This window comes from Aythya fuligula, chromosome 1 (genome assembly GCF_009819795.1).
Source record: "Aythya fuligula isolate bAytFul2 chromosome 1, bAytFul2.pri, whole genome shotgun sequence".
In the NCBI taxonomy this organism is placed as follows: Eukaryota; Metazoa; Chordata; class Aves; order Anseriformes; family Anatidae; genus Aythya; species Aythya fuligula.
In genome coordinates, this window is record NC_045559.1 from 178,445,574 (window position 1) to 178,589,078 (window position 143,505).

At 43.3% G+C, this 143,505-nt stretch overlaps 4 protein-coding genes across 8 annotated transcripts; 2 read left to right on the plus strand and 2 right to left on the minus strand.

The window, feature by feature from the left end:
- The first annotated feature begins 14,588 nt into the window (after positions 1 to 14,588).
- On the plus strand, positions 14,589 to 50,553 carry LOC116500647 (histone-lysine N-methyltransferase SETDB2-like). The gene is made up of 23 exons (XM_032205837.1): positions 14,589 to 14,821; positions 15,575 to 15,634; positions 17,992 to 18,114; positions 19,432 to 19,497; positions 19,860 to 19,962; positions 20,667 to 21,233; positions 22,464 to 22,583; positions 23,325 to 23,494; positions 23,894 to 24,122; positions 25,816 to 25,900; positions 26,845 to 26,950; positions 27,586 to 27,914; positions 29,091 to 29,179; positions 30,928 to 31,044; positions 36,889 to 37,024; positions 38,545 to 38,652; positions 40,360 to 40,493; positions 42,536 to 42,582; positions 44,586 to 44,644; positions 45,525 to 45,591; positions 46,609 to 46,731; positions 47,585 to 47,656; positions 49,662 to 50,553. Coding segments are annotated over exons 1-23 (3,051 nt in total). The 5' UTR covers positions 14,589 to 14,820; the 3' UTR covers positions 49,802 to 50,553.
- Positions 50,554 to 51,467: 914 nt separating this feature from the next.
- Positions 51,468 to 75,224, minus strand: RCBTB1 (RCC1 and BTB domain containing protein 1). Of its 4 annotated transcripts, XM_032187099.1 has the most exons (13): positions 74,716 to 74,861; positions 69,672 to 69,822; positions 69,009 to 69,159; positions 68,348 to 68,514; positions 65,186 to 65,344; positions 64,043 to 64,150; positions 62,961 to 63,103; positions 60,087 to 60,277; positions 56,890 to 57,016; positions 56,277 to 56,428; positions 55,529 to 55,659; positions 52,280 to 52,429; positions 51,468 to 51,831 (listed from the first exon to the last, which is right to left on the minus strand). In XM_032187099.1, the coding sequence occupies exons 1-12, from the start codon at positions 74,736 to 74,738 to the stop codon at positions 52,289 to 52,291; spliced, it is 1,644 nt and encodes a 547-aa protein (XP_032042990.1). In that variant the 5' UTR covers positions 74,739 to 74,861; the 3' UTR covers positions 51,468 to 51,831; positions 52,280 to 52,288. The 4 variants fall into 4 exon arrangements, with proteins under 4 accessions (XP_032042990.1, XP_032042998.1, XP_032043005.1 ...); XM_032187107.1 differs by lacking the exon at positions 74,716 to 74,861 and adding an exon at positions 75,098 to 75,224 and having other exon boundaries at positions 51,469 to 52,429; XM_032187114.1 differs by lacking the exon at positions 74,716 to 74,861 and adding an exon at positions 75,098 to 75,224 and having other exon boundaries at positions 51,469 to 52,429; positions 69,672 to 69,842.
- A 5,184-nt stretch (positions 75,225 to 80,408) lies between these two features.
- Positions 80,409 to 83,219, plus strand: ARL11 (ADP ribosylation factor like GTPase 11). Of its 2 annotated transcripts, none has more exons than XM_032208217.1 (2): positions 80,409 to 80,814; positions 80,925 to 83,219. In XM_032208217.1, the coding sequence occupies exons 1-2, from the start codon at positions 80,612 to 80,614 to the stop codon at positions 81,520 to 81,522; spliced, it is 801 nt and encodes a 266-aa protein (XP_032064108.1). In that variant the 5' UTR covers positions 80,409 to 80,611; the 3' UTR covers positions 81,523 to 83,219. The 2 variants fall into 2 exon arrangements, with proteins under 2 accessions (XP_032064108.1, XP_032064109.1); XM_032208218.1 differs by having other exon boundaries at positions 80,928 to 83,219.
- Positions 83,220 to 88,583: 5,364 nt separating this feature from the next.
- On the minus strand, positions 88,584 to 139,006 carry KPNA3 (karyopherin subunit alpha 3). The gene is made up of 17 exons (XM_032193238.1): positions 138,883 to 139,006; positions 121,600 to 121,644; positions 109,726 to 109,815; positions 109,482 to 109,511; positions 109,339 to 109,391; positions 109,151 to 109,246; positions 106,700 to 106,785; positions 103,587 to 103,673; positions 103,027 to 103,196; positions 101,807 to 101,851; positions 98,643 to 98,774; positions 97,334 to 97,462; positions 95,485 to 95,589; positions 95,278 to 95,349; positions 94,994 to 95,156; positions 93,831 to 93,925; positions 88,584 to 91,328 (listed from the first exon to the last, which is right to left on the minus strand). The coding sequence occupies exons 1-17, from the start codon at positions 138,955 to 138,957 to the stop codon at positions 91,230 to 91,232; spliced, it is 1,572 nt and encodes a 523-aa protein (XP_032049129.1). The 5' UTR covers positions 138,958 to 139,006; the 3' UTR covers positions 88,584 to 91,229.
- Between the last annotated feature and the right edge of the window lie 4,499 nt (positions 139,007 to 143,505).

Below are 143,505 nucleotides of genomic sequence, written 5' to 3' on the forward strand. Positions count from 1 at the left end.
GCCAAGCCACCCCACAGCACCAGGCTCTGCTGCCAGCTTGGCGGGGAAGGGAACGGGGCGACGCACCGTACGGCACCCCGGCACCTTACATCAACCATGGTGTTGACCCTGTGTGTTTGCTATTTATTTTCAATTGGGGTACCACAGCCTTTGAGTAAACAGCACAGCTAAAGTCAAACGATAAGAGCTCTGCCCTTGGGCTACAACAGAAGGTGCCGGCTCTTCCTAAGGAAACACACAAACCTAAGCATGTTATGTCATTAGTTTCCACTGTTTACTTTTCTTTTAAAGGGAATAACCTTTTTTTTTTTTTTTTTTTTTTTCTTTTTTTCTCCCCTTTATCTGAACTCTCCCGTGGGAAATTATACCATTTATATACTGCATCCATCAACATCTTAACAGGTAAAGATACCTCTGCATCTACCTGAAACTGCTTGAATAATCACCAAAAGGCCATTTTAGTTGCACGCTACAAGGCCCCACTGGATAACCATGCATCACTAAGTTAACAAAAGTATTCACAGCACATTCTGAGTAAGCAGTGATCTATAAGCATAAAAACATTATCTAGAAAATAAACTATTACCTGTTTTTAACTATATATGTCTGTTTTCATGTTTCCAAGGAGTAAATTGAATATGTACTCAATTTACAGATCAGCTTTGTCTGTCTCCTACCTGAGGAAATACTTTTTGACTTGAATAGGAGCTTTCTACAAGTGGGGGAGTAAGACACATGCCTGCCACCACCTTTGCATTGCAGCTGAGGGAGAAAACTCAAAGAAGGCTGTCTAAAGGGGCAGGGAAAAAATTCTCTCTGCTTTTCCAATTCTGTTTAATCATCAGTGCACTTAACTCTCGGATGACAGGAAAAGGCCTTGCACCATCCTACGTGAATTAAGCTATAATTACTTAATGCTCTTACCTGATCTTTTTTTTTTTCCCCTCTCCAAGATGTTATTAAATATTTCAAAAGAAATAATGTTTTCTTCAGCTCGTGCTTTGTAGCCATCTACATCATCTAGAATGATGTAATTAGTCAACTACTCCTTATAATCTCAAGATACACTAAAAAACAATCTCTGTGCACTGCTAAGGGACTCCAGCCTCCACATATTTAAATTCCATTATATTTGTTTCCTTTAAAGTGAAAAGAGATCTTAGGCAAATTTATGGCTAGAGTACTTTTGAGAAATGCTTGCCCTTGTTTTCTTAAGTTGAAATTATGCCGTCTAATGAAGACCAAAGGGGGAAGAAAAAAAAAAAAACACATTTCATTATTCCTACCCTTTCCATTTATTTTCTAAAATGGAAAAGAGAAGTTATGCAGCTTGAACAATGAGTGTGGTAGCAATAAATTACAGAGGCAGATGATAAACATGTAGTACATGTATATTAATTCTGCTCATTTAATCACCCACTTACAGTCTGTCTACCTCCTCCAAGATTACTTCCAGCATTCCAAAGCCCTAAGCAGCCTCAGATGACGACCAAAAAATCCCTTTCTTCCCCCAAAATTGCTCAGTGCCAAGGCACTGGGTAAACCCAAATGGAATTCTACACAGCAACTGGTTTAGTTGTATAATACCACGTATCAAGAAGGGAAACTTTTAAATACTAAAAAAAGATTCCTCCTCCCCCAAACCTAAAAACTAAAGAAACCCACCCACGGGATTTCTTCCTACTCTTACAGATCCCAAGATACTGAAATTGTGGCAGTTTTTTCAGGTGGGTAGGGAGGGAGAGGACTAAAAACAAATCACTTATATTGTTATCTGCCCTATAAAGATGCTACCCTTTAACTCAAGGCATTTAACTTTACAATAAAGCAATATGAAAAGTGTGTCCAATAACACTTTCAAAACCCCATAAGGGAGATTTTGCAGTAACTTCATGCTTGTATACTGTTCTAAAAGCCTGCAGATGATCATTTTTCTCAGATCCCCTGTAATGTGGCCATTCCAAATTAATGCCATTAAAACTCTTCTTCATCTAGTCTCCCTCCAATACACATACACACAAACACCCACACTTTGTCTCTCTCCTATAATACTGGGGGGAGAGCAGCTCAGGACTGATCCCCCAAAAACAGACACCTGCACAGAAATACAAGTTAACATCTGGCTGCTCATCCAGATACAAAACAAGGTAAAAAGGGACACGATATGTGAAAACAGATGGTTTTTCTTAAGCCAGTCTATGCCATAGCTGTGTTTTAGCTGAAATAAACAGCAAGGGTTACCTGGGTGCTTTTGTACCAGCTATTTCTGAAAGTGAAAATGTCTTCAACGTTTTGCCCCCTCTTCTTCTTCCTGGCTCCCTCTAGCGACCTTTAGCACATACTGCCTTTTCTTCCTGCTTCGTTTAATGCAAATAAAAACAAATGCTAGAGTGATTGTTGGTTTGTTTCGATTTTGAAATACCTGCACTAAATCTTATAAAGTGCTTATAAGTTTTTACTGAACATATAATTCCCATGAACTTCACTCCAGCATCACACAACCAACACTGGCCTTTCTACCAGAAATGACACCTTTTATGTATGAAACACTTAATGTATGTGCCAGCATATTTAAAATTTTACTCCTTCTAAAGCCATCCATCAGCTCCATCCTTTCATCTAACTAGAGAAAAAGAGCAAAAATGAATCCCTTTCCTTGTGCATCTTCCCCCCAAACAAGAATTACGACCCTAAACACTTATAAAATGTCACATTCCTTATCTGTTGTGTCCCAATATAAAACATATTTAAGGATGATAATTACACTCCCACTTTTATGAATGGACAACATTACCTTGAGGGACAGCGAGCACACAACAACATCAGGATTTTTACTTGTGGACTTGAACAAAAAGTAGCCCTCCAAAAATCAGTAGCTTCCTGAAGAGCTAAGCAGGTTACTTTTAATGTAATTGCTGCCTTCACCCCTACAAACTGCTTCTATCCCATCATTGTATATTCAGTCACTTCAGCAGCCATTTTTGTTAGTTTTTTAAAGAAGTCAGTGGTTATTCCATTTATAGAACTAAAAATGGGAGGAGGGTAGCCTGAAATGGTGCTTTGCAATGAAAATATTAGACAGATGAACTGATCTTTGATGACAATAATTATACGTAATGTGTGGCTCTGTTTCTAAGAGGAGAGGACAGATTGAGAAAATAAAAAATGGATGAAGACTTTTCCTCTATTGACCACCTCTACAGAAGCCTAAGGCATTTGTCATTAGATGCTCTCAAGATGATTTGCAAACAAACAAAATTAAGGTTAATTTAAACCAAAAGTTAAATGCTCCCATGAGTAATATCCACTTTTGTATGAGGAAACTGAGCTGGCTCTGAGCAAACACAGACAGATGTGCACTCTGAAATATATTTTTAAAGAATGTCAGTAGATAGGAACCGGAGCCATCATTCTGGATCAGACAAAGCTCCATCAACTCCCATGTCGAAGAGCAGCTGAGGCCAAGCACAAAATACAAAAAGAAACATGTACCAAAAGAAAGACCATCCTACTCTTCCAGCTTCTGGCAATTAGCACCTTAGAGATTTCCTGAAGCATCATCCAAAATCACCAGGCTAAATAGCTACAAATGGCTCCATAGCCATTCACTTTAGAGTTCAAACCAGCAAGTATTATTCTCGGGAGATTGTGAAATCATATCTGTAATACTTATATTCCTCAGACTGAGCAGCCAAGAGAGCTGAGACAGCTATTCTCTCTGGATGAGAGATCAAACAAGAAATCAGCAAGATCAGTGATTTACTGCGTTCCACTCAATTATTTCTTTAGGGCAGCAAAGCCAGAATTTACCCACAGAACCACTATTTTTCAAGTGATTGCCTCAAATAAGAGAATAAATACTACCAGAAAGCCCAATACAGAGGCAGGATGTTGTACCGATGAAGAAATGAGTTCAGACTACAGAAACCAAGAGTCAGTTCCTATTTGTGTCACACATTTCTGTGTGAACTTGGCAAGGCCATTTAGTCTCCCTGTGGGAAAACAAATGCATTAAAGAACGTAAGATGCTTTGACACTATAGTGATAGAAACCAAATAAACATACTAGGGAGTACGCGGCTTGCTGTGCCCTTTTCTGGCAGATAGGTATGATAGCCCTACATCACTAGAAACTATATCCACAGATGGAACAAACGTCTGAGACTCTTCTCAAACTAAGAATCCTACAAGAGCAGACGGGCTAAACCCAAAATGGAATAATTCTAGGCTGAAAGTCTAAATCCTCTGCTTTCAGATGAAGAATTACTTTTTTCCCCCCCAGTGTCAGACAATAAAATCTAAGCATCACAATAATTCATGAAAAATAAGGCTGCTATTTTTAAGCAAGAATTGATCTGAATTGGCTTGCCCAAAGTCACACAAGAAAACTTCTGGCAGCCAACAGTTTTTCCCCCGGACAAAAGTGAACCTCGGTCTTCTCACATCTTTGCTCATTACCAGATCCTGTCCTACAATAACGGCAATTTAAAATATTGGATCAGAAGAGGAAACCGCAAGAACAATTCACCAAGCTCAAGTTACACACAGAGTCATTGTCCCCACAAGTACCCCAAAGTCCTTCCTCTTGAGAAACAATTAAAGTGTACTCATCACTTAGCAGACCAAATATATTTGCCCCCGTATAACAGATAGACAGTCAGTCATGCAACACTGGATGCTTGCCCTTTCTGGCCCACAGGAAGGATCGCAACACAACTATAACGGGATCATCCCCCGTTACGTGATGAATGGTCCCTGTTGTCACAAATCCCCTGACACTGATTTTAGTCACGTATTCTTCTGGTCCCAGGATGGAGCACTCCGATACCTCTCCAGAAAGCTATGTAGACCATTCTGGCAAAAAGTTTACTCTACTGAGCCAATTAACCTTTCGAGTATTCTATGTAATTCAATAACGTTAAGCCCCACTGGGGAAAACTTAACCATATACATTCCCACCCTCCAAAAAAGCCATCCGCTGTTCTCCCCGTCTGTGTTGCCCAACAACAGACACTACAAATGAATTATTATGCCAAGCACATACAACCACAAAGCGCCCAATTAAGGCTTGAGTTCCTTTATTTTTAATTAACAAAACAGGGTCATTCCTAGAATTCCTTAAGTGGAAGCAGGCCCAATGAATGTTGGCATTTTTAGTGCAAGAAGCCTGGCCTGAACAAGAGTTGACATGCAGCAGAGTGCTTGTCTTCAGAATAATCCCTGTTTTGGAGGGAGAGCAGCTGAGGCACCTGGGCGTGCTTTGATTCAACTCTGCTCCTGGGCAGCCTTCACAGTGAGGACCCCTGACACGCTCTGGACACTTGGAAGAAAATAACTCACCGCATGGCATTAATGGCAATCTCTAGATACATAAGTTGCATCAGGTCAAATGCAGTGATGGACATCTTCTTGGCAAACATCAGTCGTCTGCATCTCTCTCAATGAAATCTGACAGCTCCTTCTTCCTCAGCATACAAATCTACACTTCCAAGTATTGTTATACCCTCTGGAAACACTTCAAGCAATGGCAGTTTTCTCATGATAATGGTACTGTACATACCTGCTTTCATCCTACAGAAACAACTTAAACATTTTATACTCTGAATGGTTATTTTCTTTTCAGAATCCAATCACAAAATAATTACCTGCCATGAAAATCTACACTTTGGAAGGGTAAAAGGCTGCTACTGTTCAATACAAATAATAATAATTATGATTAGCACTGAAAGGAATGAGGTGTACCCACTCACAAATAAAAAAGGAGTCTCAAGCTATATCAGCCCAGGAATGAGAAGTTATCCAGCATCTTAGGAAAAAAAAAAAAAAAAAAAAAAAGACAAAACAAAACAAAACCACCACCAAAAAAAAATGCATTATATAACTTATCTGAGCCTGAATATCCACAGAACACATTTTCTAATATCAAACGTGCCTTCAGGAACTCAATTCTCTCTCACATGACATTCCTCAGTGTCATTTCCAAGCCTAATGTCACAAGGAGACAAAATATCGTCTACCAAATTGAGCAGAGATTCCCAAACCCAAGGAGTTGGAACTGAAAGCTCCAACTGTAGTGAGAGTATGACAGCTAAGTCCTGAAACCAAAGTCCTGAAACCACTTCTTCAAAGGCAGCAGTGCTCGTAAGGACATCAAATTATGTCCTGCATTATGGTCGGGTTTGAAGTTTCCATCTAAGCAGAAGTAAAAAGAAAAGGCTTATTTTCTGGGAGTACAGAATCCCGTGAGAAGGTCATGTAGTGAGAGCCACACCACTTTAACTTTCCATGACCACAGCAAGGCAGTCTCTACAAGCTGTCATCATGGGATGAAATTACTTTCACAAGCACAAGAACTTCCATTGAAAGATTTCAGCACACAAAAGACCTGTATCCAAACAGCTGCATATTAGCCAAGTAACTAAAGACATAGACATAAGCTACTTAATACCTCATTGTTCAACACAGCAACACCACCGTCTATTTCTAAATTCTTCTATTTAAAAAGTAGTAAAGATGACATGGTCAGGAACTTTAAAATTAACACATAATGATAACCTGGGACAATTTACAGAGAACTGGCTGTCCTTCCAAAATTGCAGAGTTCCAATGCTTCCTGGAGACTTACAAAATAAGACACTATTTGGAGAAAAAAGGAGTTTGAAACAGCGTTTTGGTTCCCCTCTTGTCAAAACAAGAAACAAATAATACTACTAGCAAAAAAAAAAAAAAAAAAAAAAAAAAAACACCCAACAACTGAATATCACAAAATTGTATCTGAATTCCACCATTCTTCATCAAAGTGTAACATTTTCAGGAGTCAATTTCCTAGACAGCAGATCAAACCCTTAACCTTATATACTAGACTTTTTATAATGCCTGTTTTCTATTAATCATATTGAACAGCAGTTGCTACATCTCAATACTTAAGTTCTTGGACAGCTTTACATTTGCCATTTAAAAAAAAATATTTTCTTCAGTCTCCATAGATTTGTAATAAAAATTTTCAAGTGTTCTTTCAGACTTTATTACTGTAAGATGAAGGATTTGCTCATTGTTATATGATTATCTCTAATAGTCAGTTTCATTTTTCCTACAGATGTACGTAACAGTTCTGCCTTTTCAGCATCACTGTCGACAACTTCAGCACATCCATCAGCCATATGTCACTGCTCTTTTTCTTCCTGGTATTTTTAGAACAGCTCCTTAATTAGCCCCAAGAAGCTCCAAAGAAAATCTAGAGAGTTGTCTTTAATCATTTAAACATGAAAAATAAGTAATTTATACTCTTTCCTACAAACTGGCTGCTGCCCTTGAACCACTTCTAAATCAAGATGGGACTCCTCCATTTCTTCCACCACCTTTTAGCATTCAGTTTTGCACATTCCAGCTAGCCACGTGTTCTCACACTTTTTCCCCTCCACTTTGAGAAAGCTCTCGCAAGCTCTCTTAGAAATGTATTAGGGATGTAACAGCAGAGCATGCAGAACTGAAGATTTGTTTAGTCCCTCATGTTTTGCAGCTTCAAAGACAGGAATGGCACGTAGCTTAGCAGCCATCTTCTCCCATGACCTTATGAACTGTGACGAGAGAAGACAGTCAGTTCACAGGATGGAGAGTTCAATGACAGGGAGGAAAAACAATGGGCAGAATCTCTGCGCGTGTTTTCTTAGCATTTAACTCCTTCCCAAGAAACTAGAATAGCATGAGGGTATCTTGGGAAATCCTCTGGTAATATTTTCCTTTCCCTGACAAAAGAGGGGTGAACACAGATGAATCGTCGGGGCATGTATCTCCTTATATTAATGCTGGTTTTTTGAAGGGAAAACCTTTTCTAAAAAGAGAATGAACTAGAGACTAGCAAGCCAGTTTGATCTCAGAGTTCATTCAAACCTCAGCACCTTTGACCAGAAGCATTTTGCCTTTTACTTTCGTATTTTGCCCAAGGCTGTGTGCAATGCTTGCAGTAGAGGAGTACAAATGTCTCAGGCAGTTACAGACCTAAATACATATTGTGATGTAAAAGACACAAGACCTATTAATGGCTTGCAGATGAAGAGGATTAGGAGCAAAGGTCAACACAATTTCTATGTAATGGGCTTCTATTCAGAAGGTTCAGCCTTATTTAGCTAATTTGCTAAGTTACATGAACCATTTTGTCAAAAAAAGAAAAGAACAGTTTTCCCAGAGACTGATTATAGGATACACACAACATATTTGCTTTAACAGATATTTACAAGCACCCCACAGCCCTGCCCTCAGCCTATGAAGTTCAATTTGGTGCATTATTTGTAACAATAAATAAACCAGATATTGCAGAGATCTCCTGTATCCAAAAGCAGCAGGTAGTCAATGACCACTTGGAATTGGTAGCCTTTAGCTTATTTGCAGAAGTGAAAGAGCTGTTTGATGCTGATCTGTAGGAAATGAGAGTGCACAATTAAAAAGGTACACCTGATGAGGGAAAGCTGATACAGCCACGCCTCCCAGATGATAAAAGACAAAGGCATAACAAAGAGCTGAATGTTACATGTGCTAAGAACACTACAGCTGCTGGAAGTGAATTCTCATTCCACATTATCTCATTCTCTCCATATTCAGTAATCTCCAGTGCTCTTACTTAAAAAGTCACACAAAATGTCTTTCCAACACTTCAGAGCAAGCAAACTGTATTCTCTGATGCAATAAAAAGTTGCATAAAAATTCACACATCCTTTTTTTTCTCACGTGCTTTTGTGCTGGATTGACAAGGGGGCTTTAACAAATATCAGCCAACCCAAAAGCTATCATATAACTGGCCCCACATTTCAAAGTCCGGTTTTGCAGCATTGCTTCTTGATTATCTATCAGTATGTGTGTGGGGGGGGGGAGTGTTAAAAACACAAAACAAAACATACCTGCTTGTTTAACACCTTCTTTCATCTAAATTAGGGCCTCTTGTAACAGGAAAGACAAGGCACAAACATCACTATCAGAGGTTAGTTTGTTAGTTTGTTTTATACTGTAAAATAAACTGAACATAATTTCACAATTATGTTGTTCTAACACCATATGGCTGCCAATCTATTGTCTAGCACCACTCAATTTTTTATTGTTTATTTAAAAAAAAATGATGTCATCTTCATGCAGTCCAAGTTTGTTTTGGTACTGTTTCATAACAAATACTATATTTATTCTCTTCTGTGAAAGGAGTGCCAAATTCATACATTACAATTACTTAAGTTCAGCCAGCTGGCACACTGCTGGAAATGTGAAGGACGTTTCTTAGGCGAAAGGGTTGTAAAGGTTTGGATCCACAGTTTACTTTGTCTACCCAGGGCTGCTGAAAGAATGCCCTTACACATTTTCACTCCCAAAAGAAGCCCACCCACCTCTGCTGTTCATAAACTGAAGGGTTTTGGGCCTGGCACAACCTCGAGTTTGAAGATTATGACAGTTCTGCTGTGAAATGAAGACCAACCACAGTAACTTGGATGCAGTAAGTGTTCTGCACATACCACCACGCTGCTCATACTAAAGTAGCTGCACACTTTAAGCAGGGATAAGTGACAGAGTCAATAAAGACAGAAAGCAATTGGTCTATCTCCAGATGCTAATTTTTGCCCCTTGACCATCCCCAATTCCCTAACAGAAGCCGAAATATCAAGTGGCCGCACAGTGAATTAGATGAGGGAAATTTATTCAGATAGAAAGTAGCTGAGACAAGCACGTAACTTCTTCTAAACCCCAACCAGTTCCTTGAGCCTGTTTCACTAAGCAGCCACACAAATGAATAAGGGAAGACTGAGTGGCACAGTGAGAATTGATTTTTTTTTTTAATAATGCTGAATTTAAGTGTCCAGTGGACTGTGAATTCCCTGACCCTTCTCCATAATGCTTTCTACCACAGAGAAGCACAATATTAATAGGACAATACTGCTTCCCAAGCTTGCTCCTGCTGTTCTCCACACCTTACTGCCACTTTTCAAACCTCTACCAGTACAAAATGAAGCCGAAACAACTGTTGATGCAGCACAGTGAACTGTATCAGGAAAAAGAAAAACAATAATCAAAGGTTTTCTTCAGCTAAATCAGTTTTCCCACAGGAGGTTGGGACTGAGGACTATTTAGTCCAGAATGTTTTTTTAAGAGCCCCAATGCTGAACCTCTATAGTAGTCTGCACCTTGACATGTATTTACATCATTTTCTATGGTTGCAGTCAAATTTCTTTTAGCATACTTAAAAATTTGCACATTTCAGTTTTATCTGAAACTGGTTACTCCATCTACGCACAATAATTACTTATCTTTTGCTATGTGACTCATTTTGATAAGTTTTGTTATGTCAGGTACAACTCTATGTCAGGCACTCACTGCTGTGTGTTTGCATAGCTGTTACCAGGATCAGAGCTAACCTATCAATCACTTGGCATCACAAAGACAGCTTACAACTTACTCTTCACTTTGCTTTAAAAAAGCAAAGGCAAAACAAATGTTGTGGTGCACCCTCTAATACATCTTTGAATAGTGTGAACACTGCAAATTCACTATATCTGGAAGATTGCTTAGAAAATTTTGTCTGCTACATCCTAAGGAAAATATTTTGTGCACATACTTTAATTTGCATGCAAACCCACAAAGGCAATCGGTAGGGTCAGAATATTTTACAACCACTAGCTTTACTTTAGAAAATAGCAGTGAAAACTTATTTCAGATAAATATATAGTTATCTTCTCATAAAGAAATGAAGATAAAAAGATTTTGGGGCATCCACTTATTTTAGAATCCTTTCATGTACATCTACAGCCTGGTTTCCAATGACTGCAGGCCCTTTCAATTCAAGCACAACCATAATCACAGGCTCTCAGGGCTCTTCAGTCATCCCAGTCACTGAAAATTGGAGAACACAGTTGTAGACCTCATGTCTTGATTAAGGAATTGTAAGGGAGCTGTGGCACAGCAAAGACAACGCAAGCTGCTTGATTTCATCCAGCATTATCTAATATTTAAACCAGTCCCTTATTACTGCATTCACACAACTATCTGGAATCAATGCTGGCAGTCGATACTGAGACTGTAAGACAGAAATGTATCTAAAAAAGAACACATTCCTACTACATAAACAGTCCATAAAGATGAAATCCATTACATTACCAGTGTCCAAACGCAGACCTTGAAGGATATACCAGCTCGTGGATTGTTAAGAGTTTCAGCAGATTGGGCCAGGCTCCAAAATCCTCAAACTAGTTGGTAATTAACAGACATCTAGGTCCTCCACATGAAAGAAGGCTATTGTTTAAATGGTGACACAATTTTTTCCTTTCCGTTTCATAGCCAGTCTCTGTGTTTTAAGATTCCCTTAGGACAGTAACAATCTATGATTTTAGAAGTTCCACTTTTCAAATAGACAGTTTTTCTGACTTTTAATCGTCAAGAATGAGAATATCCTTAGAACACAGGTAGAACAAAATCATTTTACAGGCTTGGTGGCTTCTCTGAGACTCTAATCTGCCTTTTCTTTGGTAAAATAGTTGGAAAAATTAATATCCAGATAACCTAATAATACATAAAACCTAAGGTATCTACAAAAGCAACAGGTACAAAACGTAGCCCTATGGGCCTGTAAACAGTCTGCAATAAGTCCAATTAGTAAGCAAAGTACTTGCAAAGAATTTTAGTATGCATCTCCATAAATAATGATGTGTTGCAGCCAGACTTCTAGGATAAGCTGAAGGATGCTCCACTGAACATGTTTTGTGAAGAAGCAATGATCTGCATAAAATTATGATCTGCTCTGTGATCCATTATCTTTGCCAAAATGGATTAGATGGGTGAAAAATAAAGGACTATATATAATCCGGATTTAAATTAATCAATGTAATAGAAGAGAATGCTATGTTAAAGTTACATTTTGAAAGAATGAGGTGTGGTTATCTATGCTTGCTTACTAGGGAGCAAGTTAAATCACAAAGGATAACAGGAGGATGTAGCAGAGGAGCAGGTAATAGCACTCAACTGATATGAAAATACTTTAAGAAGAAAAGCATCATGAAAACAGAGACAATCCAGATGGAAAAGGACAAAAAAAGTAAATGAGAATTATGAAACATAAAACCATCCCCGAAGAACTGGAAGAAATGGTTCATTATGGGCCAACTTCATCTCCTCCCATTCAAAGGAGCCCTTTATGGTCTCCCTGCCTATGCAATCACTCATCTTACTTCCCTAAATATGTCAAGAACTACATAACACAGAAGTGAAATTAAGCAGCTCAACAAATTATACCATTCACTTGCAGAGTCAACCCTTTCATTATCATCTTAACAAAAGCGTTAAGAAGTGCACAAGCACATGGAACAGGCTGTCCTCACCTTTATATGCAGTTAGTCCATCCAGGTGTAGGCTGTAAAAGCTGGTGGCAGAGTCCCCAGAAGCTTATGCTGCTGCTAGAGGAGTGCTGTGGGCAGGTCTCCAGGATGTTAGATCAGCATCACTTGTGAGCTTCTGCCACCTAAAAAGTTTGGGAAGAACTGAGCTTACCTGCTCAGCAGTAGGATTTGCTGCTGTGTTGTAGAGTAACTTACAGCACTAGATGAAAGAGAAAATGAGGGAATTCAGATTACTTCACAAAATTGCCTCCTTATAGTCTTAAAGCCAGGCATATTTCTATTGCCTTTTGCATCAACTAAGATGCATATTGTATGACTAATTTCTCATTTGTCTGAGAAGTATGCAGTCGTGCTTCTGACTTCTGTCACTCCCAATTCCTAGCTAAAAGCTTTTGAGTGCTGCTAGTGCTTTACAGGGAGTAACACCGATAACAGCATTGTATCTTCACACATAACTGACAGGTATTGGGCAAAAGAGCCCATTGTGGCAGATGGAATAACCTCTAGCAGATTGCTCAGAGCAAAGGGAATGCTTTTCTTAGCATTGTGTTATAACTCCATTTTACTTGCTTCCAACTAAAATTATTCCCAGATTTCTAATACTTGCATTTCAATGAGTGATATCTGAATAAACCCTTGAGCTTATCTGCTGCTGGTGACTGTGAAGCATATGGCAACTATGTCATCATAAAAAAAACATTAACTTCCTAAGCACATCAGGCAAGCAGACATATATAGTCCCGCTAGCCAAGCATAAATATGATTATTTAATAACACTCATTGTTTATGAGATTGCTGTACCATCCCCATTTTGCTGATTAATGCTTACCACAGTTTCAAAACATGTATACAAGCATTAGAGGCCATTTCGGAGACACTTATGTAAGGAAGGAAAACTTTATGAGGAAATCATCTTTTAAAATAACTTGTCATTAACACAACTGCTATGATGCTTGGCTTCATATTCTCTGCATTTGGTGTATTCCTCATATACAATTCGTAATGCCGCAAGCGTTTCGTAACGTTCAGTAGTCACTCGGACATGTATGTACACCAATAATTCAGTAAAATAAAATTAATCTGCAATCATCAGCTTGTAAAGCAGTATACCCCAGAGGCAAGGAAAGCTTGTGCTAAATTTTAGAACAAACTATTACAGGGCAGAAATCTCTCTTTTTAAAATGTCAACGACTATTTTTATTTGGAGATCCATCAGCACACTAGCAATGCTGAGCCACCCTGTTCCCAACGATGTTTTTGTTAGTTGTCTCATTTCTCTCTACACAGCACTCATGGGCTCATCGGGGAACTTCAAACACAGCCACAGATGCAGGCATGCCTGTGTAAACATTTAAAAGGTTTTACAGAAGTACAAAGCAGATGCTGAACATCAAAATCTTCTGGAAGATCCCAAATCTAACTGGAGCGCCAAGTCACATAAACAGAGCATTCCGCACAGACAGCTTACGTTTCTATTCTCTACCCCAATTGGAGAAATACTTTTAATAACATCCATGGGACTGGATGCACTTTGGCAGGGATTTGAACATGTTAAGTTCGGTTCTGTAATTTAAAGTGGTGACCAGGAAAAAAAAAGGTAAGAAAAAGTGGCAGTGACAAAGAGCACAGCACTATGGTACCTTTCACTAGCACATGTTCAGCACTTAAACAACAAAAATAAATAAAAGAACCGCATCCACAGCTCCTAAAAAATAAAAAAAAATATGGAATAAAAAGAAAGAAATGGGTAATTATAGCCTCTGTAAAAAAAAAAAGAATGAACAAACTTGCATTGCCACAATGCAAATACATTCAGGGCAATGCAAGCTTCTGAATTTGGTTGCTCTGCATCAAAACGGTATCGATGAGGAAGCAGCAGCAACCAGCAACGGCAAACAACAGGGGCCAGCCGTAAAGTAACGCAGTCATTAACCAAATCTCTTAATTTATTATCTGGGCTGGAAGTAAAAGCTCAACACCCCCCCCCCAAGGCACCCTGCCCACCCCGGGCAGGCCACGCCCACACCCAAGATGGCGGCCGCACCTCCCACCTCTACCCCCTCCTTCCGCCCTCTCCTCTAGCGCGGTCCCCATTGGCCGAGGCCGGCTGCGCGCACGCGCAGTAGCGAGGAGGCGTCACCTCGGCGCCCTCCTTCCGTCATTACGATGGGGAGGGGCGCCCCCTAGCGGCCGCGGGCAGGCGGGACGGCTGAGGGGAAGGAGGAGGAGGAGGATGAGGAGGGGGAGGAGGAAGGCGCCGGCATCGCTTCGGCGGGGCCCCCGGCGGGCTCTGAGGGGGGTTTGTGCCAGCGGAGCAGCGCCGTGAGCTCCTCCAGCCCTAACGGTTCTATGGTCTGCTCCTGTGCCAGCCCTCGGCTGCCCCCCGCAGGAGGAAGAGGAGGAGGAGGAGGAGGGGAGGAAGGCTCGAGCAGCCCCGGCGGGCGCGAGGCGGCAGAAGTAAGCCTTAAATCAACACACGCGGGCTCCCACAGCCCCTGGGCACGGCCCGTGAGGAGGAACACGGCACCTTCTGCGGCGTCCTGCCTGGCCTGACTGATCCCTGCTCTGGGTTGCGTCTGTTGGGAAGCTGATTCGGTTCATTTTTTGCCCAAAACAGCCGGCTTTCTTCCCAAATAAACTGGCGTAGCTGTGGTACAGCTGCAGTGACAACATTAATTAAAAATATATATATATATATATATATGAGCTAAGGGGAAGCAGATGGGTTTTAGGTTCAGCTGAAGGTGTTGGATCGTGTGGGCCGCCTCATGGCAGCTTGGTGTTTTAGGGGTGATGAGTTTAAAAAAAAAAAAAAAAAAAAAAAAAGAAAAAAAGGGCCTGGCCGCTTATTTCCTGTGAATGTGCTTCTGCTGGGTTGTGGTGCGTGGCTTTGGAAGCGGGGTGGCTGTGCCACCACAGGCTGGGTGCCCAGGGAGGTGGGGGAGGCACCGTCCCTGGGGGTGTTCAGGGAGAGGCTGGACGTGGTGCTTGGGGACGTGGTTTAGTGGTGACACTGGTGGCAGGGGGATGGTTGGACCAGATGGTCATGGAGGGCTTTTTCCACCCTTTATGCTTCTCTAATCCTTTCTCCCACAGTGTTCTCGCTGTTTCCCGCTGTAGGTATCCACTTGGATAACTTTTGAAAAAGTACCGACAAACGTTTTCATTTCTTATCTGAGCTCTCATGTGTCCATTCTGCACCTCTTGCAGTGCTGTTCAGCTGCCTTGAAGAGGAGAATCGTACCGGTGCCAGGGAAGAGGCAAATGAAGGTAGTGTAATTGTGACTTATGGAGAGAGAGGGGGAGGTGGAATATATTTAGCACCGCTTCTAGTATGAAAATGGTATGTGGGTGACAACAGTTTTACCTTTCATGGTGTATAAATAAGATGTGTGTGAGTCCTACAGGTAATTCATAGGGATTATTCACCCAAGTATTTTTCTGGTAGCTGGCATAAGGAGCCCTGGCTTTGGCTTCTGTTTTCCTGCTCTAACATCTGGCTGCTCCCACACAATGCTGGGGGGGGAAAAAAAAAAAAAAAAGAGATGGCCACAAAGATCCTATAGAAGGGAAAAGAAAATCCCTCTAGAAACACCCTAAGTCAGCTTTGGAAGTATTGCCACCAGATGTCAGTGCACACCCTGAGTCACCAGCTGGTGAGACCAGTTTGAAGGCTGACAAAGCAAACCCATCCTGTGTATGGTTGTTCCCTGTCCTTCTAAATGGTGTGGACATATTTTTTTTTTTATTATTATTATTTTTTTGTGAAAACTATACCATGAGCTTCACATGCGGTGTCTCCATGCACAACCAAGTTTTTGCTGCTGGAGTTTCAGAGCACTTTGAAGAGAAAGCAGAGCACTTTTGAGAGCCCTTTTCCAGAGCATTTCCAAGGTGAATGGCTCGAGCATGACGTGTAGTAGTGGTACAGGCTGTTTGCTGTTGGCCTACACAAGATGAGAACTGGCCCAGAAATGAAGGACTCTGTTCTGTCACCCATCCTCTGAAGTGCTCTGCCCACCAGTGCTATCCAGATACGATAACCACATTGCTGTGTCTGAAAACAGATAAGACATAATGGCAGCGGTTTAAATTTGCAACGGTGGAACTTTTTACTGGTATTTTACTGGCATTTCTGAGTGTGTTTTTTTTTTTTTTTTTAACAGGGGTATTACATACACTTGTTTCTCAGGACTTTAAATTTGTGATACTGTTGTGCACGGCAAAAGGGTGGGAATGGCCCAGGGCGCGCTTTGGTTCTTGGAGCAGTAAAGTGGGATTCCAAGAGGCACTGTGGCCTTTTTCGTAGTGAGACTTTGCTCTTTCCACCTTTTTTTAGTGAATATAAAAACTTGCTAAATAGTGTTGAGAGTTAGTGCCAGATCGGTCATTTTGCAAATAAAGTACTTTGTATGTTCCTGATTATATTTAATGTTAAGCTTTTAATTGCTGTTGACATCAGCATCTGGTGGCTGCTGACAGAAGATTGTTACTTTCTTGGCTTTGTCATGATGCTTCTGAGGGTAACCACTGGCTCTCTACTGACATAGTGTTGCTCAGTTTCTGTTATACTTTGCAATGGAAGTCGTTCTCTGATAAGAAAAAATGAAAAAATACTTTGCAAGCTTTACAAGAAAGGCAGATCTCATTACAGTTGGGGTGGTGTCACAGGTCTGCTAGCCAAAACTTGCCATCTTGAAAGCAGACGATAAACCTAGGATGGTGACAGTGGGTTCTTGAAATGGAATGGGAAGACAGTTTTATTTACTCTTTTGTGCTTGCTATTCAAAGATGAGAAATGTTAACCACAACGGAGAGCACATGCCATTTTCTAGCATGGTCTGGTGACACACTGAATCATATTCTCTTTATAGTGTCCTTGCCAAAGACATACTAATACTTTAATAACAGCTTTCATGAATAGGCTGAGTACTACAAATATGTATGCTTGGAAGAGAAGAGGTGTGATGAATCAGGTTTTAATCAGTGGTTTAATTTTTTAAAAAATTATTTTAGCAAAGCATTCTTTTAAATATTTCTAATGGAGGTATGATATAAGTGGAATATTAATTATTGCAACTAATGCAACTTGGTAAGCAAAATTTATCAAAACTGCTGTTATCTGAGAATATGTTCAGCATTTTTTCCTCTAGAAAGCTTCCTGAAGAGACAATCAGGATAATCATCCTATGTAGATAAGGAAGAAAAGAAAAATTTTTCTTTAAAGAAAAATTTGGATTATTTTTTTTTTTTTTTTAGTAATATGTTCATTCAGTTGAAAATATTTTCCTTTGACACTTCTATGAATTTAATTGATGACTAATTTACAGTGGAACTAATTTGTTAGTATTTGGAGAAAGGCTTCCAGAGCACCCTTTGTAGACATGCTTGAAAAATTATTTGAAGGAGCTTCATGGACCATCAGAATTTACTCCAGTTCATCACTAGGTGATTTCTGTTTTGTTTTCGTGATTAGGTTAGGAATAGACTTTCAAATTAAAAATAAAAATTAAAAAAAAAAAATCCCACTGAAATGCTTTTGAGCCTTTGAAAAAATGATTGAGCTACTCTTATTTTTAGACTTTCTGGGAGCTGTACAAACTTGTAAATGGCAATTTGTATTTCAGGTGATGTGAAGGCATTTTGGACCCAGCTGGGAAATAGAAGAGTAGACATCATATTTGAGCAGGTGCAAGAAGTCCTGCTGCTGCTAAAGGAAAAGATCAAGAACGGAACTGCCACAAACCAAGGTTTGAAACCCTTGTAATGGTTCAGCAGGACTGCAACTGAGCTGTAGTTTCATTTCAGTAGTAGTAGTTTCATTGTAGCTTCATTTCAGATGCATTTTGCCATATAATTGTTTTGCCCATGTGCTTTTTTGAATTATTTTTTTGTGTGTGTGCATGCAGAACCGGAATGTTTGTTCTTGAGAAGTAATGAAATATCTCCAGTGCCTTGTGCTTTGTTCATCTTCAAAAGTTTTAGCCTTTAAGGCTGATTCAGTGAATTGAATGGGTTTGTAGTGAGTTGATAATCTTTTAAGTACTACTTCATGTTGGAGAAACTGGTAACAGTAATGCATTATAAGATTGTTCTTGATTTTCGTGGAAATAAGTTTTCTTTATCTGTATCAAAATCAGGAGTTTGGTAAGTCTGGAGCAGTACACAGGCGTTTTTGTTTGTTTTCTTTTGTTTTTAACTGGTCTATTTAACTTAGTAATTATTTAATTTTTATTTACATCGGTGATTTAATAATCTGTGCAGTTTACTGTTGCTTCTATGCAAGAAAATGCACAGCAGTGTGAGACGCTTTTAAACTCTGCATTTTGGTGCTTGCTCTAAATTGGTGCTGTGTTTTGTTTTTTGTGTTAACTCGCGTTCCTGTCTTGATTTTTGGGAGGAAATATTCCAGAATTGCAGAGCTAAAAGTTGACCTTTAATCCCCAGATGATGCAATGAGTCTGTAATGTACTTAAATTTGTACATTCTATGCTTTGTTCTGTAAAGATTCCAAACTAAATTGTTAATATGGATTTTCCTGTCGTTTCTGTCAGCCTGTGATATTTATTGCACGGAGCAACAGGTTGAGACAGAACAAGTCACTGCTATTGTGTTTTTATAATCGCCCAGCAATTTATGAGTTGCATTAATTTGTCCTGACAAGATCCAGCCCTTTTTTGGTGGGAGATAACTAACCCAGTAACAATGTAAAGAGAGAAACTTTTAGTAATCTATATTTATATCTATTTTTGCCTCTGGAGGCTCCAGGACTTTGTGTGTTTAAAAGCATTCCAGCAGCTTTCCACAAGGCAGAGGATGTCCAGTTCTGGTTCACAATTACTGATAGGAGCTGTGACTTCATTCCAGCTTCTCGATGTGTGAATTAGGATGCATCGTGCTAGGGCTGCAGTGCAAAAAGTTTCCAATAGTCTGAGTGTTGCAATGCTCCAGATTAACACAGGAAATGACGTTTCTGGAGGACTTACGCCTTCTTTCCCCTTTTAGCTGTCTCTATTATCGTTGTCCTTACACTTCACATCTGATTTTTTTTTTTTTGTTTTACATAGAATGCTGGCAGGCTTGGGCACTGGTGAACGAAGCTAATCTAGGGGATCTTTTAACTTCGACAAGTGGTATGTGCATCTTGATTGCATTTATTTGTTGTGTGGCTTTAATTTCTTTTGTTTCACTTACCAGGAGTTCATTTCCTGGTTTCGAAATGAATAAAATAGATCTCAGAAGCCCCTTGGCATTGCAAACAGAGAAAAAACTAAACCGTGGCATCCTTTTACCTCAAATAGTGAAGAAAAATCTGTGTGTTTCGTATCTCTGTTATCTCCATGCACTTTGAAAGCTGCTTGGGAGATTTTAATGCACAAATCATGTGGTGGCTGGGGAAAAGGGGGAAAATCTTTGCAATGCATTTCTGTCTCAAATCTGTCAATGCACACCAATTTAGATTACCGATGTTTGTTTGTATTCCATGTTTTTTCAGCAAGCGAAGCAGTTGATGGAGATGGTGCACAGGAAATCGAACCTAAATCGAATCAACTTCTTACAGATGCCAGAACTGCAAACTCTGCAGGAGGTTCTCAAAGGTCAGTGTGTTTATTTAATACTTCCAATTTAGCAAAGCTCATTATTCTACGTGTCTTTATTGCACTTGACAGGGTATTTAATCTCACTCTGGTATCTATACATTCATTGATTTAAAATCAATTTTGAATCCTGACAATTTTCAAAGTAAAAATATGTTTAACTTGGCCTACGTGGCCAAGATGGCTTTCATGGTCAAAACCTGAGCTTTTGAGTAGACTTGGTTAATGTACCACACGAGAACCTTCCAGAATCAGAGTATTTAGTTCTGAATGAAGTTCCATGAGCATTTCCAGGGCTACAAGGGCTGGGACTCAAAAGTTTTGAGTTCAGTTCTCAAGGTTTCAGACTCTGGATCGTTAGGCAAATGAGTCTTTGTAGTTGTGCTTAGGTAGTAGCTGGAAGATGGAGACAAAGGTACTGTTCTTGTGGTTTCTTAATTCTTTTTTATAAATGTTGTTTCTGTCTTCTAGTATGTAAGCTGTTTCGGGGCAGGAGCTGCTGCTGTCCTTTATTTGGGATGGTACTGTGTGTCTCCATATGGTGTCAGGCCACGTTGCATGATGCAAACAGTCACTCAGTGAAACCCTGGGCCTTCCAGCAGTGGGCTATTACTTTCCTACAGTAATAATGCTAAACCACAAGAAGATGAATTGTTTTACTGGTTGTCTGAGATGCCATTTTGTCTTTTTTTCCTTTGAAATAGCAAAAAGGAGAAGATGGAAAAATTGGATTCAGGGGGCGAAGAAGCATCTGGTGAAATTGGACGTGTCCCTTCAAGCCCCCAGTATCAGAACCACAAGTGCTCAAGCGCGTGTCTCACCAACAGAGCAGCAAGCGCCTACAAGGGTGAAAATCCTCTGCAGATCCCCATCCTGCTGCACTTCCAAAGACGCCACGCAAAAGCAGACTGCCTTTCGAAGTCGCTGGACGTGAATTACAAAGCTCCCTGTGGCAGGAGTCTGAGAAGCTTTCAGGACGTGCAGAATTACCTGTTTGAAACAGAATGCAATTTCTTATTTATTGACCACTTCTCTTTCAACACCTACGTACTGCTGGGCAGGAACACTGTAAATCCCAAACCCCTCGTGTATGACTTCGATATCAGCAACGGAGCCGAGTCTGTGCCCGTCTCCTTCTGTAACGATATCGACTGCGCGCGGTTACCTTATTTTAAATACCGGAGGGCGTCGTGGCCCCGTGGGTATTACCTCAACAATTTATCCACCATGTTCCTTGATTCGTGTGACTGCACAGACGGCTGCATTGATAGGTGAGTGGAACAATTGAATCCCAGGCAAACAATGGGGAAAACATTTGGGATCTTATCAATGTTTATAAATACCCGAGGTCTGGGAGACAGAGGGATTTGGCCAACCTCTTTTCAGTGGTTTGCAGGGACAGGACAAGGAGTAATGATCACAAAATGGAGCCCAGGAAGTTCCACACCAACATGAGAAAGAACTTCTGCACGGTGAGAGTGACGGAGCACTAGGACAGGCTGCCCAGGGGGGCTGTGGAGTCTCCTTCTCTGGGGATATTCAAGGCCCATCTGGACGCCTACCTGGGCAGCCTGCTCTAGGGAACCTGCTTTGGCAGGGGGGTTGGACACGATGATCTCTCAAGCTCCCTTCTAACCCCGTCAATTCTGTGATGGGATATCTGCAGTATTTGTCTTGTGCTCTGCATGAACTGAAACAACTGGGGCTTTGTTTCATCCAGAACTGGGGTGCTCCTGCCTGCCCAGCATCTGTTGTAGGAAAAGAAGCAATCGAGAGAAGGATTATGTTCCTTTACGTTTCCTCCCAGATGGGCAGTGCTTCTTCAAGTGGAACTGGAAGGCAGATCTCTCAGCTTTGGGAAAGGAGTAGGGACAGGAAAGTTGGAATTTTCTATCAGAAACTGCCACAGTTTTAGCAGTAACACTGCCCACTTTCCTGTGGGGTATTTGCCCACTTCCCTGAAAGGTGTTTGTCTTTAACCTGATCTCTGCCTGGAGGTGTTACCTTCTCCTTGAATCCATTTTGTGTTTTTGATAGCTGGGGCAGTTGCTGGTACTGGGCGTGCAGTAGATTAATGAAGCTGCAGAAATTCAAACTACGTAGAGCAGTGGGGACCAGCTAGCACACAGCATGCTCCTGCTGTGTGCTGAACTTCCCCAGGAGCTGAGACACAGAGTAAGAGTCTTTGGATTTGTCATAAGATGTGAGAGTCAGCATTACTGCTGGAGTTCTGCAATGGGCACTAAGGAATTCTTCACTTTGGGGGGGCTGGAGTGGGAGGAAGGTGATGAAATAGTGGTGAACAGACCAGGATGCTGTGCCAGAGCAGGTCATTCTCATTCCTTCATTCAATCAATTTAACCAAGTCCTGTTTGTAATTAAAAATAATAAAACAAGATGTTTGTGCATATAGTCAAGTGCATTTTAAATGATGTAAACTTGATTTACAGTGCTTCAAATGGATTCTGTTTTCCACGTGGTGTTTTACTTCTATCTTCTAGGTCAAAATGCGCGTGCCTACAGCTAACTGCAAGAGGCTGTCATAAAGCTTCTCTGTCTCCAAGTACTAAAACGTCTCGTGGATACAGTTATAAAAGACTGGAAGGGCCTGTTCCCAGTGGGTAAGAAAGAACTATCAATTACTATCTTATTTGTATACCCTTGCTTTACTCCTGTAGTGTTTCTGGATTACTGAAACCTTCACTTTTTGTACCAATATTACTGGCAAGTCACAATGGTTTGGGCAGAAATAATGAATGAGTAACGATGGGGAAAAAGACTTTGGTACTGCACATGACTACAGCTTTTTTTACAGTGCTCTGTGTGTGTCCACAGGTGATGGAGGAAACAAATTATTGTTCCCAATAATATTGTTCCTTTTTCAGTTGTTGTTGCTGTGCAGCGTTGACTTATGGTTGGGGTACAGGATTAAATCTGCCAGTGAACCTAGAAACAGATGGAAAAAAGCACAGTTGTGATTTATTCTAGTGGCATTTATTTAAATCCAAAAACTCCTGACACAGTGAGGTCTCAGAAGATAGGTTGTCTTTGCTAAAATCTGCTCAGGCACAGAATGAGATACTTCATAAAGATTTCTTTGTATATGTGACTTGCTACTTTTGTAAAATAAGAAAGTATTTATTTTTCTCATGTCCTTATAAAAAAAAAAATCTGTCTGACTCTTAAAATCGATGAGTTGGTAGTCATGAACTTCAGAGCACTGCACCATCAGTTTTAGCCAGGGTCTGTCTTTTCGTTCAACTGCCTCATTATTTAGTGCTCAGGAGGGAAATTTATAACGCCAGCTGTGCTTTGGTAACGCATTCTTTTACGTTGTGCTTTCTTTTGTTTTCTCTGGACAGAATTTATGAGTGTAGCGTGTCGTGCAGGTGTGACAAGATGATGTGTCAGAACAGAGTGGTGCAGCATGGCATTCAAGTTCGCCTGCAGGTGTTCAACACGGAGAAAAAGGGTTGGGGCGTCCGCTGCCTGGATGATATCGACAAGGGGACGTTTGTTTGTACTTACTCAGGTAACAGAAGGTGACCTAGGGAAGATTTATAGCATAATTCTCCCTCCCCTGTGGCCTGTGCTGTGGAATTTCTTTGAGAACCCAACAGGGAAATAGAGTGTTGGAAAAGAAGTGAGCCAGTATGATCTTAACTTGCAGGTGATCAAATGGACAGAAGAACTTTGAAGAACTCTGCAAAGTAATGGTGCCAGACAGATTCAAAAGGTTCTGGAGCAAAGCCCATCTCAGACTTGATTTTTTTTTCTCTTCACGGGTCTGTGCATCCTATGCCAGGGCTAGTTTTCTTTCAGTATAAATGCATTCATATTTTGCTTTTCAAAATAATGCCTTTGGTATAAGTTAGAACTGTGACCCATCTTAGCAAAGAAACACTTTTAAAAAATGTCATTTTTATTCCAGGCAGATTAATGAGCAGAGCCGAAGCTCAAGTATTGGGAGGTGCCAGTCAAGACAAAAAAGAGGAGAGTGCCGTGAATGACAGCAGGCACGGCTTTTTTTCCAAAAAAAGGAAACTTGACAGTAGTTGCTCAGATTCTGAGATTGAACTAGTGCAGACTGGCAAGGATCATGTTCTTGAGAAGCAGGAGTCTTTGTCTCAGACTGTGGATAATGAAGATGAATCATCTGAGTAAGTTTACCAAAGGAAATGTAAGAATAACAAAATCATTTATCATTATGCTAATGTGCAAAGAGTGAAGTGATTACGAAATACTTGATGACACCAAAGGATTTGATAACAAATTAGCCACTAACTGTCCTGTGCTTTGCTCTCAATTTCTAAACCTCTTGTTCTTCGTAACATAACCTGGCCTGCTGGTTTTAACCTTTTCTGTAAGGAGTCTGACAGCACACTTCTTGCATAATTTACTGCAAAAGGAATTCTTACCCTGTTTTCAATTCGTGGTCTCAGCCTGTCAAGACTCCTAAAATAAAATTACAGCAAAATAACATGTGGCTTTGTCAATAGCATGCTGTAGTCTTTTCAGAAAGAAGCGGGGAGCTCGTCTTCTTAAATTTTGTTCCTCGCTTTGCCACACTCCTTTGTAAACTGTTTCTTTTTTACTGCCCAGAAATGATTGCAAACACTTGCTTATTTCATGAGAAAAGATAAAAGCCTTAAAAAATATCTGCCACTTTATTCTCAGTTGCATTTCATTATCTTGTAAACCTAATGAATTAATAGTTTTGTAAACTACATAATTATCGGTGATCTGTTTTTTACTTCTACTGACTGCTTCCCTTCTAAATTGTAGGGCAGCATGATATTAAGTTTGGTTTTACTCCACTGTTGCCTTAAAATCTCATTTTTACTCTTAGGAAAGGAAATAATGTTTCACATGGGGGCTATATAAAAGTGTGACACACAAAGAATTTGCTATTCCAGCTCCTGAAAGAAAACAAAACTCGATTTGCTGACCTGAAAAAACTTTTGAGAGGATATCAGTGGGCTAAGGCCTGCATGTCATTCACCCAAGCAAGTTGCCTTTAAAAGGGTGAACAGTGTAATCATAATATTAAAATATCACAACTTACGGCTATTGCAGCTTCTGAATTTACAAAGGGGTTTAAATCTTAAGAAAGACTTCCAGAATAGCATTTTGTGGCCATTATTGGTAGACCAAAGAAGTATGATGTTTTTTCATTGCAAGAAAATGCATGTAAATATTTGAGTTTGAAAAACTTATTGAGTAGGAGCTGTTACCTATTGCTACTTGCTGTGTGGATACTCAGATTAGGTTGAAGCTGATATTTTCTACTGCACTCTAAATATAATCAAAGTAAACATGACTTCTGATGTTTTAAGTACATATGGTAAAGACTGCTTCCCATCCTTCCTCAACCTTCTCCTGATGTGAAAGAGCAAAGTCCTGTTGTCCGAGAGTATTTTCTATATGTGCCATATATTGATTCCCTCTCTCTATCTTTTGTCCCCACGTCTTTTTGGTTTCCCTGTTTGGAAGCTACAGCGTCAAAACTGTTGAAAGCGATGGCAGGAAAAAAGCAAAACTCTCCCTGTAGGTGCTGTGTTCTGAGATGATTTGGTATAATAGTTAACAGAAAACTTGGTTCTTAGGAATACTGAAGGAGTGTGTAAAAGCAGCTGCTTCTCTCTCAAAAAAAAAAGTGTGCTGAGCTGTTTTTTATAAACACTGTTGAGAACTTAACCCAGATCATCAAAAAGCAGCTGGGGTGAAAGTAAGACTGCAAGTCCTGGTGTGATCTGCTCTTAATGTGCTAGAGACTGTTGGAGAAATGCGTGGTGTGAGCGTTACCTATTCTCATGTTGTCTTTTGTGATTTCCTTTTGAACTTTCTGCACAGAGTTCACCCAAGGAATTCGAGTGTGGCAGCGGTGAGAAGGCCTGGAACTAGAATAGCTGTTGTTCATAATCACCAGCTACAAATGGTAATAATAAGAAGTGGCTTTAAAAGAGGGATTTTTTTTTCACTGTGCTGAATATATGCATCAACTTTGACCTTTTCGTCTTACACACTTAAATTCTACCAAACTTCCTGTGCGAGATTGTCACGCTGTGAGCTAAGCTGGAAGGTGTACCCCATCCTTTCTCCAATATCATCCCTTCAACATCTTCACTGAGACGGGTGCTAATTACATCCCTCCTTGCTCCATTCTCACCCTTCACTCTGGTGCTCCAGCCACGAGTCTCAATAAATGATTCTCCATCTCCCATTGCAGCTAATTGCAGGGTTAGGGGAGGCAAAGTGCTAATATTTTTGTGATGTCTCCCTCAAAAGTGATGCAGCAGGAAAAGAAGGGAATAAAATCTCACGAGTTGGATGGAGTTTGTTCAGTGGCATAGCTGGGAGGATCTCATCTGCCCCGGGGTGTCAAGTGTTGCCTGTAAATACTTGCAAAGGAAGGAAGCTGGTGTGAACTTATTCTGCAGGTTCCATTGCACACGATGTTTGCATGCAAAAATGTGGCAGTTCTGTGCATTTTGGTGCTCCCATAACTGATTGCCTTTTTGTGCTGGGAGGCGAGAAATCTTGCCACTTCTGTTTCATTAAAACCACGTAAAAAGCATATTTGGGCTTTGGTTCGGCAGCTTATACCAAGACATTTAAACCCTGGAGAGATTGTTTGCACTTATTTAAATAATGTAAATATGATATTGAATGAGGAGTTCCTTCCAGGTTATTCTGAAGGGTGACTTGAAATTAAGATACGTGTTGCATTTCAGGAAATGTTTGGACCTTTGGAACTCAGTCGTAGCCATGGAGGTTTGAAACTTAAGTCCTAAAATCCTTTTGTTATCCTGTGTTGACCCAGAGTTGCATACAGCAACGGTTCGTCACAGCCTTTTCACTTATTTTTTATTTTGTTTAAAGGAAGTTGATACACTGGTGCACAGTGCCAGCTCAGACGAAGACAATAGTTCTCAGCCTCATCAGTCAAGCAAAGCAAAACTAACCAGTGGAGCAAAGAAAGGAAAAAGTAGGTTTGCAGAGCTGTAAATACTGCACTCTTAGTGTGCTTGTAAGCTGTGGGCTTGGCATGTGTGCAGGCCTGTTCGCAGAGTAGGGTGGCGATGTCCACGTAGTGCTTGGGCTGTCTTAACGGAGCTAGGCAGTACAGAAATTATTGTCGTACCCACTGCGTGTACCAGGCAACAGAACTGGAAAAGGATGTAAGGGGGAGGGTGGGGGCGCTCAGCCTTGGAGACGATGTGAAACTGATGCTGTTTGCACACACATCTTGTTTCTGTCTTAATTCCAGTTTGTGATTCTCCCAGGAATGAAATTAAGGAGAATGATCTCTTCTGCATGGCATTTTATCATCGGTTTGGAGCGGGATTTGAGAAGAAGGGAGAGACCCAAGTCGCTCGCAGGAGCCTTGGGCAAGTGCTTCAGGCACTGCAACGAGAAACAGTAATTGCAGGAGAAGTGATGAAAGGTGTGGAAAAAAGCAGTTACGTTAAGGCTTTGTAGCAAATAGGAAGGAAGCTGAATGTATTTTGGACAACAAAGAAAGCTGGGTGGATAAGAGGCCAGGGCCAAACAAGGGAAAGGCTTTTGCTTCAAAGCAATACTGAAAAATAACTTAAATTTAACTTCCACGTCCATTGACAGGATCCAGCCAGCAGCAGAAGGAAGACCACGCGATGAAAGCTGGACGGACGGAGCCTGCTGACACGGACAGTGCTGAATGCAAAAAGAAGAGCCTGTCTCTGCAGGGTGTTGCTTGCGGCAAGTCGGATGTGCTGAATGACACGCGTGTTAGGAGGCCATCCAAAAGCATTGCCCAAAAAGCTAAGCACAGCGAGGAGAATCGCAGGCAGTCAAAACAAGGCACGTCTTGCGAGGAGGCTGACGGTGATGGGTCGCTTCTGAACGCTAACGAGGGAAATATTTATATTCTGGATGCCACAAAAGAAGGGAACGTGGGTCGTTTTCTTAATGTAAGTAAGAACTTGCACGTGTTGTCTTACTTGCCTCAGCATAAATAAATAAATGATGGATTTGCATGAGTTGGAAGGCTTTTGCAACAAAATCTGTCCTGACGTAACCCAAATGCGTGGTGGGTGCGTGTGAGGGCAGCTTGTGGTGCTCCCTGCACTCTGAAGTGACAGAACAGCAGGTAGGCTCCTGCCAGCTGTGAGTGCTTCCGTGAGATAATGCATGGCACACGTGAGCTGTAGGTTTTGGCACCACCAGGTTCCACAGCGAAATATTTCCAAGTAGTGAGTGATAGCTGTTTCCTGAATTTTAGTATAGCACCTCTTTTTTGGGGGGGAAAGGGGTTGTCCAGGGATCAAATGGCACTTTTTAGTGAACTACCAGCCTTCTCCCAGCCCCATTTCTTGTTCCCAAAGCATTGTAAATTCTGGCTTATGCTGATTTAAGGTAAGTGTTGGGATTTTGTAGGAAACTTCTCTATGGTTCAGTCACAGGTGAAGGAAGTGGTCGGTCGTGCTTGGTTAGTGAGTCTCTGAACTTTGACTTTTCAAGAAATAGCAATGAATTCCAACCAAGGTGAATGTTTTTATACGCACATCTGCATGTGCTCAGCAAATGATTTATTCCTCCGTTGCCATGGGTGTGTATCTCCTTGGAAAATCTTGCGTATGCTTGAGCATTTCCTCGTTGCAGAGGCAGTATGGTGGTAAGATTGGCATAGCGCATCTCGCTGAAACCTTCCTTCTTCACCCGTCACCATACCTGTGTTCCTACGTGCACCTGAATGACCTTTAGCATCTCATTTCATCTTTTAATTGCTCCCCGACTGCCATCGAGATACATCTGTCATGTACTGGTTATTTGTGGTACGTCCCAAATCAAAGATGGTTTCTCACCACAAATTGCTGGAGGACAGCTTGGTAAATGACCTCGAATTTTCTGGGCAAAGGTACTTGCATGATATGATGGAGATTAAAAATAAATAAATAAAAATTAAATTAAAGAGGTATAGTTAAAGCAAAAAAGTAGTGGTAGTGGCATTGAATAATAGAGACTGTGTTGACTGGAAAAGGGGAGGAAGGAACTACCCATAGCAGTGACATACTTGACATAAACCAGGTCTTTTGGCCAAGGACCGGGTGACTTACTCTTTCTAATTCCTATATTCTGTTTCACAGCACAGCTGCTGCCCAAATCTGTTTGCACAGAGCGTGTTTGTAGAGACTCACAACAGAAGTTTTCCATGGGTGGCTTTCTTCACAAACAGGTGATTTCTATTATTTTTTGAAATGTAATGTTTTTTTTCAAGGCATTAGGGAAGAAAACAGTGCTTAATTATTAAGAAACAGTTGCACGCTAAGGGTGCAGACATTTAGATCATGAAACTGTAGAACTACTTTTTTACTATTCACTAAAGACTGAAGGAATACAGTTGTTTCAGTGCAAACTGAATAAAAATAACTCATTAGCAATAATCAACGTGAAGCATGGAAATGACTTTTGATGCATCCATTTTGGTTATTGTCATCTTCAGTGGAAAAATAGGTTAAACCTATTTTTCATGGTTCTTTAGAAAGCCAAAATTCGTTGGTCTCAGTGTTGTGCCTCAAAGAATGCCCAGCAGAGCTGTGTCGCAGAGGGCAGGGTTGGAGTCTATGGGTTTTTAAGGCTGATGCACCTCCTCTGTGGGCCCAACAAGCTGACTCCAGACCTTCTCTTCACGGCTATCAAGAGAAGCCGGGTTCTGTGTACTCCAATGTGTCTTGGGGAGGTGGCAGTAAAGTCCTCAGGTGGAAACTTCCTCTGAAAGACAAAAAAATGAAAAATATGGCTATCTCCTCCTGGATGGCAGAGAGCTGGCACCAGTGAGATGAAAGAAGGAGGAGGGCTTCCAAGAGCTCTGAAGGCAATGTTGCTGAAATATATCAGGAAAAAGAAAAAGATTCTGGTTTAGCTAGAATCTTTCTTCACAGAATCACAGAATTTCTAGGTTGGAAGAGACCTCAAGATCATCGAGTCCAACCTCTGACCTAACGCTAACAGTCCCCACTAAACCATTTCCCTAAGCTCTACATCTAAACATCTTTTGAAGACTTCCAGGGATGGTGACTCCACCACTTCCCTGGGCAGCCTGTTCCAATGAACTTCTTGCTTGGGTACTCAATAAAAAACGTGTAGTGGGGATTGAGGCCAGTGGATAGAGGTGGTAGCGGTCAGCAGAAGACGCTTAGGGAAGGCGATTGTTGAAGGAATGCTCCCTTGGCTTGTCCTCCGGCTTTCTGGCAATCACCCCTTTGCAACTTCTCTACATTAAGGGCTCCATCTGGACCATTGAGCTTAATTTTATATCTTCTGTGAACTTTCCCAGTCACCTTTTTATTTCTTTTATGTCTCTGGCTTCCAGAACATCTTGAGGTTAACAAGTCCCAGATCGCAGTTACGCTTCACTTGGAAAGTCCTCACTTTGTTTGTTCTCAGCCTGCTGCCTGGTAGTTCACTGGGCTTCACGTATATCTTACCCTCTGAGAAACATCAGAGAATTACTCTCTTGTTTGTAGTACTCGTATTTTGTTGTACTTTCCACTTGGTTGTGCCTCAGCATCTTAGTATTTAACTTGGCATTTGTTTGGGACAGTGAATTTCCAATATTTGCAATCGCCTCTCTCATACACTTGTCATAGGGGCTGGTTCTTGAGGATCATGGGTTTGACTTTGAGTCTTAGGGTTTGGGCACGTAAATGATGCAGTTGCATTAAAATGCATTTTATCAGACCAAAGATGATCGCCTTCTCAGTACACCTAGAGATCTATTTGAACCACAGTGATGGGCTGTATATAGTAAAAGGAACAAAGCTGCCTGTGCCAGGGACTCCTTATAGCTCTTGGTTCTCTCCAAGCTGCACGCGTGGTGCTTTTGCCCCACGCACTTTTTGGGGTTTGTGTGTGGTGACAACTGGTGAACGCAGCCCTGTTTCACTTAATTCAAATGAACTGACCAAATATTTTACTTCGTAGGCACGTGAAAGCTGGAACCGAACTCACGTGGGATTATGGTTATGAAGCTGGAAGCCTGCCAGAGACGGAGATTTCCTGCCAGTGTGGAGTTCAGATGTGCAGGAAAAAAACCTTATAGGTCAAGCTTTTCTACTGTCAGCGCTTCGTGTACCTGGACATTTATGTGCTGAGAGGGACTACACAGCGAACAGTGCACTTAAACAAACCTGTGGTGCTAACTAGTGAACAAAAATGTCTTTTATCTGATTGTTTTTTAAACGTAGTTATTTTTCATTTTTATGGTTTACAGGAATAGAAATATCTGTCTTAAAACCAGGCATCAGACGTTTCTTAGATTATTTCTGTGCTCCTCATCTTTCCCCTCCTCTCTTTTCATTCGCAAGCTGGAGGAACTCATGCTTCCTTATAGGCTGAAAGAGAAACATGATCGGTGCAGAGCAAGGGTTAGTTGATGTTTTCCTGGGCCTTTCTGCAGTGATGAGTCCCAAAAGTCCCAAATGCCAGCGAAGGTCCCAAAACTGCTCACAATATTCAAGGTGCTGCCTCAACAGAGCTGTATCCAAGGGGACAGTTGCTTTCCTGTGAGTGCTTTTCTGCTGGGCAGCTTTCCAGCCACGCTTCCCCAAGCTGCTGTGTGGGGTTGTTGTAACCCAAGCACAGGACCAGGCACTTAACATTCTGAAATGACACGCATATAATGATGTTCCTGAAAAAGAGCAAGGCGGGTGTGTGCCTTCTGAGTATTATTGGAGCCTTGCACAAAGGAAGGGGAGTTTAAGCTCGTGCTGGAATTCATCTTAAATTCCTGAATTTCAGAAGCTTGAATTTTCTCATTGTTAGAATACTCTGGAGGCCATGCATGGCTGATCATATATAATTTCTGTTGCTATTTGCTCAGCCATTAGCAGTTTTGTTTTTTATTTTGTCAGTGGGTTTCCTGGTTTACTGGCTCCAGAGCAAGCCTGAAACTGGCTCCCTGGTCTGTGGGGCAGCATACCAAACAGCAGCATGGCCTATATCCCAAGGTAGAGGGGCTGGATAGGTGTAATATCTTGGCCTTATAGTGAGGAGGAAGGAGGGAAGGGAAATTTGTAGTGGATTTTCTTCAACTTGAGAGGTGCCCGACAGGGAGAGAGGCTCCGTCCCTTCCCTCACCTCACGGTGAGGGAGCGCTGGGACAGGCTGCCCAGGGAGGTTGTGGGGTCTCCTTGTCTGGAGCCACCTTTGGGACTCCCTGCCAGCCCTGTGCCCTCAGGAGGAGGATTTGGGGTGGAGGCAGGGAAGGGGCCTCGCCCCCCCTCACAGGGACTGGCGGGGGCGGGACTCGAACCCGCGGCCCCAGCGGCTCCCCGCCCACGTGACCTGCCTCACCCTGTTCTACCACCTCCCACCGCGCCGCCGAGCGCGGGCATGGCAGCGCGCATGCGCGGCGCTCCGGCTGGGCCCGCCCGCTTCCCCTCCCATCCCCCTCCCCCGCGCGGAAGCGGCCGCTGGTGCGGGCCGGCCCTGAACCCCCGCGGTAAGTACCACCGGGCAGCCGCGGGGGGGGAGGGAAGGGGGCACGGGGGCGCCTCCACGCCCTGCGGGGGGGGGGATGCCCGGCAGCGCTACCCCCCCCCCCCCCCCCCCACGCGCAGGGCGGCGGTGGGCGAGCCCGGCTGCCTGAGGGGAGCGCGGGGCCGAGAGGGGCTGGGGGGGAGGGGGGGGGGGTCTGTCCCCCTCGGCAGCCCTGAGGGGGAATGGAGCCCCAAATAACGGATCACCTGCTCCAACCGTCCCCCTGCCACCAGTGTCACCACTAACCCATGTCCCCAAGCACCACGTCCAGCCTTTCCTTGAGCACCCCCAGGGGCCGTGACCCCACCACCTCCCTGGGCAACCCGTCCCAGTGCCTGACTGCTCTTTCTGAGCAGAAATGTCTCCTCATTGCCAGCCTGAACCTCCCCTGGCACAGCTTGAGGCCATTCCCTCTGGTCCTGTCACTGGTCGACCCCCAGCTCCCCACCCCTTCCTTTCAGGCAGCTGCAGAGAGCAATGAGGTCTCCCCTGAGCCTCCTCTTCCCCAGACCAACCCCCCCAGCTCCCTCAGCCGCTCCTCACAGGCCTTGTGCTCCAGGCCCCTCACCAGCTCCATAGCTATTCTGCCCCAGCAGACCATGCTTTATTTAAATACTGCACAACCTCCGTCCTTCTGGGAGCTCCCAGTTCCACTTCAGGCAGTCCCCCTCCAGTGCTGGGAGCCCCCAGCATCTTGGAAGGGGTGAGAGCTGAGGGCTGGTGAGGAGCCCTCCTGTCATCCCCACCACGTGTCTACCTTTCAAAGAAAATACCATTTTCACGCCTTATACCCATTAAAATATTCCCCCTGTATCAAATAAAAGGTGAAGGGGAAGATGGATTTCTGTGGTTTTACTCTGAAATCCTTGTGCTCTCCTCACGCTGCTACAGAGGTGTTGGGTGATCTGTGCCCCTGGCTCCTGTATAATGTGAGCTTGTGAGCCTGCAAGGATGCTTTCAGAGTCAATTCTGGAGAGGAAATGCTAAACAAATGAGTAAAGTTTCAGTAAGGTGTGCTTGGAAGTTGCACAGTCACCCTTTTTCATCCCCCTTTTACTTTCTGTTTCATTTACTGCTTTCTCTCAGGTTGCCATTGTGGCAAGGCTGACAGGGCGTGTTGGTAGGAAATGGCACAGGGTTAGAGAAGCATCCTGAGACACGTGGCTGCTTAATTCCCGTGACTGCTTCCCCTCCACCTTCTGTTTTACAGCTTTATCCCCTCCTCCATTAGCGGAGGGCAGTGGAAGAGCCCGTGGCTCTCACAGATGAATTAGTTGCCTTACTTTGTGTGAAAGTTGCAGCAGGACTCTGAGTCATTCGGCTGTAAAACAAAGGCTGAGAAAATCCAGCACTGATAAGTGGAAGACGATGAGTGTGTCAGATCGACAAACGTAACGCTGCCCTCCGTACCGACTGTCAGATACCACGCAGGAAAGAGGTCTGAGGTCTGCAATACCTTATCCTACAGCGGGGACAGCTCCATGCCCAGAAGCAGTCCAATATGTGAATTATTAAGAATTGTTCAGAAAAAAAAATGAATAGAGAGCTCCTCTTGAGCTATTGCAGGAGTAGGAGAGAGACTGCAAGGTGATGATGGTGATCAAAGATGTGGAGCAGCTCCTGTACAAGGAAAAACTAAATAGTTTCAGAGTCTTGAACATGAAAAAGAGGCAGCAGGAGACAGAATAACAGGCTTGTGCTATCATGGGCGTTACCGGAGGAGCTGAGTGAGGAACAATGATTTCTTGCCCCTTCTCGCACATACCTGGGGTGTCAAAAAGTGAGTGGTTATTCAGGCGAAACGAAATTACACTGAAACTGGAACCATGCCCTTAGCCTTTCTCTCCTTACTTAGGAGCAGCCAGCTGGATCCACAGCCCCATTTAGCTCTTTATCCTATTCCTGATGGTAATCAGTAGCTGAAACCTAGGGAAGAGCACGGGGTCAAAGCAGGAGTGCAGTTGGGGGCAGGATACTGAGCTGAATGGGGCACTGGGTTCAGGCTGGCTGCTCGTGCAGTGAGGAGCAGCCGAGAGCTGTCCTGTTGCTTCAGGGGCCTGGCAAAGGCCCTGGAGTAACCCAAGGGTTGACCTTGACCTGGTCCTTGGTTATCTTTCAGCAGCAAGATTCCTCCGCAGAGCCTGGAAGAGCACCAGGGACTGCAGGCTCCAGCTTCAGCACCTTCCTCACCGGCTTCCCGGGGACAGATCCTCTGACTGGGCCTGAGCAGGGCCTATGTATGCATCAATTCCAGGTACTGACCTGCTGCAGGGAGCTCTGCCCGACCTGGGGGGCCAACCGTTCAAACCCTGGCTTATCCCACTCTAGTTCTAATATTTCTATACATTTCCTCTTGTTTCTGTTGCGTTTATTTAATGCCTAAGCTTTGAGGCTGATGTTATGATGTTCGTTGTTTAGATTGGACAGTGGAAATCGATCCCTACCCCACCTTGCTTACAAGGTAGAGAAGGATGTGGGGAAAAACAGATGTGTGTGGAGGCAAAGTGGCTTGCCTGAGATGAAGTCAAGTTTCTGTGACAGAGCCAGGGGAAAAAAATCCCCTTATACTCTGATGTTCTCCTCCCTTGAGAGCATCTCCTCCATTTTATGGAAGGGAGGTGGAACCAGGGAAGACAGAAATTGGCTGTTGAAAGCCACAGAAATACGTGCAAGATTTGCTGGGCTGTGAGATTTCCTCCCTGTCTTGTACTTGGGCCTTACTCTAGTGACAGAGAAGCAGCAATTTAACTCCAAATCTTCTTATTTCTTAAAAGTAAACACAGACTTTTCTTACTCTTATCCCACAGGCTTCTGGGCTGTCAGAGGTGACGTCTCCGGCGTTTGGAGTATCACGCCTAGAGGGAGAGGGAAACTGAAGATTTCTGCAGTGGGCTTGTGCAGAAACCACAGACAAAGTAAAGCTTCCGCTATTAATGCGTGGAGGGATGCCCTAAATTCCTGGTGGGGGGTGGGGTTAAAGGCTTTTTCAGCACCATTTAGGCTGTTTTGGGAACGAAGTAGGAGTTTTGTGTTGAGGGCATGACTTGCTGGCCTGCTCATGGGGCTGTCCTTGGAGCATGGAGGTGAACAAGCTCGACAGTTCTTCCGTTAGCTCTGTGCCTTCTGCCATGACTTGTTAGTGACTGTTATAAATCGCTCAGTCCCAAAATAGGATTATAATCAAAGTTTACAATTTATTAAAGGAATAGAGGTAAGCAAACAGCGCTGGGTGTGTCGGGAGTCTCTGCTCCACCAGGACGCACCCCAGTTACATCAAGTAGCTGATTTTTATGCTCCTAGGCTAATACATATTCATTACTACTTCTAAAAAAAAATGGGTTATCATAATTAGCTTCCGGGATCCAAACCCTCCTACTGGAGCACGCACATCAGTCTCCAGTAGTCCCCCTGGGGGTCTGTAGGGGTCTTTCATGCTGAAGGCTTGTAGTCTTCCTCTCAGATTCTTTTTCTTCTCCTTCCCCTTTGTACTCCTTGGCAGCACGTCAAAAGCCTACACAGCGTCCCCTGCAAGTTTTGTCTCCCAGCCGTCCTTCGGCTTCTTTCTTTCTTCTCCTTAATCTCCTGGCCACCTGGCCAGATATCAGGGGCTTGCACAGTGTCCCGTTCAGAAGCCATAACAGTCACTAGTTGTTAGCAGTTGTTCTGAAACCCCCAGACATCAGAGACTTCAAAGAAAGAACATACAAACACAAATAGCTCTCTACTGACACTCCACGTGTTGTTAAAACACTCCCCACGGGCCATTCACAGGGACACTCCAGTCACATCTACGGCAGTGCTGAATCAACCACAGAGAAGGCAAAAAGGCCGTAACTGTTAGGAATAAGAGTTCGGAATAACAACAGCAAATAGGCTTGTGGATTTGAGGAAGATTTCTGAAGATTTGATAAATTGACTATAACGAGGGGGAGACGCATCTGTGGAAGAATTAAATTGCCAGCGCAGGACCCAGAGACAGACAGAACTGCTCTCTGTTGACATGAATTGTTAAAATATTCCTTTGCAAGGTGCAAGAACTCTATACATTAACCATTCTGTTTTTCTTAGACTATATACAAGGGTATGTAAGACAGAAGATCACATTCATCATACCATGTGGCCCTAGCACTGTTCCATACTGACACGAATCAGATGAACGTATCTCACAGTGACTTTTCAAGGGCAAACAAACCATTTTTCCCCTTGCTCTAACTGCTGGGAGCCTGTTTCCCACCACCTCTTGTCCCAAGAGCAGGCTTTGCACATCCTGGCTGCAAAGAACCAGGCTTCAGGGGCTGCAGGTGAAGGAGCAGCTCGAGCTCAAGAGCTCACGAGCTCTGCTTTCCTCTGCTCACCCTGCCTGGCATAAGACAACGGCGTCAGTCGCTTTGTGTTTCCTCCCAGCCTTCCTGCTCTAGGTGCTTTCCAGATAATGGCGAAGATGGTGAGAAGGACGTGTGCGTTCTGCTCGGAGGGGGAGTCTGGCTCCATCATGTACATTGCCGAAGAGCAAAACATTGCAGCTCATCGGGATTGTCTGGTGAGTGGTTTTTTTTTGGTTGGTCACCGTGCAAAGGAAACGGAGAAGCACGAAAGTGGAAGTCTCCGCTGCCTGTTGATTTTTTTGTAACTTGACAATGGCTTTTTGGGTCTCTCCTTTTTTGTTTCGGTTGAGACATAAAATAGTCTTCATGATATTCTGCAGCTTGACTGCGGAAAGTTTGGCTTCAAACATAACAACAAAAATAGGTACATTGCTAGGCAAGAGGGGGCAAGGGCAATAACGCTGGATTTGTGGTAAAGTGCACAAAATTTGTGAAAGTGGAATGCTTTTCATTGCTGCCTCATAGTTGTACAAACAGCCCAAAGTGGCTATTGTGTGTTACCTGGTAAGAATCCAGACCTACAGGTCTGGTTCGCGCTGGAATGAGGCCCAGTCGCTTTCCTGAAACAGGCACAAACTTGCTTCTCCTCACAAATTTCTCTTTGTCAGTGTCACTGGGTACCCAGCAAACCGAAGTACCGGGGGAGAGTGGAATTGCCACGATGGGCAAAAGGGCGCGTTGCACGTGCTTGATGTCTGTAGGAAACTCAGCTAAATAATGACCTGGGAGAAAAATGGCTTCTAAATTCAAAGGCTGGTTACCCAAACCAACCTGGAAAGCCGTGGAAAAACAACGGGGACCGGTCAGGGTTTTGGAGAGGGGTAGGGCCTGGCTGCAACAGCTTGAAGTGTTGATCTCTGGTGTTTCCTTCTGCCTGTTCCTGGTCAACATCTAGACAAATGCAGTCGGTAGGAATCCGTGAGACACCAAATTGAGCGAACCATATAAAAAAGTCAGTTGAGCTCTGAGTGATCTTAGAACACATTCACTTATTTATTTGGCTGTCAAAATGTCTCTCCTTTGTTCTGGCATTTTATTGAAGCTGGCTCTTGGTGTGCAGAACCAGTTACAGATTGCATATTCTCCCTTCAGGGAGAGTTGCTTAGTGCAGGAGGGGCGTCTGCTCCTTTCTGGCTTTCACTGTTCCAGCCTTATCCTCACGGGTTTTATGTTTACATCCTTATTTTTCTTCAGATTATTCAACAATCCTTCAAAAACATGACTATTTTACTGCGTTACTTGGCTGTTTTGTTGGAAAATATTTTATATTAGGGCTCTAAACTTGGTTAAATGTTGGAACTCTTGGTTTGGTTTGTCTTTTTTTTTTTAACCCAACAACTTTACGAATGTGCCTGCTTTAGGACGAGCACCCTGTTTGGCTTCTTCCAGCTATCACCTTCTGAGCAGGCAGACTGTGGTTACCAGTTGATAAAAGTTGTTCAAGGTGTGGAGATTTGTCAGCCAAGCAGCTGCTGCTCCTTACTCTGGGCAGCCTGGAGCTTTCTTTGTTCACACTTTTTACTAATTCACCTTCTCACCTCATCACCTTTCCTTGGTTCAGCTTCAGGTTAGGTGAAAATGTGCAAGACCAGATGTACCCTCCCCTTCTTTTCTCTGTGATATATTGATGACCACGTCTCTCTGTTAATCCTTAACGTCGTCTTTTTGTCTCCAGCTATTTTCCTCAGGATTTGTGGAATCTGAAGAGTATAACCCAGAGAATCTGGACATCAGGTTTGACGTGGAATCGGTATTGAACGAACTCAAGAGAGGAAAGCGCCTGGTAAGGCAGTTTCTTTCAGAATCTGCACTTAGTCCTGCCCTGTAGCATGTACCCTGCCACCCTTCAGTACCGAGCTGTTTGGTCAGTTTTATGTTTGAAAAAAAAAAAGAAAAGCAGAAAAATACTTGGAAGTTACAAATCTGGAAGTTACAGATTTAGAGTTACAAACATTGATGGGACGTTACACTTATTGAAGTTTAGTTCTTTTGTTGTTGTTGCTAATTGGATTTTTTTTTTCTGGCGCTTTTTTCCTAAGATAAAAGAGTAAGAAGAGACTTTCCAAAGAGACTAATCTAGTGCCAGAAACAAAATGATGCATTTTGTAAGTGTGAAGGGAAACACCTTCTTTTTTTAGCAGAAGGGAGGTTATTTATATGAGGTTTTCTTGTTGGTTTTGTACTCGGCTCCCCTTCTTCCTGGATGGAAGTCTTTTCTTTATGAAGTTCGTCTAGGGAACATTTTACAGTCATGGAAACAAGCAGTTGTGGAAAACCATGCCCTGGTTGTTATGGGGGACTTGAACCACCCCGATATTTGCTGGGGAGACAGCACAGCTCAGAACAAACGGCCCAGGAGGTCACTGCCGAACACTGCAGATAATTTTGTGATTCTGGAGGTAGGTGAGCCAGCAAGGAGAGGGGCGCTGCTGCTCCTGGCGCTCACAGAGATGGTCTAGTTGGAAACGGGAAGGTTGCAGGCAGTCTTGGCTGCCCTAATTGGAGGAATCCCCTGGGATGGAGCTCAGCACAACGTCCTCCAAGCTCAGGATCAGCACGTCCCTACGAGAAAGAAGCTGAGCGAGGAGGGCTGTGTGGATGGGCAAGGAGCTCTTGGGGAAAACTGAAGAAGAAAGTGGACGTGATGGGGAAGAAGGGACAGACCGCTTGGGTGGCATAGGGGAATGCTGTCAGAGAAGGCAGGGATGCAATGAGGAAGGCCAAGGCCTGGTTAGAATTAACTTTAGCAGGAGACAGCAAGGACAACAAGAAGGGCTTCTTCAAATACAGCAGCAGCAAAAGGAAGACTGAGGAAAACGTGAGTGTGCTGCTACATGAGGCGGGTGACAGCAGGTACAGAGAAGCTGGGGTTACTGAATGCCTTCTTTGCTTCAGTCTTCACTGCTAAGGCTGCCCCTACGCACTGCTGAGCCCAGAAACGAGAAAAAATCTGGAGAGAAGACTTTCCCCTGGTTGAAGAGGATTGGGCTAGAGGTTATTTGGGCGAGCTGCACACCCACAGATCTATTGGCCTGGGTGGGATGTACCCGAGGGTGCTGAGGGAACAGGCAGGCGTTATCACTAAGCCTGTCATCTTGGAAAGGTCTTGGGGAACAGGAGAGGTGCCTGACAATCTCTGGAGGTCCCTTCCAACCTCAGCCATTCTGTGGCTCCGTGAACATAAAGAAGAGCACCCACTCCAACGGGCATTGGAATAACTTGATCAAACTTGGGATAAGAGATGAAAGTCGCCCAGTTCCCTCACGTGGCTTTTTGCCCTGCTTCATTTGGGAAATTGAGGTAAAATAGCAGAAAGGTGACTGAAACGCTGGACGAGGTGGGAGTTTGCTGCTGTGAACCCGCCCGATGCCTTCCGCAGAGGAGGCTCACGGTGAAATATTTGATCTCCCTACGCTTGTTTTGTAAGCCTCCTTTTGTTTTTTCAGTAGCTATCTGAGATGCTTGCCTGCTAACCATCATTTTATCGTAGGTGTGCAACTTCTGCCGCAAGAAAGGAGCCACGGTGGGGTGTGAGGAGAGGGCCTGTCGCAGGAGTTACCACTACTTCTGCGCGCTCTGCGACGATGCAGCGATAGAAACCGACGAAGTGAACGGAGTCTACCGGTACTTAGCCAAGTCTTTTCTAACCCATTATCCTCCCGGTTTTGGTTTTATTGCTAGGAAGAGAGACTTAAACTGTCAATTTTTTAACTCCTTATTTTTAGAAAAGAAATAGGTTCTCTTCCAAGCGTTGAAGAGACTGAGCTGAAAGACCACTAGACCAAAACTGAGGAAGCCTGGCTTTACTGGCCACCTAGCTAGTCTTCAAGGAGAAAGATTTTTATTAAACTTCAAATGAATGATTGAAATTCTCAATTTCTCTTGCCTCAGAAGCTTCAGTAAAGGTGCTCTCAGCACAGACCAGGCTGTCGTGCTTCTGGATCTGTTCATGTTAGACCAATGCTAGCAACTTCCCATCCACGTGCTAGCAGAGAAGTCTGTATTCCCATCCAAGATCTTCTTACATTTCAAGTACGTTGCTAGCATTAACACCATTAAACAGATTTTAAGTAAATTTCCTGCCCTCGGACTGCTTACATTGCTGATAGCAGACAGAAAAAGTTGTTCAGAGGAGGGAATGATAATCTGCAGAGGAAAGGGGTTGAGAAAGTAGGACTCCAAAAGGAATGAGGAAGTTAGAGGAAGGGTCTGAGGCCCGTAGACACAACCCAGAGCATTCACTGCTGGGTAAGGCCAAAGAGGTCACAAGCTACGTTAGTCTTAGATTAATCTGGTAGACTGTTGAATCCTTAGTAGCCCAAGATGGGCTCTTTTGTACCCAAAGCTCTTAAAAGTCTTGGCTGCTTTGGTAGGGCTCTCACTCTGACATAAACAGATCTTTCTGTAGGGATGTAGGGCCAGCTCTGTAGGAAGATGTGTTCAGTGAGTGTTTGTAGAGTTCCCTGGAGCCTGCAAAGCTGAAGGAAAGTAGATGGAAAGGCAGGAACTTGTGTGATCGCAGAATAAAGGGCTCATCGTAGTGCTTTAGGAGCACCTTGGGCTTAAGCGTATCTAAAAGAAAGAGAATTCCTTCTGTGGGGGAGAGCTGGTGTTTTTAAATGAATTGCCATCACTGAGATCAGCAGCAGTGGTTATCAGAGCAAACAGCAGAATAAAAAGGAGAAGGCGTGCAGTGCTTTGCAAAAGGCAGGTCACAGCACAGGTGGGGAAACGAGCACCATTTCCAGTGCCACCTCTCAAAAATTATGGTAGGGAAACCAGAAATTCAGGTGTGTAAGTAATGTGCCTCCGGTATGTAGTTTTCTGACTAAATTCTTAAGCATTTATATATCTTTTTCGTGCATCAAAATGAATTTAATGCAGAAACCACTGGTTTGTCAAGGAAATAGACTACTTTTGTAAGGCCAGCACTTCTATTTTTTTAACAAAAATGCCGTTCCCTTTATAAACTGCTTCTAAATACTTGAGCTTTAGTCTTGGCAAATAGAGATTGGTAATGAAGAGATCAACTAAACCACACTCTTGACAAGGCAATTCTGTTTAAAAAGTGATTTGGGATCCTTCTGTAAGAAAGGCATCTTAGAGAAGCTGGTTTATGTTCTCTACACATTACAGTATCCAAAGACAGGGAGGATTTCCAGCTCTGTTTGTTGCATTTTACCTCTTCCAAGAAATTCAAATTGCTCTCCTAAAAAAGGAGGAAATATTCCCATCTCGTGTATAGAGTACTCGGGGATTTTATCTTGACAGCATTGATTGAAACAAGTTACTGAATGAGATCAGAGTACCCCAGATCAAACGCTGTCCTGGTGTTTGGCAGCCAAAATGCACCTGATGTGATTTACACCATCCAAACACAGCAGAACACCAAACAAAATTGAACACCAAAGCTTTGAATTAGCAGTTGTGAGCCTGCTGAGGCTCCAAAAGTAAAACCAGGAGCTTGTGCATGTGTGAAGCTTCGCAGCGGGTGCTCTCCCAAGTGGATAATGCTGAACAACCGCCCTGAGAGTTTTTTAGACCATCTTTCGATTTACATTTACTGAATAGAGGGGAAAATATTTGTTGAAATCAGTCAGCGTTACTCTGTTTACGTATTTATTAATCCTGTCTCTCTTTTTCTTAAAACCGAACTTAAATTGTAGAGTGTTCTGCCCAAAACATGACCCAGGCAATAGGACCAATCACTATGGTGAGTTTCTTTGATGGCTTTCTTGATTTTTATCTGTTTTAAAAGTTTGTATCCTACAGTTGGTAACTTATTTGAACAAAACAAATGTTATTCCACCCTTCTATCAAGCGGTGGACTTCGAATCTTGCAGGAGGGGTTTGGCTGAAATCCAGGGGTACGGGCAGAAAGCAAGAAGGGTTTTTGAATTAGGAAATGCTGGTGTTTGAGCATCCCCAAATCCCCTCCAAACCTGACACGGAGCTGATCCCTCGTGGAGTTATTCTGTAGGTAGGCCCAAGCAGCTCTTAAAAACGAGTGTGAAACGGGAGGCTCGTGCTAATGAGGGGTGCAATTAGCAAAGTGAGGGCTGTTACAGGAGTGCTCGCCCTGGGATTTGTGCCTGCAGTTGTATTAAAATGTGCACACTTGCATCTTCCGTACCCGCTGCGGTACGTGGCAAACCCAGCCTTTCATTCTGAAGGATCCCAAAGAGCTTTTTAAGTGCAACTGAAGGGTTACGTGCTCCCTGCTTAAGGCTTGCTTCCTCTGCTGGAGAAATGCAGTTTGCTTTGGCAGTCCTGGTGCTTGCTGACTGAGGCAGCTGGGAATCACCGAATGGACCACGTGGGTTCGGGTCTGAGTTAGCCAAATGCGGGTGCTCGAAATGGGGTGGGTCCTAGAGGAGCCTTTGCTTCCAGATCGCATTTAGCTCAGTCAGCTGAGCAGTAACACCAACTCTGGCTGACCGTTTTGGGGGTCTGGCTCCACCCTAACACCCCCTAAGGGCCAGCTGGGGCGGTTGTTGGTTTCCAACATGACATGAGCCCAGCCCTGCAGACCACCTGGGGCAGGCTAAGCCAAGACTGGGCTGTGTGGGAACAGGAGCTGGTGTAAAAGGGCTGTTTCTCTGGGCACGTTTTCCCTGGTAGCCTGGAGAAAGCTACGAGACAACATCCCCTTGTTCTCCATACCTGCACCAGCAGTTCCTAGCTCGCTCCAAAAGAGGCCGCCCGGCTTTATTTTGGGTGCTGTGGCAGCCTACCATTTCCTTTCAGGCCATGAAAATAGCGAATGTAAAGCACTGGCTCCCTCACCCTCACAGAAAGGGGAAAAAAAGAACTTGTGACAACTTTTCTGCGCCCGCAGTAACATCCCATTCCTAAGGTGATTTCTAAACAGGAATTAACTTTCTGTGCATTACCCAAGGCATGGAGGGGGGCGTGCAAACCCCCTGAATTTAAAACCCTCTGGCTTTTGGTGGCTGTGCTCTTCTCCAGCTTTCTCTGCCCCCTGGCTTGTGCTCCTTGCCAGTTTTCCTTCTCTGCTTGGGAGGCTGCAGCTATTGTCAGCAGCCACCAGTTACGGAGTTGGAAGGAGCCAGCTGCGTGCGGATAGAGGGCAGACTGAAAGCAGAGATCTCCATGCAACGCCAATAAAAGGGCTTTGTAGCTGAAATAATAAAAGCTCACGAGTAAAATCGCTTCCTATGAGGAGCTCCTGAGGTTATCCACGAGGTAGATGTAGCAAAGAAACATTAATGCCGCTTGTATGCCTGTGGGACACCTGAAATAACTCCTTGTGGAGCCTTAGTTCTGAGAGTGTATTGACAGAAACAAGGATTGATGGGGAGAAAAGTCGTCTTTCATGAATTTATCACGTTTTGCCTTAAGTTCTTACCATGCAGAGGTGCTGCTGCTGCCAGGGAGGGTCAGTGCCCTCTGCCACAGCCAAAAATCTTACGTTATAATCTGGGGTTTGCTTTGTAACGGGTTCAAAAGGCAGTGATATCCTAATGCTGTGGTGATTTGCGCTTCCTAGTGATTCAGGCTTGTCCGTTTTCCTAGATGGACATAAAATGGATTCCAGTGGAAAATCAGGGATTTGGGAAAGCCGAAATGTATTCTTGTGTGGCTGCCCAAAGTGCCTGAGCTCTGTAGCTTGCTGGGGAAGGGGAGGGCTTGAGCTGGATGAAATTGTCGGCCTAAGGCTGACGTGTAGTGACCTCGCTGTCTCTTGGTTTGCAGATGCAGCTAGTAAGAGGAAAAGGCACGCACTGAAGTCTTCCACCATCACGGAACAAATGGTAACTCCGGATTTCGGTAGCTCTAAAACAAATCCACATCTGCCACAGCAAAGGGCTTCAGTGAAGTATTTTTGGCAGTGTATTAAGGAGGAGACTTTCTCACAGAGGCGGCGACTTTTCCTTCGCAGCTGCCTGGTTTTGATCTTGTTGTTTGGTCAGAACAAAGCCATTTGCGTTCCAAGCTGCTTCTGGCAGAGCCAGCGCTGCCCTCAGGCTGCCTGGCACAAGTGTGATGGGAGCTTCTGAAGCAGTGGCTGTGCTCTTGACATGCCAGAAGGAGCTTTTTTGAGGAAATCAGGCCAAACACTGCAAATAAAGAAGCTGGGGGGTTCCGTGTGTGTTTAGGCACTGCACGATAAACTGCTTGCCCTTGTCGGAGTGGTGCAGCTCTTACACTGGTGGGGCTTTGTAGTAGAGATAAGAATCATTTGTGTTACCGAGGTATGATTTGGAGCAGCAGAGAGTGACTGCATCCCATCCAAAGGAAGAGAGAAATATTCCTCCTCTCCTCTCAGATCGTTTTTAGTATTATATCTGGCCTGGAGAATTAGGTGTCACTTAGGCTGGGAGTTAGCAGCAGCCATCAGGTAACATCTGTGCTGTTTGCATACACGGTGTGAGGGCAGTAATAGTAATTGGGCAGGGCGATACCCTTCAGGATGGGCTTTTCTGAGGAGATTTTGCTTTGAAATGATTTTTGCTTCCCTTTTTAAAATCCCGAATGTCTGGAGAGGAGTGTTGTTAAGCGTGTGGGGAAGCTGACTTTACTCACAGAAATATGGGCTGCTTTTTCTCTCTGCTAATGTGGAGTTAAGACACTGCAAATGGAGCAGGAAATGTCCCTAGGATGCAAAAATGCATTGTTCTGATTTTCTTCCAGAGCACAGACAAAACAGCAGAAGAGAACAGATTACGAATATTAAAAAGAAAAAACAGCAGGCACAAAGGTGGGACCGGCTTCCTGGACGAGCTGCGTGATACCGCGACCTGTTGTGGCGATGCTCGGAGCTTGGGGGTGTTAGGGAGCACTGCTGTTGAAAACGGCCATTTTTAGCATTTCCCTGAGACAAATGGCCCGGTATTCTGGCAACAGAGCAAGAGCCTGGTTTGCAGAACGGCCGTGCGGGTTTTAATTGCCCAGCAGGGTGTTCGGAGCGCCTTGAGCAAGAGCCTTCTGGCTCCCTGGGCAGGAACCAGGCTGTGTAAACGCTGCTGCAGCTGCTGCTGCCCCTGCCTGCTGTTTTGTGTTCCCTTTCAGTCCCAGGCGTGCGCAGGTTGGCTAACACAACGTGTAACGGTGAGATCTGTTGATGGCTCGAGCCATCCTTCAGCTCCGCAGTGTGTGTTACCCCGAAGTCCTGCTGTAATTGCTGCTCAGAGTTACGCTGCTGCTCAGAAGTTTAGAAAACTTGAAAAATGTTGTTTTTAATGGAGGCTGGTGGATTCCTCTGAGCAGTCTGGCAGCTTTTTGCTTTTGGATAGCCCGCTGAATTCCCACAGTGGTCCACAGGGGCTCCCTACTGAAACCTGTCGCTGAGCTGCTGTTCTGAGATGAAATAAAAATACCCATTTCCTTAGCAATAAAAATCTGACAAAGCAGCACCATAAAATGGACTGTAACAAAGTCACAGAAATACATGAGGTTAATGCCTGGATCGCTCGCAGTAAATGTAACCTCAGTTCTCTTACCAAGTCCAGTCTTGGCTCACTTCTTGCGCTGTTTTCTGTCCTTTAGCCTGCTCGGTCCATGGTGTGGTTCAGAGGATTTGAAGAAGAAAAATAATAATAAAAAAAAGCAAAGCAAATCATCTGCTTTTCCACGCCAGGGGTTATTAGGTGCTTTAGGAGTGATGCATTTGGAGTTGGGGAGGCAAAGTTTTAATTTCTGAAGTGAGTGGGTGAAGCCCACGCAGCTGTGCTCGGGCCCCCTCGTGCCTAAGAGTGCGTGTGCTCTGTTTTCCCAGTCCGAATAGACTTCCTCAGGAAATGCAAGCAAGCCGGGCTGCTGGATGACATCTTTGAAGAAATGCTGGACACGCTGCACTTGGCACAGGAGAAGCTGATGGATGACAACACTTCGGAAACAGGTACGGGGCTTTCTGAAGCCACCTTTTAGCCACTGGCGTAAGCACAGACCTCTGCTCCCAGGCTCTGAAGGAGGGAGCAGTTACAAAGAGAACAGGAAGGGTTTTTTTTATCTGGATTGTAAGGAAGGACTATCTGCCTGTTTAAATCTGCGCTCTTTTGAGGGAAAAATCCTTGAGTATGAATGTTTCAGCACTTTGGGTGATTGCTTAAAACTTCAATGTCAAATGTTAGCTTGTATTTGTGTTTTTGGGAACTGTTTGTATGAAACACTTTGTTCTTGGAGGATTGTATAATAATTCTACTTTGTTCTCAGAACAAAGTAATTAAAGAAAAAAGAAACAAACCTTCCTCTCCTGTTGTCCTCCCAGCTTTACACAGTTACGAACAATGCTTTTGGTTAAGCAATGCTGATTTTTGCAAATAACTGAAGCACGTGCACGGAAAGTGAAACCTCACACCTGGCCAAATCTCTGTCGTGAGCAGCTCAGGTGTCGCGGTGCTAGGGGCAGTAGTGAAGTCCAGGACACGTTGGGGTTTCAGAGCACCTCACCGTTAGGCAAACCTCTTATGGTCATGCAAACTGTGGGCTTCCAGTGAGATGAAACACAGAATGCCTCACTTAGGAAACGGAGGCATAAATCTGGGGTGGCAGTGAACGTGAAACACTGAGAGCCGTGTCTCGTGAAAACAGTTGTACAGAACTAGAAGTGATACAGACATGAGTGTCTTTATCTTAAAATCTTGAGCAATTGCTGTAATTAATTACTGTTTTGTGCTGCACTTAGCGTTGGGCAGTGCGTGAACTCAAGTGTTCTGTAAACCTTTACTCTGTGGTATCCTCTCCTCTTCCAGAGTATGAAGAGACAGTGATGTCACTCTTCGACTGCGGACTGTTTGAAAACATCCTGACCAATATTCATTCAGGTACGTGAGGTGAGCTGTCAGAACAGCAGCACTCGGTATGGTTTGGGGCACTGACATTGTTCTGAGGATATGGATAAAATCACAGAACCATAGAATGTCCCAAAGTGGAAGGGGCCTGGTGCACCCCAGGGTACGTTTGGCCCTCCTGGCTGCCAGGGCACGCTGCTGGCTCCTGTTCAGCTTGCTGGGACCACAACCCCCAGAGCCCTTTCTGTGGGGCTGCGTTAACAGGATTTTCCCCTCATGAACCCTTGTCACCAGTGACCGTGTTGTCATTCAGATCGTTTTAAATCAACTCCCAGAACGATCTTCACAATTTTAAATGATCACAAAGTGACTGTTTTACAATCGAGCACTACAAACAGAGCTTGCCTGGAACTGAAGGCAATTTTGATAGGTTTTGGAAAGGGAGGTGGGAACGCTCAAAGGCAGCAATGGAAACGTGCAGGAGCAGTCACTGGGGAGCACCAGAGCGGAAGGAAACTGTAGGGCATGAACTCAAGCCTCAGCTGCTTAAGCAGCATTACAACTTTTTAGTTGTCATGTCCCAACTACAGCCAGGTGGATCTCTTCTTACACCTTTCTGACTTTCAGCAGAAGTTAGAACAAGGTTGATAGCTGTTCAGAGAGGGAAGTGGGAGCAAGTCAGCTAACACTGAAGTTCGGTGCTCGAAGCTGGTGTTTGCTGTTTCCCCTCGTTTCCTCTTTGCTTGCCTGCAGGAAGCCAGGCTCCTCCCTCGTCTCCTGTTCTTCCTTTTGAATTCCTCTTCTGGAGTGGGAGTGCTGCTGTTTGCAGTTCCCTCAGTGCAAGGTTCTGGCAGTGCCTCATCAGAGGGGAACTGATGCGTGGCTGCTCGTAATCCCTGGTGTGACAAGACCTTAGGTCACACTTGCTTCTTGCACAGCTGCATCGATTATTTCATCCTTCTCTCAGCTTACAGGAGAAATTCTGGTGCTGGCATCTGGGTACAGCCCTGTGGTTCTGCTGTGTGGAAGCTGTCCCCCTTCCAGCTCCCTGCTGCTTCAGCAGCTCAGTTCTTCCTGAACCACACACTTTTTCTCTGATACAATCGAGGCTACTTTTAATTTCAAGGTCAATATTGAAAACACATTGAAGCTGGTTCCAGACCTTACCCAGGAGGAGCCAACCTCTCCCATCCTTCTCCCCAGTCTGTATTCTAAGCATCTGCCACAGTGGATAAAAGTCTGGGACTAATCCTGCAGGACTCCTACAGATACTAGAAACAGGCATTCTCTCCCTTTAGGTTCTCTCTTCAGCGATGTAAAAGGTCTCCAGTCTGTTACCTGCCTTCTTGGGGAAGCGCTCCTGTACACCACTCGTTCTCATCATTGAGATCTTTCTCTGGGCTATTTCTGTTTTTGCTGTATCCCTTTGGAATGAGAGAACTGGAGCTGAGGGCTTCCACCTGTGCTTCACCCCTAAGTTGAACACAGTAACGCAGTGCTCACAGTTGTTTGTTTTTCTCCAAGATATTTTCTCCATCTCTCACTTCTAGCACCTAGCCAGAAACAGGTGCATTAAATGCTCCTAAATTGTGTTTTTGAGAAACTAGCTGGTGACTTCTGTTGTCCAAACCGTCCCTTTTTAAGCTTAACATTTGGTTGACTAAAATCCATTGGGTTTCTAGATTTGCTTTATGTACTTCAGGGACGTTAATTTAAAACATTTAAAATGCATGTTTATGGAAAGTGTCCCTGTGCTGTGTGCTCTGAAAAGTTGTTAGGAACGCAATGAACTGGCTTGTAGCTTTTTATTTGGTGGCTAACATTGTAACGCAGCTGGTTTTGAGATACAGTAGGATGGAAAACAAATGCTGTGCCTCTGTGACTTCCAGCCTGTGTTTTCTTTTGCCACTGCAATTCTTTGTCTCCCCACGTGTTAGTGAAGAGACAAGGGCGCAGAATGTGAAGCTGAGGATTTGGCTTCTGAATATTTGCATATAAAAATAAATAAAAGCTTTTATCCCTTTTTTTTCTGTAATAGGGACAGAGGAAAAAATCCAGGAGCTTCTAGAAAGCAGGAAACGACTGGATCACCAGATTGAGCTACTGCAGGATTTAAAAGAAGCCGTCCTTCCCCCCCAGGAGAGCACTGCCAGTACCTCCAGTACAGCGTCTGAATAACCCGTGGCTCTCTGTAATGGTGTCAATACTGAGAATTTTCTAAGGATAGAAAACATAGAGCACGTCAGGTCAGTGTGTAAGTGATTTCCTTTCCTCCCCAAAGTTAGGGACACAAGCAAAGACTGGGTGTTTTACTCATTTTTTATACCTCACTGTTGCAATAACTTTAAGTTGTCCCTTTCTTTAAATTTTATTGTGGATATACACCAAATTTAGCTCTTTTGAAGCTGAAGAGAATCCCTTCCCCCAGGACTTTCTTTCCTCAAAGACAAGGGAGCATCAGCTGCCAGAGAACACACTTCAAAGTCACTTTACTTGCAGCAGCCCTCTTCTGCCTGTGGGAGGTGGCTGCATCACTGTCTGCACATAGACGGTGCTGTTTTAAGAACCACAGTGCTGCTTTGGCTTGCCAAAGAAGATAAATTAGCAGAAGTTGCACTCAAAGACACCTTCTGAATTAGAAAGAGGAGTTTTTTTAAATTGAGCATACATTAAGCAGTCAATGAGGACTTAGAGCTGCTGTAATGACAAGGGTAAAATGGTGTTTGCAAGCAGGCCGGCAAGGGCTGGCTGCCATGCTCCAATCAAAATGGAAACGGATCTCAATCAGAGGGACTGTCTCTTCCTTTCTCCATTAAGGAAGGCTGTAACTTCTGTGTTTTAGCTGAAAAGCTACTATATTAAAAGTATTTGAATACAGAAAAGCATTGTTTAGCTACAAAAGGGTAACTTAATAAAACTTTTTTAAGAAAGCTGTGTCTTTAGGACTGTCTGTTATTAGGAAACCAAGATGTAAATTCACCAATACAGGAATGAAGTAAAAGCTCACGTGACTTAGACCAATTCTTTTTCCCTTCATGCTGCAGCAATCTGGATTACTGACAAGGACATTTGCATACTTTGCTCTTCCCCCTGCCCCCCTCACTATCCAGACCTTTAGTCTAGAGCTTGCAGTCCAGAACAAGTTGTTTATTAAGAACAATTTCTGACACATGTGGAAGCATTTCTTCACATGCCCCTTAGCTGAGCTCTTACTGTCATGCAGTAGGAGATCCCTGGCCTCTATCAGCGCTGCAGAACTCCAGGCTCTGCAAGAAGAAGAAGATCTGTGGTTAATCTCATCCTAAACTTTACACTTTAAGTTCTAGTTCTCTGTTCTTCCCTGCATTGAGGGGGGAAGATGTGACACCTTTAAAGAACAGAAAGAGTAGCAGGTATGTTCATGTAGTCACTGTGAGGTTACAGGCTCAGCATTTCACATATGGACTCAGCATAAAGCAATCAGATACAGACTGTAAAACCCTCGGGACTACATTAGTACCTACAAATAAGGTTGCTGCATTTGGAAATTGGGATTACAGGTATTGGTCAAGTACAGTCAGATCAGTAAAAAACAGTAATAGGTGGTGGTGGGAGGACAGAGTAAGAGCAGAGTACTGGCAAGGAGGAAGGGATCAGAAACAACACTTACTGTTTACTCTTTGCATTACCTCACCAACTCTAAGTTTACTGTTTTTTTAAGCTGGGGTCTGGGGTTGTTCCTGGTACTTGCCTGTGCTGACTCACATGCATGGTCTGGGAGGATCGTGGTGTTTTTGTTCAAATCAACATACGTGCTGCACGTAACACAAAAACTTGACATTTTCTTCAAAGAAGTTGGCTATTGAACATGTACAAAAAAGTGAATTTTATTACATTTGGTTTAAATTTATACAATACTTAAACAAAAAACAAGCTTTCAGAACAGTGTGCCCCTTTCCCTCCAAGGGAACCAACGCAGTCCGACATCGAAGAGGGAAACCTTCCATTAATCATTATGAACATTGCTTGAACAGATTACGAAGTATACATTACAACTCGTAGTAAGACAAGATAGAGCTTTACTTCGGATTCAGTCTGCTAGGTACCCCTTTCTTCAGGGTTCCTGCTGCAGGCTTTGAGGATCCGTCATTTTTGCACGCTTTTCTCAGCACCGAATGCGCGTGGTTAATGACACACAGCAAATGGCGATGTCATTCACGATCATGCAGCTGCAATAAAAGATATCCATGCCATTTGCTTCTTCATAATCCCGGGGAGTTAAATGATTTCAGTGACATCGTTCAGTGGCTCATAATCCCAAAAGGCCAGTGCCTCAAGTGGTAAATTGAAAATATTAACAGGTAGCTCTACACGTGTGATTACCTCACCTAAAAGTCCCTATGAACACCTGGTGTCCTCTGCACACGGCAGTCTTTCTGTCTGAAACCTTGCACTGGTTCCACCATCCAGATTTTCTAAATGCAAGTGAGTATTTTGCTTAACATTTTAACAGCTCACTCTTGAGCACAGACAATTTTTTTATTTTTTATTTTTTTTTTTTGCTGTGGCCTTCCACAGCTCCTGGTGCAAGAGGCCACTAACACTTGCTTCTTCCACCTGTGCAGTTACACCAACCCGTGGTAACCACAGAAAACCCTACAAACACCCGTAACTTACAGCCTTGATTCAGTTCCTAAAGGCTCCGCATTTACTGGCTTTAGCAATGAATTCCTTTAGCAGGGGACCATCCATTTGCCAAAATGCTGTAGTTTGTGTCACGTCTGTCAAATGATTGACACAAAATTTAAAGCAGAATTCCTCTAAGTCCTAAACAGAAAAAAAAAAAAAAGAAAGAAGTCTCATTATCTTTCTTCCATGACAGAAAGTTACATTCAGTCAGGCACTGCTGCCTTTCTAAGCTTTATTTTTTACAGAGAACCAGACAAATAGATTAACCCAGTGGCTTTCAACCTCCCCTCTCCCAGTGTCACTACGTAAATGCAACAAGAGAAGAGTAATTCTACTCACATAACATGGCTACAAAGACAGTTTGGTTCTCCCTATATAGCTGCAGTCCCGAGAGGCAGCTATTCTGAGCAATACATGTATGAATTTTTCAAGTTTCCCAGCCTGAAAAGTTCCATCTATATTCACTGACAAGTATTAAAACCCAGTACAAATAGATTTTAGGGTAATGCAATACATAACCAGGACAGTGGATTAAGAGAACTCGGCTCTTCCATTCCACATTATGAACTCCAGTCTCCATACAAGCCTGCTTGACTTCCTATTTAATTTATGACTTGTATAAAGCCTTGAAGTCCATTCGCCCGGCTCAATGGAAGTGGCCACTAGGTAGTCCTAAAGCAAAGGGTAGGCTGAAGGCCTTTCCGTGCGTTAGAAACAGACCCAGGTTACAAATGTGTTTCACACACATCCCAGAAATGATTCAAAAGAAACACACTGCAGTACAACGCAGCAGAGCAAATTATTGCAGAAAGAGGGCTCTGGGTATGAGCCCACTGGGCAGTGCCTTCCCTTTAAGGATTACAAAGGCCTCACAGGCACCATCGTTGCACCCGCATGACGTCAAAGACAAAGGATGTCCAAAAACCAAGAGACAGCAGTTGCCAATAACATAACATTGCCCAAAGAACGCTTCCGCTCAGATTATTTGTTTCCAGCTCCGCTGTTGAGGAGGAAACCTATTTTTGTGGTGCAGAGCTGAGTGAGCTGCAGTACGGAAGATGCCACGGCCTTTCCAGAACAGCAACTCCCCAGCCTGCTCTACTTCCTTGAGCACTTCATAAATTCATGGAGCTAGTGCTTCACACACCAGAACACAGCTTTCCTTAGCTTTGGCTGCTCAGCAGACTGGGCGCTGCCGTAGGGCATAAAAGTTTGCAGAGCTTTTAAGCCACATGAGGTATGAAAGACTGATTAGTGTTCATATTGTCACTTAAAAGTAATTATTGAAAGCTAGAGCCACTGCGTGCCAGTGAGTTCTTGACACAACAGTGATGTAAAAATATGTCCTGGCCTAAAACCAGGCTTTCTGAAGCTGCAGATCTTGACTTGTATGGCATCTGTGCAATGAAAAGAAGACAAGCTTATTAGAACTGAACACTGAGGGTTTTCTTTGTTTCTTTTTAAGAACAGAAGGAACTGGCATTTCAAACAAAACTACATCATACGCATTCCAATATTTTGCACTGCTTTATTAAAAACTCCAATACCAAGTCAACGCAACAGAAGCATACAGTAAACAGTAATATTGTATTATTGATATGAAACTCTGGAAAGTTTAAAACTCAATATTAAGAGCTATGAATTTTATTTGCAGATGGATGCACTCCCAGCAAGCTGTACTTAATATAGACTTAAGTGAAAAAAGGTACAATGTACATCCGATGATTATTTTTAAACTTACAGTAAGAAGCCAAACCTGAACTAGTTTTAGCCACTTCAATCCAGTCAATCACCAAAGGAAAGTACAGGAGAGTTTCATGGCATGGGGGTGTTTTAAATCAGTGAAGTGGGTTCTTCTAACTGTTGTCTTCCAGACACACAGTCCCGTGAATGAACTACATCAGCCAAGCAGTTTCAAACCCTGACCTACCATTACTACATTCTTTTTAACTTTTCTTTTTTTAACTAAAAAGTTAAAAATAAAAATATAGAAAAAAAACTATAAAAAACATCTCAGCACCACCCATTCTCTCCGCATTTGGGCCATCCATTCTCATTTCACTTCCAGCTTCATTTAGCTAGTAAGGTACAGCCACAGCTCAGTAATTGGATTTCTTCTACCCTTTACAGGCACAATCAGTGATATACTGAAGACCCTTTGCACAAACAATCTTCCGTAAGGCTAAAATATAGAAAGCTTCCTATTTTCCATGAACTCCCACCAATGAAATCTTTATTCACAGTGGTGCCTGAATTATGACTTCAGCTCTAGGGCAGCCCTTCAGATAAGGAACATCAAACTAGCAACAAACTATTAGGCTCTGAAGTAAGTTAGAGCATGATAGATATTAAGTGCAAGAAAAAGCACCGTATTCATTTTCCGATTACTAAAACTGCTTTAAAGTAGCAAGTTGAAACCAACCAGGCTGAAAATATGATGCGCAGATACTATTTCAAACACAAAAGGCTGAAGAAATCCCTGGAATATCTATTTGATCACAAAACTGCACACATTAGTGATCTAGTTTTGAAGTCGGACATCCGGCAGGAAAGTTTTGCTACCCTTTCTCCCATTTCACAGACTTTCTCCATCTTCAAAGTGTACTAGGTCCATAAAAGAATTCTTATCCTGCCATTTCATCAACATTCTTTAAGGACTGAAAGTGTATTTGACTGTAGTTAAACAAGTAAAAAAATAAACCAAAACCACACACCAAAACCCCAAACCTACCATCATGACATCACACACAACCCACAACATTACAGAACTGCTTTCCATAACATTGTGATTTTTGCTTTGTTTTTAAACCTTTCCCTTGTTTAAGATTTAGCATTTTAACCTTCCCTTTTTTTCCTCCATCACCCTCCCCCCCCCAGAAATAATAACTCACGAAGCTTGGCATAGCATGATGACCTCTTACCGTGTATTAAGCAACACAAACATTCATAGATAGTGAGTCTTTGTGTGTGACTTAAATCATTTTTTGATATCTGTGTACTAGTTCACTTTCCCAGTAACAGTTTATGGGAGGGGGGTTAAAAAAAAAAAGATATAAAACCTGTATTTGCAATGAAACTCCTAATTCCAATGTCAACATTGTTAAACTCTGAGAATGGCAGACAGCATTATCTGCTAGCAGGTTAGAGAGTTTATATAAAAACATGACTGACTGCTTTCCTCCAGATTAGGGTCAGAAAGCAGCCACCTATTTAAGAAACTGAACTTTGGAAGTTTACCTCTGCATCGTATCTGACAGCAGCAGAGAGCAATGAAAAAGCGTTTTCCACAGTAATTCCTCTCTTGATAATATGTTGACACAGTTTTTTCAGTCTATTTTCACAGTACGAAGTAGCCAAATCCAGAAGTCCTGCAATTACAATGCCATCATATTAGTCACATTAGTCTTTTCAACAATTCATATCTCTGGGTACAGGTTTTGTCTCTATTCTGCGTGCAGTAACATGTTTTTTGCAAGTAGGTCACTATTCAGAAGTGTATTTTATCACCACGTGGGAAGAAAGACCTTCTAGTACCGCACGCCACAATCCTGTTAACCTCTGTAAACACACAAGCTGTTCCGCTGCTTTGCATACCTAAATGTTTGAGTGGAACTGTTGCAAAACAGGCACAGCACGAGCAAAAAATTACCACTATAAAAATCTGTGCGTGAATTACAGCTTGTTCTTCGCTCTGCTCCCCAAGTTTCCTTCATTACATCCACACAGATTCTTTCATATTATCCAATAACTGGTTCAAATCAGTAATAAACACAAGTATTCTAACCCAGCGTTTCTCTCCCAGCTAATAAAACTGCTCACGGTTTATTTCTTAATACGTATCACTTCTTTAAAGACAGCTTATTTAATCACCAGTAAAAAGCATTACAGGCAGGACTAGAAGCCCCCATTAACACATTTATTCTTCATTCCCCTCCTCAGTTTGCCTGGAGGCTGCTGTCTAACACGATCAGACCACGAGCAATACCTATCGCGTCTTCAGGCGGAAGGTCAACACAGTCTGTGTACAAGTACTCCAGGAAGGCACGATACACAGGGTAGGAAAACTGGTCGATTTCTATCACTTCCTTCATATCCTCATTCCAGTACGACTGGAACATGGTTCTGAAGTGTTCGCACCTAGGAGACAGAGACATCATCTGGAGCAGCTGTATGTACACGTGAATGTTACGTTACAGTCCCCCTGAACTATATATTTGGGGCACTCTACAACAGCCCCAAATATTTTACCATACCCCATCACAGCAAACGGTCCACATTTTGGTTTTGGTGCTTTGTTATGCATCAAGATAAAACTCTAATTTGACCTATGCTACAAAACCATGGGTGTATGCATTGCAGACTAGTTTAACATGACTTATTATTGTCGGAATAACATACAGGCTCAGTGAAGACTAAATAGGGACCATTTTAAGGCAGAATTTTGATTTAACTCCTTCCATAATCATTGGAAGTGGTTACAGACACACAGATAATGCATTGCAGGTTTAGGGTCCCTCCCCACCACTTCCTTCCTTCACTCCCCTCACATGGAACACAGTTTTTGTGTTTAAGCAGGAGCTGTGGAACATGACCTCTACCTGATTTTCAGAACAGCTTTGTGAACGTGGATGTACTTCCCATCGACACGGAACTTCAGGTCTGAGGTTTCTGGGCTGTCAAATTCTCTCCTCAGAGACTCTGCTACTGTTAAGTAGTCTTCCTGCTCTGGAGAAACAATTTTTAAACAAACAAATCATGTCAAGCATCTTAAACAGAACACACGCGTCACTGTAATTAAAGCTTGCTGCTCAAGTAACAGCACATGAAGGAAAATAGGGTCAGGACCAGGGTTCCACTGGGTGAATCTGGAAGAATGACTGCCTCCATTACCCTTTTCTGCTGGCAAGGACAACTTCCCAACAGCTCCACGCAGCAGTGGTCAGCAGTCCTTGTTCCAGCTCATTACCCAGGACCCAAAGTACCTGGAGAACTTGCTTTCTCACTCTCCACATGGAGATCACCAACGAAATCACCAGCCTTCCGGTAGCTCAGGGCTATTGCCAGGTCAGCACCACTGCCTGGATTACCCTGAGAGAGACCAGTCTGCAAACTGGTGGGAAACAGAGTCTAGAGCATCACCCACAGCTCACTTGAGACAGTGCACAACTGACGTAGCATGACCCAAGCCTGAAGAGTAAGAAAACGTCACCAGTTGGCCACTTCTGTGCTGTCAGAGTAGACTCCGTGTTAGTGAGCCCTGGTAAAGACCTTAACAAAAAACCTGCAGGCTACCTCAGTTTGTCAGCCAATTATGACAGCACAAAATCCAACAGCAGTGCTACAAGAAGAGAGACTGTAGCAAAAACGCAGATCTGTGTCTACTATCAAAGACACAGGACTTCTGCAATTTTGGAAGTGCATTAAAACTGTGATTACAGCTCTTTGACAGTTCTTAACGTTAAGGCCAGAGAGGTCCTGTTCTGTCTCTCTAGAAATCCTAGATTTGCAGCACAAGCTGGCTAAGACTTGTAGTAAAGCAAGAACTCCAAAGTTTTAGGAAACTTAACTTTAACCCACTATTTAATGGTTTTGTTGATGCATCTCACAAGTGAGTTTCAACATACAGCCTCTAAGCAGCATAACATGAGAAAGAGGGAAAAAAAGGCAGTTCCAAAAGGCAGTTCCACTCTGATGGGATGTGGCCTGTCTCCTGCATCCTTCAGGACTGCGGATTGTTCATCCATATACAACACCACTGCTCTTCACCATTAGGAGCAGTTAAATTAGCTGGTACTTTATATACACACACAGTTAAAACAAATTGCTTTAACAGACAAGTTATGTTTCTGCCAAAAAAATCCTTTGTGAATGATCCATGCAGAATGAACCAAACTGGCGTCTCATCAGAGATGAACAAACCACGCTCCAATCCCCCTTCACCTGCTCATGTGACTTTCTTCTAGGTCATCAGCTTATTTTAAGCTATGCTGATGATCAACTTTCACCCCAAATACCTTAAATTCATTCCTCAAAGAAGGCTGCAGATTTGAACTTCACCACAGACAATTCTGAGTGGCAGATTTTTTTGTTGTTGTTTGGTTTTGGCAGAGCCAACATCACTGAAGTAGAACAATAACCTTTATGCAGAGTTATCTCCCTCTCACTAAGAAAAAACTGTCAGAAGAAAAATATTGTTGTTTTTTTTTTTTTGAACCTATAAAAGAGATAGAAAAGATATATAGGATGGAGATTGAAACTGTCCCTAGAATTAATGCTTTTGATGTAAATATTCAATAATTAGGATTATCAGGTTAAGGGATGAATAATCCCTGAAGGCCAATAAGAATTAAAATACAGAAACAAGACTCAATTACCTTGTTATGATCAATCTGGGAATACCTCATAAAAATTAAGGAATTGAAAGTGAGTAAGTCTGGGAAGATGTCATTTAAAGAGCCTTCATTACTATCTAAAGACAATAGACCAAAACAATCATCACACCTCTAAGGGCACGAGTGACACACATTCCCTAGGATTAGAGAATTGAAGAAGTAGAGGAAAACAAAAACAAACAAGACTTGGATTTACCCTGAGGCAGATCATTTCAAGCTAATCTCTCTCTGGTAAAATTTTCCAGTTTTCCCCTACAGATGAGATGCTGTTATCTGGACCCTTATACTTGTGAAAACAAGCTAAATGAGAAGTTACAATGGAAGAGACCAATTAGGAGAGGAATTCTGAGCTACAGACAGAAAAGCCACATGCAAAGATAAAAAGTCTGAGTTTGGAAGAAAGTTACTTAAGATCTAATCCCTCCCCAGCACTGGCTCTCTACAGGAACTACCTAAGTTTGGATTTGTCATCATCATGGAGACAGATTAGACGGCCCAGATGATCTTCAGGACTGAAGTGGAAGATCTAAGACAAAAACCAATAAGCACGATGTGCAAGCTAAGCACTTGATGGCATATTTTGGGTCAAGTAAGAATTAGCAGCATGAGGATCAAAGATAACCAAGAAAAATGGCTTGGGCATATGAGCTGGCCATAGACACTGCCTCACGCAGGGTAATTCAAGGCTGCATAACAACAGAATTCAAAAAGAGAAAATGGTATTAGGATCTTGTTATACGCAATTACTTACAAGTCTGATTGGCTTTGAGGAATATCAAGCTAAATCAGCTTAAGAAATCATCTCACAGAAAGGACACCTTGAATCCTGTCATTTTACTTCCTTAACAAGAAACACAAAGAGATTTTGTCTTCCATGTTCATATTGGAAGAGTAATTACTAAGAAGGAAAAACTAAAGACAACACCTAGAATTCAAAGTTATTAGAAACCAAAGAAAAAGTCAGTAGCAGTATTCCAAGTAGAAATAATTTTAAGAATAAGAAGTTACATTTGATGATCTAGAAGACCTTCCCTGTCCTGAGGCCAAACAATATAAACAAAGGAAATGCACAATATTCATAGTACAGTGGTACAACAGGGCTCTCTAGTTGTCTGCCAAAAAAAAAAAAAAAATTAATACTGTTCCAAATCCTTGGTTGAAGTTGACTTTTTCTTCAGAATAAAAAAAAAAAAAGTAACCAAAACAAAAAAAAATCATGAAGACCCTAGCTAGAAGAGCTAGTTTGAATTGCCAGTTCTCCTAAAAGCAAGAACCATCCTGCCACAGAAGTGGTATGCTGTACTTACCACTATACATATGCACAGAGACTATAATATGAAAGCACATTTTATAAGAATAATTAAACCAAAGTTCTTTGGCTTCATCTCAAAACTTGTTCTCACCTACTGACAGAAGACGCCACATAACAGCAGGGGTAGCAAAGCAAGCAAACACATCGTCAGTGCAGGAAAAGTGAGTGAGGTGGGGAAGGACCACAGACTGGCCGCGGCACTGGCCCCACATGTACACCTGGCCGCTCTGGGTTCTGGCAGCCGAAATGTGAGCAGAGTGGCAGGCTGCGATCTCCACAACCCTGTGAACAGAAGAAACCTTGTAAGACACTTACAGGTATGGAACCAAGTGACCTCCCAAATGCTGCACCAAAATAACAGCAAGTAAGCTATGTATCTACACTCTGGTACTTCTTTATCATGCGTGAGTGTGATTCTGTTTGAACAGATCAATATTTAAGAATTGCAATGATGTTTTCACAGTACTTGTAGGTTTTACTGTAATCAGGTATTGCTTTGATAATGTCATTTTTTGTTGTCATTTCTCCTTTTCTCCTATAACCGTAAGAAGGAAAAAGTCTACCCCACCTTTAAAACCTATCAGATACTTATTCTCCTTAATAAATGCTTATGGAACTTAAAGCTTCCAGCTAGGGAACAGTCTGCAAAGCTACGACTGTGATTATAACAGAGCATTTTACAGAACTTCTTTCAAACGGGTGTAAAAATTTCTCTCATTTTGAGATTAAAGTCCCATGTATTTTTCAATAAACACAATGCTTCTGCCCCTCCTTTAATATGTTTTTTCTACATAGGCAGAAATTAATCAACCAAGTTTCTGACTTTGTATTTTGCTGTTAATTTCATCTCATCAATGCTGAAGCTGTTTGGAACATAATTTTTACTTGGACAAAGTTTCACATGAGTAGAGGTGAATACACACACTTAACTCCTCATTCCTGAAGATCTATCATTACTTTTTATGTAAAATCCTCCCTCCCTCTCTCCCCACCCCAAAGATCCTTAAAATACTAGAGCTATTGATGCAGACTTACCTATTTTGTTCTCCCATTGTCCACGCAATCCCTACCTCACTATCTGAAGCATTACAAGAACCAAGAAGAGCCACATTCTGTTAAAAAGACTGCCAAGATGCTTCCAGTGTCCCTGTTCAGATACTAAGCAAAATTCTGGAGAAGTTCCAGAGTTAGCTCTAAAGTAAAAGCCATGCTTTCCTGGTTTTCCCCACGTGTTTAAAAAGAGAGGATTCCAGGCTTCTGTGTGCTTTGTGTTTATATTTAGTAAATGAACAAACAACACAGATCAAGCACGACAAATGTCTTTCCAACCAGTCTAAGTGCATACATATAAAAATGCTTATTCCCTCACAGAACAGTTATCTCTATCTCTAAGCATCACTGAGATCTTCTACCATCGCTGCATGAAACATCATAAAGTCATGATTTTACAGGCAACTTACATTTCATTATAGCTATCCAGCAATACGGAAGCGTTCCTCTCCAAATTTTCTTCCCTCAGCAGAACAGATTTTTTTTTTTTAAGAATAACTATACTATACTTGATATGTAGAGCTAAGCGTACAACACATTAAGTACATACTCATCAAAATTCAGAAGTCTACCTTCATAACTATGCCTCCAAGCTAACACAAAGCTAAGCTTAGAAGGTCCTTTTAAACGATATGTGCAAAATTCTTTAAAATAACATGGAATGCCATCTCCCAAGGAACTGTCAGATACATTATGCATAAATGTCAGAATAGTTATAGAAATGAAAGGACCAAGAGAAGCATTAATATGTTTCATGGGAAATGTCAGCTCACCCACTTAATAGCACTGTTTCCAAGGGAGTCAAGTCAAGCAAGATGAGTAGAAGTTCAACTGCCTTATCTCTCCCTTGGACTCCAAGCAGAAGTTCAGTGATATTCTCTCTCTCCTTCAGTCACTGAACAACTGCCACTTTTATTAGAATTGTACGTGAAGTCAAATGTGGGATTATAAATGCAACAATTCCCCTTACTTCACTCAAGAAATAAGTCATTAAGAAAGTTGAGCCATTGCAAGTATACACATTTCCCTTCTAGTATTTGAAAAAACATAATTTCATTTCACTTTGCTAGTGTCACTTCTTCTACAGACAAGGCAGCCTTGCCCTGGTGGTTTCTACTGTGACAGTTCCTTTTGTTATTCCAACTCCACACCTCCCTTCTCCCCAGCCATTTATAAACCCTTAAGTGATCTCAGCACTGTGCAGCGTTTCATTTAATGCTAAACACAAAGAACAGGAAAAAATAGGAATGACTTCCCGAAAGACACTTCAGATCTATAAAATGACATCTTTCATGAATTTTCTATTAATATAAAACTGGAAACGGAGTAGAAAAAACAGCCACAAGTGTTTCCTAGTTAAAAGGAGATTATAACAGGTAGACAAGGGTGAATCTTCTACAAGTCTGGGAAACTAAGAGGATATATACATGTTATCTGAGAAACTGCTAACTGCTACCACTGATGAGTGGTACTGTCTACCCATATCTCTAGCAATCTTGCAAATTGAGTTCTGTTTCTATGGTTTGCCGTTACCCAGAAAGCGTTTCAGAAAATTTTTTGTCATGTGTCACTCCTCCTCCCACCACCCCTTTAATGTGGGCCTCAATACAGCTTACAAGCTTGGCGTATTGATTTTATAGATCAAAAGTTTTGATCACAGGAATCATATTTAGAATAGCCTAATGGTCATTCATTATTTTCAGTGTCAGGTAAGTATAAAATGTTTACATTCAATCATCATTAGCAAAAAGCACTCAGTCTATAGTAAACAGTAAGTTACCATCCTTTCCTGGAATTTTACCATTATCAATAAAAATACAGCCCACCAAACCCCAAATTCACATGCTTCCAACACTATAGACTGAGTAACACACACCCAGACATATCAACCCGGAAACAGCTTCAGGAAGATTACCTTTCTTTTTCCATCATGATCTGCAGTGGACTTAGCTGGTTACTTTTATTGCCAGTTCCCAGCTGCCCATAAGTGTTAGCTCCCCAGGCATAGAGCAAACCCTCATCTGATAGTGCTAGAGTGTGTGCATAGCCACAGACAATCTGTAAGTAAATGTATATATAAGCATTACTACTGAACAAAAGAGAAGAAACAATTATTGCACACATACCTTAGTCTAGCTGATGTTAGATACCCCAGCCATTCTTTATCTAGCACTAGAACGTGTTATTTCTCAGTACTTAAAGCTAGCACAAGATACATTAACAGTAAGAACTGGAAAACTCCCAGCTTCAACTTCATTAATTTAGCATTCGTTGGTTACTCCTCCTAAAGGATTTACAATATGGACTAAACATATATAAAATGTAGTAAGTATTTTCCTACAGGAATTGCCAATTTCTTATTTTTTGAATCTTAATTTTGTAATATTCTACAGAAATCCTGCTAAGTCTCCCCAGACTTTACTTGCTTTCAGCTGCAGACTCCTCACACAAAGAACAGTGAACTTCATTATCAACTCTGAAATAATTTGGGAATTTGATATTCACTATAAGCTTTGAGAGCTGCAGTTCTAAAGCTAACAGAGCCCTTAACCTGTTCAACCTTGAAAAAAAAAAAAAAAAAAAAAAAGTTTTAAATGAAATGAAAACCACTAACTGTCATCAGGCCTCCCTAAAGAGCTGATTAGAATACTGATGTAGAATCTAATTTGAGCATCTTAGTTTTCTTGCTCTCCTTATATATATATATATATTTTTTTTTTAATTTGCCTAGGATATTTCACTCACTTTGTAACAAAAATGCAATTTTTATCCACAGCATAATTTTCTTAGTCACACTAGCCAAATTCAATTCATTCAGATTTACAAAAGCAAGTGCTTCACATCTTACTTCTATTTTTATAAGCCTAACATAGTTTGAAGGAGCCACATAAATTCAGTATTGAAATTGCGAAATCTAGAAGCAGATATAGATTCTAGCATCTGTTAAAACTGTCTTTGGAAACGTCAATGCATTCTCTGTTTCTGCATTAGACATACCTGGAGTATACACACACCGTGTAATGCTGCCACTCTGCACGGTGTTAGCTGGTTGCCGTTGTTTCCAAGACCTAGCTGACCATTACCATTGTAACCCCAGCCATAAACCTGGTTGCAAAAGAAGAAAACAAAATTAAGCCACCACTCTAGAAGTCCAGAATATTTAAGACTTAGTATTAAGCACAAGTCCAAATCATACAGATTTTTAAAAAACTATACACTATTTCAAGAGATATAAAGACTGAAAGATATTAAGTACACTGCAACGATCAACTCTATTCAACTTCACTCCTGTGCTTTTAAAATAAGCTTTCTAAAATATATTCATCTTTGAATTACTAAAACTTTTGCAATCAAATTTACAATGCACCAAGAATGTGTCAACGTTTTCAGTTGACTTTTTTTTTTTTTTTTAATAAAAGCTATTCTAACCAGCTGATCATCTATCAGATTAATTTAAGTTGAAGCCCCCAGTTTAGCTCCAATTTTTCCTTTAGCTCTGCTATGGTAGACAAATCAAGACAGAAATAGATACAATGAAAGCTCATCTCAACCTCAGGGACCTTTACAGTCCCTCCTGTCACAAGAAAATACTATATGCTCCAGGTGTGGTGTGATACAGTAAATTTGAGGTTACAGTTCATACCTAGAGGCAAGTTCAAATCATAAATTTCTTATGTGGAATGGAACAGTTGCACAATACTAGGGCAATGTTCGAAAGCTTGCTTTGTTTTTGTAGCTGGCAGTTCAGCAATGTGCTCGAGAACCAGGATCATTCATTGTATTCTTGCAGAAAGATTAACTACTTCTTTGTGCAGCTTTCAAAAATCTAATCAAGACGTATGTTCAAAAACCTACTGAAATATATTGAAATAATGCTTAATGACTCATGCTTAATACAACTGTTAAAATTCTTGCAGATACAGACCCAGTAAAGATCTTTTTAATAGTCTTTACCATAAGAAGCAAGGTTTACTGCAAAGACAGGATCTCCAGTTAATAGCATAGTTTCCCTAAGGCGGTCTCACAGTAGTTACCAATACATACTAACTTGAGTAATCTGTATCAGCACTTACTCTGTACTCAGACATTAACCTCTTTAATTTAAGAGGAAAGAGAATGTGAGCACACAGCAATGCTTACCTCGCCATTGTTTACTATAGCCATGGAGGAGGTCTGACCACAAGCGATGGAAACTACCATTTTACCCTGTAAACAGTTTGAAACTCTACGAGGAGTTGGCTGGTTTGCTGTAGATCCAGATCCAACTTGACCACAGTTGTTATAGCCCCAAGCATATAGCTGTCCATAAAAACAAAGCAAAGAAAAAAAGTAGTTTAAGCCTTAAGAATAGTAATGACAGCAATAAGTTATCTTATTATAGTCAGGATGAGATTACATAAACTGTACTATTTAACTAACTAAAATGCTTAAAATAATTTTCAATAGTTGAAAATTAATGAAGAGCAATAGGACTGACCTGGGAAACATGACCATAGCACTTTCTCAGCTTCCAACTACAGAACTGGAGCCTCTGACTACAGGCAACACAAGGAATGTACTTCCATATAAAACATAAGTTGAACTAGAAGACAGTACAGTGAGTGGACTTCCTTCATGCTTGTGTGAAGGTGGGAAAACAAATGCAAGCACAAGTGTTATTTGATATGGAAGTACCTGCTTTTAAGGGATTTCATTCTCTTTAGAAAACTCTAATCTAGGTTATTGTGGTGTAATGACCACACCAACACCAGGGTCTGTTTAGGGATCAATAACTTCAATTACCATTTTATTGAGGACAGGCTCCCTTCTTATAGTTCTGCATCAACTCTACAAGTGGTACTTTTCCCATCCCACTAACCGTTCACTGGTTAACAACTTTGCCCATCAACAGCTAACATTTAGCACCTTCCATATCTTCATGGTTGGAGAACAAGCAGTTTGAGACAGCAAGGTGTCTCCTGGATCACACTTCTTTGTTCTTTCTAGCTTTATGTTCCTCATCTAACTTTATGTTCCATCATCACGAGTCCAACATTATCACCAACCACGGGGCCCCCTGGCGATACTCCCACAGGTTACAGCCTGTTAGCCACAGGTTATATGCCTCCTATCTTTCTATCTTTCAAGAGTTGTTAGTGGCTAGTTTTTATCAGCCCATGTTTCACAGTAACAAAAAACTTTGTCACACAATGGCATTAAAAAAAAAAAAAGTAGCATCTCCAACACTTCAACACTTGCCAGTGGCAAACAACTAATAAATAATATATATATATAGTTTGTTATTAGTTGTTGTATATTGTTGTATGTTGTAGTATATCTATATATCTATATATAGATATATACACACACACACATATATATGTTTTTCATCTGAAAGTCCAAAAGACAAGAAAGTAGTTTGCTGTAAAAAAGTTTATAGCTTTGCATTTTCAGTTCCTTCAGTACTTGCTATATATATACATCCATACATACTGCCATGACATTAAACTGTTTCAGATAGTTTAACTCCTGACAATTAAAGTTTGTGCTCCTGGAAATACCTGCCACAGATGTGCCAGTCAAGTGAAAGCTCGCTGACAGAGATACCCTTAAAGTCTGCATATCCTAGGGTGCCAGTTTACCACAACACCAAGCCAAAATTCAGACATCAGAAACAAACAAAAACCAACCTTCCCTCCCACCCTCACCTCCCAAAAAAACATCCCACAATTCATTTGCCATGTCTAACATGAAAAGAAAAAACACCATTCCTTTGTTTTTTGTTACTTGTATTTGCCAGGTCATCATCCCTACTGAATACCCAACAAGGGTTATAACTACTTTGATCTATAAAATGTATTTTAATAACAGGAAAACAAAATAAGGCAAAGTTAACTCAGAAGGTAGGTCAAAATGCCGAACAGTTTATGAGTTTCCTCTTTCAGAGGAGCATGAATGTCTTAATGATTTTTTTTGTTTGCATTGCATTAAACTTGGATTGACCCAACCATACAAATCAATTATGCCAAGCATTTCCATGACTACTTCCAAATTCACTGCCTCTCTAAAGGTCCAGATCAAGTCACACGGCTTTCTGCAGCCCAATGTTTCCGTAAATAAAACTCCACTTAAAAACATTTCACCGCTTTCAATGTAATTAATTTTGAAACAGATAAAACCTCCCAGCACAAACATGCTAAGATACTGCAAAGTACACAAGGGATGGATTTATAGTACATTAACTAGCCACCACAGCTAGCCAGCTGCAAATATCAGCTCCATGGTAAATACAAAGAAGCTTCCCCTCTTCCACTGAGATTTCAAGCATGTTATATTTATTAACAAAGACAGCACGGCCGTTGCAGGCAGCTACCACACAGCAGCTGACAACACTAGTTAAACTAATACATGAATATTCTTGCCTTCCCACACAAAATAAAATTTGATCATTTCACCATTTGTCATCAAACATGACAGCATGAAGATCTTTCCAAAGCACAGGCTCCCTTGCAGAGATACAACGCAGACTAATAAAACTAACCCAGTGTCTCTTTTCTACCCTCAAAACACCAGTTACTGACTGCACTGACCAACGCAGTATGACTCCATACCGCACCATAGCACTGATGTGCTCCTATTACCAGCACAGAAAGAATTGTTTCCATTTTCCTGCTTAGGAAGGTTCCAAAATTAGCTTTTTCTTTTTCCATAAGAAAGGAGCTGAACCAGGCTTTCTCCCATGCAGTAACATACTTGCAATCAGACACAGGCATTGGTCAAATCTGACTGACTGGAAACCAGCCGAACATGCTTCCCATGACACATAGCCTTAAACCACATGAAGAAATAACACCAAGCAGATTTGGGATATAAAACAAATGCTCTTTCAGTAGCTATACACAAAAGTATTCAGAGATGTGCAAGGCAACATTCTTTCCTCCATACCAGTGTGGAAATCACAAAGACTGCAGGAAACAGACTAAAGGCTAACCAGAATACAAACAACTCAATATACCCCTTAAATATTAGATTTGCAAAGCAAGCAGTAATCCCAGGTTTGGCACCTTACACTTGGAAGTGGCACAGCTTTCTGGACTCAAAGAGACATGCAACAAATGAAAGATAAACATTTACTAGCCTAACATTCCTCCAATTTGTTCAGGGTTATTTTCAAGTCTGCTCTGAAGAAAACGACGCCCTAGCTTGAGGCAGCAGTAGAAAAGGTTATCTTGTAAGTACGCTGTAGAGAGAGCTTCAGACTGCTGTTACCTGCAGTATTCGTTCAAGAAGGAAATGAAGAGATTTGAACAGGTTACAACTTACATCCCCATCAGCGGATAACGCCATGGAATGATGCGAGCCACAGGCTACTTCCACCACTCTCTTTATTAACAGATTTGTGCAGACTTGAACAGGAGTAATGCCCTGGTTGGTTGCTCCATTCCCAAGCTGGCTGTAACCATTATGTCCCCACGCATATACTTCACCATCTGCAAAAAAACATTCAAGTTTGGGATAAAAATCACAGATTCCAAGGAAATTATGATAAACAGAATTCTAAGAACGTAGAGAAGGACAACTTGAAAGTAAAAGGGCAAAAAAAAAAAAAAGTGAAAGAATCCTCTTATTACAGGAATCCTTCACATGCTGAAAGATTACGTACCTTGCGTGCAACTATTATGTATCACAGTATGACAAGATTACTGAAGAAATACAGGAAAGTGCACAGGTAAGACCAAGTATAAGACCAAGACCATAAATGGTATTGTAAAACTCTACAGAGTTGCAACATAACAGAGGTATAAAGGAAACTTACTGTAGTTATTGCAGAATACACATGGCTCCACCTAAGACCAGTGAGGACCCCTTAGTGTGCATTACCCAATTAGAAAATTCATGCAATTGCCTCTTAATGCATTCTTGTTAAGTTACAGATTAAAGTTCTGCTTAGCTTATGCTTCCCTATTAAACACTGATTTTCTACCTTCAGTACAAAGTAGAACATGTGGTCCACTTCCGTAACTGAGACTGGAAATCTTCTTTCCACATAAGGCTTCTAATTTCTTTGGTACTATCGTGCTCTGATTATCTCCAGTTCCCAAGCAATTACTGCAGTTCAGTCCAAAAACAAACACCTGAAAAACAGAGGAAGACTGATTTCAAGTGAAGTGACATATATGCAGCTATGCACAGATGGGGCGATATCCAGGCCCTCATAAAAACACAGCAGAGTTTTGCCATGGACTCTTCAGAATCAAAGACTTCAAGCGTGGAAGTTAACAGGCTCAAATGTGAGCACCAGGACACTTAAGAATTAACTAATGAGTCTGAATGCTTCAGATCTGTGCTGGCCTGAAAGGAACTACACTATAAAAAGTACACAACTATGAAACTGGAACACTACTGTCTTTTAAACATGGATTGTAAAGAGCAGCTATAGTTATACTACAGGGGACTCAATCCTAAATACTCCATCTCTATTATCCCCATAAAAGACTTAAAAAAAAAAAAGTTATAAATTAAATCCAACGTGTTTTGAAATACATGAAATTTATGCGGTGCTTCTACCAAGTGATTAACTTAAATACTCTGCAGACTGTGAAACCAGCTAATTGGGAGTATCTGTTCCATTTTCTCACGGCCTTACCTCGTCGTTGTGCGTTATGTATATAGCCTCGTTGGCTGATGTACCAAATACACATGCTTTCCGAATAGATGCTATTTCTTGAGGTGACAGTAAGGTAAATATTGGCCACTTTCCCACATCCACCATGATGTTACTGTGTCTCATGAAGTTTCTACAAGTAAGATGACAACGCTGTAAGAAAAAAATCTTATCAAGAGATGTATTTTACACTTCCATCAACAGGAAGATAATCTCCTTTAAATGAAGAGATGTTCATCAGTGTCTCAGAGCGTAATATTCTCTTCCGTATGAAGTATGTAATTATATTTACATGTACGAAGGTGAACAAATAGCAAGTCACTGGGACAGGACATCAGAAGACATCAGAAGCAGGACAATCAGAACATTCTTTCCTTAACTGGGTATGTAAGGAAACTGCATTCAGTAGTACTGAACAACCACCATTATGCAAGCAAAAATAAAGTTTGTGATACAACAAATACCCCCCCGGTGGCAGAGTGGATATCAGAATTTCAGCTGGCATTCCTGCATGTACTACATACAGAAGTTGTTGAAGTGTATGCAAATAAACAAAGGTAGGACTGTTGGGCATATGAACCAAAGATGTTTCATCTTGTGTAATCAAAAATTGCTATTACAGTCAAAAAAACTGTTTGAGAGGCCACGAAAGCAGAAAGTTAACTTACTACTTTGTACTGTTAAGCAGTGAAAAAATTGAAAAAAGTGATTAAATGGAATTGTCATCATTCGTTACCTAAAAACAAGCTGGACCACATTAAATGCTAGAAGGAGATGACTGTAGATAGACATCATGGCTCAGTGAACATACATGTGTATAATCCATCCTTACACAATGCTCCCTCTTCCCAGTTTCCTCAGGAAAATTGCACCAGCTCAAGAACAAAGCTGCCAATCACCATGACCTACAGAGCTTATTGAGGCCTTCAATCCTGCACATAAAAATTGCAACCACTTAGAGCCTCAAGGGATTCTGCCACTGACGATCTAAAAATCCTTTTTCAGGGTCATCAGCAAGTTTCCTGAAATCCAGAAAGCTCTCAGTGGAGAATCCCACAGAATGTCAGTAGCGTGATGCAAATCACAATAAACCACCATAAAATGGAGGCTAAGAGATTGATCAACAATAAAAAACACAGCTCTATCCAGGTGCAATCCTCTCCTCAACATTCAGGTCTTTCCTTTTCATTTATTTGCTCCAGCTGCTTTTGCTTCTGATGCTTGGTTCTCAGAACTGGGCTGACAACCAAGGCAAAGTTTCAGAAACAGTTTCAGTTCAGTTTCTTTATTCAAGACCAGCAGTCAATCCTGCAATGCAAGATGTTCAGCGCAGTGTTCTCTCACATTGTCTTTGTTCATTTTGTTTGGTTGGTTTGGAAGGAGAGGGGTAATTATTATCAGAAACAAAAGAAGTTTGTGAAATGCTGAGATCAGTGGAGGTATGAGTAGGAAAAAGTAAACAAAAACCTGACTTTGTGTCCTTATCGAGTTTAACTTTGCTCCAACAAATCCAGCTCTGCTCTCTAGGTACCCACCTCTCACTAAGAGCATAACTTCACTTTACATTTCACAGCTGAAGCAAGTCTTGAAAACACCTGGAGCCTCCAGATGGTACATTCCTAATAAATGTGTCTGTAGAGCAGCAGTTAAAAATCTACCTGATCACATCACCTTCTACACAGATTTGAATGCATTTAAGCCTTTTCAATTTCTAGTCCAGTTACAAACTCAGATGAGCTAGCTGTTAAGCTTTGTTGTCTCACTCTGGCAAAGCTTTAAATTAATTTTTAGTGTAACATGTTTAAATACAGCAATGTCTTGTTCTTCTGAGCTTACCAAGTTCTGACTTGGTCCATTCTGACCATACCTACCATAATTTGCCCCACGTAACACTCAACAAGGCCAAATGCATTACGGAAAAAATATTTTCTTCATTGAAGTTCTTTTTAACACATGCTGTCCATTTAAGGCAGGAATACAAAGCATTATTTTGGTGGATAACATCCTAGTAAATAACAAAGTTTTACAGCACAGATAGAACCTCTGCTGCTGTAGAGGCAGCCAGATTAAAATGCGCTCCTTTATCTCTCCCTTTCTGACCTTTGCACTAGGTGTTTAATCCACTTGACTTATTTTCCATGACTACATGATTCAATTAACCACTCCTCTTCAAGGAGATTTTTCCACTCGCTTCTGAAATCTAGGGTGAGTTATACTGTACTGCCCACATCTCAAAGCTCAGCTGGGTACCTCGTCAGACAAACTCATACCATTATATAAAAAAGAAGCTTTCAAGTACACAAGACTTCCCAGACTGAAGACATGAGCAGTGAACTCTACCCACAGATGACGAACCTCAGGATTTCTGAAGGTGTAACACTCCTTTCATACATTCATAGAATCATTAAGGTTGGAAAAGACCTCCTTTATCTACAAAAACTTTGTATATCTGCAATTTAAATATACCTGAAACGCAGCTTAAAAATACAGGTCTATAACGGGAAAAAAGTATTTGGGGAATATACTTGTGTATATAGTACAACACATCAATAAAATAACTGTGTTATCAGAACAGAAGCCCAGTTAATTTTACCATCCTTTAAGACCTACTACACGCTTTTCAAAAGGATACACCTCACAACGAGCTTCTCACAGCTCACAATCAAGCCTTCATTCCTGTCCAACAGTTGTGAGAGGGAAAAAGTGCCCGTGGAGCTTCTTCTGGGCAGCTCCTTGCTGTGAAAGGCTGATCTAGGAGACTTCAGCTGTGCTGTGACACAAAGGCACGCAGCGCCCGTCCTTCACTCACCTTCCTGTACTACATCAGCACGAGAGCTAAGTTTATTATTTACTGCTGCTGATAGTCACGTAGAGGCCTGGAGCCCCCTATACCACATACCCTGCAGAAACTGCACCTTAATGGAAAGTTTAAGTGCAATGGAGTAGCAAAGCACCACCTGGAATCCAAAGTACTCAAGCTATTTTAGTCTCTACACAAATAGCTCTCTCAATATATTAACTCACAAGCTATCATTTAGATTCCGTATACAACACAGCAGCAGCAGCATTTCCAAGGAATATCTGTACACATCAACACCTAGATTAAAATTCATATGCCTGAGAACTTTGCAATTAAAAGCCTTCTAAGTATAGACATCAAACTTAAACTTGGTGCTCCGGGGCAGGTAACTGCTCTGTGAAACACTCTGTACCACTGCTCTTAAACGTCTTTTCACTTCTACTGCATGAGCCAGTGCTAACCAATACACCCCACGGCTTTACCTAAGGTTTGTAGCTCACTACTGCAGAAGCAACCAGCAGAGGGAGCTTGGGTCAACACCAGCTCCTCTAACTACTTTGACATCTTTGAAATTACCCAACAATATCGGTATACAAACAGGAACAGAAACAAAGATGTTTGTTTGAATTTCAGTGATGCTAAAAATAAGCAAGAAAGGATGACTTGCAGAGAAGGAAACTGAACTGGCCACGCAGTGTGGAAAAGAAATTTAACTCCAAGGCATCAGCAGCACTGGGGGAGGGGAGGGTGGGAATCCAGGTCCACTGACAACAAAAAAGCCCCATGCTTTCAGAAACAGAAGCCCTTCAAATATTCTACGCTAAACTGCTGCCTGTGCATTCAGCATCTCACTGGGCTGCTTTCTAAAGAAACAATGTGCAGGCTGATTCTGAGCAGTACATGCATGCATGCACAAATCCCTGCCTGAAAAAGAAAACAAAAAACAACCAAACAAAAAACAGAAGACAATGTTTACAAAGTGTTTTGTTTTGTGTTTTTTTTTTGTTTGTTTGTTTTTTTTTAAATGGTGTTAGACAAAGTTTTACAAAGTTCAGCTAAACAAACCCATGCTAGAAAGAACAGTAACCTAGCAAAAATGTCCTACCGGGAAAACAGAACCAGTTGTCATTGCAACATAAAACTCGAGTTAGCTACTCATCCCCTTATGGTAAAGATTATTTGAAGACAATTGTACGTTTGTTTCACTCTTTCCTCTAGCTCCAATTTTGCAGCTGATTTTAGCTGGGCAGACTTAATTCCTGCGCAGAAAGAAATCGCAGGCTCAGGCCTTCATTTCCCCTCCTGGTCTACAGGAATCAAACTGCAGCGCGAACACAAAAGCTGGAATGTCTAGTTCAAGAAAAACAAAAAAGAGGGATTAAGTTCACTGATCTTTTCAAGTACACCTCAATTAAGAAACCATCAAATCACAGACATACAGGCAGTCTTCCCTATGCTTTCTCCCATTTGCCTTTTTTTTTTTTTTTAAGAAAAAAGCTCGTATTTCAGTATTGAGAAAGAACAGGGAAACAATACATAACTACTGATGTTAATCAGATGCAGAAACGAAGTGACTTTCTCCCTGCCAACAAAAAGACATTACATTCCCTGAAATCATGTGCCTCAACTTACTTTCCTAAGACCTTACATAAGGCAAGATTCTTATGACAATATGCCCAAACCTCCGCATGCTGGTGATTTATTTTTAGATGCCTTTTATGCGCAATACAGGGAAAGACAAACATCCTAATGCGAGCTCTGCGAAGCACTCCTCCTGTTCGCTGTGAGCGACTGGCTGGAAGGAGATAACATGCAAAAAATCAGCACATAGGTGAGCTCTATTGAATATCAGATTGCTTTAACCACACCAAAACAAACAAGCCACTGTACAAGGATGACAGCCATCCAACCACCTTAACAAAAGTACAATTATAGCCACAACATGCTTTTTCTTTTTTTTTTTTTTTTTTAAATAAGGAGCTGAGCCATTACTGCAACTTACTGAAGCCATTCACCCTGTACATTTAGGAAAACCACCTGCATTTCAATACGATGCATACAGAAATAAACGTTCAGAGGAAAACACACATCCCACGGCTCCAAAGGCTTCCTGCCTCTCCCCAAATATTAATTTTCCTAACCAACTTCGTGCTCCAAACCCGCTTCCATTGGCAGTGCCTCTCTCCTAGCCCTGTCCCCAGGCGCTGCGAGGCAGGGCCGTTTTACCTCCTGTCAGCAGGCTGCAGCATGCTTCCCAAAAGAGGTCATTTAGGCTAAATCGGAGCACCGACAATCTTTAGGATGAGAAAGCGAGGGCTCCTTTTGCCTTTAGAAGCGCAGCAACGCCTGAAGAGATTAATTATTATATAAACCCGGGGGGGGGGGGGGGGGGGGGGGGAGGAGGGGGTTGAGCCCCGGTTATTCCTCCACGCCAGCTCTCCTCAGGAAGCGGATGAGAAGGATGGAGGCACAAACAGCGCTCCGGAAACCCAACCGAGATGGATGCCCCTGAGGGAGCCGAGCCGAGCCGGGCTGCGGCAGCCCGCCCTGCCCGCCCCCTCGCCCCGCGGCTCCGCACCGCCTCCCAGCCCCTCGGGGCGCCGCTCACCGGGCTGCCGCATCCCTCGCCAGCCCCCCCGCGGCCCCTCCGCCTCCTCCGCTCGCCACAGCCGCGGCCGTTGGAGCCGTTGGAGCCGTTGGAGCCGTTGGAGCCGTTACCGGAGCCGTTACCGGCGCCGCCGCCCGGCAGCGCGCAGCGGAGCGCGGCCGCCGCCGAGCGCTGCCCCAGCCCCGCTGCATCACGTGACGCGCCCTCCCCTCCCCTCCCCGCTCCCCCTCCATCTTGTCCGCTCAGCCCGGGGGGCGGCGCCCCCGCGGCTCCTCCTCGCCCTCCCCCGCTCTCCCGGAGGGGGCTCCCCGGCTCTAACGTGTGATTAAAGCTGATGTTTTATATCCGTGTGCGGCTCCCTGTGTGTTTGTGCCTGCGGGGCGGGAGGGAGGTTGGGGAGGATGCGGGAAAAGGAAGGTTGGCGAACGCCCCCCCTCCCGAGGAGGACCTTTTGTTGCTCGGAGCTGCTGCCAGGAAATGGCTTCCGCTTCTCCTAAATGTTACTTGCTTTCCTGGCCGTGCGCAGGGTCATGAGGCAGCTGGGGCTTCGTGCCATGAGCGAGGAGCTGGCTGATCTGCAGCATGGAGCAGTAGGGTAGAGCCCGCTAGAAGTGTCAGCCTATCTTTGGGGGTAGCCAGTGTCATAAAGCCACAGAACCATTGGGGTTGGAAAGGGCTTCCAAGATCACCTGGTCCAACCATCCCCTACCACCAGTGTCACCACTACACCATGTCCCCAAGCACCACGTCCAGCCTTTCCCTGAACACCCCCAGGGACGGTGACTCCACCACCTCCCTGGGCAACCCGTCCCAGTGCCTGACGGCTCTTTCTGAGCAGAAATGTCTCCTCATTTCCAGCCTGAACCTCCCCTGGCACAACTTGAGGCCATTCCCTCTGGTCCTGTCACTGGTTACCTGTGAGCAGAGGCCGACCCCCAGCTCCCCACCCCTTCCCTTCAGGCAGCTGCAGAGAGCAATGAGGTCTCCCCTGAGCCTCCTCTTCCCCAGACCAACCCCCCCCCAGCTCCCTCAGCCGCTCCTCACAGGCCTTGTGCTCCAGGCCCTTCATTAGCTTCGTAGCCCTGCTCTGGACACGCTCCAGGGCCTTGATGTCCTTCTTGTAGCAAGGGGCCCAAAGCTGAACACAGCACTCGAGGTGCGGCCTCACCAGGGCAGAGTACAGGGGGACGATCTCCTCCATGGTCCTGCTGACTACACTATTGCTGACACAAGCCAGGATGCTGTTGGCCTTCTTGGCCACCTGGGCACACTGCCAGCTCATGTTCAGGCGAGCTTCAATCAGCACCCCCATGTCCTTTTCCTCTGCAGGAATTTAGGACAAAGCTGTTTGAAGAAAAAATAGAAAACTCAGTGTCACTACCCACGGAGTTCAATCCAGATGGGTTGCTATGAGAGGGAATCAGCGATGTTGAAGAAATTCTGCCCTGGAATATGAGGCAAAGAAGGCCCAGCGGTAGGTCCAGGGCAAAAAGAGATTTTCCCTGCCAAGTTTCTGCTTACTGCACTGCTGAGTGGCCACTTCAGCTGGCCTCAGGAAGACTGCTGAATAGCTTGTGCAACAGCTCGAGCTACAAAAATGGAAAGCACAAATAAGACGTTATGTGGAAAAGTGTAGTGAGAGCCTCCAAGGGAAGAGGCAGAAGGGGAACTGCAACTGAAAACCCAAACATACACCAATGGTTTCCCTTTTGCCAGAGAAATAGCAGTGCATATCTGCTCATGCAGTGCAGAAATGCAGTGCATTGCATTTCTGCTCCTGTTGGTGGCTCTGGAAACAAATCATCTGTTTAGAATAGCTGCCTTCCCTGACACTGCTAGGAAGTGATGAGAAGGTGGAGCTGTGTAAACAGAGCTTTGATCCTATTTAGTACTGTATCAAAGACCCGCTTATTTATACTATATGGAAACCCAGTTGTTTAAACATTTACTGATACACATCCCCCAGTCAAAGTTTTTATTCACATGGGTTTAGGTTTCTTGTCATTAGTTATTGCTAACGTCAGCAGGTAGATTAAGTCCATAAACACCTCACAGTAGTTGCAGTTAGTTTATACCATGTCTGAGCTTTACAGCTAAAAAAAGTGCTCTGAGTGGAGCAGAAGTCACTGTATAACCTAGTGAATGCTACTTACTAGTCTTTGTTCTTTTTCTTTCTTCAACGCTTTTTATAGAAGCCAACAATAGGAAAAAAAGTCTTCTCTTTTTTTTTTTTTTTTCTAGAAGGAAAAGGGATATGAAATCTTATATCCTTCTTGGAAAAGTTGTGACAGACTGGAAATGTTACGAAAGCACTAAATAGCTCAACCAGGCAAAGTGCTTTCCAGAGACTTTTTATTATTATTTTGTAGCAATTACTGCTTATCACAACGTACTGCCAATGTAACTCATTGCTGACTTGGATGAGTTCGCTCAGATGCCGGTATCTCTCTTGCACTGACCATCTCAACCTCCGTCTCACGAAGTTGACAGCAGATGACTAGGCAGATGTCATCGCAGATGACTATGAAGTCCTTTTCTCAAGTGACAAAACTCAAAGCATTGGAGATACAAAACAATAGCGTGGCATTGAATTACACCCTAAACCGTAATGTAACTCGAATCAGCAGATTCATTCTGAGGTGCACATTGTTGAAACGGGATCTCAAAGTGCCGTAGTCATAGATAAATTCAGGTTTAGTAGAATTTATAACCTTTTGTCAGTTTTAGATGAAAATGCCTGCCTGCATCTGCAGCTCTGTAAGCGACCACAGTGAGGAGAGTGATGCTGGCAGCTGTCAATGACCTGTTAAAGGATGCTGAAAGGAAGTTTCAGAATGCTTTTCTCCTCTTTGTTCAGCGTTATGCTTTCCACCCCTGGCTTAGCTGCTTTCATTCAGATGCAGAGTCCTAGCACATGGTGCCAGCTGATAGAAAAACAATCTGGAGCTGGATATCCCCTATGCACAGCTGGCGCCTTATTCCACTCTGTTCTGCAGACCTCACCATCAGCTTTCTCTAGATGTGAAAGCATAGGCTCACTAAACACACCTACAGCTGTTCAGCAAAATCCGTTTTGAAGCGATCCTGCCACGGCAGGCTGCCAAAGGAGGTCCTCTCCTGATCCAAGCAGGGATCTCCAGCCCTGGAGGTTTGGCAGCAGCTGTTTGATGCCTCTGGGGATGGGCTGTCCACTGCGAGATGTGCGAGCTAACAGTGACACTCCGTGGAGAGCCAGATGCAATGCAAGAGAGCTGTAATTTTGGCTTCCTGTAGTATTAACAGATTCAGGAGAGATATTACCTATAGTATACCTACTGCAAGTAAGTAGGCGGTGTGGTTATGCAGCATTAGATATCCTGTGTAGGGCTGCCTCAACAGCAACTGAGGAAATACTAAAAAATAAAATAAAATACGGACGGAGGAGCAAACACTATAATATGTGAAAGGATGGAGTAAGAGCTTCGTATTTTTGTAAGCATACCTATTTTTGCTATTTTTTTTTTGTTTGTTTACACATAGAAACACTAAGAATAATGGAAGAGTTGAGATTCAGGCACTTCAAGATAGAGTTATAGATAGAGTTTTAACTATTTTTTAAGGTGAAGACTGCAAGTATGCAGCACACAGCATGAAATGCACGACCTGATCTGAGATAGAGGAAGGGCTAATAGATGGTGTCAGAAAGGGGAGTGAGAGCATTAGGATAGGCGAGAAAGCTGAAGAAACTCAGTCTTGAATCACCCTGAGGAGACAGATCTGAGGTGTTAAGGGTCAAGGAGGAAGAGATTGGTGAGTTTAAGAGGTAAGAAGAAGGACCTGGAATGAGAGTCACAGTGGTACAGACAGAAAAGTGCAGCCCTGTGCCAATTTATGGAGGAAGAAGGCAGCTGGGGATGGTCTGTGAAGGGGGCAGCCCCATCGCAGCAGCACTCATGGGCTGGAGAAACACCAGCCAGTGCTGAGCAAGGAAACCCAAATTTTTGGGGATGTGCTGGGTTTTGGGGCCAGGAGAGATTTCAGCTGAGGTAGGAGCAACTCTCCCAAATGCTTGATGGGCATGTGAAGGGCAGGTGCTCAATGTCTGCTGTGAACTTTATCGCGTGAATCTTGTCACCAAACTTTTGGAAGTAGGTCAACGACTTTGGGAAGCCATATGTCGTGAAGAAACATCACCACAGGCTTTCCTCCAGCCTGTCAAAGCCTGAGGCTGCGTTGCAGTGCTCTTGGTGTGCTGTCAGCCAGCTTTTGAGCCTCTGGGACCCTGGCTCAGGAAGAGGCACCTTGGCTTCGGCTGCTGGTTCGTGCAGCTACCCATCAACACTGATTTTCAGCATCTCAGGTTTGGAGATGGAGGCACAGTCTGCTTTTGCTGGGCTGAGATCCTCTTGTCTATGCATGTCTACATCTTGGCACGAAGGTTACCTGGACAGCCATGCTGAGGGCATCTTCGTCTAGCCCTGCAGCGAGGTGGTCTCCAGAGGGAACCACCAGCAAGGCGAGACCATTTGTTCTGCCCACACAAGAGGTAGCTGGAGCGAGGGCTGCCCTCTCCTCGGAGCAGAGTTTGTGAATTATTTAGTGTCTCGCCTTTCTGCTCCAGCAACAGGACCTCTCGGCGCTCATCTCGTCTGCTTTGACTTTCTTTTCTCCCAGCCTTTCTTGCACAAAACTGCACTTGCCCCCATGTATTATTTACTGGAAGATTATGCTCTCATAACGTAGCTGTGGGTGGAACGGACTCTGCAAGGATCTTCTGCACCCAGTGTCTGGAACGATTGGCAGGGGGAAAGAAAACAGACTACAGTTCAATACCAGGGGTATGAAAACGTAAAAAAAAAAATAAAAAAATAGAGTTCCCTCTATCTCTCTATTTGCCCACGAATTAATCTGCTCTCTGTCACACAAAACCTAAAAGCAATCCTCAATAAAACTGCACCCGGGTTGCGTTAGTCGCATTCTTTATTCTGCTTTATTTCTTCTTCTTCCTTTTTTTTTTTTTTTTAATATACAGAAGAAGCCTATTTCTGTGGTGTGTTCGAGGGTGATGCAATCAAAGCCCATTGCAACATCTTCCAAATCGCTGTTTGTCGGATGGCAGGATCTCCGCCCTTGATTCCCGTATCTACATCCCAGTTTACTTTAAATAAATCAGTTTTATGAATGAACAGCTCAAGCCTCAGAGAAGGTCAGCAGTGAAGGCAGGAGGAGCAGGGCAGGTTCAAGGGGCAGCCCGCTGGACCCACTGGGGTTTCGTGATGGGTTTCACACAATACCCATCACGAGGACCCTACAGCCCCGTGCGATGCGGGGAGGAAGGCAGCGAAAGCCGATGCTGGATCGGATTTGTGCAAGCCCAAGACTGAAAACCCGTCGGTGCTGCCCACACCCTTGAGCTGTGATTCAGCAAATTCCCGGAGCAACCCCGTGCTTGAAACCCAGTTTCCTCCTGCCCGGCCGGGGGTGGATTTCCCCTCCAGAAGCCAATGAACAAAAGCCCGTGTCTTTCTGGCGGCGATGCGGAGGAAACAACGTGTCCCGCTGCCTCCCCACCTCTTCCTGCACCGCGCGGCCCTTGCTGAGAGCTGCGGGTGGCGATGGAGCCTGGGAGGCAGCAGGCGCCTGGCTCTGCTCCACACCTCCAAAATAAGAGCTCTGCCTCGTCCTAGCTGCCAAGAGGAGAGGAGCAACAAGCTGCCCCGAGCCTTTGCTCAGCAAACGTAAGCAAAGCACAACTGAGTGCTCTGTTATTGACTGATATTACCCAGGAAGTACCCTTTTTATTTCCTATTTCATTTTATTTTTTTATTTTTTTCCTTGTTGTTTGCAGCAGGATCTCGATGGGGAAGTTGATCTCCAAAGGCCGGCGCAGGAGAGAAGCACGGGTGGTCATGCTGGGGCTCGACCTCGCCGGCAAATCCACCCTCCTCTACAGGCTGAAGAGCAGCCGGGCGATGGAGACGTGCCCCACCGTGGGCTTCAACGTGGAGTCCCTGCGGACGCCCTGCGGCCTGCCCTTCACCCTCTGGGACGTCGGGGGACAAAGCAGCCTCCGGGCCAGCTGGCCCCACTACCTGGAGGACACCAACATCCTCCTCTTCGTGCTGGACAGCACGGACACGGCCCGGCTTCCTGAAGCTTTGGAGGCTCTGGAGGAAGCCCTGGACCACCCCAGCCTGGCCGGTGTCCCCGTCCTCCTCCTGGCCAACAAGCAGGAGGTGCCCGGGGCGATGGCTCCTGCCGAGCTGGGGCAGCGGCTGCAGCGGGGGCGGCTGATGGGGCACCCGTGGGTGCTGCGGGGCTGCAGTGCCCTCACCGGGCAGGGCTTGCAGGAGGCTCTGGGGGTCCTGGGTGAGCTGCTGAGGGGCGCGGGGCAGCGCTGCACATCCCTTGTTGGGCCAGCAGAGAGGAGGCAAGCCCTCGGGTGAGCCCGAGGTGGAGCCAGCAGGATGCCAGGCTCTGGGCGCCCCCCGAAAGGAGCAGACCTGCAGCTGGCACACGTTGCGCTGAGAAACACCCAGCAGGAGCATTTTGGGATCTGTCTCTCGCATGCTTGCCACCTGCATGTTTGGCAGGGAAGCCCACGAGGGATTTTTATCTTTCCTCCCAGCCCTGATGCAGCTATCCTGATGGAGCAGGACTTCCAACAGCGGCCTCAGTGCAGCACCCATGGGTGTAACCTTCAAACCGTGGAAACGAGACAGGATGAGACGTTGTGATGCTGTTCCAGGATGTGTACTTACTAATTCCTTGTCTTTCTTTCCCATTCCTTATTTTTATTGAATACCGTTTGCAGGAAAATGGTGCCTAACTTCCCTCGTGTTCTCTTTAAATATAAGGAAGTCAAACCCAAGTTCTAGGTGCGTGGAAACACAACCTCTGAATATCCTCGCGGTGGTCGAGGGGAAGCCCCCCTCTCAGATGGTTTGAAATCAGGTGAAACCACTCTGCAGGCGGTGGCCCAGCGTGGGCAGGCTGATAGCCAAAGGGCTCTCCATGCTCACCCTGCTCCAGGCAGCCAAAATTCCCAGCCCTGGAAGCTCACAGCAGGGCCAAGGTCCCAGTGGGGTCTGTGTCTGATCACACTGAGCCTGCTGGAGGAAGGACCTACGAAATGTGTGCCTGGAGGGTGCCCCACACCCAAAATTCTCTTAATTAGGGTTAAAGTTAAGAAGCTTAGTGGTAGACCCTACTCCACTATGCAATGAATGAAAGCGGTGGGGCAAGGAGATCGAGAGAGGATACCACATTTACAGTCAGCAGCAGTCGGCTGCTTTCGGGAAGGAACTTATTCAGCCCAGAATCACCAAAGAAAAATGCACAAAGAAGCCTTCTGCTCTTCATACCAGTGCATTTCATGGCTCTTAAGGCATTAACCATCCAGCTGCCTCTGGTGCTGTGATTAGCCTCACTTCGTAGCAGGCAGCAGCCGGGACACAGGGCCTGTCTAAACTCCTGAAGGAGCAGGACACAACAAACCACATAGGGGAAGGTCTCAATAAAAGATGTCCTTCCAAGTGAGTCACAATTTGTAGCTGTGTTAATATATAAAATATAATAACTGTTATATGTGATAAAAGAGTGCTCCAGTGTTGGTCTGGCCTGAGTGATCATGAGTAGCCGTAAGTAGCACTGAACTGTAAAAACCTCTATCACAAACCTGTGTGTATGACAAGGAGGATAAAATCATGTCTTTAAATACTTTTGTATTTAAATACTTGTGTATTTGTGGCTAATATAAGCGCACTGATCTGCCTCCGGCTTGGAGGTGGCCGCCATTGACTTCTAACACGTTTCCCAAGCACTTGTTGTGTTCTTGACTGTCGGAACCAGATGAAGAGGTTTTTGTAAGGCAAAAACATGCACTTGTATTGAGATGGAGATGAACGATCCCAGGTTATCCGTGCAGCCCCATCTCCAGTGCATGGAGAGGACGAATCTTCTCAGGGGCCCCTCCGGCCACGTGGAGCAGCGGGCCTGGAGGTGCAACACAACAATCCGATTGCTGTGTCAAAAGTGACTCCTCATTCAGTCTGCTGGTGTTTTGGTCACGCATCTCACATGGTACCAAACAAAGTATTGATCATTAGGGGCTGGGATCTGCAATATTAAACTCAGCATGTGTCGAAGAGTTGTCGTGCTGCTGCTTTACTCTTAGCTGGCTCTTGGTGCGTGCATTTGACTCTCCAAAACTGTCTGCTGGTGGTTAAAAAAAGGCTCTGAAGCCTTCCTATTCCCCCAGGAATGTTTTTTTTTGTCCCTTTCAAGACACAAAGGGGGCAGCAAATAGAGGTGACCACGAGCCTTTGGTAGAGCTCAGCAATTACACATCAAACTATCAAAGTGGGAAGTGCTGAAGGAGGGGTTCTCGTGGCAGGGCCCGAAGCAGATTTAGGCAACATCCCCGTTCCCGACAGCGTCCTCATGTCCCTTGAAGGAGGGGTTTGGCACAAGGCTCCATCCCGTGGGGCAGCATGTGACTGCCTGCCCTTGCTTTCTGCAAGCAGGCGTTGCTCGGCTCTCGGTCACGTTGCCCCGCTCGCTCACGCCCTTGTTGGAGCCTGACGAAATGATGCTGGGCCACGCTGCTCCAAACAGCAGCACAGAGTTCACTTCTAATTATCCTCTCTTTCCTCCTGTGTTGCAAAGCAACTGAAAACAAGCAAATCTACCCACTCCTGCCCTGTCCTAATCCAATGCTCACACAACAGCAAGCACCAAATACTTCAAATCTGGTGGCTAAGAACTTCTGGTCAGAAGTGGCCAAGTCATAGGATAGCAAGGTTTGGGAGACCTTCAGAGACCTTCTGGTACATACTGAAGTTTACAAGCGACTTCAGTTAACCAAAATTCATAATTGTGCATCCATCTGCTCCACTGAGACAAACCGTACTGGTGAGTGTGGTGGTCAATGGCTGGTGGCCGATGGCTCCGTGTCTGGGTGGGGGCCGGTGACAAGTGGTGTCCCTGTATCGCAGACATTGCTGCTCACTGACAGGAGCCCTGAGGAGAGGGATTTGGGGTCGTGGTGGCCAAAAAGCCGGGCAGCAGCCAGCAGTGCGGGCAGCAGGGCAGGGAGGGGATTGTGCCCCTCTGCTCTGCCCTCCTGAGGCCCCACCTGGAGTGCTGCGTCCAGGGAGGGTGTGGGGCTGGGAGAGCGGGGCCAGAGGAGGGCCATGAGGGTGAGCAGGGGCTGGAGCAGCTCTCCTGTGAAGGCTGAGGGGGCTGGGGGTGTGCAGCCTGGGGAACAGAAGGCTCTGGGAGACCTCACTGTGGCCTTTCAGTACTCAAAGAAGGCTTATAAAAAGATGGAGAGTGACTCTTTGGTCAATCAGATAATGACAGGACAAGGGGGAATGGTTTTAAACTAAAAGAAGGGAGATTTTAGATGTTAGGAGGAAATTCTTCCCTCAGAGGGTGGTGAGGCCCTGGCACAGGCTGCCCAGAGAAGCTGTGGCTGCCCCATCCCTGGAGGTGCTCAAGGCCAGGCTGGATGGGGCTTTGGGCAACCTGGGCTGGTGGGAGGTGTCCTTTCCTTTATTTTTTCATTTTTAAATATATATTTTTCCAGATACAACACAGAAGGATAGATTGGGAAAAAAAAGAAGTTAGAAAATGGGTTGCATAATACAGTGAAATGGCATTGCTATCACTTCAATACACCTAGCAGCTGTATATTAGTTTCCTCCTCTTAAATAAACCCTGAAATATCACCTATAAAGATTCACCACGTGTAACTCACTGAGACGAACAGGGGGTGAAACCACATGCGCCACCACCTCTTAAAAATGCTAACAACGCTGCCAAGTGGCATTGAAAACAGCCGTGCAACTGCGATCACTGCAAATGACAACTATGGTTAAAAACACTCTGGCATTTACAAGGATTAATTAATTGGCTCTCCTCTAATCTTCTTCCTGATGCCTGATCATGGCATTTAAGCCATGATCGACCTCTTGTCTGATAATTGCTATGAGAAATAACTTCCCTGAAGTTCACACGGCTGATGAACTATTCTTAAATTCACGTTTTTTTTTTATAACCAAAGCACCGTCATGCCAGGGTCACGAAGCCACCAGTTTCTGCAGTGAGAGGACAAAGCCGTGCAGTCCCAAGCCAAGTTTCATAATGGGGGAAAATCTCTTTGGAAAGACCAAACGGGAGGTTTCCTCGGGAAGAAAAACACCACCCCAGGGCAGGCCGGGACCCTCACGTCCCAAGCAGGAGCAGGTCTAACAGCCACGGCATTGCTTTGAGAGCATTTTTCTGTCATGTACCACTTCTTCCCAGCCAACAGACTGACTCAAGGGCTTGTTCTGCTCATGGAGAAAGATACACGCTTCGCAACTCGTCGTTTTCATTGCCTTCAGGAGCAAATGTTGCCTATATCACAAGCTTTGTCCGTGTATTGCAGACATTGCTGCTCTCCATGAGCTCCCTGCTTGAGCAGCACCAGGGATGGATTTGCAGAGAAAGCCAGGCTTGGGAAAGCAAAACGGACCTGAGGTAGAGAGCAGAAATAATGAGACCAAAGACCTTGAAAATGGAGGAGAAACCAGATGGCAAAAGCTGGTGAAAGGATGGACTTGGTCGTGATGCTCCCCATCAGGCAATCTGCAGAAGGGGTCCCAGCATCCAGTGACTGGGAAACCCATCAGATCTCACAAAAAAAACATTCAAGGGTGGAGGAGGAGAGCAGCACTGCGACTAGTTGGAAGGGTTGAGCATTCACAAAAGTGGAGAAAGCATCGCTCCCTGGTTTGGGTGGGAGAAGGTCAACAGGGAAGCAAAATGTGTCTGATATTCCTGTTTCTGCAAGACAAGGTGGGACCCATCCCAGAACCAGAGAATGGCTGAGGTCCAAAGGGACCTCTGGAGGACATCTGGTCCAACCCCTGCTCGAGCAGGGTGCCCAGGTCCATGCCACGACCCCAGGACCATCACCAGCAAAGAGCAGATTTGGGGCTGCAAGCATGGGTCCTGAGCCTCCAGAGCTGCCCTGAAAGAGATGGGGACAACGTCTACGGTGCCACCAAGCTCTTCAAGACACCTCTGGGGGCTGTGGATGTGTCACCAGAGCCTTGAACGGTTGCCATCGTCTTCTTCATAGCAAATTTATCCTAATTAAATGATTGCTATTCAATTTTGGTGGTGGAAGTTCATGGAGCTCATTGCTGTCTCCTTGAAGGTGATGGGCCCCAGGAAAGAAAACGCCCTCAAGGGAAGGGCCTCCAAGAACATACTTGGTGTGGGGTTCGGGACTGCATATAGTGCAAGTACTGCTATAAAAGCAACATCAACCTTTTAAGAATGAAAAAGTGATAAAGGAATAAAATAAATAATACATCCAGAAGAAAAAACACACCCCAAAACCCTAAAACCCAAGGGCAGTGCAGGAAAGTTCAGCTGTGAAACAACAGCGATGAAAACAGGCTGCCTCACTGAAGGTGTCAACGATGGAGTCAAGGAAATGAAGAAGTCCACGTGTTTTGGTTTTGTCCCATCCTGCCTGGATTCCAGTTTATTTATACACAGTCTGTGATTTTGATTTTTAAACCAGATCAGGTTGCCCAAAACTCCATCCAACCCTTCCTTTCAACTCCAGGTTTGAGAAGGTAAAGAGGTTTAGGGGAGGACGTGGCTCCTGTGGGAGTTTGTTCTTTACCCAGCTGGTGGGAAAGATGTTTTCCAGCAGAGCTGGCGGTGCTGGAAAGCCGGAGATGTCCCCCAGGAGCCGTGCTGATAACTACCACGATCCCTGCAGGGCCATGGTGAGGCTGATGAACCTTCAGGCAAGCTCCGGGCTCTTTATAAGGTGGTGACCCTTGGTGCTGGGGCCCTGCACTGCACCACAGGGAGCTCCAGAGCAAGGACATCAGCAGCAAGTGTCAGGTTTGGGAAGCAACCCACAGGTTTATGCCAAGAATAAACCCAGAATTTAACAACCTTCAGTTTTGAAGCCTGTAGGATTTGCATTTTCAGATTTTTCTCTCCCATCGTTAAGTGCCAAATAGCTTTTTTTTTTTTTTTCCTTTACATTATCATCAAAAATGCAACTGGTTAAGGGAGAGGAACTCCTGCAGTATTTCAAGAGCTCAGAAGTTGGCTAAAATACCAAATACAGCTGAAGATGTGAAAACTGCAAGGAGAGATTTCTCCCCTTTCCATCAGTTTTTATAATATGAGCGCAGATCTGGGGTCGAGTTCTCCCCAAAACTCCTCCCTGGGTACCGATACCCCTGCGAAACTTAGCGCATGCGGACATTTGGGCTCATGCTGCTGTCAGCAAGGCCCAACCTGAAACCACGTTGGCTCATTTCATCGGGGCCATGGCATGTGGAGATTACTGGGGCTGAGGGATAAAGGAACTGGAAGACCACTTTTTTTTTTTTTTTTTTTTTTTTTTTTATATATATATTGACAAAAACTGAGGAATATTTGGAGGTGCTTGATGTAAACTTGAGAATTTGATAAGCCCTCCAAGGACTCCCCCAACACAAATTCATGCCCTGAGATGCCCCAAACAACAAACCCAAGGGCACAGGGGCTGCTCCTGGAGAACTAATTCTGAATACTTATTTCATGGTGACAGGGACGGGGCCAGACCTCACTGTGGTTTATAACACTGTAACATATGTAATATATAAATACACAGCACTTCACTCCTCCTTCACATACAGGTAATTTATATGGGGATCATCGGGACTGACGGATGAAGGCAGAGAGCTGTAAAGACGAACTTTTCTTTAGCCTTCAGTTTAAAACACAAAACCGATGATGTTCTGAAGTATGATGCACAATGCTGCAATGTCCCTAACGCTTTTTAAAACTCAGGTAGGAAAAAAAAACCACCCTACGATCCTCTGTCAACATGTAGGCTGCTCAGGAAGGATTTAGGACAGGGCAGCATCAATGTTAAGCCAAAATTGTGAAAATGGAAGCGTTTGGTCCCAGCTGCTCCAGCTCCTGAATTCTCATTTGTTTTCTATTTTCCCCCCTTTTCTTCTTGAAAAGTGCTTTCTAATGGTTTGATTTGTTGTCCTACATGTCTGAACAGAAGTGAAACTGGGCAACTCATCTACGTTCACCCACTGGGCAATGCAGATCCAATCTCCAACCCACTCCAATGGAACCCCAAAGAGGTCAGGGACGCTGCCAGCCATCTGTCCTGCCCACAGAGAGCCATGGGGACGTCAGCCTCCTGCCTAGGGCTGGTCTTGGTGCAGACCAAGGAGCAGTGCCCACCTGATTATAAAACTAGTGTGGTATCAGCAGCTAGACCAGCACCGGGACCTGGAAAACATTTCTGGAGCTCCCTGATGCCATGGTGCACTCCACGCCTCTACCAGAAGTCACTCTTTCCCGTATAGCTGTGCAGAATGGCTGCAGCCCACTTACCACGGCCTCCCGTACACGTTTGGGAAACATTTCCCTAAAAGAAACATATAAAACTCTGTAGTAGAACAGTACCCAGCGTTTCAGAGATGACTGCGTTAGCTTACTTTATTCATTCTTGTAACATAGGTCAAACTTTGAGGCGGAGTTCTGCTAACTAAAATCTAGTCAAAGACAAAAACCCCTAAGTCGAGATCGGTGAAGACTAAGCAGTTTCATAATTTTCAAAATAAGTTCTTGAATTTTTTTTAATAGTATTTGATAGCAGCTTTTTATTGGTTACAAAACCTAAGCCCATATACAAAATTAGGAACACATTTAGATGCCTCTTTGAAAGAACGTTTTAGTCTATTTTAACTGATAGTTTAAAAAAATAATAAAAACAATGCAATTTTAAACACTGTTCTGAAAACGTAAAAGTGCAGCAATATACTTTGTTTCCTTTATTAACTATGAAATGGTGCAATCCCAATCAAAAGCTGATAAGGTCACAACAGAAAGAACTGAGCGAACGCTTTGTCTTGCTTTACCTCAGTTCTCCGATGTTCACTTTTAATGTAATGCATTGAGTGCAAGAAAAAGATCCGATCTTCACAGTAGTGGAAAACTGTTGTTTTAATATCAATTTGTATGTAATCTGCAGGATAGTAATGAGTGCAGGCTGAACGGGGTAACCGTCGTTCTATATGGCATATAGGGAAACTAAATCGAGTCAGGAGGGGAAATATTTGTTCACAATAACACCTGCTGGAACTCTAATTTCACAAGAACTTTGTGACCTTACCTAACTTTGACTTTTTATTGTTTAGTTTTTTTAGCGAACACCACACAGTTTCAAGATTTTAGACTATAGTGTGTGAATAGGATGCAGTTACCATATGAAGCTTCAACTCAACTTTTGGGAAAAGAAAAAAGGCACAATGAACTTCAACTCAATTTTATGTGCACAAGAGTTGAAAAATCTGAGCCACCTTAAAGAGAAATTGATTCTAAAATTTATAAAACCTATAAATAATCAGAGGCCAAACCACTATATTAAAACAGATTATCTAGCAAGTAAAAATCTTGCAGTTTAAACATACGCTTGTATCAAGTTAAGATACAAGACAACTCGCTCTTTAAAGTGGCTCCACCTTGGCAGATATATATTTAATGAATGCACACCTGCTATGCGTTGTTCATCAGTGGAAAAACAGCTGATCCACAAAGCTCTGATGGCATCTGTCCTTATCTTCATCACAGTAAATACAACCCACATCCAATAACTAAATTAGTTTAGATTTTTCTATCCCTTCACATCAATGCATTGGGAAATTACACCCAGTAAACAACAGCAACAAAACCAGTTTGTGTGATAGCTTACAGAATTTCACAAGGATCGATCTCCGCTCCAGCAATACCAAAATCCCTTTGAAAATGACTGGGTCAGGCGATTTTCCGAAAGCAATGACCTCACATACCTCACGTAAAGTTATTTAATGTGCGCTGCACATCGGGTTTATGCTGAATCATGGCAGCTTCCATCCAGCCTCACACATCAACCAGTTTGCATCTTTTGTAATCGTGTGAATAAGATTTGAGACTAATTTCTGAGTTACTCTTCCAATACTCCAAGAATGAAGCTTTTATGACGCTTCTAAGTAGTTGCTGGTTTGTTGCCAACCACATCATCATAAGCACTGGTTACTAAGTAAAAAATAGTTTAAGACTAAATTACAGTAAACATGAAAGCTCCACAGTTTAAACCCAATATAAATCAACCATATCCAATTATCAATTTAAAACAAAATATATTGACTACTGAAAGTTGAAAGCAAGATTCTTTTTTAACTAATACATTTTTGGACAGATTTTTTTTTTTTTTCTACAGTCTGGGATTCTTGCTTTCAGCTTAAACAGAAGTTCAAGTCCATAACAGGTTTGTAGCTCAGGTAAAATACCATGCACAGCATTTGATTACTTCAAAACAGCAGGAACACACAGGCTGAAGTGAGTGGTCAAATAGGGCTCGCTGTTCTCAAAAATTAGGTATAATGGCAAAGCTTTACCAGTCCAAATCTACAGTTCTTTCTCCAACCCTGGTTTCTGAGGCAGTTAATGAACACACATCAATTACTGATAGATGAAGTAGTTTTTTTGTTTGCTTTAAACTTAAGTGTTTAATCAATTGCCAAGTGTTTTTGTTTTGTTTTTGTTTTTTTAAGTTACTTTTATTTCAGTTTCACCAATGAAATTCATTTGGCTTGCATTTTTTAATCTATTCTTCCACATAAAGTATATGAAAATATGTTTGTGGAGGACGATGATGGAGGCTCAGAGCAAACTGGGCCCCTGTAAAGTCTTCCAAAATGTACGCATCATACCAAAGTGTCTTGATCCACAGCGCACCATTTTCCAAAGAAGCTACTTTTCCGTGGAAAGCCAATGTGCCACCACTATGGAATATTCTTAACAAAACTGCAGATTGCGGTTGTCAGCATGTGGCACCAGGAAAAAGGCAAAAAAAGGTAGTTGGGACTGTTAAAAAGAATTCTGAAACAGTTTAAGAGATCATGCATATGCATTTACAGTCCATGTGATAGTGATGTTTGGCAACTGCAAAGTGACCGATACATGGCTTGCTTTAGAAGCATCAAAACGAAGAGGCATGTGTGTCTTGGAGCCTTTTGTTTCTTCACTTGGTAGCCATCTGGTGGTGCTTCATACTGGTGTGGGACAGAGAAGCTGCACTTTTTTCAACTTAAAAATTAAATTCTTTTGTTTGAAGGTTGGCCGTTGGGTCGAAATTGTAAGTACCTCCTTGAGTGGCTTCAGGAATGAGGCTGGGATCTTCATCGATCTGCGAAATAAAGCAACAAAAATGCATCAGAGGCCGATTCCCAGCACAATCCAGTACACGTAAGCGAGATTCTCAAACGTTCGCCTATTTATTAAGGTATTATTGCAATAAAATTAGATTAGTTTTTTCAATTCAATTCCTCAGCTTTGTTTAAAAAGATCAACACATCAACTCTGTTCTAATACCACTGGGGAAACAGAAAATCAACAGGGCTAGAGACTGGGTTGCTGCTCAGTCAAAGCTGTTGCTATTTTAGCTGTGCAATTTAATTTTCAACGCCAATTTCCAGCACTTCTTCAGTTGGCTGATCACTAGATGTAAATTCCAAAATTAGTTTTGTGCTTTCTCCCATTTATTGCAACACGAAAATTTTTATTAGCAGCTGATAGGAAGACTTGTATAAAGCTTAACAGAATAATTGGCATCTCCTATTAGGATCTGAAGGATTTAGAATAACTCATTTCACAGCAGTTTTACGTAATTCCCGTAAGTGCAATCTGAAATATTTTTAAACCAAAAATACTTTGTGAATACAGAACGAAAGGCATCTGCATCCAACTTTATCCAACTTTCTCAGAGCTGTGAGGATTTAAGCATTCACTGCCTCTAGAAACCAGAAGTACCACTGGCAGTACCCTCAACGTGCACAGCTTCAACCCCTACCTGGTTCAAAGTGTGCGTCATTTTGGAAGCACATAAGAGCCCTTGTGGGGTCTGAAGAGGTTTCTGAGGTCTGTCACTGGAGTAGTGCAGCTTTCAGGACTGACTCACCTCAAATCTTTATGTTTCTTTTTACTTTGGGAGACTTAACACCTAAATTGCAAGGAGGGATGAAGGCATCTGGGGACAGCAACAATTCGCAGGAGGAAGGCTAGGGCATGTCACTACTAAATGAAGATTGAATCCGGTTTCAGAATGCTTTGCAAATGTCTGTGAGTTGCTAAATTAGCACTTCTGCCTTCTGGAGGGGTACTGCAAAGTAATGTTACCGAAGTTTTCATATCTTTAATGCAACAAATAAAAGTCAGGAAGCTATCAGTGCTGGTCCTAAAGTACCTGCCAACTGCCTGTGCACTTCACAGGGCTCACTCAGCGAAGGAGCAGATGGGATTAACAACGAAGGGGTGAATATCTAGTGACCAGCAGCATCTTAGGAGAACACAGAAACTCGAAAGCTCCTGAAGTGACAGAAGGCAGGAGTACTCCTGGGCAGTCAAGCTTAACACTACCAAGCAGGCAAACATAACCACTCCTGTCTCCTTAGGGCAATTTGGACTTCATTTCATTATTATTTTTCTTCTTGTTTGTTTGCCTTGGTACTAAACTGACAAAGGTTCATTTTGCCACTTACAGTTACTGCCTCAAAATTTCTTTGTTGTTGTGTTTTACTTCCAATTATGGAATTTGTACGATTCCTAGTTAAGTTTCAGAAACTCCAGGACACGTACTACCAGTATAGGCAAGAATCTGAAGTAAAGTCTCGCTCCCAAGTAAAGGAGGTAAATTCAGCCAATTAGGCACAGACTAAATCCCATCAGTTTATGTAAAAAGTAAATGCACAAAAGGGAGTACTAACCTCAACAAGGGGTATTTTTCCACCCACACCAACCAGACTCTGCTCTTCAGTTAACTACGGAAGTCTCAGAACCGTTATGGAGATTATTAGACACTGCCCACAGAATCATTAAAAGCATAGGGAACTTTGCACAGATCTTAACTTTTGGTGACTAACCTCACAGCTGCCACGATGGGACCATAAATGGAAAATTAGGAAGTCATAAAATGAGAGCTGATATCTGAAGAGTTCAATTTATGAGGCTTGTTAGCCAAAAGAACTGAAGACATCAGTACTGGCAGGCTGCAGAAGTGCAAACACCCTAGAAGGCCTAGAAAAGGCAACCATTAGTCCTCCTCAAATTATTTGCTGAAGTGTTTCTGAGGCACTCAACTCACAAGCAGCCAGCAGCAGGAAGAGCTGGAAACCAAACTGTCAAAATGTCTACTCGGGATGCAAGAAAATATCTGATGGTCTAGATCAATCACCTGCAGAGAGTTTTCTGGTTTTAATGACTCTTTTCAATGCAGAATCCAGACTGAGCAATTACAGAGCTAAAATACAGTAACCTATCTGAAATTAAGGATCTGCTCCCCCATCTTTAAGATTGATGTATGAGAAAGTAAAGCAGGAGAGCTAGAGAACTGTTTTGACTCTAATCACAAGTAATTACATGTCAATGTACATGTCAATATAACATTAGGTCAGCATCAATCAACGTGTTCAAGTAAAATGAGATCAGTCATCTTAATGTTGCTACAGAAAGTTCTTGGTATCGAGAAACTCTTCAAAGACTTTCAATTAAGGGAAGGTGAACTGAAAAAGGAACAGGAAAATTGACCTCATGGCCAACCTATTATCACAAGAACTGGAACTGAGCAACAGTGGCAACGTACTTACAGTAACAGATAACAACACATATGCTTTTCAATCCTTAGCATACTTACATCATCACCAGAGAAATACTGATCTATGATTTCAAATGCTAGTTTATAAATGTCTTCGTTCTCATGCTGTTGCAAGGCTTCAATTTTCTCTAGCCCTGGATAAAAGGAAAGGGAGAATTTTAAGTTTAAACTAAAGTGAGTAACTAACTACTTTTTGAAGAAAAAAAAAAAAGAGAACAAGAAAAACCATGAGAGATTACTACAGAAACATAATAAAAAAGATGGAGCTCAGTTTCCAAGTATTATCTCCACAATAGCTATCTTTGTCTCCAAGATTAAAAAAAAAAAAAAAGGTTGTGAACCTTTGCATGCCATGGAACATCCCATTTTATGAACACAGGACAAGGGAATCTTCTCTCTTTTTAAATAAAATTCTCTGTACTTCTGTGTTTGTCTTTTCAATTTTTTATTATTTTTGTAAGACTTCTGCTGTCTAATATGTAGCTTTTGTCCCAGTCATTGTGCTTTCTGCATATATGAATAAGGAAGTGGTATTATTTGTGTGTTGCATACAATTTTTAAACAATAAGGCAACAAAGTCTCATGCTAAGAGCAGCTTAAAACTATAGTCCCTTTTTCAGACTGGATGTGGTATACACAAGGGAAAAGTTTCCAATACACTAAGTTCTCAAACCTCCATTTAGTGCTACTCTATCAATTAAAATTGTAGGCTGAAACTGGGAAAAAAAAACAAGGAAAACTTGGAGAAAACAGGGAGGCTTGTAGCTTGTTAATACTAAGTTTGCAACACTTAGTTAATACTGAGTAAACACTAAGACTGCAATATCCAAAAGCCTGACTCCTCATCCTATTTTGGTCTTACTGGAACTGTGATCCTCACATCTGCTTCCAAAGCAGTAAAATAAAGCAAGAAGTGTGTTTTACCACACAACCAACTAATAACCAAATGAAAAGAAGTACAATTCTCATTTACGTCTAGAAACACCTAAGCTACAGAAGGCTCCTCCACTGACTGCCTCCAACATGACCATCCCCAAAACAAGCTAAACAGGAAAGGCTGTCATTTTTCTCATTGCAAAAGTCTCGCTTGCTTATTTAAATAGCCCATGGTCACAAAAATGCTGTACTAAACATCAACAACAGCCAGGAGACAGAATAAAATTCAGTAAATTAATTTTTTAAAAAGCCTAAAAAGCACTTACCTCCACACTCTTCTATAATTTCAGCTATTGTGCTGGCCTCATCACCAGCCATTATCAGGATGTTTTTCAGACCATCCAGCACCACCTGTACCACTTGAGAATCCTTTACTGAGAGTAGATTGCAGAATGGCGGGATTACGTTTTGCTGTACAAGGTATTCAACCTAAACAATAGGGAAAAAAATCCTTTGAACAAAGCATCCAAAATGCTTTGAGCATTTTGCTTCTTACAAATGGCTGCACGTACAATGTTTTCGGGACAATCTGAAATCCTACTACACGTACCTGATCTTTTCTCCCACTTATTGTCAAATTGCTAATTGCCCAAGCAGCTTCCTTTTGTGTTCCAAAGTCCCCCTGAAGAATAAAATTAATCGCTCATTAAAATCCACATGGAAACATCTGTCAAGCTTATTATTAAAAATCACCGACTCCGCATGTCAGGTTTATAAAAAGAGGATGACAACTCGCATAGCTGGTAGTTTGACTGACCTTAGCCAGCTGGTGTATGATCATAGGGATTAGACCAGCATCTATTACAGCCTGAACTTGTTGTTGGTTTCCTGCTGTGATATTGGAAAGGAACCAAACTGCTTCCTAAAAATGGAAAAAATAAAAAAGCGAAACACTTTTCAAAAACAGCCAACAGATGAAAAAAACAAACTGAAAAAACAACCTCAAAACCTCAACTCATACAATGACCAATCTCTAAACACAGCCTCCAGGCTTCCTCCCCACTAGCACTTCCAGCGCACAACCTTTATTGCACTGTGAAAGCCAAACATGCAGGGGATCAATACAAAACTGATATGATTAACTCACTGGGCCAGATTATTACTTACACAAGGAGTGTTTCCATACAATGGGAGCAATACTGACTTAAACCTTACATCCACTTTGTGCTGCTGGAATCACAGTCGTGTTTTAAAATTTTAATCAGTTTTGCAAAGAAAATATAAAAAGGGACTCCTCTAATATTTGACCTGACAGCTCAGTAGTAGCTTTCTGTGCTTCCAGCTCCCATTTTGTTCCTGAAACACGAAGTAGAGCTTACAAAGCTCATTCGAGTTTTCCCATTAATTATCAGACAGGACAGGACTCTCAGTCCTCAGACCTTACTCAGCAGTTATTGCTTTTCCTCAGCATAGATAACATCTAATGGCAGCAACAAATTCATGGTTACAATGGGGAATACTTGTTAAGACAATTCAGAACATTGTAAAAAATCTATACTAAAACCAGATTTTAATAAGCCATCAAAGAGATGATTACAAAGTACTGCAGAAAACAATGGGTTCCATTTTTTCAGGGACATGTACCTGACTTTTATTTGCTCCTCACAACATTTATTAAAACAAAAAACTCAAAGGTGTTTATACACTCCCCTTATACAATAATAGCTCATTTCTTGGCATTCAAAAGCACTGAATCTTAGCATTTCTCGTTCTTTCCTGAGTGCTAGAAGCGCAGGCAGAAACAAATCACAGCAGTTTGAACTGTCAAAGATTAACTTCTTCAGTGCTCTTGGCAGTTGCCAGACCCTGAAGACACAGATTCCTCTCTAACAGATTTCCCCTCAGTGGTAAGCTAAAATAGGGAAGTCGTGTAAGATAAACAAAAGGCGAGAGAAACAAAAAACCCTTCCTCCTTAACCAGCCCCATCTCTGCAGGGAAAGATGGCATGATGATTAACAAAAATTATTAACAAAAAACACCATCAACTACAGTTCTGGAAAAGAGGTCATTAATCACATTCTTTCCTCTAACTCTCCCTACACCACCCAGTCCTTTGCAGAAGCAAGGTTCCCTCTGTTAAAAGGAAGGAGAGGAAACCCAGGGATAGTTTTCAAAAAAGGGCAGTGATATTCCCTACTCCCTTGAAAGTGAGGACTGGCAATAGAAGAGAAAAAACTCTGCTACGAAAAAGGTGTTACTTCATCAAGCTTCTTTAATTTTGTTGAGTGGAAAAACTGGATCAATCTTACCCATCTCACTGGACTCAACCCAAAGTAACAATCCTTACATATGAAAAACCCCAATGCAAGTTCAGCAATTACTCACTTTGCAAGCAAACTAAAAAAAAAAAAGTATCACACTACCAAGCAAAAACCATCAGGCCTCCCAAAAAGCGCTGGGCATCAACACCAATGCGCAGATCCCCAGTATGCCTGGTTGGCTTCAGCCCTAATTAAGCACCAGCCTCAAAGGCTGCATCTTTATACAGAATTGCTGACATCCCAGAGATAACAGCCATAAGAAGTTCTTCTGTAACACGCTGCAGACTACTGTTCTACTTTTTAAGCAACAAGATTAAGTTAGGGAGAAGCAGATCATAATATACCTTGTTTATCTTCTCTTTTGGATGCGTCAGGAGGTTTGGGAAGTAAGACAAAACATCACAATTGAGAACAACTTGTGTCTGTTCATCAGTACCAGTTACTATGTTGCCTACTGCTCTCAGTGCTGCTGTCTGAATATCCAAAGTGGGAAGGAAAAAAAAAAAAAGCATGTTAAAGACGTTGCTGTTACTTATGCTAAAACAAAGATCATTTTAAAATGTCTCGACAAAAACACTTTGCAAAACACAATTTAGCACTTCAGCCTCCAAGCTACACTCTAAAAAGGGTGCTGTTCCACCAGAACAGAAACACACAGTACAGAATTTTACTCAATAGATGTAGTGCAGCTCAAATCCAAAAGTGTAAAGACCAGAAAGTAAAAGGGTATTAAAACAATAAAATAATTCATTGTGTATCTGCTCTGATTTACAACAAACGTATCTAGCTCTTGACTACGTCTGCCAATATTGCTTACTTTTCCATTCAGGTCTCTACTGCAATATTTAATAAAAAAAAAAAAAAGGACTACTTTTATTCTTATCGACTCTTACTTGACTTTCAGAAATGTACTTTATACTCTTCTGTATTAGTTATTAAGTGCTTCATAAGTGACAGAATACTGGAGGGACTTGTTTTCATCAAATGAACTGGCCTGACAAATTTCAAGACAGCCAAGTCTCATCCAAAGTCCAAACTAAACAAACATGACAAATGCACAGACATAGGAAAAAAAAACAAACCTTCCACATTCCAATGGTTAGTTTATAAAAATCAAGGACATATTAACTAACCTTAAGTTTCCCTTTGTTTTTGAAATTAATCAAACAAGGTCAGTTACCCTACCTTTTGTAGATAACCAGAAATTTACTCTACTAAAAGGACTGAGAATCTGCAAATATTTTAACATTCAGCAAGTCTCAAAAATCATGGATGATTTCCATGAGCTATTCAGATGCTGCAACCATACATGCAGCAACAGAAAAAAAGAGTATATAGAATTTGGAAAATGTGAAACCTATTGTCATTAAATATTTTAGGAGAACAAAAGGAATGTACCCCTGGTAATCATCCAGTGGAAGTTAATGTTTAACCTGTTACTAACAAAATCAAAGGAATCTCAAAACAACTTGAATATAATTTTAAGTGATCTTTTTTCCTTAGCGTAGGTAACATTTTTGTTCAGTTAACCTACAACAAATGTAGCTATAAATGCTCATCTCAGAACACCACTAACTAATAAATACTCGGACGCACATTTTTTAAAGCAAATAGGTTACAAAGGACTTTGCAAAGACACTGAAGCAGACTTACTTGAACTTTAACCTCCTGATGACTCAGAAGGGGAACTAGGAAAGGTACAACTCCTGAATCAATCACCATTTGTATCTGCTCGTTACCACCGTCTGTTAAGTAGGACAGAGCCCAAACGGTGTCCACAAGAATCTACAAGTTGGAAAGAACATGGATTATAGATTGAACAGCAAGATCCGAGTCTTAATTTAGCAAACAACATTGCACACATCTGGGTAAAAAAGGAGCATGCAATTCAGTTACAGGAAAAACACAAATACAATAATGCAACCTAATTTGTAGAATTTTAAATTAATAGGTACACCTATGATAACTGGGGCCATCTGTACCATGAAAATAATTTCTGTGTGCTCTTTTTTTTTTTTAATTAAACACCACATTTTGGTGCATAAAATTACAGCACACATCTCCTGACAAAGGTAAATTTTTTGGCTTGATTTGCATTTCACAGATAGATGACCCGCTCAGGTAAGTAACTGTGCTAGTAACCTTCTGAAGACAACACTGAGCCAGCCCTGCCCTAATCTGTTAAATGTGCTATCTTCTGATTACAGAACACCTAAATTCCCACAGTATGCAATCCATCTATCCACACTTTAACATTTCTGACCCACAGTGCAGTTTTGAAGTTAAACTGCAAACTGTCCTCGACGTATCCTCTTTGGCCTTCATATCCAGATTAAAATCCGCAGCAAAGGAAAGAATTTCTTACACCAGCTAAAGGAATAACAGCTATTGTAAGGTGGCAACTGTTCAAGCAAAGGGAAAAAACACAAAGGAATGGCCATCATGCAGGGCACTCTCAGTATCTTAAAAGTAATGACTACGTCATGGATGACTTGATAAGGCTCGCTTGAGAGCCCTCAAAAAAAAAAAAAGGAAAGGAAAGGTACAAAAGTTACAAGTTATTTTAAGGGTTGTATTTGAAGCAGGAACAAAGCTAGCAGAAAGAGTGGTAATATCCCATCACTTAGAGATGATGTTAGGAAGAGAAATCTGGACCCCACTGAGGACATCATCTGTTAAGGTATCTCGACCTCTGCATTTCTAAGTAAATGTCCACTGCTAACTAAAGCAAGGCAGTTTAGTATTAATGGAGACTATGGCCTCAATTCATTGCACCTAAGTGAAGTGCCTAAATTAAGAGCAGAGTTAGCCTACTCTCCCCCTATTTTCTGCGTGCTAAGGCACCTTTTACATTCTGTGAACTAAAACACCTTTTTGACGTGGCTCCCATCTGATTTACTAAGAAGACCTTAGAGCAACAGGCTCCAAATCTAAGCATCTTATTTATATTCTGAGATCAGATGGTCTGAACTTGTGTTTGAAAGGCTTTGCAGGCAGAGCTTGTGCCCAGGCTGAGTGCTCCATGGTAAGCAAAAAGGAGCCAGTGGCCCAGCTCACTGAGATTTAAGGGAGCTTCAAATGGGAATGGCTCAACTTGCACCCAAATAGCAACCTGGGAGTTGGCTTCTCCTCCCTGACAACTTAATTGAAGAAACCTCATCTGCTATTTCCATAAAGGCACCTGCTACTATTAAAACAGATGCCCATACAAATTTTCCAGCTGTTAAGACACCTAAATAGTACTGGAGATACGGAAGAACTATAAAGTCCTGTCCCACAGGCTGTTTCCACCAATTTCCAGGGACCAGACAGCACAGACCTAACTCTCCTGACACAGCCTGCTGCTGCCCTCACCCACTAACGCCACGGGGACAGCAGAACGTGCTGCAGTGGAGCCGGTATCGCAGCAGAAGCAGTGAGAGATGGTGCCTCACCAGTTTGCTGCCCCACAGCCCTGTTGGTGACGAGAGCAGCAGCCGCCAGAAGTGCTCACGGTACTGTTGGCTGACCTACCTGCATCACTGCCTCATCGCCAAAGATAGGTTTGCTGCTCCAGTACTGGGAGGCTGGGACCACAGTGGTACCTCCAAACTAGCACCTGACCCTCGAGGTCAAAAAGATGGCCACCCTAATTGAGATCAGTCAAAACCTGGCATCACATAGTCTCATATCTAAGTTAAGAAGCTCTCACAGAACCATTGCTTGCAAAAAGCTTTCAAATTTGGCAGGAAAAAAAAAAAAAAAAAAGCCTATAGGTTAGATGTATTTTGGTTTTACTACGAGTTTCCATTCAGGTTTGTCCAAATCACGAATTGCAAAGTCACCATGTGCTGTCTCCCACTCATATTACACTGGGAAAACTCTGGCAAAATCCCAAATTAAACTGTTGGCAAATAGTTGTGGAGCCATGCCCACTACACCATTAGAAAAGCAGCAGAAACACCACTACCTCGTTGTGGAAATAGATCATCAGACATCTCCACCAACCTTCTGTCCTACCCCCAGACCCAACGCAAGGGTTCAATTTCTGCTTCCCTAATTTGGAGGTCACTACAGGGAGCAACAGCCCAAGACATTACAAAGTCCTGACAGGAGGAGGAGTAGAAAAGCAGCTCAGTAACCCTTAGTTACACAGATCCTGGTTCCTGAAGTCATAATGTAAGACCTCAGGAGGTAAGCCCAGCTCTCTAGGTCTTTACTTTGAAAATGTATGTAAAACCATGGCTCAGGAATGTGGGAAGTACTGAAGGTTTAGCATTAAAAATCTGAAGTGAAGTTGTCAAAGGTGCCACAAAACAATAGCTGATTGATGCTTATTTAAATGTATTTTTACATGTGATTTCTTTAGCTAAACAGGTTGCAAATTCAGGCACCCAACAGGCTGTAAAAATCAGAATTACCCATATAATTACAGTGTTTGATTCAACTAATACATAGAATTACACATATCTTTGCACACATGTATTATATATCAGCTATGCAAAATTACAAATCGGGGCAGAATTAAGTAAAGTCAACAGTAAAGATCACTACTCTAAATTTTCAGTGCTCAATTCTGCAAAATAGAATTTTTTTAAATGTAATTTCTAACGTAAATGTAAGCCTTTTAGAAAAAAATATTTTAAGAATGGTGCTTGCACTTCATTTTTCATGCTCTGAATGGCTAGTGATATTAATCTTAGTATTTAATTGTCCGTTTACTGCTTAAGTATATGTAAATTAACACAAAAACAAGTTACGACCAACGAAATCTTAGAGCATTTTCTCTTAAGAGAAAAGAAAGAATCTAAATATCTAGAGCTTTAGAAATTACTTACGTTTATATCTGTATGGTAAATGAGAACACACAATGCTGGCAAAATCTGAAAAGAAGTTCATCAGTCATTAGAGTAGAATAAAATTTGCTGTGTAAACACGAATCCAAGTAGTGCAGTCACAAAACTTGAGACTCAAGACTAATGCTTGAGACCGCATTAGTACATTACACTCATGTACTTCCCAGCGACTGCTCATTCCCTCCCCCAAAGTATGTATAAAAGTATATTTTATTTTAAATTTGTGAAAATACAAGAAAGTAATTTATTTCAAAGACACATAGAGAGCAGACTATACTTTGAGAGAAAACACGCAAACGCTATAGATAAGACATCTCCCTGCTATTTATGAAAGTTTAAAGTTACTGAAAAACATAGTAAAAATTATTAGCCTAAATTATTACATAAAACCCTCTTTGGATTGACATAAGATTATATATTTTTATATTAATGTACAGAGAAAGTATATAACTGAGTAATGGCAAGACTGCTTAAAACAGTTTTTTTTGTTTTGTTTTGTTTTGTTTTTCCCAGTAAATTCTTGCTTCTAAGAGTTTCCTTGTTCTCTGCTTCATTTTTGAGATTTCACTGAAGTTTACTCACTACCAACCTTGCACTTCCAATCTTCACACAGCTTCAAAACCTGTATCTGTGCTTTGGGATTTAGCTTAAAATGAAGTACTTTACTTACATTACAACTGTAGTTCTAGTCAAATAACTTTACGAGATGTGCCTACTCCAAACACTGTATTTGTTCCCCAGTTTAAAAAGATTTGCAGATGCTTCTCAAGTGAGGACTTGACAATGACTGCATGTTCACAACTAATCAAACTACACTACATTCAATATATGTATTTCCTCTTACTGAAAATAATTGTGTTTAAATAATCCTCCATACAGAATATATACAGAACCCTGTTTGTAGTCTTTTTTGATAAAAATATTAAATGCTGAGTACATTAACACTTTCTAGAGTGTTAATTTTTGTTGCGTCCATTCTAATATATGGGTAATCAGACAACGTTCAGTTTCAGATGTTATGAGTAGCTTTGTTATAATCTCAGTAAGAAGCACCAAATTGGTCAAATTACTTCATTTAACAACTGGTAAGTGACAGAAGACAGTGGCAAAAGACATACATAAATTCATAGTATGACAATGTGAAATATCTAGCTTCTAGCCCAGAGTATAAAAAATTATCTCTCTTGTAATTCTTTATTTACCTCCTGAACTGTCTCCATAGGCGGTGGGGGGTCCTTATTCCTGCAGAGATTTACAATGACCCATGTGACGTTCCGAAGGAAGGTGATGGGAATGGAGGGATTGATGAAGGACAGAAGAGGTTTGACAACTCCCAGTGATATGACATAATCTCTACACTGAGGACCATCACCTACAGAAATGAAAATTGTTGTAAAAGAAATTACATTAAAAATGGAAAATCTTGAAATGTATGCAATGACATGTCGGGATACTGAAATTCTATGTTTCCTCACTGATAGTTTACTACTAAAAGTTGGTGTTCAATTAAATATACATACGTACAGATATGTATGTATATTTTAGAGACACAGAATTTATCCTGTTAACATTTTGTGTAGCAAGTGGCACTACTCTTTAGAAAAAAATAGCATGTACAGATGTAATTCTGGCCACATGAAAAATTGTATTCGTCACAGAATTCAGAGGAAACATAGTCTCACATGATAATGCCAATGTTCAAAAGTCAAATTCGAAAATGAAACGCTCCCTGAATTCCAACCATTATAAGAAGAAGAGTTACCTATAATATTTCCGAGAGCCCAGACAGCCTGCTCACAGACATTCTGGTGTGGTGAATGAAGTAGTCTCAAAAAGAGGGGTACTGCATCTATAGAATGTAAAAGATCGGATTTGTTTTTAGTGGAACATAATATGCATCATAAGTTCATTGATCCATATTAAGCTTTCTCTACCATGCCTTATACTAAGATACAGATTTCTCTTATGAACAGCACATAAAATTTCAGTTAAATATTTCTGTAAAAATCTAGAGAGGGAAAAAATAGACTCAAGAACAAGCAACTATTAAACAACGCTGCTCCCCACATTTAAACATTGCCCCATCATTCTCCAAGTGCTAGGGAAGAGCCACGGATCTGTAGGTGCTGGGTTTAATGTCCTGGTGATTCAGATTTCCCAGTTATCCAAGACAGCAATACATACCTAGCAGAAAGACATGCCTACTCATGCAAATGTGCTTCAAATCTTGACTTTAAGAAAATAGCTTCCTCCCAAGAGGTGGCTATAGTTAGTTTCCACATGCAGTGAAGACTTGCATCCATCTGCCATACAGTACTAAGATGAGTTTTTATTTGTTCTTATATAACACAGATTAAGGAAGTGGCACTGATTTTAGATTTCAGTCTCTGATGAAGTAAATACATTTAAGAGATCTAAGCTACTCCCATGTGCTATTTCTCTCAGACAATCTGTATTCTTTGAAAGATGGGAATTTTTACAGCACTTTAAAAAATCTATGTATTATCATACTCGTCCTATAGCCTTTCTAAGCAAAGTAAAATACATCAATTTATATACTCTGGAAGGCAGGAAGGAGTATTTTATCTTTAGATACCGCAAGAACCACAATAGCTGCAGAAATTTTAAAGAATTGCAACACAATTTGTGAGCAGCTATGGATCAATATTCTGTTGGCAATTTAGGATGCAATAAGAAGCCAAAACATGCTGTTATTCTCCTGGAAAAAAAAAAGAGAGTGATGAAGAATAAAGAGAACCTAAATTTCTTTCCCCAACCTGGATGCCTACATCCAGGATGTCAGTTGTAGTAGCCTACAACTGACAAGTCGGGAGGGAAAGCAATATAGCATTGCTTAAGAACACTCTCTCTTTTCTTGTCACAATCATCCCACTTCCGTTAGCTCACGAGGAATATTCAAGCTCCCTTTTCCCAGTGATTCCTGAGATCACATTTCAGCCATACATGCATTCAACATATTTCAGAGAGAGGAGGGTCAAGTACGCAGTTTATATTAGACTGCACTCCTGGTATGCTTTCAAAAGCAGAAATGAAACTATTTCTCATATCAGCACTCAAGCAGGACAGTCTGAGAAAGCGTGAGCCGCACGTTATCTCATCTACTGCTCTCAAAAAATTAATTGCTTCTGCTCCAAATTGGCTGGTGCCAGATCTGTGCTGTGAGTACAGGACCTTCCCTCTCTTGCTAGGCCCTCCAGCTGCCATCTGTCCCTCTGGATTGCAGGAAACCTTCTTTTGGATTTAGGCTGGAGCAGCCTCCTCTGAAGCTGGGACTATCAAGGGTCTATCGCTTTGCTTCCTCAAAGCCTTCCTTCTCAAAAATAGAGCAGAGTTCAGAGTCCCTGAGTCACCTCCCAGCACAAGGCAGCCAGACTAAACTTCTGCCCTTTTTCTCTTCAGAAGCAAAACTTAGGAAATGTTTTTTTTGCTTTTGCAGATCATTTTATCACGCTTCTTTTCAAGCATTAGCTGAACAGATTTGGGGCGGGCCAAATCCCAGCCTGAACTTGGAGTAATTCTGCATCTAACAGCAAGGCTTTTAACTTTCCACTGCTGTACACATGCATTTCTTCATTCTCATTTTAATTTTAATTTTCACATTAAGATCTTATTTCCACACTTTTTTTTTCCAGCAAAGCAAATACTGTAAATAGCCTTTTCATTTGGATTCCTTCACCCAAAGATGATAACATTGCAGCTTGAAAAAGGACCGAAGAAATGCTTAACCGATTAACAAGCTGCTGGGAAGGATGAAAACTTGTAAATACGTTTCCAAAGATATTTAGATACTTGTAAAGCAATCCAAAAACGGAGGTGCCCAAATCATTTAAAGTGTTTTTTTTTCTAAACAATTTCAAGATTTTTACAATTTTCAAAGGCTTTGGATTTATACCCAAAGCTCATTTTGATAAGCATTTTTATTCTATTGCTCCAATACAGTAACAGTACAGAATCTATTAGTGGGATATTTTATTAGCCAAAAAAAAAAACAAACCTGCATTTAGATTTGAAAGACAGGTTCAAATATTTACAAATAAATAAATAAATAAATAAATAAATAAATAAGTCACCGTTTTCCCACATAAAAACACTGACTTTGAATAAACTAAGACAATTTATCATAATTACTTAGCTATAGCCTCCCATTTAATGACAACACATTGCATTTAGCATAAAGGTGATTGTTTGCAGGAAGCATGTTGATACACAAAAGCTACATGTAAAACCCAGAAAAATAAGAACAGATTGATTGAAATCAGCACACATAAATTATCTTCAATTAGCTTTAATTTTCTGTCTCTTCATAATGGAAGTGTCAGTGGCTGGTTAAATAAGAACCGAAGCCAGCACAACAAACACAGTGTGTACAGGAGAGATGAATCATATGGTCAAAGGAAAAGATGGTAATTTTCTTAACTGTGTATTTAAATGGGCAATCTTACATAACTGTGTATTTAACAACTTCAGTAAGATTTACGAACATACCTTCGAGGTAGGAAGAATTACTTTCTAATGAAAGGTTTAGCTGAAGGCGAATTAACAGTATATGAATTCAATAATCAACCCCAGAATTAGAAAGGACTAACGTTCTTGTCAAACTCGTATCACCTGTCATTCATTCTCTATCTTCTTTAACGGCAGATTCAGTTCTGTGATCATTAATATTAATTGTTACTGACAAACAGACCTTCAAGATCTTCAAGAACAAAACTAGAAACTTTCGAGAAAGACCGATATATACAATTTTATAATTTTAATAGTTTTGATAACAAGTGGTATGTTATCCAAAAATCCCCTTTTTGTCCTTTACCCAAAATATCCACAACCCCCCAATAAACAAATTTTCATACTTACTAGACTGTACAACAGCTTGAGTTTGTGCAGAAGTGCCTGATGCTATGTTAGTCAATGCCCATGCAGCTTCAAATTGTAATGAAGGGCTGTAAGGAAATAATTTTACAGTAATAACTTGAAACAATCTTCAGATCATTTTATGGATGACTTCAGCATGAATAGCTGCAAGCGCTCTCGAATGCTACATTTAAGCAGCGCCACCAAGCTAAAAGTTTTTCCAAAATACTCTGAGGCTGGACATTTCAGAACAGAGATGAGAGAAAAATGTTAACTTTACACTCTATGTCTTTTTTTAAACTGCCAATCATTCCAACTTCAGATTAGTAAAAACTAAAAGAAAGAAAAGAAAACCAAACAGCAATACTTGTTGAAGCACACACCAGCTAGTGAAGCTGACCGCTACTCTAATTAACTAATTATCTCCAGTATGAAAGATTTCAAGTACGCATCATCATCAAATTTAATTATGCCTCTCTAATAGGTAACAGACACCTCTTCACATCCAGCTGACCCAAAGGCGTACTTAGTGAAGAAGTGTAACTTTCCTACTGTCGTTAGCAGTTCTCAATAAATTAACCATGGCTGGCCATAACTAATAACACACTTGTGGCCCTTCTGACATCACATCCAAGAGGCAGTGCAAGCAGGTACACTGGGACAAAGGCATTTTTCTGCTCCATCACAGACAGGGTAAAGATCTAGAATCAGTATTGAAAGACTGCATCAAAACCGTGCTAAAACCAACCTACTAAATGCAGATAAAATTAGTTACAAATACTATAAAAGCTGGGGGAATGTCTAACCCAAGATGGTGTCTATCAGCTGCTGTTGTCTATGCCACCAGAAGTACAGTAAAACAGCTTGCAGGAAAACTTGTTCAAGCAAATGTTAAAGGTTAAAAGTTGTAAAAGCTATAAAAGGCTTTATAGCTTACAGTGGTTGCAATAACAGCAAGGTGTCTAGCTTCAGGAGGAACAGAGAGTGTTTACTATTAGGTGACTCTTTCATTTCTGTGCTTTTTGCTGTCTTCACCGTTATGTTTTCTATACAGCCACGCCACTCGTTTCCCTTAAGCTTTTCCTGTGCATTAGTTCCAAGGCATTTTAAAAGTATTATTGGGGATGGGATTGCGAAAGAAATGGAGATGAAGGCCCAAGAGGTGTAAATAAGGATTTGTAAAAACAAATAGTACCTGTAGGCAGCTATCTATAAGCCTTGTGTTCTAGGATCAAACGCATTAACATGCTAGTTCTGTGTTGGTCCTCAAGCACACAAGGAATTTTTCTTCCCCTTGGGACCTGAGCGGCCTTGGGGTAAGTTTTCAGTTACAACATGAACATCAGCTTTAATGATCTGTTAAACAAAGCCTTTGCAGAATTCACCTCTACTGAATATTATATAGCAATCACTATTAAAAGGACTGCTTAGGAAAATGCTATGTTCAGTTTCAAAAGGCTTAATAAACGTTTACAAAGATAAACCATACAAACACTATACATAAAATTCAAATTAAATGAATTTTCTTGGCACTGAACCATCTACTTCTACAGCAGACAGACATTTGTGACCCATTTTAAAATGCTATCCTGATATGAACATTATTGCCAGCTGCCTTCTTAGTAATTGTTTTGCTAAACAAACAAGAAAGCTCCTCACGCTTCATGTTTTGCAACCATCAAATTATACCCAAAATGTCAGTTTGCATTTTCTGAAGTTTCTAGCCCTTGCGGTTGCAGAAATAACCTTGAAAATGGAAATACTGTAAATACATTTATGGCTGCCCCAGACCAAAGAGAGCCTAAAACATTTACTTCAGATGTATTAATCCCCATCTATCTTAAGGGGCTTGTGGATCGTGGAACATGGCAGTTTTCTGACATGACCTGAAATCCGTGCAACTACAGACTCAGCATTCTCATTTACTGAAGCTCGTTTTCCAGTGACTAATCAGAACCCAAAGCGTGCTTACTGTTTTGTAACATCACATGAGGGAGCGGTACAGAGCCAGAAAGAAGCCCACCTTGCAGTATGAATGAAAGGAGCTAGAAACTTAAGCTAATTACCTTAATGAAAGAGATGATAACTATGATCTGGTGCAGAGAACAGCCCTGTTCACAACCAAGCATATGCTCTGCCTTCACAAATACACACTGAGACACATTTTTTAAAGAACAGTGAACAGAAAAGTCTGAAATATTCAAAACCAATGAGAAATGTAGCATAGTATCCTCCTTTAGCTAGATAGTCTCAAGCAAGCACTAACAAAGAAAGTGACATTTCAGTGGCAGCATAAATACTCCTGGAGAATTTAGGGTCTATTGTCATGGAATCTGCTCCACCGTGTAAGATTTTGTGATGCTGTGGATCCCTCAGTTCCATTTGCAATAAGTACCCAGAGCGTTTTGGTTTCAGTTTTTCAGTAAAGGTGAACATTTTTAAAAGTATACTTACTTATCATCTCTTTCTAGGCATTTTACCAGAATTGGTAAAATTCCTGATTTTATTAAGTCATCAATAGGTGGATTTCTGTCACTGGATAGGAGTTTTCTGTGAAATTAAATGCAAAAGTAAAATAAGTAACTTTCATCATGAAAAAACGCGTAGGAAGTGTATTTCTGTGCCTTTACTGTTTTTTTTACCTTGCAGCTTGGACAGCACTCAGCTGGATCACTGGGTTGTCACTTGTGGCATTCTGAAAAAAAAAAAAAGGACAGTAAAAATTAAAAAAAAATCCACAGAACAATCAATTCTAATTAAAAATAAATAAGTAAATGTAACATACCTGCAGTATAGCTTCTAGTGTTACATTTTGCTTGAAAAGAAAAAAAAAAGTGTTTTAGTAATCTTGTTGTTGAATTACACTGTCATTTTCAACTTTTAGTACGATCAAACTAATTTTAATGGTGTACCAGTTCATAATTTTCCTTTCAAATAACTTCAAGACTTCCAGTGTTAAAGTAAAAACAGAATACAGTGTTTTGAGACACCAAAGTTTCAAAAGTAATTTCCAGAATCAAGGTACTTACTGCTTTGAAGTCAGCATCAACATCAGAATCTTCTAAACTTTCTTCCTGGGGAACATTCCGTTTTTTCAAAAGATGTTCGTCTCTTTTGTTCTATAAAGGAATAGCAAAAAATAATGACATTCAATGCTAATTAGTACAGGGTGACGATATAATGGCCCCTTTCAAAATAAAACTTTAGGTAAGACCACTTTCATAAAGCCATTTATAGCTGCAAACAAAATTAACAGTATTTCAGGTGTTAACCTAGCAGCTTGCAAATCACAGACTATGATGATCCATGACATTTCAATGAACTAAAACTTGCAGTTTGGGTAGCAATTTTCTAATAATTTTACAAAACACATAGATCTGGGTGACATTAACATTTAGACTCAGAGAAGACAAATTATTTTCCAGTGAAATATTAATTTTCAGGTAAACTTACCTTCAAGTTCCCTTGTTACATGAATTTACACCTTGTGTGTAAAGTAGCATGCGTCCTACACACTGACACCTGCAGTATTTCCCACTCACTCACATTGTTAGCCTAGTTTCTGAAGTAAAAAGCACCATCCAGCCATAGCTCCTTTAAGGAATTGGTAGAGAAAACACTGCTTTTTTGGTGATAAAGTTCCCATTTAACATTTCTACCTTGCTTAATTAGAGTATCTGAACACCTAAAACCCTAATTAAAAAAAGGAGGCAGTAAAATCAGGAGTTGTGACTGCATCCACACACACAACTTTACAAATTTAGAGTGTCTTAAAAGTATCATTATTATATTTCAAAGGTATAAAGTGGCATTTTCCCAATTTCAGCCTGGATTTCTTGTTTGCTATGTGTCTACGTGTACAATCACAGATAGAAAGTGCAGTGGATGAGGGTGATGCAGCGTATCTGAACACTGCTGTTTATACATGTAAGCACGTTAAGATTTCAATCTCCAATGAAGTAAAACCTTGAAAAGGTGTATTAAACTGCAATAATATCTAAAACAAACCTATTACCCTAGCAATGAGCAGCAGGCCTTTCAGTCTCCAAACAATTATCTGCTAAACAAACGGTAGTGACTATGGAGATTGTATCACATCACGCCTTGCTTGTAAAGGATAAGAAACCCTCTAAACCGAATCACGTTTGTTAAGAGTCTCCCCTCAGTGTTTCATTTTATCGTATGTTAGATAGACAAATAATTTCAGACCCCAAATTTCTGACTGTCACCGTTCAGACATTTGAAAATGAATTTAAAGTGACTTTACCGGCCTCGGTGTGAAAGGCTCCAAGCAATGTATTAAGATTTTTTCAGATACAGAACGCTAAAACAATAACCCAGCACCAAAATGAAATAGGTCTTTAATGCAGAAGAACGTATTTCACAGACTCAGCTTAGCTTTTTTTTTTTTTTTTTTCAAGACCAAGAACAGAAACCAAACCCTTGGAGAGCACACAAGATCACCAAGATGAGCTACAGCAGCCCCTCCAGAGCTGTACAGCGATGCCAGGATACTCGAGCACACCCATCCAGCCAAGCGTTAGATGTTTGTTGCTGTCAAGTGCTTTTGGAGCGAGGGAAGATAGAAATGAGCAGGCATCAAATGCTGAGAAGAAAGTGTCACGCAGACGAGCTGCACCGGGCAGACACTGGAGGACGGATTCGCTGTGAAGACCGATGTTATATTCCTGGTGTTCTTCCCCACCAACTGCTTGGCACTGCCATTTTAAGCAAACACCATTCAACCCCAGTCAATCTGGCTTTGCTCAAGCACAATTCCTTTTCCTCCTGTTTGTCTAAACCACGGCCCGTGCTTTGGCAACTGCAGGGAGCAGATCCCATTTCCCCACGTGCAGCTCGGCGCTCCTACGCTCACATCCCCCTCTGAGGAAGCAATTCGTCCTGCCTCTGATGGACGCGAGCAGCTCTGCCTCCAGGGGAGAACAAACCAAAACTGGGAGCAGGATTGATGCCTGATGTCTGACGTCCTGATGTCTTCAGTCCTTCTCTTTCCACCCGGAGATACCACTGCAGATCACATCGGTCCACACTGGAGTTTGCATACGCAGAAATAAATGTATAGGGAGAAAAATGTCATTATTAGGGTGCACGCACAGGTCCAGCAGTCATGCCCTCTTTGCAGAAAAGGTGCAGCCTGAATAAATTGGGGTCCTGGTGCAGAACTGTTGCTAACTGTCTGCTGGAGCAAGTTAACTGATTGACAGTAAATCATTTACCAGGGAGGATTGAGTTTCTTTGTCGCTAGCAGCAAACCACTGTGGTGCAAGGCAGGGTTTGCAGACCGAGTTCTCCTGAAGTATTTGGCTGGATTGTCATGCTCATAAAACTCAGGGAAAGAGCTTTATGGGGTTTTTGTAAAATATGTTTGGTTCAAGAGCTGTTATCCATACCAATTCAACCGGTGAGATTTACTGATTTTTCAGTGATTCGTTATCAGCGGCACTCAACGACGTATTGCAACACCCTGCAGGAAGACAGGTGGTCTTCTAAATTTCTATAAAAATCCTTTTAGATGCAAGACTCTTGCAGATTCCTTGATTCAAATGACGATGAAATACCCAGAACAGCCAAGAATTTAGCAAATGTGAAATATTTTTATTGAACTTACTGAAAATTTCTAGTCATATTGCCTCTTTTGTTATTTTCAAGTTTCTTATTCCCAGAACTCTCCCATCTGCTGAAAGAATAAAAGTTCAAGTCATAAATTCTTACATACAGTGGTGTTTTTTTTTTTTCACCTCTGTATTAGCAGATTCCCCCACTGCTGAATAATCTGACCTTCAGGAACTGTCCCCACATTTGGGGAGAGGAAAATGGCACAGCGCTGTTCCCCAGCGCTCCACACAAAGCATCTGTGCTGGCACAGCGTGGAGGCAGCTCAGACAGCTTCAGCTGAAATCCCTCCAGGACATGGAAGCTATGCAAGAGACATTTAAAGTCAGGTTGCTTCGCTCTTATCCTAAGCCCAAATTGAGAAGTAAGGGCAACGTCTTGCCAGTTGCGTTGATTTTAAATAGATGCCATCCGTTTGCAATAAATATCACCTTCTTAAAATTGGTAAGAATATTATGATGATATCCACACACATGTGGGCTGTATCTGTATCTCCTGAGCATTACTTCCACCCTCTATTTTTTCCTCCCAAAGCTACAGGAGCTAGAAACAGTTGAAAAGTGCATCACGCGTTTTCTGGCTTTGAAGATCTACAAGTTTTTGAATGCAAGAAGCAAAGCCATGCTGCAGCAACTGTGGTACTGCTATTAATGTGTATCCCACGATTTATACAGTTGCAGTGTTCTGAAATAGCAGTGCTCTTCAGGGCTGTACCTCTACAAGAGGTAGCACAGAGGCTGCGGTAAGCAGTAACTCCACAAAACGAGACTGCAGATGCATCTTGGTATCTCCTCTCTAACATCCTGAAAGATGATCCTGGAAAATCACCCTCCCCAAACACCAGGCAGTAAGTCCAGAGCATGCCAGTGGACGAAGCACTGGATTATTTCCCCTCTCTTCACTTAAGAACTTCGGAAAGACTACCTGCCTGTAAGCATTACTCTTTAAGATCCACACTTCATGTTTATTCACAGGGAGTGAGCAGCTATGCAAATGCTGTAAGCTGATGTAGTTTGCTTGCAGCATCTAGAGAGACATGCACAAGTTTTCTCTGCTTGTGGCCATAAAATGGGTGGTGAACACATTTAGCTTCTTCCAGTTCCCTAGAAATCTTTCAGGGACTTGGACAAAGAGGGAAGAAGGAAGGATGTGAATGAACACATCATTCCAGAAGAACAGGGATTGAGAAGAAACTTCTCTCCTTCAAGCACCTGTCCATGCAGAGGTTAATGCAGTGGCTATCTCCAAGCAGTACTCCCCAAAACTTCCTTTACCTTGAAGGGGACTTCCATGAATCCCTGAACAGCCCCCACAGGACTGCTCTCCTACCAGCAGCAGCGTGCCCAGCTGTGAAAGACAACACAGCTCCCCATGAACAGCTCCACAGAGAGCAGGAATGAAGGCACATCACTGTGAGGTCACCAGTGATGCTGTTCCAAGCTCTGAGCCATCACACACACATGATGGCAGGTTTAAATCTTCCCTCAGAGGGTGGTGAGGCCCTGGCACAGGCTGCCCAGAGAAGCTGTGGCTGCCCCATCCCTGGAGGTGCTCAAGGCCAGGCTGGATGGGGCTTTGGGCAACCTGGGCTGGTGGGAGGTGTCCCTGCCCATGGCAGGGGGGTGGGACGGGGTGGACTTTAAGGTCCCTTCCAACAGAACTGAACTTCCCAGGACAAAACTGACCAAGTTTGATACCAGAGTTCCTGTGACTGCAGGCAGCATCTTCAGGCTGTCAGTCATATGGTGTAAGAGGCTCCAGAAGCTTTGACCTTAGCCAGGAAAAGTGAGAAAGAACAAGAATGTTCCTGTAGCGCCTCACTGTTTGCAGATGGTTGGGCTGAAAAACAACTGGCAGGAACATATATGCACACTGAGAAGCACTACAGATTTCTTAGGAAGGAAAGCTATCCTTACTAGCACTTCTTATAAATTCAAAATGTCCGTGGAACCTCCTGGTCCTAAAAAATAGCTCTAAGGCTCTTTGAAACAGCTGTGTCCATTTTGAAAAGTATCGAGTTTTGGGTCTGCTAAATCACCAAGCTCTGTATACAGGAATCTCATAGAGTGAAATTCCCCTGCATAAGGTGAAAGAATATGATTTGCAACTCAAAGAGACTGTAAAATGTTTGTATTTTGTCATATTGTGACAAATCTCATTTTTTTTATGGCCTGTATCACATCATCAGCCTCTTCTGGAGGCTCCTCTGGTGAAGCCGAAGGCAAACGAGCATACTGGGACACAGCCATTCTCTTCAAGGACCGGTGAGAGATCTTTCAAAGGGAGAGGCGTCAGGCTGGGATCCCTGATGAAGGGAGTTCTCGTCACCAAGGAAACCAAGCAGGTCTTCTCCTTCCAAGTGGATGATTCTCAAGGGAGGGAACACACCACGGCAGCCTACAGATGTTTCCATACAAACAACAGGTTTGTGGACACGCCTGCCTGGCAAAATCACCAAATAGGAACAACAGGAACTGCACCACGAGTGCTCTTTCTTGCCCACCATGATGATTCGTGTACAGTCTTCGATGACAGGCACCCAAAATGTCTGTTTCCCTGGCAGGGGGAGGGCTAAGCATCCTGACCAGTAAGCATGCAAATCCTGCAGATCCCGGTACTTCTTGTTTACTTTCTTGGATGATGGCTACGGGATTCAAAAAATGCCCATCAGTGCAAGTAAGTTTCTAAAGCAACAGAAGAAGAACCCCTGTCATATGAAGAGCAACTCCCATTTGTTATATGGGAAAATTCTACAAAGGGCCTCACCTCTATTGAGAAGCTCCAAGGTCTGAAGTGAGAAATAACAATAAAATACTCGCCTTCAGGTAAAAAGCATCTTTATCAACTATTTATTCATGTCATGGAAAGGTCCAGGAACTCAGCCTCTAGTAGGAAGAAACTGAAGTTAAGACTGAAGGGCCAGGCCAGTGGTGGAGGTGGATCCAGCTTGCCTGGCCGTCCCTTTTAAATTGTCCCTGTTGTGACAGAACGAGCTGGGTTTTAGGTTTCACTTAAACATAATTCCTATTTTATTTTATTTTTCAAATTTGGGAGGAGCGCCTAACAGCACCTGACGCAGTCCGTTGTAAAGGAAATTCAGTGCCTACTGCTCCAACCTCAGGGTGGTAAAGGGATCATCTAAAAACCTTTACCTGTGGCTCTACCCACTGCCACAGCGCTCCTCAATACCTACAGGGATTTAAGAACGTGACAAAGGAAATAAAACAATCCAAAAGCCTTGAGATGACGACACAGGAACATGTTCTCCAGCCATTTGGTCAGCATATAAGGAGGCTCTCCAGGCAAATACAATAAGCAGTGATCTGCAGAAGGGAAGAAAAGTAGATCTACATCTTTCCTAGGAGCTCAAATAGGACTTTTCCTACAGTAACCAGGCCTTTATTAATAAACTCCGTACACATCTGGACGTGCTATCTCATCTAAAGGAGTCCCTCTGCAACATTTCTCTACTTAGCATCACGTACAAGGCTTTGCGTCTTAAGGACAGTTATTACAATGCTTCAAGATCAGACATCTTTTCCTGGGCCCTGCTTGCCTGGAGTGGCAAGTAAATATTCCAAAAATTCAGTCTGACCTCCCCACCCCACTTCTTTCCTGCAATAATCTCCTCTCCATCCAGACTGTGGCATAAACTACAACAAAGCTGTGCAACAAACATTTATAACCAATTACACGTTGCCCATCTGGGAAGTCAGTGTGGGTTTTCTGGTCCCCAAAACAACACCCAGATCTTAAGCTATAACCGTAACAACAGCAGCCATACACCCAAAACTTGACAGCTTCCTAGCAGAGATGATAAAGCATCCACCAGCACAGCACCACAGCAAAACTGTCTACTGCTAACAGCACTGTAAAGCTTTGAAAGCCATAAAAATGCTTAAAAAGGTCAATCTGATTGTCCTACAACTCAAGGGTATCAACACGAGAGCCTACATCCTTAAGGATGTACAGTCCAACAACAAACAATTTGGGACTGTGAAGGTGAAAGGCAGCTTTGGACCTCAGGAGAGCAGATATTTGTCTCTTTCAGAACCTGCTTGGAAGAATATTGTGGGATTAGGGCCCGAGAAAGCTGGTTAACATTCAAGGATCACCTCAAGGGTTGTCCATCCCAACAAAGAGGTTTGTAGGAATGAACGAAGAGCTCCCAGCAAAACTCAAATGCAAAAAGGGAGCATGCAGAGGGTGGAAGCAAGGATGGGAGGAATACAGAGACATTGCCCAAGCATCCAGGGATGGAGTTCGGAAAGCTGAAGCCCTAGTGGAACCGAATCTGGTCAGCAATGCCAAGGGCAACATGAAGGGCTTCTGTACGTGTATCCTTATCAAGAAAGAAGGAAAATGTGGGCCCACCACTGAATGAAACGTGAGAACAGGGAAAAGGCCAAGGTACTGAACATCATCTCTGCCTCTGTCTTCACTACCAAGAGTGGTCTTCAGGAAGCCCAGGTCCCAGAGACCAGGGGAAGGCTGGAGCAAAGATGACGTAGGAGGAACGTTGCCAGAGAGGCGATCTGTCCCCTCTGTCCAGCACTGGTGAGGCCACACCTGGAGTGCTGGGTCCAGTTCTGGGCTCCCCAGTGCAGGGGAGACCTGGACGTGATGGAGAGAGCCCTGCAAAGGGCCATGGAGATGAGGAAGGGACTGGAGCACAGGGAACTGGGGCTGCTCAGCCTGCTGAGGAAACAGCTCAGGGGGAATTTCATCAAGGTCTATAAATACCTGAATGAAAGGTACAAAGAGGATGGGGCCAGGCTCTTTTCAGTGATGCCCAGCTCCTAAATGATCTTACAGAAGGGAGATCAGGCTGGAGACAAGTACAGCATGCCAGAGAACAGGCTAAAGAAGAAAAAGGACACGGCCATGGCTCCCATAGTCCACCCCTCATTTAGAAAATAATTGCTTTGTCATGCATCAATCTTAACTGGCAATTAGGGCTCTCATGAGCTCATGTCTATGAGCTCAGAGACAGCTGAATTTGCCAAGAAAGTAAAAATAACCCAAACACCTTGTGAGGGACCTGGATGTTTATAGGATTCTAGTTAGCTGGCCTTAAAAGATGACAGCATCCTCGGTTTCTGCTGAGGTTAGGAGCATAACCCTTCAAACGAAGGGCAGCATGAAACCCAGTGACCCTACTGACTACACTTCCCAAAGCACACAAATGACCCAAGGTGAAGTTGAGTTTCCTCCTCACAGAAAGCCAAACGAACCAGAGAATCCCTAACAGCAGACTCACTGTCTTCATTCAGGCATGCAGCCTTAAACTGAGTCCTAACCCTTATTTCTCCCCCCTCCGTGTTTTAGATTGACACTAGCCAGCTATTTTTGCCAGTTAAGTCCAGGGTCCCTGTTGCTAACAGAGCACTTTTGGGGTGCTGCTGTAATGCTGACATTAAGCACTGAGCCTTCTAGCTCCGACTGGGCCATGACACGCTACCTTGAGCAGTTTAAATTCTGAAGACAGCCTCCAGAACCAAAACTGACATCGTTATCTCGTCTGTCTGGGAAGAAGGGGCTACTTTTTAAGCTCTTTGGACCATCACTGCACTAACAGCACGGCCAGAAATCAAACCCATCCTTTCCAAAACGTAGTAGCCCACTGCCACAACGCACTGAGCGTGCAGCAGGGCTGATATGGAACCGGAGGACACCTGACAGGGAGGAGTGTCATTTGACTGCCTCACCGTGCCAACCCAGGCCCGGGCCAAGCTTCTGCCAGACACTGCTATGTCAGAGATGGCTTCATTTGCTCAGTTCCTAAATGAGTAACAAGCGCTTGGAAAAAAATCTTGAAAAGGTAAAGATGCTTTCTGAGTGAGAGCTGCCATGTGGTATGGGAGCAGTGAACCTCACAGGAAGACACACAGTAATTGTTTAGTACTGATCAAAGCGGCGATTTATTTATTCCATCTTCCAAAACAGACATGTAAGCAGCTTCATCAGATCCAGGCATTTAATATTTATACACAAGTTGATTCAAAAGAAACTTGTTCTTATGTGGTCCTTCAGCTGCACGGATGAAGAAGATGCTCAATTTGCCTGTTTCCTTCAGAAGCCAGGTGCACGCTCAGCATCTGGAGCGCTGGGACTAAGAGAAGCTCCCTCTTTGTCTTGAAGAGGCACAGACGGATTGTTCAGGTCATGCCAACACAGACGTTACCCTCGTGCTGTGGTAGCGGTGTTCGTTGTACGGATGAAAACCGAAGCAAGCCAGGTGCCACCCACCAGCAATGTTCCCTTGCTGCAAATGAACAGCTCGAATGCACACTGAAGCTCTCTTATTAACACAACTTCTGGCGCACGCAGTGGAAGACACTGGGCACACAACTTCCCGTGTGGAAGGGCTCCGCAGCTGCTGGTCACTCTTGATTTACAGCCTGTCCTAAATCCAGTGCTTAGGCTTCTCTCAGCGTGTAACTGATCTGTGTAGGCACAGTTTTTAGTGAAAAGAAACCAGCAGCTCACTCACAGGTCTCATCGTCACTCACATATTACCGGTCCATCACAGATCCCATCCCCACAGAACAACCCACTGCCTTGCCTTCAGCACATCCCCTGGATTTCATTTCAGTAGCAAGTGCCTCATTTAATTTTTCACTTGCTCCCCGCCACTGCATGCAAAACCAGCTTTCTCCGCACCTTGGGCTCTATCAGGCCTAATGAAGCCACGTTAGGCTACGCAAGATTTCCAGGCATGTTCAGCTGGTTTCTTTGATTAGGAAAATAAGAAAGCATTAAAAAAAAATCTTTATATTATACATGATGCTCATGGAAGTATTTAAATAAGATATTTTCTCCAGTCATGTGGGTTCAATCACATTTCTTTAACTAATTCTTGTACTCTCAGGATGAATCTCCCAAGCATTTATTTTTGATATTCTAATGAGAGACAGAAGTGGTTCTGGGAGAACTCAAAAAAGCAACTCTCTTCTTAAAAACAAGCAGAAGGAGCCCAGAAAATACTAGCGAGAGATTCTGGGTAGCTCCTACACAATCAAGTGATAAGTAGGGACAAGATTTCTCAAAAAAAAAAAAAAAAAAGTCAGAGCTTCTATCTACAAGCTTCCATCTTCACCTTGCTTTTAGCAAGGCTTCTGGTTTCTCTTGGTTTGCAAATAATTTGGGTGGGTGTGTACTCTTAAGAAAGCCCCCGGTGATTCAACTGGCCAAATGGGAGATGCATCAGATGGAGACCCAAAGCAGCTTGGCCTGTAGCTGGAATATTCAAAGCACACGCTTCCATCGAGTCACTAAGGGGAATATTAGGAAAGATAGAGCATATAGAAAAAAAAATGAGGTTGCCCTGAAGCACACTGGGGAAGAGAACAGGAATTCAAGTCAAGAAACCATCTGGAAGAAGCAGATGCAATTCACACGACGAGAAGGAATCAGGTTTAAAACTTCTGCATTCACTCAACTATGCAAATAGAGCCCAAACCACTGCCCTTGTTTTGCAGCACTGTAGGAAGTGTCCGAAGGATGCACTGGATCACAGGCTGAGTTTGAGTCAACAACATGCCCAATATAAATAGGAATACTGCGTTAGGAACTGCCCTTCACCGTCCTCAGCGTCACGTGAGCCTCAGCTGAGGCCTGTTTTGGGCACTACACTTCCAGGGAGATCTCAGTTTGAACCTGATGAGCAGCAACAAGTCAGATCTAGGACACAAAACATCCCAGGAAAGAGTGAACAACTGAATTTGTCTCATCATGACAGAACTTCAGGGGACAGCGTCAGTCCTCAAATATACTGAAGGTACCCAAAGGTGAAGAAAGCTTCCTTCTTCTCTTTACACGTATAGTCCAAAAGTTGTTTAGCTTGTGGACACTTTGCCCAGCCTTTAAGGTGCCCTGAAAAGCTGTTGGAAATGTCTTATAAATGACAAGGGTGCAACAAGTCCTGTATTGAGACAGCACTGAACTGGATGACTTATTGCCACAACCTTCCCAGTTATATTAGAATTTACCCAATATAACCAAAGTCTGACCCTAAAATTAACTGCCTCTACAGTACAGCAGCAGTAACTTCCAGAAAGCAAAACATGCTAACTGTGGTGGTTTTACAGCGAGAGGAGGCAGCTAAACTACCACAACACTCTCTCACTCCCCCTCCTCAAAGGAACAGGGGGAGAAAATACGATGCAAAGGGCTCAAGGGTTGAGACAAGAACAGGGAGATCACTCACCAATTACTGTCATGGGCAGAAGAGACTCAATGTAGGGACATTAATAAAATGTATTGGCTATTACTAACAGACTACAACAGTGAGAAACTAAAAGCAAACTAAAAACACCTTCCCCCATCCACTCCTACCTCCAGTGGCACAAGGCAACAGGGAATGGGGGCTGTGGTCAGTCCCTGACGCTTCGTCTCCGCCGCTCCTTCACGTCCCTCCCTGCCCCTGCTCCCCACGGGGTCCCTCCCACGGGGTTCTGGCACCCCCAGCCCCCTGCTCCTGCGGGGGCTCCTCTCCATGGGGGGGCTGCAGCGTGGAGATCTGCTCCCTGTGGGACCCATGGGCTGCAGGGGGACAGCCTGCTCCACCAGGGGCCTCTCCACAGGCCGCAGGGGAACTGCTGCTGCCTGCCTGGAGCACCTCCTGCCCTCCTGCTGCACTGCCCTGGGGGCTGCAGGGCTGCTTCTCACTCCTCTCTCCCAGCTGCTGTTGCACATTAGGTTTTGTGTTTTGTTTTTTTCTTCCCCTTTCTTAAATCTGCTCTCCCAGAAGCACAATCAGCATCACTCCCTGGCTCAGCTGTGGCCAGCAGCAGGTCCCTTTGGAGCCAGCTGGAGCTGGCTCTGATCTGACACAGGGCAGCTGCTGGGCTCTGCTCACAGAGGCTACCCCTGCAGCCCCTCCACTACCAACACCTTAGCACATAAGCCCAATACAACAACTTCCACACCTCCTAAGTGCTAAGATTCTCCCCTTGCCCATTCATAGACCCCAAGCATTCAAACAGCTAACAGCTTCACAATAAGATGAGAACTGGTACAGAAACTGAATATGGTTTATTCCCAAGCCATACCCTGGAGTAAAGCGGTGCTCTTGTTTTGCTGTAGTGAGCCTAATGAGTGACAATAAAACTAACATTAGAAACCACAATTTGTAATCTACATATACACAAATTCTCTATTTAAGTTTGGGGCTAGACAACAAACCTTATGGCAAAATATCTAGCAAAGACACCAGAGCATTTTAAGCACAGAGAAGTACCAAAGCTGATAAAGAAAAGCAGACTCACCTTCCGCAACTCAATCGTAACTTCATTTCTGTGTCTTCTCATAGTCTGTAAATAAAAAAAAAAAAAATAAGAGAATTACATATCAAGAGTTTTGTTTTGGGATCAGCTGTTTCTAGGTCAAAAGTGCAGTAATTCACCAAAAGAGAAGCAAAACAGTGTGCATAATTCACAACCCCAGCTTTGCGAGCAAGATGCATGAGTTGTTTTAGGTTGTTGTTTTTTTTTTTTTTTTTTTAAAAAAAAAAAAAGATTCCATGCCTCACAGAAGGCTTTGTTACAAACCACAATCAGTATCCCAGAGGCAGAAAACATTTACTTCCCCCCGGTTTCACTGGGATGACTCTCCTGAGGTTTGTGTGCACACCAGAAGACGCGGTAAGTGCAGGTTTAGGCAGCCCCACATTCGCATATGCCCACACGCCCAGCCCAGACACAGAACCCACGCCAACTATCTGGCCACCATCAACCATGAGGAATGGCTGAGCTGACTGAGCTCAATCCCAACAAGACAGATTAGGCTCGTAGCAAAAGGAAACAAAGCAGTACAACAGCACAATGTCTCCTCTGAATCTATAGCTTGAACACTGTAAAGGAAAACCAACCCATAAATGTCTCAGCTCCTCAAAGATACTGGGCGCTCAGATGTACTTCCTTCAATAGTTATCACTCCTCTTAGCTAAAAGAGATCAGAAGATTCAGAAAGAACAATTTTTGCCTGCTGAAATTGATTCCCTAGCTCCATTTTCAGTGGACATAGCATCGGAACGCAATTCAGAAGAAAATCAGGACTGGATGGCTGCTGGCAGCCTAGGAAGATCACCCACACTAACTAAAATTAGCCTTTTAAAAGGCTTTCTATGTTCCGTCCTTGCTACTGACCTTCACTGCCACTATCGTGTGCTTCTGAGTTGGGGCAAATCACTTCCCTACGTCAACAGGTATCAGTGAAAAGCAGGAGCACACAGAGAAGCCACCAGGACTCCCCCATCAGCCAGCAACGAAAACACCAAACATCCTAAAGCTCCGAGATGGGTAAACGAAAGGGGCAGACTTCATTCACACCATCAATCTGTACGGGACGTGGATTCAGCGTGTAGGATATAAGCTTGGCTTCGCTGTTCTCAGCCAGTTTGCATAGCAGGACCCATTTAATCATTTAATTAGCCTCGTCTGACTTACCCAGCAGGCAGGCTTCTCTTCCCGTTCGGTGCTTGCTTAACCAACCCCCTCAGGTACACGCAGCCACTTTGCATTTTACATCCACAAAGAGCTGTGCGACTGCAAACAAGGCAGGTCCTTGTTGCAGGAACGGGACACCAGCACTGCAACACCTACCAGAAGCACACCTTCCCCCACGCTCATCGTTTTGCTAAATCTTTGGATCCTTGCGACCACGCGAGCTTGCTGCAGAAGCTCGCTACGACAGGACCAGGCTGCTGAGGAACGGGAAGGAACTGGGCAGGGAAGAAATGGACAGGAGGCGAAGAACCTGTAAAGTCACTGCAGGCAACTAGCTCGGCCAGTCATTCCAGTTTTAAGTCCTATTAGAATTTTATATTTGAATTATCTTAATAACTAAGGCAAATCTAAGGGTACTGAATAGCCTAAAACGATTTTCAATACTTCTTCCCCGTGATAACTCTGCACTTCAATGACAAACGCAGTTAGACAGGTTTGTCTCAGATTTCTGCTAGAAAAGCTCCTTTTCTGCATCCGTCTGAATGTGCTGGACACCAAAAATCTCCAGGAGACCTCCCGCTAGCAAGTCTTTTATTCCTACTTATCTTAAATTTTAAGGCATATCCCATCACAAGACAAATCCGTTAACCTCAGTGTCCTTTAGGATTCCCCCCCAGCCAGATCCAGTGCTCTCAGTGCCAGATTATGAAATCTCAAAGGTCTAACAGATGCAAAGCAAAACTTAGTTTCAAATTTGCTCTCTGCAGCTACCTGAAAGGAAGGGGTGGGGAGCTGGGGGTCGGCCTCTGCTCACGGGTAACCAGTGACAGGACCAGAGGGAATGGCCTCAAGTTGTGCCAGGGGAGGTTCAGGCTGGAAATGAGGAGACATTTCTGCTCAGAAAGAGCCGTCAGGCACTGGGACGGGTTGCCCAGGGAGGTGGGGGAGTCACCGTCCCTGGGGGTGTTCAGGGAAAGGCTGGACGTGGTGCTTGGGGACAAGGTGTAGTGGGTGACACTGGTGGTAGGGGGATGGTTGGACCAGGTGATCTTGGAGGGCTTTACCAACCCCAATGGTTCTGTGTTTCTGTGAATTCACTCCTCCATTAAATCTATGTGATAGCACTCCAGAGGATTTTCTGTTGAGGAGAGAAAAAAAAAACAGACCGAATTTCAAACTCTTTGGGGGACAACGACGACACTTGCCACCTACCATTCTAAAAGCAAGGGAAATGGAAGAAAACCTATGTGCTGCGTTCCACAGTTCAGCAGCTTAACATTTGCTTTAGAAAAGACAAACAGAGTGCAGTCCCAGGCAAGTATTACTATTCATTTCATCAATTTACTGTAAAACCTCCTCGAACAATACTTTGACTGAAGATGGTTACTCGGAGTCAACCCTCCACAAAAGCTCTACTGGGAATACTCTGAGCTTCTTTCTGAAGGCAAATAATTCACTCAGCTTTTCAGTCAGTGTTTTGCTTCATGCTCCCATTATTTCAGCCCCACTGATCCTATCCTATTACAATTCTGTCTCTATTTTTCTTTACCAGTTGTTTCTTTTATCCAACTGCTCTTCGAAACATTCGACTACTCCATTATGGTTTTACATTTGATGTGCAGGAAGCCTCCCATCTTCTCCTCGTTTAGAGCACCACCACTCTTTAGAAAGATGCTTCAAAGAGCCTCTCAGCTTTGGGGACTTTTTCTTAGTAGCCGCATACATTTTCTGAGCTTTCATGTGCGTCTTAAATCAATGCCTGCGCTACCTGAGTTTTATCCTTTTACCTGTTCTTTTGTATTTCCCTTTAAACTTCTTGTACGCAGTTTCTCTTTCAAAGCAGCTCTGCTACATTTTCTTTCTTTCTTTCCTTCCTTCCTCCTTTAAAAGGCACCGCTGGCTCCAGAGCTGCTTCTCCATTCGCAGAGCAGGTGGGCTGATAACCGGGGATATCGCCCAGCCTCAGCTTCATGCACGGGCTCCCACTCTTGGAGGTTCCTGTCGGCACTGCATCTTTAAAAATTCAGCATGTTGGGGCAAATTTTTGTTCTTATTTGGCATTTCTTAAGAAGCAGGTATTTGAAGCTTGTGCTTCAGATGAATCGTTTTAGAAATACAGCAGGTTATCAGCATCTTCCTACAGCCCCAGAAGTAAACACAGCATAACCCACCAGCACAAAAAGGCTGTCCTGGGGACTGGTGCGAGCCCTCCTTTAAGGAAGCACCAGCACCACGAGCAGAATGTCATGGTTTCGTAGCACCTGCAAGGCCCAGCACGTATGGAGGTCATATGTGTTATCTGAAAGAGATTTATACCATAACACACAGCTTAAATGTTTTCCCCAGCTAAAACAGTGAGTAGAGACAATTATCCTGCATCCCAGCCCCGTGGATTCATTACCAGCTTTCAGGCTGGGAGGACAGCCATCTGCTAACATCTCTCTAGGCACTATTAGCTGAAGCCTAGCGAGATGTTGGATGTAATACTGTGTTCAACATCTCCAATATCCAGCAAGTCGTTTCTGAGCTCAACGTGCTCGAACATGTAACTTCACGTCACGCTGAAGCAGCGTATCCCAAAACTACCCCAAGACAAACCCGAACTGTCTCACCGATTGAAAAGCCAGGCTCCGAATCTCAAAAAGGGAAAACTCTCCATAAGCACAACCCTACAAAACACAAGCTGATTCCTACAGAATCTGAACTAACCCTACCCAGCTCCTAAGCACAAGGGTATTAATGCACCATTCTCAAGGTACAAAAGGGTTAAAAAAAAAAAAAAATCAAGTCAAACACAGATGTTTAGCTGTATTTTTAACGTCAAATTCCTTGATATTTTATCTTATAAAATTATCCAAAAAAAAAAAAAAAAAAGGTCTACTAGATGTTGTTAGGTAAGTTACTGTTCTCGCTTCCACCCTGCACTTCTGAATGCTCCTCCAAAGGCAGATGCAAAGTGTGCCATGCCAACAGTCTCCCCCTGACATCTCCCACTTCGAAGAGAAATAACCTCCAGACCCAAAGGAGCAAAACCAAAATTGACTTCAGATGGGAGCAAACAAAGTCACTGTGCACATCAGGGCTGCTGCATTAAGGACTGCCACTGCACCGCCCCCTAAGAGAATTTAAATGATTCCATAGCTGCTTTTTAGGCTCTCCCATCCTTGTGATAATGGCCAGAAAGAGCTGAGAAGTCAAACCTAACGAACTGAGGAACCTTGTTTCAGGCTGATACAGAACACAACAATGCTAAGCTGACAGAAGATCAAAATTTGTTAAGAGATCACGCCTTGAAAATGAAGCAGTTTACACAAATCAGTGCCCAAAAATGTGGCTTCAGAGAATGTCACCGTTCCTGAAAATGTCTTTGATACACTTAATGGGCAGAAGCTACAGAAAACACACCGGTTCTCATTAAATCAGTGTTTCAAAGTTGGTTTCTCTCCTCCAACAAGATGTCAAGCAACCGCAAAGCTTGATATCAGAGACACCTATGGAAAAGGAAAATTTCTCCCAATTTTTCAGCTGATCGATAGCCCATGATGACAAACCAAACGTGGAACTTTTGATACCAGGATGCAATGCCTGAAGATAATCCTACAAATTCCTGAGTTATCATCGTAATAGAAACCCTTGCCAACAACACATTTAAGGAAGCATTTTTAAGTGACTGAACGCTTGGGACCCTCTGGCTCAACCACGTGTACTTCACTAGCTCTGTTTGTGAAACCCTGTACAAAGGTGCACAGGATGCTCGCTACAGGTTAAAAAGCAAGCAGCACTGCTGCAACACCACCTCTGGATGCCTTTATGATGGCCCATCCACACTCACGTGGCAAAGAAACAAAAAAAGTATTTTGAAGTTTTGGATAGCATTTAGATTAAGCTTTTAAGGGAAATTAAGTCTGTTAAGCAAGCTTCTTTGGCCTCTTAACTTCTGCCGAGTTAAAGCAAAGGCTCAACTGCACAATAAATTAAACTACTTGAACAGGCAAGGAAAAAATCAAGAAATCCAGCAACTAATCAGTTTAGTCTAATGTATATCAAAAATCAATACATTTTCCAAATTCCCTCTAGCAAATTTGTAACGTGGTGTGTTTCTCCTGAAAATAATACACAAATGTGACACTCCTACCAAAGCTTACAAGCAGAAAATTCAGGCTCATTCAAAAGGACAAAACCATCTGAGACATGGCAGTCGTGGCTATTCTGGAGAGCAGTAATGGTCTTAAAATTTTGGGACTGTTTTATTCAAGTTAGATTTTAACACACAACGAAATACTGGAAATAGTCTTAGGGTTTCCGTTAATCTCAAGTTCCTAGTTTGTACCTAAAAATCGATCTTAATTGATTATAAGCACTTTAAAATCCTTAAAACATATCAGTCTCAAATAGAAGAAGTTCTGGATACTTGGTAAGATTACCTCATCTCCAGTTAAGGTACAGATTACAAAACCAAAGCAATTTAAATGTGTGAATGACACAACTAGCGAGGAGATGAGTTCACCACTTTCCCCTTGCTATTCAAGTATAAAGATTTTTTAATGCAAATTAGAAATGAAGTTTCAAGAACAAAGTGTTTAACAACATACATCCTCTTTACATTAAAAAAAAATCGAAATGCCATGGTAAACGGTCTAAGTTTTAAACTTTTTAACCATTTTTAGCTATAACTATCATGTCAGAGGGGAGATTAAAGCGCAGCCAGCATTTAGTGACTCAAAATCTCCCTGCCACTGTAACCACCAGATCTGGAGCTGTGTGGTGCTCCCCCAGACCAGCCACCTTGTTAAGTGGGATACCTGAGGAGTGACAGCTTTTAATCAGCGCATTTACACACCACATCCATTGCTTGCAACAGGAGCAAGGGCAGAAAAACTCAGAGATGGAGAGTGGGACGCAGATGTTTTTAGGCAAGCCAGAGCAGCAACACTGCCAGCTGCCCCACAAGCAGCCAGCTGCCTGCTCCTGTGCTCCTGCACGCTTCAGCATCCCTGCAAGTCCTGGAACAGGGCAGCCAGCTTCATCTGGACAAGACAAACACCACTCACCAATATCAATTTTGGCAATTCTGCGGACACAAAACATATTTTCAGGAACTCTGATAAGACGCGCATTTAGTTGCTTTTGAACTTTCAGCTATTAAGTGGAGACGAGGGAAGAAATTCATTGATGCTAATTTCTCTGGGTCTACAAACTTCATTAAAAGATAACTGTTCATTTAAATTCTTCCCTTCTGCTCTTGCCTCTCGCCGTGAAAGGAGCCAGCCTCGGAAAACCAGAATATAAACGCTGACGGGCAAGAGCTCCCCTGAATGCGTAGCTGGGAGAGTAAGGTAGCTTGATTAAGCATACAGGGCAGCAGAAAAGCTGAGCATTTGCAAGTCAATTCCAATCTGCTTCCACCTGCCTAACTGAAGAAAAACTGGCCCAGCTCCAACAGCTGGACTGTATTTAACTAATACCTCCCCCCTTGCATAGGAGCAGACCCTAGAGCAGAGTTTTAAATAGTTTACAAGGTAGCTGTGGGTGCAACACAGTGAGAAAAGGTGTTTGCACTGATGAAGTTAAACGCTGTGCTTCCCCAGAATTTTTGCTAGCCTTTTTTCCCCCCCTTAATCCTCCTCGGACGGCTTTTAGCAAGCATGAATACTGCGATGCAGATGAAAATGCACAAGCCCCACGGGCTGGGCTGGTTCTGGTCAGAAGACAAAAAAAATTCAAATATTTGTTTGTATACAGCCTTTGAGATGACTAAGGTTGGCAGCTGCCTATCTTTGGTTAACATTAGAAGTTAAATGTTCTGTATTTGCATAGGAATATCGTTAGTTGGTGCGTTCAAAGTTGAGGCTTCGCCTGATGATGCTGTTTTTACTCATTCTGGCAGAGCAGGCTTCAGCCAAACCAAGTGTCAGGCAGAGAGACGCTGATGGAAGGTGATGCTGCTGTTCTCCTTGTTCACATTTTAAAGGACACAGAGCCTACTCCAAGAGCTGCAAGCAAAATTAATACCCTAAATCGAAGTTTGGGGGATTATTAAGGCAAAATTTTTGGATAGCATCACAGTGGTGTGAACACAAGTAGTTCAAAGTGGAAAAACTGAAACCAGCGATGATGTGGACGCTGATCCCCCGTATTTCTTTCAGACACGCAAACAGATTGGCTATCGATGCCAAACTAAACCAAATGTTTGGTCAGAATTGAGCCCTCCTGCTAGTTTTATTCCTTTAGGTAGGAGTAGCGTGGATAATTGGCTAACCTCACGCTCCCACACCCAGTGCATAATGAAAGCAGACTTCTTCCTCACACCCAATCTGGAGATTTAACTAATTACCGAGTACTCCTATAAATCTCCAAATTATTCTTTGAAGAAAAAGTGATTTTTTTTTTTTCCCCAGTCATATAGACTGCAACATCAGCACATCACCACCTCTGGCTTTATCACAGCTCCTATTAAATTAAGGCCACCCAGCTGGTTAGAAATGCAGGCAGGGTGCACGGATTCCATAATACAAGCACCAGCTCCACCAAAGCAACCAAATAAGACAACGGACCCGCACACTGACCTGAGACTTCAGGGGTTTTAGTTCATTTGATGACTGTTGTGCCCTAAAGGTATTTGTTCCTCTTTTAAGAAAAAGATTGTATTACTTTGCAGAAAGTGTTAGAACTTGGTTCGGATTCTCTGTGCACTGCAGAATCTTACAAGAATGAAGTCTCCTTTTGGCTCGGAGCCTTTCACGCAGCACTAGGGACATCAGGAGCAGAGTGCAGTGTTCGTGCCACTCTATTTGATGCCACAGCCCGTTTTGTTTGGGACTCACAAAGGCCACTGAAGAAAAATCGCTTCTTTTTCAGTTGGAGCTACCACGCTGTTTTATTTTATACTTTTACTCCCCAGTTTGGGGCCTCTAAAATGAATACCAGCTGCTTTTTGTTAGCCAGTCTGGGGCAAGATAATCCACGGAGCTGAACCTGGACAGTCTCAGCGAACTGGATGCATCAGATACCCACTGACTCTTTCACTTACCGATGGGCAATGACTCACTGAAGTCAGACACACGCATGCCAATATGAAAAGCCACAAGCCTCCAATTATTGTTGCTCACGGTGTTGAGTCACCTGAAAGCCCTACGGAAGCAGACAAAGCTGCCCATCCATGTTATCTCCTTCTACTGCTCCAAGTGATCTTGGCAGAAAAGCGGTTGCCAGGTTTATTTGTTAACCGCCTGTGTTGTGAGGAAACTCTTCAAGGTCCTGATATCCCCTCTCTGCGTTTAAGCTAGGTACTGAGCTCCGACCAAAGCAGTGAGTTGTGAGCACTCCTGTTTTCATTTCCATACACCAATTACCTGGTTTCCAAGTACAGATGTATCAGCGTTCTCAGGAGACCGGACCCAAAGCAATTTAGCTGGCTGCACGCAGCACAAATTGCACTGATATTGAAGGACACGAAGCGGCCCGGAATACAATCAACGTTATCTGGTGTTTTAATACAGCATCAAAGAAGAGCTGGAATTCTCCATTCAACATCACCACGCACCTATAGATTTCCAGGCTCTGCTGCGGGGTGAATCAGGCTCGTTATGCCCAGTAAAAAAAGTTTCGCAGCATTTCTATTCAGATGGAAATCGTAAGGCCGCTAATCACACCTCTTCTGACATCAGAGGAAGATTGAATGCAGCCACACGGGCTCCACCTAAGTCCACCTGAGGTTTCCAGGTAACCCCAAGCTAACTCATCGCTGCACAATGCCTGTTTGCTCAGGCCAACGGGATCACCAGCTAATTCACAGCACTAGTTCTGTCCTGTGGTCCTACCAGCAAAAGCAATCTGCCCACGCAGCGCTCCAACGGACTGGGGCAACGTCTCGCTGCGACGAGTCTGATTTCGTGAAGGGCCAGCCTTGAAGAACGTAACTGGAGTTTCGTCAGCCCAAAAGAAGCTGCTGATCTGCAGGATATCTGTAGCAAGCGTTTTGCCTTTTCCTGTATTTTTTGGAAACAGAAGGGCATGCTGAATGAAGTTTAACTCCGATGAGTTGTCCTTTCTCTTCTTGATTTTTACAGTGGTGCCAGGTCTGCCTTATCCGGACACCAAATAGACACCCAGAACACTGGGTGATCAAGATAGGCTAATTACAAGTGATTCCTATTCAAATTTTTTAAAAATTTGGAAGATCAAGGCTTCTGGACACACTAAATACATCCAAGGACTCAAAACATCAGTACAGGTTTAGGTTACGGGAATCTGCTCTTGCCAGCATACAAATTCCCGTGCAGTTGTGCAAACACCAAGAAGATATTTATGATTTCCCTGTGTTGCAAGAACCGTGTATCAGATGCTTTAGGGCCTCCTGGAACCAGAAGCACACCCTCTCCTTGAAGTGAAGCATCCCTGCTGCCCCGGTCTCTCTCCACATATAACCCCAGCTCTGCCCTCCCCTGGAATTTCTAAGAAGTCATCATTGTAGATGACTACGTTCAATAACCAGTGACAAAATGAAGTGTTTGGTCAGAAAGGCCTCACAGACTTCTGTGAGGACTGTCCTAGAAGATAAGACATCCTTAAGCTTGTCCAGTATTTATACTAGTTTCCCCTTTCCCCTCCTTTAAATGAAAAAAACCCAAGCACACAGAACAACTCTCCCCAGCTGCCTTCCCCTTTAAGCCAGAAAGTGGCAGACACCTTTCTGGGGCTGCTCTGTAACCTGGACACTGAATTTACAATTTATTTTCTTACATCCCCTCCAGAAGCAGCAAGTCAGGCTAAAGACAACAACCTAGCTGTCTTGTAACAGAAAGAACAGCTACCAGGCCAAATACCAGCCAGGTACCTTCTTGTACAACCCGTGTTTGAACAGTGACACTCCCTCTCCAGACACCAGAACAGCCTTCAGCTGTAATCTCAAAGTACCTCACGCGATACATTTATAAACATCCTCCCTGTGAAATGAGGGAAAAAAGCCCAATTATTCCCATCTATAAAATGGGAAACAATAATTGCAATTTGCATACATTTACAAGGTGCAACAACAAAAAAAATCAGGTCCCTGGAGAGCTAGACTGTATTCAACCACACTAAGTTTTTTTGGTCTGTTACACGACTCAAATGAAATGTTTGGTTTTTTTCCCCCCCTATTTTTGAAAGGCATAATCAAAAGGCACAAAAAAAATTAAATGTGCAAGCTGCCTAATTAAATGTACAAAGAGATCATTCTGCTCAAGATGCAAGAGAAAACAGCCCCAGCTGACAAGCCTGGAAGAAAATGGAGCACTGGGAGCTGGAAACCACACTCCAGCAACATCCCACGATCCTTTAGGAACCCTATCAGCAGCCCCTCCGAATGTTGTCATTGCAGGGTCACAAACTCTAGGTGCTTCTACCTCACTTTTTCCATGTGACATGAATCCTGAATTCGTGTTTCTACTGCCTGAAGTCTACCTTTTCATAAAAAGCTAGCCCTAAAAAGTTGCTCAGACCAGCAGAAGTGGCCTGGTTCTGAGGGACTTGTGTCAGAGCCCCTTAAACACCTCTGCTTGCCTGGAAGGTTGTTCTCAACAGCTGCTCGTTCCATGTTATGGCAGTCTGTGTCCTCCTTGCACATCTGAAGAACGGTGGTCATCAGGATCCTGCTGATTCCTGGCTGGGATCTCCTTTCAGGGTCTGCTCTTGGTGTGGAAAGCAGTCTTTACCTGGCCACTAGTCAGGTTTTCGGTGCAGAGATGTCACCACCTCTGCCTTCGCATCCATTTGGTTGTGAACATGCGAAGAAGCAAGAGACCCTGCTGCCAAAAACCCGCACACAACGATGGTGTTTGCTGGTTGAGGTGTCCTAACACCTTGTCTGACCACCTTATCCTCATGCAAACGAGCTCTGACTGGGTTCTGCACCAGCAAGTTTGCAGCGGGGCTTGATCGCTCATTAAAATACACCTCCATCAAGGCTAACAAGTCCAGCGATGAGGAAGCCACTTCTCCGAGCTGATTTTGCAAATCACCTCTTCCATCACTGCCTCCAAAGTCCATTTGTTACTGAACTTGACAATGACCAAGGTTAAAAACGTGGAGGAGACCCTGAGCCGATCACAGGCGTTACAGAATGTGAGGGAAATGAGTAATGTGGCAGGAGGTGGCTGAGTGGGGAAGGATACTCATTTTGCCTCTGGTTCTGCAACCATCCATGCAGCACGCAGTCCTATTTTGTGCTTGCTCTACTTTATTAGACACACACACCCCAAATCAAGCTCAAAACCGACAGTAACATTTGCTTAACCTGAGCGAGGAGCTGAGAGCCAGCTGACCCAGGAGAAAGGGCACAGAATTTCCTCAGCAGATTCAACGGCACCAGCCTGCCTGCAAAGGGATAAGCACCCCACATCAAGCACCACCCCAAACACGCTTTCTCCCTCCACGCCAACAACACCTTAAGCCACCGCTTGTCTTCTCCTGGACGTAAGAGGCCAGCAGAGGAAGCTAAAGGAATAAATCAAAAGAAACATGAAGAGCTTTGCACCTAGCCCACCCCACCGTACCACCAGTTCTGGGGCAGGAGCAGCTTTTTGGAAGAAACCAGCTCTGCCTACCAACAGAAACAGACTGCAAGGCCCACAGCTCCTGCTCTTACAGAAGTACCTAGGAATAAATACCAACTCAGCATCAGTATTTCATATTGCTAGGTATTTTAGAAACAATTAACAGCCTGTATTCTTGGAAAATATATAGGGCTTACGGTTCTTTTGAATCTCAAGTCAGTTTACTTGGCAATTTCTTCACACGTCCCATCAGCTTCAGCCACCCTGTTGCCTCTTCAGGCCGTAATCTTGTACACTAGGTGCCTAATTCCACTTCCAACCCCACAATAAATACAAATCTGATCACTCGGTTGTAGCTGGCACATCCTCCTAAGCGCTGCCTCTTCAAATAGCGCAGTTTTAGATGAAAAAAGTCAAGCCTGGATTTGTGCTAGAACTGAACGTTATGAAAATCTCAAACAACTTATGTAAGAATAGTTAGAGAGCTCTCAGAACTAGTATGGCAGTTGTATTGCTCCTGACACTTTACAAGTTAAAAACCTACTCTTTAATAGAAGAGCTTTTAGGGATACCAGAGCAACAGCTATAGTTGCTGGACATACTAAAGAATGAAAAAAAAAAAAAAAAACCACCCCACCACACCTAAATCTTGGTATATCTCTACAACCACTAACTGCAATGTCACAGAACCACAGCACATCCCAGGTTGGGATTACCCACAAGGATCATCAAGTCCAACTCCCGGGTCCCCACAGGACCACCCCAAAATCAGGCAATCCAGCAAGCACAGATCCCAATCAGCTTCCAGAGATGACGTTCATCATGAGCTGCCATCTCCAAACTGCTTTCTCCACAGGTATTTCTGAAACCAACAACGTCCTCCCAAGGTATCTGTGTCTTTAAACATTTCTAGGCAATGCATAAAGTAGATTTGGAGTTTCACAAGGAAAATATAAGACAATATATCTAAGTGAGCTTGTTAAGTGTTTGTTTTCTGCCTCAAGTGACAAACTTTTGACAGCACTGTACTTTTTACTTGCAGACTAACTACAGTTTACAAAATTCCGCAGCAACAGCAGGCAAGGAGGCTTCCCACACATACCTTGTATTTCCTTCCTACCCAAGTAATTCTTTCCAAGGTGCAGACACGTACACCTGCATTCTCCCAAGGGCACGCTGGCCTGAAAGGTTAATAAAGAAGCTGCAGGACAGCTCAGAAGCTCTGCACGGGAGTATTAGATCTTACCTTAAATGCGGTGCCCAGCAGGAAGCTACCTGATTCCTGTGTTTTCACTGTGACTGCTGAGCTTCCCCGAGCCAGCGAGGCTATTAAGACAGCAGGCCCACGGTCACCTAAACCAACCTAAATCAGCTGGTCCAGCCCTATTCCCTCCCATCCCTTCTTTTGCCAGCATTAGATCCTGTGCCAGCAGAGAGAGAAGCAGAAAGCTGACCAACCTGTGAAAGCGAGCTCTGGAAAGAACCTGGGTTGTTGCAAAATAGCTGGGAGTAAATATACCAAAGATGCCCGAGCTGATGATGAAGATCCAGGCTAAGCCCAGTATCCTCCTCTGCCTCATACAGGATCAGGAGGCTGAAGGTAAAGAGTAAGAACGGATCCTGCAAAGTCCCCGGGCCAAGGGTGATACAGACCAAAAGGTGATAGAGCTGGCCCCAAAGCACTGTAACTGGGGAGAAGACATCAGTGGCCATGACCTCTGTAGTTTCAAATCAAATACAACACCGGGAGGTGGAAGATGACAGGGCAGCTCTGCCTCCTTTTGGTAAACAGCCTCTCCCAAATCTCAGCAGGTTCATCCTACAGATCAAGCAACAGAAGTTCAAGATACCAAAGGTTTGTGTTATTTTGCCTTGCAATGAGAGACATGACAAGGATACAAAAAGGAAATTTTAACCCCAGTCATTAAGAAGTTTTTACAGGTAGTTATTTAGGCTGTAATGTACTTGTTCCTCAGTTGCTGCCTCTTTTTTTATGGGAGTACAGGGAACTTGACTTTTGATCCTGTATGCATTTTGCTAATTACATGATCACAGTCTCACTGTACCACACAAAAACTAACAGTAAGTCACACAGACAGTCCTACAAATTAGAGCATCTCAGTTTATCTAGAATTTTTCTTCAGTTTTAGCCAAAGATGCTGACTGATCCCGATAAAAAGAAATCGTCTGAATTGTTTGATCTATCAACTTAAACATCACGACGGGGAGCCAACAGATTGGTGCCTGCTATTTGTAATACAGAACAGGTAACAAGTTTCTGGTCCAGGAAGTCACAAGAGTAAAAAGCTGCAGGAAGAACATTACCAGGGAAATATGAAGCTGAAGAACCGCAAACAGAAAGATCAGAAGGCTGAAGTTCGGTTTTATAAAAGCTAGGTTATCCTGGATGTAATTATAAACAAATAAAGCCAGCAGTTACAAGGGGGTATTACAAATTAAGCGATTGCAACTGTTCAATCTTTTCCTGCAAAGCCCCAATTGTATTGGAATAATCAGCGCTGTACATTTAGAAAAACACCCACTGAGACTTGAGGCTACATGCCTGTGATCAACACAGGAAGGCTTTCTCACCATCCATGGGACAATTTAAAAAGCCCTTTCATATCCCTGGAGAATATAAAAATTGTGCAGGCTGTGAGGAGAAACTGTTGTGGCAGTCGTTGGTCCAAATGAAGCCGCTTGGCTGCTCATCGCCCAGCTCTGCTGGTTCAGGTTCGCTCTGAGTGCTGCTAATCACATCTCAGGGCCTATAAAAACAGAAGAGCCTCGCTAATAAAAGCGAGAACACAAGCTAATATTAAGTGACTAATGCTTTGTTTCTGGCATTTGATTTTGCTTGGAGATAAACGCCTTTAGTATGAATGCTTCAGAATCACAATTCCAGCTCTACGTGCACAGCTCTACCTCATTTACACAAGAAGGCAACTAAATGGTGGGAAACTTCCACCCAAACCTCAGAAGGGCAGAGTGGGACTGGGCAGGTCAAGGAGTCCCAGCAGATCCTTCTCTTTGGTCCTAAAAAAGGAGCCCAGTGAGAAGTAGCACGGGGTATAAAGGTCTGTCTTAACGTGAAACCAGTGCTTACTAATCCCTTGTTTCCCTTACGGTTGCATTAACGAAAAGCAAAGATGATCATGGCCTAGCAAACCTGGTAATAAAATATGAGTTAACTACAAATTAAAGGAGTGTTTTGGTCTGCCATAATAGTCTGTACCCAGAGGGGATCAATAACAACTCATCAGCATTTATTAGAAGCCAAAGGAAGACTACTAAGGTACTCTTAAAACGCATTCAAGGCTGATGAGTTCAAAGGCAGGGACTGTCTCCAGGCACAAGGTGACTCAAACAACAGTTTTCAAACCGAAGCGGAGAGCACACGGCCTTGAATATTTGAGATTTTCCAAAGGATATCATCTAGATACCAGGCCATGATTTATTACTCCGTTGTTCTAACCACTTTTTTCCTCATTGGTGGAATCTGACAAAAAGCAGAGATGCAGATCAGCGATAGCACTCCTCAGCTTGGCTTTCAAAGTACAAGAACATTGGAGGCAGCAGGATCTTTACGTAACACTCCTCATTGAGGCACAGGCACCAAAACTAGCGTATTTTATTGCTGACAGTTGAGAATTATGTATAAATACTTGATTTAGGAGTGAACTGTTTGGGGGAGAACTGATAATTTTCACTAAATACAGACACAATTGTCAGACTGTGCAGTAGTACCTGCAGAGAAGCACAGCAAGTAATGGCAACTATATAGTCCTGCTGGGCTCCTTCACTCTCTGCTATGAACTTTATTTACCTGGTTTTACTTCCAGATACCCAAGTTACCTCAAGTTTACTTTGTAGAATACTCTGAGCTTTTCAGTACGTACCATGATTAGAAAAAAAAGAGTCAAAAAGGAGGTATGGTCAAAAATTTCACACATGACCTGTGTTGGAAAACATGAAAGGCACCGATTCATTTCAAGGCCTGTAAATGAAGAGAAATGCACCTAAATTCACTTAGCATACAACTTCTACTCACTCCTGAGTTTCACCTGTTTGGCGCCCCCAGAAGAAAGGTGCTTCTTGGATTTTAATGCTTTTCAAAAGCACGGGTGAAAGTGTGGGCTCTAGCACCATTAACGTGGTTATCTGGCGAAATCTTAGGCTCAGCTACAAAAGGAAGTCAGTCAGCACACTGGAAGATAACCCTTAGAGGATGCACTCCTCCGTAACAGCAAATACCCTACTCCAAAATAATTACTCCTCTTCAGGAGGAACTGCTCTCCTGAGAGCTAAGGTACCTTCGCTGGTCCGGTCTAACTGATTCCAGAGGAGCTTAGGCAGCCGATTCTCCTCCTCCCCCCCGCAGAGGCGGATATTTAATTCCCCTAGTCTTGGGCATGCTATAACATAAGCAAGTACGGGTGACAGATCAGTTCGCACCAGGCATGAGCATACCTAACCTTTCCCTGTTTAGAGCTCTGATGGACTCGGGCCAGTGGCTGGGGAAGCGGCAACAAAGCCAGCAAGCAACACGGGGAGATGAGACAAGGACAAAATGAATGAGGAGCAGCAGGAAGAGCCTGGCTGGATGAGAAGGGGAAAAAGAAACCCACCACGCCTCCTCCTACCCTGGAAAGCGACGGCTTGAAGGCGAGATGGGTAATTTTTAGCAGCTTGCTAGCCTTTACCAATGTCAGCCAGGAGTGTTGAAGTTAACACGCTCCTCGCAGACGACGTTACCCGTAAGAAGGACCCGCTGTCACTAAGTTAGGCGAAAATTAAGAAACAGTTCACGCGGTGAATGTCATCTTAAAGGCACTGCCGCTGCCGAGGCTGACCCGCATAGGACCGTCTCCACCCAAACAATAGCAGCAGAGGTGTGAATTCTGCTCAGCCCCCAGATGGGCTTTGGGGGGGGCTCTGGGCGATGCCAGGGGGGTGTCGGGGTGGCGGTACCACGGTGGGTCACCAGCAGCTGGCTGAGCCCCCTGAGGGGAACCCAGCAGGCAGCTGACACACATTTCTTCTCCACCTCCCCACGACCCCTCCTCACCAGGCTGGGAGGGGTATTCCAGCACCACCCCTACACACCCCTTTTATTATTTTTCCCCTAAAAAACAACCATAACGCGAGGGGTTTCCCTGATTTTGCGCGAGGCCAGCACCGGGGCCGCCCCTATGGAGGCCGTTGGGGCCGAGGGGGGGCTGTGGGGACCCCTGTGGGCGAAGGGGACCCCCGGATGCCCCCCCAGCCCGGCGTTTTGGGGCCGGGCAGCCTCCAGCGCCGGCTGCGAGGCGGCGCAGCGGCCCTCAGCGGGGCCCGGGGGCGGCCCCCCCCCGGCGGCGGCCCCATTGTGCTCCTCGCCAGCCCCCGGGGGCCGCCGCCCTCACGACGGAGGGAGCACAAACCTCAGGCCTTCCTCCACCCCCCCCACGGCCTTCCTCCTCCTCCTCCTCCTCCTCCTCCTCCTCCTGAGGCGCGGCGGGAAGAGGGCGATGAGGAGGAGGAGGAGGAGGAGGAGGCCAGGCCGCGTCCCCCCGCGGCTGCCGCCCACCTCCACGTCGCGGCCCTTGTTCTTGAAGCTCTTGATGCGGTGGTTCTCCAGCCCGGCGGCGGCGTTGTCGGTCATGGCGGCTCCCTCTGAGGCGCGGCTCCGGCTCTGAGGCGGCTCCGGCTCTGAGGCGGCGGCGGCGGCGGCGGCTCCGGCTCGCGCGAGGGGCGGGGGACGCGCCGTGACGAGAGCGCGCGCGCGCGCGCGGCGCCGGGAAAGGAGGGGAGGGAGGGGAGGGAGGGGAGGGGGGTGGGGAACCGGCGCGGGCCCGCGCGCCGTCGCCTAGCAACCGCGAGAGCGGCGGGCGCCGCTCGGCCAATGGCGGCGCGGCTCGGCCCCGCGGCGTGGCGCGGGGGGTGATGGGAGGTGTAGTTCTGTGCCGCCTTTCCCTCTTCCCCCCTCCCCCTCCCCACCACCATCCCCGCCACAGTCACGCTGAGGGTGGTGGCCTCGCACGAGGAGCCGTTGGTCCCGGCATGGCCGTGGCGGTTGCTGGCTCCTCTGGTGCCAAAAAATACCCCCCCCACACAGCCGTCTAAATCACTTCATCCCCCAGGCCGCCTTGAAACACTGTTTCCCAAGCATAAAACCCAAGAAAAAACGCCCCCCGCACACAAAATACCCCAAAATGTGTCACGTTCACACCCAGCCCGCCTCATAACGCCTCACAACCTGCCTGATAACACCTCACAACCTGCCTCATAACGCCTCACAACCTGCAGTGTGTCCCTACAAACCCCGTTTTCAGAGCGTCCCCCTCTCGTCGCTCAGCTCCTTAATGCCCCCAGCCCTTCTTCACGTCCCCAAAATGGTGGTGACCCCGCCGCTGCCCGCCCGGCCTTAGCGAGGCTTGCAGCCTGCTGCAGGGGAATAAAAATAAAAAAACTCATGCTTTGTCACTGCCTTTCTGCTGTGTGCCAAATGTGTGTATCTAAGGGGCCGGTGCAGTGTTTCCATCATTTCCATCCCTCCTGTCTCCACGCAGTTTTGACACATTTTCCTCTCAGCGTGTTCCTGGTGTTTTTTACCTGGGAAAATTCACCACCACTGCGAGCAATGGAAGAGAGCAAGGAGCCCAGAGCAGGCAAAGCCCACGTGGCATGAGCAGCGTGACGGTGTTTGTCGATGCTGCTCATGTCAGAGGTGGCTTTGGGGCCCGACGCTTGGAGTTTTGTAGGGGAACTGGACCCAGCTGCCCAGCTGTCCTCGGCAGAGCTGCCAAAGCAGATTCAGGAGCTGATTCAGGATTCTTTGCTTCACCCGCCAAGAAAGGTGGCTGCAGCTGCCAGCTGTGGCTTACTCAGACCCGCTCGGACATCAGAGCGACGCTGGCTCGGTCGCTGCCAGCCGGGGTGTTGCAGCCATCCTCCGCAGGAGCTGCTGGCCATTGGCACGAACAGAGGAGCTTTGTTCAATATAACCTATGAAGTAACATGGAAAACTTACAAATAAGAAATGGAAAGCGCCCAGACTGCGACAACTCAATTTACTGATCCATAAATCTATACCCGTCCCACCAGATAGATAAAATTTATAGACGCAATCGTAGCGATGTCTTTCCTATCCCATTTCTTCCTCCTCATGATGGAAGCCTATCGGAGTGTCTGCGGTGCGCTTGATTCCTCTTAGTAGACCCTCAGGTATTGAATGCCTCTTAGACAGAGCTACATGGTAGTTGGATCAGCTTTATTGCCTGAATAAAGTGGTGCTCATGACTGCATAATTAAACTTGCATGTAGTCAGAGAGAAAACATTTTGAGGTAGTTAAGCAAGTACTACTTTTTGGCACTGTCATTAACAGATACTACGAGTACTTCGCTACTTTGGAAACTGAGTGAACCCCGTGGTTCAGTGTAGCCATTCTTCCTCACCACGTGAGCTTCATATTAATATGTTCCTGGCCACCAAGACCTGAAAGGTACACATCAAGGCCTTGAGCACACTGATGGGATTTACTGGCCTTGTGCTGCCCCCCCACACTCCATTTCAGCCCCCTGGGGCCATCAGTCCCTGCCCTAACGATGCTGCAGCAGGGCTGGTCTCCAGCTCCACCACAGCCCTGCCTGGCCACGGGCCCTGAGGTGGGCTGAAATGGGGCTCCTGGGCCACTGGAAGAGATGAAGGGGAAGGAGGGAGGCTGCTTGTGGCCAGCAAGGTCTGTGAGTGCCTTCAGTGCCCCAACGACATAAATTTTGTCACTTAAGGGCCATGGGGAGGAAAAATCTTTCATAACAATTCAGAGATGCAGGACTGTAACAGCTCTTTGGGTATCCCATGACTGAATGGAGTTGAGCTGTGCTTATTTCTGGGACAATCTGCTGGCTTCAGCTGAACAAACTGACCCAGCTGGTGATATTGCCATATTGTGGAAATCACCTCAAGAACGCAGTGTCAGAGGCTGCTTCCTCCTGTGATAGCCAGTCACTTGCTCTTCTGCAGTCCATAGTTTTGTCTATATCTTGTCTATATGTCTATGCCTGTCAATATGGTTGCAATAAAACCAGCACATGAAGGAAATGTGATGAATCCGAGTCACGCTTTTTCTGGCTGTCCCTGCAAGAAGGCTTGGGGAGATTTAGGTGCGATGATTTAAGACGCAACCTGTTGCCAGTCCCACCCTGCCAGTGGCTGTCAGAAAGCAGGAGAGGTGAATAATCGTGTGTCAGCTCCCCATTCTCTCTATTCACAGTCACAGGTAGCTGAAGGCAAGACCCATGGCACAAAGGAGGTGTGGGTGTCTCCTGGTGCTCCCAGCAGAAGAGGGGGGCAGCTGGCAAGGTGACAACGTCAGACCATCATCACAGTGGAGCAGGAGGGGGCTTTTCTCTATAAAATTTGCTGCTTTTCAAGTGCTTCCTAATTCCTAGCAGATGTTAACTTTTGGGGCTTGCTTTCCCTCATCTGATAGAGGGAGGCTATTGATGCGTGTTTGCAGTACTTTCTGTCACTGAACTCAAAGTTTGTCTTCATAGGGAAAGTTATGTTCTTACCTCACGGTGACTAAGGCTTTGTAATGAACATGAAGTAAATCCTGGTAAAGGCTCGAGCTTTGTTAAAGGCTGCCATGAAATACTGTGGATGCTACGAGTCAATGTGCCTGAAGGAGAGGCGAGAGATCCAACAAAGAGAAGAAACCCAATGAAAGTTGCTGTCAAAGACACACACCCAGGTCAGGAAACCCCTCATCTGAAAACGAACCTGGGGAAGTGTTGGGGGAAGCATCGCCTTTTTTTCTTGTTGTAATGGTTTTCTGATGGTCAGGAGGAGGAGATCTGTGCCAGGACAGTCCCAGAGAGTTGGCTTTGCTTCTGGGGGAACACGAAGAACTGATGGAGGAGCTGGCATGAGGCCGGCTTTGGAAGAAGCAGTCCAGGGGTTGGGTTTACGCAGGCCTTGGTATCCGCAGATCAGGAACAGCAGCACCGATGGGACAGCTGGCTTTTACACCAGCATTTCCAGAAGCTGGGGGACATTTCTAGCGAAGCAGGAACCGTAACGCTTCCGGTTATTCGCAGCCCCCCTGGGTTCAGTCTAAGAGCCAGACTGCTGCCTCAGCATCTTTGTCTACACTCTGGCAGGACAATTAGGGCAAGTTCCTCCTGGGACGGAGTATCACTTTCATCCTCCGCTATTCTCACAAGAAACCCCAGAGTTTCCTCATTTTGTGCTGTTTCCAACCACCAGCGAGCAGCTCAGTAAGAGAAGGTGGACCAGGGCCAGGGGTGGACATGGGGTGGGGGCTTCGTGGACAAGGGCCCATTTCCAAGAAGAGTTCATCAGGTGACAGCAGCCAGGGCCAGCCGAAAGCCCAGATCACCAGGCAAGACCACAGTGATCAGTCCCAGCTCAAATCAAGGTCCATACTGGTGAGTATGTTAATTAATTAGATAATGAATTAATGTTAATGCTTCATTTATGTTAATTAATTAGCTTGAACACAGGCCAAGCTTCTGAGATATAGCTGGCAGAGCCATGAGTCCATCACCTTCCTGGGGTATGGCATTAGGAGGCTGGGCTGTACCACCAGCAGCAAAAAATGGTGGGCTCACGTTTTTTTTTTTTTTTTTTCTGGTGGAAACAGCTCTGGGAGATCTCTTCCATGGCCCAAACCCTCCTGCACCCACAGCCTGGGGATGCCAAGCCCCAGCACCTAAAAGAGCCGGGAAATTCCTGACACAGACTGAGCCGTGCCTGAAGGAGACAGCAAAGGGATTCTGTTTACAGGAAAGGTCCCCGAGGACCTGGGAGTGACTGTCTGCAGGATGGCTCTCTTAATTTATATTTCAAAGTGGATAATTTAATTGGCATAATTGGGAGTTTGCTTTCTTCTCCTCATTACAGATGTGCAGAATATGGCAGCGAGAGGGAAGCGTGTCTGGAAGGGAGATAACTGCAGAAGAGCTCTGTAACAAAGCAAATAATGTCATCAGATTGGGGAAACTTTCTCTGCAGGGGTAATGAAGACCTCCTTTCAGTGCTCTGGTCGCAGGGTGTGGGGTACCACACTCCTCACCCTCTGGAGCAGGAGCGGTTTGCACTGCAGGAAATTGGCTTTTTTTTTTTTTTTTTTTTTTTTATTTTCTTTTTAATCAGAAATATCTCAGAGTGGAATTGCAGTGACACCAA

Excerpts from the sequence above, each read along its gene's own strand:
- LOC116500647 (XM_032205837.1), top strand. Across the intron at positions 24,123-25,815 it reads AATGAAGATGAATCATCTGA|AGTTCACCCAAGGAATTCGA; the intron begins GTAAGTTTACCA and ends CTTTCTGCACAG. Across the intron at positions 45,592-46,608 it reads AAAAAACAGCAGGCACAAAG|TCCGAATAGACTTCCTCAGG; the intron begins GTGGGACCGGCT and ends CTGTTTTCCCAG.
- RCBTB1 (XM_032187099.1), bottom strand. The coding sequence starts at position 74,738 with ATGCTGCAGCCTGCTGACAGGAG. Across the intron at positions 64,151-65,185 it reads CTATAGTAAACAATGGCGAG|GTTTATGGCTGGGGTTACAA; the intron begins GTAAGCATTGCT and ends TTTTGCAACCAG. Across the intron at positions 63,104-64,042 it reads ACGGTGTGTGTATACTCCAG|ATTGTCTGTGGCTATGCACA; the intron begins GTATGTCTAATG and ends ATTTACTTACAG.
- ARL11 (XM_032208217.1), top strand. The coding sequence starts at position 80,612 with ATGCGGAGGAAACAACGTGTCCCGCTGCCTCCCCACCTCTTCCTGCAC. Across the intron at positions 80,815-80,924 it reads CGAGCCTTTGCTCAGCAAAC|CAGGATCTCGATGGGGAAGT; the intron begins GTAAGCAAAGCA and ends TGTTGTTTGCAG.
- KPNA3 (XM_032193238.1), bottom strand. The coding sequence starts at position 138,957 with ATGACCGACAACGCCGCCGCCGGGCTGGAGAACCACCGCATCAAGAGC. Across the intron at positions 95,350-95,484 it reads TCATACACCAGCTGGCTAAG|GGGGACTTTGGAACACAAAA; the intron begins GTCAGTCAAACT and ends TTTATTCTTCAG. Across the intron at positions 93,926-94,993 it reads AATTATAGAAGAGTGTGGAG|GGCTAGAGAAAATTGAAGCC; the intron begins GTAAGTGCTTTT and ends CCTTTTATCCAG.